This window comes from Melanotaenia boesemani, chromosome 7 (assembly GCF_017639745.1).
Source record: "Melanotaenia boesemani isolate fMelBoe1 chromosome 7, fMelBoe1.pri, whole genome shotgun sequence".
NCBI lineage: Eukaryota > Metazoa > Chordata > Actinopteri > Atheriniformes > Melanotaeniidae > Melanotaenia > Melanotaenia boesemani.
Window position 1 is genome coordinate 22,407,695 of NC_055688.1, and position 144,179 is coordinate 22,551,873.

The 144,179-nt window shown below is 37.9% G+C and overlaps 5 protein-coding genes across 6 annotated transcripts in view; 1 reads left to right on the forward strand and 4 right to left on the reverse strand.

The window, feature by feature from the left end:
• Positions 1-302: 302 nt before the first annotated feature.
• Positions 303-51,575, reverse strand: ccdc88b (coiled-coil domain containing 88B). The gene is made up of 28 exons (XM_041990477.1): positions 51,365-51,575; positions 50,095-50,243; positions 47,775-47,883; positions 41,994-42,063; positions 41,753-41,811; positions 39,861-39,944; positions 38,916-39,056; positions 37,301-37,446; positions 36,877-36,958; positions 34,224-34,382; positions 33,122-33,268; positions 32,724-32,889; positions 32,416-32,531; positions 32,091-32,171; positions 29,198-29,902; positions 26,992-27,171; positions 25,034-25,374; positions 24,707-24,866; positions 23,652-24,026; positions 20,108-20,269; positions 17,848-18,125; positions 17,506-17,649; positions 16,277-16,463; positions 10,694-10,839; positions 7,677-7,784; positions 5,153-5,304; positions 1,400-1,744; positions 303-1,170 (listed from the first exon to the last, which is right to left on the reverse strand). Exons 1-28 carry the CDS (start codon positions 51,422-51,424, stop codon positions 1,100-1,102), a joined length of 4,923 nt encoding a protein of 1,640 aa, XP_041846411.1. The 5' UTR covers positions 51,425-51,575; the 3' UTR covers positions 303-1,099.
• Positions 51,576-53,416: 1,841 nt separating this feature from the next.
• rom1b (retinal outer segment membrane protein 1b) lies at positions 53,417-59,018 on the reverse strand. The gene is made up of 5 exons (XM_041990478.1): positions 58,241-59,018; positions 56,873-57,115; positions 56,343-56,530; positions 55,592-55,838; positions 53,417-54,527 (listed from the first exon to the last, which is right to left on the reverse strand). The coding sequence occupies exons 1-5, from the start codon at positions 58,388-58,390 to the stop codon at positions 54,267-54,269; spliced, it is 1,089 nt and encodes a 362-aa protein (XP_041846412.1). The 5' UTR covers positions 58,391-59,018; the 3' UTR covers positions 53,417-54,266.
• Positions 59,019-61,449: 2,431 nt separating this feature from the next.
• Positions 61,450-71,177, reverse strand: LOC121642785 (serine/arginine repetitive matrix protein 1). Its single transcript, XM_041989735.1, has 7 exons — positions 70,811-71,177; positions 69,061-70,645; positions 67,491-67,519; positions 66,033-66,152; positions 65,052-65,118; positions 64,816-64,923; positions 61,450-63,080 (listed from the first exon to the last, which is right to left on the reverse strand). Exons 1-7 carry the CDS (start codon positions 70,921-70,923, stop codon positions 62,448-62,450), a joined length of 2,655 nt encoding a protein of 884 aa, XP_041845669.1. The 5' UTR covers positions 70,924-71,177; the 3' UTR covers positions 61,450-62,447.
• A 15,621-nt stretch (positions 71,178-86,798) lies between these two features.
• scyl1 (SCY1-like, kinase-like 1) lies at positions 86,799-96,987 on the forward strand. Of its 2 annotated transcripts, none has more exons than XM_041990558.1 (18): positions 86,799-86,990; positions 87,573-87,713; positions 89,194-89,316; positions 89,441-89,667; positions 89,804-89,894; positions 90,495-90,650; positions 90,735-90,893; positions 91,015-91,122; positions 91,824-91,937; positions 92,031-92,186; positions 92,273-92,461; positions 92,914-92,989; positions 93,665-93,862; positions 93,994-94,142; positions 94,242-94,325; positions 94,599-94,913; positions 95,177-95,255; positions 95,517-96,987. In XM_041990558.1, exons 1-18 carry the CDS (start codon positions 86,883-86,885, stop codon positions 95,639-95,641), a joined length of 2,598 nt encoding a protein of 865 aa, XP_041846492.1. In that variant the 5' UTR covers positions 86,799-86,882; the 3' UTR covers positions 95,642-96,987. The 2 variants fall into 2 exon arrangements, with proteins under 2 accessions (XP_041846492.1, XP_041846493.1); XM_041990559.1 differs by having other exon boundaries at positions 94,242-94,310.
• A 4,389-nt stretch (positions 96,988-101,376) lies between these two features.
• Positions 101,377-144,179, reverse strand: part of LOC121643384 (serine/arginine repetitive matrix protein 2-like) — a 45,923-nt gene continuing 3,120 nt past the window's right edge. Inside the window, exons 2-32 of the mRNA XM_041990773.1 lie at positions 134,591-134,881; positions 128,215-128,289; positions 127,603-127,677; positions 124,600-124,680; positions 124,082-124,153; positions 119,740-119,811; positions 117,958-118,170; positions 117,436-117,501; positions 117,040-117,065; positions 116,958-116,997; positions 115,991-116,056; positions 115,553-115,618; positions 114,619-114,684; positions 114,181-114,246; positions 113,248-113,313; positions 112,810-112,875; positions 111,871-111,936; positions 111,433-111,498; positions 110,502-110,567; positions 110,064-110,129; positions 109,125-109,190; positions 108,687-108,752; positions 107,753-107,818; positions 107,315-107,380; positions 106,382-106,447; positions 105,944-106,009; positions 105,010-105,075; positions 104,572-104,637; positions 103,639-103,704; positions 103,201-103,266; positions 101,377-102,389 (exon numbers count right to left, since the gene is read on the reverse strand). Of these exons, the coding sequence (XP_041846707.1) occupies positions 102,252-102,389; positions 103,201-103,266; positions 103,639-103,704; positions 104,572-104,637; positions 105,010-105,075; positions 105,944-106,009; positions 106,382-106,447; positions 107,315-107,380; positions 107,753-107,818; positions 108,687-108,752; positions 109,125-109,190; positions 110,064-110,129; positions 110,502-110,567; positions 111,433-111,498; positions 111,871-111,936; positions 112,810-112,875; positions 113,248-113,313; positions 114,181-114,246; positions 114,619-114,684; positions 115,553-115,618; positions 115,991-116,056; positions 116,958-116,997; positions 117,040-117,065; positions 117,436-117,501; positions 117,958-118,170; positions 119,740-119,811; positions 124,082-124,153; positions 124,600-124,680; positions 127,603-127,677; positions 128,215-128,289; positions 134,591-134,881 (2,469 nt within the window). The 3' untranslated portion in view covers positions 101,377-102,251. The remainder of the gene's footprint in view (positions 102,390-103,200; positions 103,267-103,638; positions 103,705-104,571; positions 104,638-105,009; positions 105,076-105,943; positions 106,010-106,381; positions 106,448-107,314; positions 107,381-107,752; positions 107,819-108,686; positions 108,753-109,124; positions 109,191-110,063; positions 110,130-110,501; positions 110,568-111,432; positions 111,499-111,870; positions 111,937-112,809; positions 112,876-113,247; positions 113,314-114,180; positions 114,247-114,618; positions 114,685-115,552; positions 115,619-115,990; positions 116,057-116,957; positions 116,998-117,039; positions 117,066-117,435; positions 117,502-117,957; positions 118,171-119,739; positions 119,812-124,081; positions 124,154-124,599; positions 124,681-127,602; positions 127,678-128,214; positions 128,290-134,590; positions 134,882-144,179) is intronic.

A 144,179-nucleotide genomic window follows, 5' to 3' on the forward strand; every position in this document is an offset into this window, starting at 1 on the left:
TTTTTTTTATTTTAGATTACATCATTCACAGTGGACATGCACTCATGGTGAAAATTTCAGACCCCTCCATGATTTATAAGTGCGAGTACTTGCAAAATAGCAGGGTGTTCAAATACTTATTTCCCTCACTGTGTATGTATATATATATATATATATATATATGTGTGTGTGTGTACGTGTGTGTGTGTGTGTGTATTTAGTGTCTTAAAGCAATCCTACATCAATTTCTTAAAACATTGCACTTCTGACTCATTTTTATGGCACACCGACATTCATTATGCACATTTCTGGGACTGTTGTTGCCCTACAACGTCCTTAGGCTGAAAAGCTGCACTTTTTTTTCTTTTTCTTTTTTTTTTTTTGGCCTGAGCCATCACGTGGCAGCTGCGTTTTGCTTCATGATATCATGTCACATGCCAACTGGATATCAACACTGGCTGTTTAGGACACGCACCACAGCTGATTCAGCAAAGAAAAACAAGAGGGCGTTAACAGAGGAAGCGAGGAAAAGAAAGAGACAAGACAAGAGTCAACATCAGACTAACTTTTACTGACTGGAGATAGTTCAGAGAAGAGACAGGATGCAAGATGAATTCTAAATGCTTTTAATTGTCTTGAGTTTATTTTAAATATATTTTGTCATATTTATTACTAGATTTGTATTTTTTAAATAATTTTTTAATTAAATGATCTTGTTCTTGTTTCGAGCTATAACATAAAGTCTTATCTTAACCTTCAAATCTCATCTCATGTTTTCTCTTTTACATGCCGTTTTCACTACCAGGACAAATTTTAAGAATCTTTTTGAGACACGAAGCATGCACAAAGGAGAAACCTGTTGAATGTTAATGGGGAACAGATGACTTTCTGACAGTACATTAGCTCTGTCAAAAGACCGTTTTCAAGCTCATGTTGACTGATAGAGGATGTTAGTAAAGTGTGCTAATTATCAGTTATGGAAATGATTAATTCCTTCACAATTTCATCTTATTTAAGAATTTATTTATTTAAAATATTTAAAAAAAATGCTACAAGGATGTTATATTTAAAATTTTCAGAAAAGCACATATGCCTCAAACCAGTTCAGTGGGGCTTATTTTCAGTGCGGCTGAGGCGAGTCGATGGTTGTGCTTTGGATTGTCGTGCTGTCATCACTGGAGTGTTGATTGTCTGAAAAACAAAAAATCACAGTCTGATATGTGCATGTTTTATTAAAAATAATATTTTATCTTCTTTTTTTTCTTTTTATCTTGCAGATGAACACAGTCCAAACTTTGCTCTGCTTTACTTTGGATTTATCGTCCTATCACACAAAAGCTATAAAAACCACGTAGAGAGGACATTCATTTAGTCTTTTCACATAACATATATTTTTCTCATTCCTCTTCCTCCTCCTCACCTCTCTTTTCATCCTCCTCAACACTCTCCTGACTGGCCAGCGATGCATCAGCATCCTGAGGCGCATTCGTCTTACTTTCTGCACCTTCCCAGACGACAGCTGTGGTGTTTTGGCTGGAGCGGAGACGCTGGCGGGGATGTGTCTTCTGGTCGCCGGGACTAAAAGATTGGGACACTCCAGACCCTCCTCTGGCCAAACCAAGCCCCCATCCATGTCGGGAGCCTAGCTTGCGACGGCCCCCGGAGCCAGAGCGCATGGCGGGAGTCCCGGGAATGGAAATGTCCTGCTCAGTGTGAGATGGAGCTTTTCTCAGGGGAGAAGGAGAGACTGGAGCACTGCGGGGGTCTGAAAAAGTTTGAAATAAATTGCTGGTTGAGAAATTACTTCTTAAATCCCATGGTTATGCAGAGTCCGTGGAATATCAGAGGTTAGCAATCCCTGTATCATTCAAAATCCAGATTTTTACATTTCCTGTTTCTCTTAAATACTTCTCAATGTGTGACCACAGATGGGACAATTTAATTACAGAAAAAACATCAGGAGTAACAAAAAACACAATGAATACAGTATGAAAAAAAACCTATTTATGAATTGTTTTTGCTGGATTCCAGCAGAAAGCACAGTGTACATTTAGATTACACTAAAATAGACCTCAATGTGTCTAATTAATTAATTTGTTTAATTATTAATCTTGGTTACCTTTGGATTTCCTTTGCAACCATTATAACTCTAAATAAGTTTGAACTGACTACTAGTAATATTAGAATAACTAATAGTCATTCTAGTCATGGGGGGATTCAAAATCAAAGGATTTTTATCTAGGCTGAAATCTTACAGGTGTGTCTAGAGGGTTGGGGAAAGCCGTGAACACCTCCAACTTCCAGACTGGAATGTTTTTCAACGTGGATGTTCAGTCTGGAAGTTGCCATAGCTTTTATTCAAAATATGAGATATGAGATATCACCTCAAATCCAGCCATATACAGAAACAATTTTCATGATTTAGGCTTTCAGGATTTTGGTTTATGCCACCACACTGGGTTGGAAATGAAACAACTAAGATGTAATTGAAGTGCAGATTTTCAGGTTTAATTCATTTGAGTAAAAAATATATATAAATAATAGGTTTATGTTTAATACTTTGTTGAAAATGCTTTGCAGACAATGACTGCTTAAAATCTGGAGCCCATGGACAGCACCAAACGCTGAGTTTCCTCCTTTGTGAGCCTCTGCCTGACCTTTACTGCATCTGTCTTCAATTGTTGCCTGTTTGTGGGTTGTTCTGCCTTAAGTTTTGTCTTAAGAAAGTGAAATTAATGGTCAATCATGGTGAGATCTGATGACTGACTCAGCCATGGCTGAGTCCACCTTTTTGCCTTAAAAAACTCCTTCTCTTTCACAGTATGTTTTGGGTAATTGTTCATCTGTACTGTCACATGATATTCAATCAAGAGCAGAAAGTAAATCCCTATCATTTCAGATTTCATCCGGCTGCTTCTGTCTGCTGTCACATCATTAACAAAGCCATGCATGTTTCCACCATCTAATTGTCTTCACCACGTTTTACAGAAGATGAAGTGTACATTCAATCATGTGCTGTCCTCAGTCGTCTTCAAACTTTCTTCTTCCCATCATTCTACTACAGGTTGATCTTTGCATCGGACAGTTTATGCCTCCGCGTCGTCCAATAATTTAAGATAATCGACACCTCGTTGGGCATTATCCCTTACATATTTGCCCTCATGAAGTCTTCTATTTTTGGTAGACTTAAATGCTGGTTCACCTACTTCTGGAGAATGTTCTTCCTATGCATGGATGTTTTTCATCACTATGGAAAGAATCCTGTGTACTTCCATCTCTGTAGTCCTCCAAGGACATCCAGGTCTTTTGAGTTCCCAAGCTCACCAATGCCCTTTTTCTTTCTTGCTGAATGTACTAAACTGCCACTCCTAACATTTCTACTAGCTCTCGGATGGTGTTTTTTTTTTTTGCCAAAGTATGGTCTATTTAACATCTATTTGACTCCTTGACCTCGTTTTGTGGCTTAACAGCAACAGCTTCCAAATGCAAATACAACACCTGGAATCAACTCCAGACATTTTACCCTTTTTGATTGATGATGAATTAATGGGGAAATAGCCCATGAAGCCCATGAAATAGCTTTTGAGTTAACTGTACAATTGCTTTTGAAAGCTAAGAGTCTGCACTTTAAGCCCATATTGATTGTATGGCCTTCTGGAAAAATCTTGCTCACGTCTGGTGTACTTCATCATTAATAGCCATTCTATAATGCCACATAATGGATTAGATACAAGGGTACTATGTAGCTCCTTTCATCAATATCTGATATTCAGTACATTATCTCTGTCACACACTGATGTCCATAAAAAGGACAACAAGGGTTTCAGTGTCTTTCCCAAGGACAGTTCAATATAAGGTCTGGGGATGCTGGGGATGGGACAATCAACCAGGGGTAGGACTACCACTCCTACCCCTGAGCCACAGTCAACAAGGGTCTAATTTGGGTATTACTACATCTCTGCAGTGAAAACAAGCCTGAACCACACTAACGTAGCTGGACTAGATAAGAATGGAGGAGCGAGGACTCGGTCATTACTGCTTTTACTTTTAATTATGTTCATTATCAGAAATCATGTCTAAGAAGGAGGTTTTTTTCTAACAAACGTGTCTGTGTTAAGCTTATAAAGACTTACGACGCTACAGAAAACTCCTGCACATCACCAGCAGTAACACTGCTGATGTTATCACATTTCAAACATGAAACTCAGAAAATGAAACAACAGCACCTTTTTATTCAGGCTTCATGCTGATTTAGACATAGTTTTAATAAATCCAGGGCTCACAAGGTGCTGGGGTTTGCTTCCCTTTTATCTTGTACAGCGAGGGATTTAAAATGTGAGTCATGGTACCCATGATATAAAAAATGTTTAAATGTGCCTACAACACAGTTAAGAAATACTTGCTAATTTATAATATAAAAAAAACAAAACAAATGTGATAGCAACATATTTTTTCTATAAAATAAAATGCAAATTGGTTATCTTAAAAGCACATTAATGCAAACTCAACTAGTGTGGCACTTTGATCAGCCATAAATCAGTTTAGTTTCAGTGTTGAATGCCTCCAAAACTTATAAAACAAGAAGGAATGAATTTTATGGGAAATGTCCTTTCCCTTGTGGAGAGATTTTTCCACTTCTCCTACTTCTAGTCTCTCTCTGAGATGCACTGAAGAAAAACCAGCAGTCGCCTTGACAAGTAACAGAAATTTAACAAATCAGGGTTTTATGGGGGATAACAGAAAATTAAATTTAATGGAGGGACAATAATTCTATGTTAAGAAGAGAGAAGCTATTATCGCAAATGCAGGTTGGGGCTTACATCACAGCTTTGAAAATGTCTGCAGGGGTATTTCTGCCTGACACAGTCAGTAAATGCATTAAAAGTGAATGAAGCCTCACAAATCTTTTTCTTTCAACATGTGGTTAGCGGAGAATGCCAGCTTCAGTAAGTCTGGGCTTTTTTACAGGGAGAGATCTAAGCGGAAGAGAATGGTATCAATGCCAACCACACTTTGTAGTCATGAGATGATTTGTATGCATGCCTGTAGCCTCACTTGATGGGGTGAGCGTGTGAGCATATCTTTGTTAAAACCAGTAGGCTGATGTTTGTCTGTTTATGAGAATGAGGGTTATTGTGCTGAGATCTATATGTGTGTGTGCGTGCAGTCTCACCAGGGTTAGGTGTGTGCGTGTCTGATGTAAATTCAGCGCCGTCAGCCAGGTTTTCCACGCTGCCTGCGGCAGTGAAGATGGCGCGCCCCTCTCTTCCTCCTCCTTTGGGTTTGATTAGCTTCTTCATTCTGTCTGCAATCCAGTTAGATTTTCTGTGAGGACACAGGAGACAGGGACCTTTTACAAAAAGGGTTGAGCATCTGCTGGCACACTGATGCACATCATGTACAAAGCCTGATTTTCCTAAAACTGGATGAATATCAAACGTCAGTGTGATGTAGCGTTTATTGCTCTGCCAAAACAGAGAGCCCAGGTGGAGGTGTGCTCTTTTGACTTAATCATTACTAAACAAAAACTAAGCAAAATGTTTGGATAGGTGGAGATAAGTGAAAGATAGTATCTATACAATTTGTTGGTGACTGACAAGAGACTGCACTGACTTTGGCAGAGACATTTTCCTTAAGTTTAATAAATCAGTTAAAACTTTTTGTTTTTTCTACCAGTTTTAGCATGTAATTTAAAACTGTTGTCTTTAAAGCAGGTTAAGCTTCGAAAAAATGGCATGACCCCTATATAGGGCACTATGTAGGGAGTAGGGTGCACATTCGGACACAGCCAGTGATTTTGGAGAGCAGCTGTCACTTTAAGGAATATGAGCATCAGAAAATGAGCTTTGCCTGAAGGGTGTCTGGGCTCAGATATAGAGATAGATGAGGACCTCAGTCATTCAGAAGGAGCTCAGAGTTTAGTCGCTGCCTCTTCACATCAAATGAAGCCTGCTCAAGTAGTTTAGGGTGCTTCCCAGGTGAAGTGTTTTGGAAATGTTCCTTCAGCAGGAGATTCTGGGACAGTCCTAGAACATGTGGAAGTCTATGGCTGCATTCAGACATCCAATTTTTTTCTGCGGCAGTTCACATTATAATTCAAATGCAACCACCATCAGACTTCTATCCTGTTGAGTGCTGTGCATAAATTGTGCACAGTCCCATTTTCAGGCCCTGCACACATCAACACCGGCATTTTTACACCCATACTTTTTATTTTTTGCTTTTGAAGCTGTCTTCACACAGTTTTAGGCACTGAAACAGAACTGACACTGCAGGGCTTGATGCTCAATTCCTATCTTTTGCTGAGATATAATTAATTTTTTTTTTTTTTTTTACATGGTTTATATAATTTCAATGCAACCACCATCACACTCCAGAGTGAACAGTCTACAGCCCTGATTCACATGCAAGACACTGTTCACGCGTCCTGCTTCCTGCAGCACAGTATTCCGATATATGTTTCGCTTCAATGACATGAAAGTCCGATGAAGTGCAACAAGACCATTCAGACTGAGGTCACTTTAAAAGTCATATCTGATTTAGTGCAACATGTAAAATTTGTCTAGGTCTGATTTGAAAAAAAATCATTTGTGATTTTTAGATCATCAAATCAGATATCAGATTTTAAACACCCTTATATAGGTGAAATATTAAGGGAAAAAAAGTCATATGGGCCACTTTTGCCTGGAGTATGACCGTAGCCTTTGGGGAAGAGTTTGGGGAGACAGACATCTGAGCAGCTTTGCTTGAAACAACATTTGGAAGCTGTCCTATAATTACATTGTAACAACCTCAAGCTGATTGCTTTGATTTTGTTATTATTTATTTAATAGAAAACCAATTAAACACTGCAACAAAGTCTGATTTTATGATCCCTATATAAAAGAAGTTGATTGTCGTTTATGTTTTAACACTAAGTTCATAGCAGCATGAAATAAATTATGATCTCATTATATTTAAAGTTGTTTCCAATATTCTGTCTCCTACGTATATAACGTATATAAATATGACAGACTAAAGCATCACCTTTATCCATGACCTAAAAAAAACAAAGCCACTTACACTTTACTTTTTAAAAAATGTCAGTGCATTTCACATTACTTTATCTGTGATATGTATCAACCCTGCACCTTCCTTTTATACATCAAAGAAACTACAAGTTGCACAAAATGAAATGTAAATTATTTCTACAGGTATACTTTTTTCTGCAGCAGTCAAAAAAAAACATTTTTTTTCTAATTATCTAAAAAGTTTGAGTTTAAAATCAGCCAATATGATTATGCAGATACTAGACGTTTTTTGTTTTTTATTTGCTTGGAAGCAAGATCATCCAAAAACATATCTGCTGAAGAGGTGAGACGTGTCCCAGTTTCTGAGTAAACAACTTTGATGTGGATCCAGAGCCAGATCTGGATCCAAGGATGTTTTTATTCTTTGGTGAAGGTATGCCATCTCAGAATGATTTTATTTGGCATTATTTGTCTGGGTAAGTGGCAAACATAAGTTCAGTATTAACTCACTTTCTGACTTTGGTCTCCACCAACGTCTGATTGCTATCACATCAAAAAATATTTCAAAGTTAATGATGATCACTTGAAAAGTACAGCATTTTTGGCTTTTTTGTGTATGAAGGTTAGCTGTGCATTACTCATACTGTTTTTTACATGTGTAGCTGTAAATATATTTGCATAGAGTACTTGGCCTTGCTGGCTGGAGACTGCATGCTGGGCTCGAGGACTCTGTATTGATCCATAATCTTCTCCACCAACTTCTGCTTCTCTCGCCGGAGCTCGCTCAGCTTCTCCCTGAAGGAAAGCACATGAAGCATCAAAGAAAGCAGCATAAGAGCTGCTTTCCTGTCTGTTTGATTTATTTAATGCAGGTATTATCAGTTTGTGTCAATGGGATTATTTTAACAGAGTCTAAGTAACATAGCTGCAGGTGTGCGATTCACCTCACTGCTGACAAATGAAGCCGACTGTAATGTTTGAACCCAAATCCTTTTCAACAAACACATCAGAAAAGAGTTGATGTCAGTGGTAAGAGGAGTTTAAGCTGAAGTGTGCAGATTTAAATCAGGACATTGCAGAAAAGCAGCTTCTGTGCTCAGAAAATAAACATACTGCACACACAGTTGAGTAGATTCTTACTGACACATAGCTTTGACGGGTTTGTGAAGATAAGCAGCAGTTTTATATCAAAACGTGTGCATTTTTGGTCATGGTAACATCATGCTAGCCATGGATGGAAATGTGGATGTTTGTTCAATCAGCCCACCAGTTAGCAACTGTTGAAAAGATTGTCATTAATTTATATAAAATAAGGTTGTGCACAGTAACAGAGGAAGAGCTGCTATGACAGTTACACTGTGGCAGAAAAAATATTTATAGCAGTATTAATGTATGTCATGGAGACCTTAGCCTTTTATTTAATTCTTAAAACTCCTATTTCATGTGATGTTTTATGTATGGCTACATTATCAAAATTATGTAGTGTACAGTGTAGAGTTAGTGTCAAGTGTAGAGGTATATAGAACTATGTTTTTATTCATTTTATGAACACTTATGAGACACCTTTGGATCTTTATTCATAAGATTCACAATTTTTTTTCCCTCAAATTAGCCCAGGAGGACTTCCTCAGTGTCAAAAAAAATTAAACTTGTATTCTGATGCTGGTTTGAGTTTGAATTTTCTATTCTACAGTCATTTAGCAGACGCTCAAATTTCTATGTTAATGAGAAATACAATAATTTATTGTGGTATTTCAAACACCCCTGATCTGCAAGAATAAGTACAATTAAACTCATTAGGCAATGCAGTGTGTACCCACTCTGTTCACGCCCCCAGATTTTACCCCATCAAATACTTCTGAATAAAAATAAATAAATTAAAAATTAATCAGAGATTCTGGTGAAGTTTCAGTTAAAACTTTGGAGAGAAATCATAAAAAATTCAAGCTCTGCAGTCTTGTGTTTGGCTCTATTTCAGCACCTTTGCTGTCAGTAGTAATTAATGGAAAAAAATTTTTAGGCACTAAGTTTAAACATTATATTACAATATTTATTGTTGCATTAACCAGCAGGCAGGAGATGATCCTACTGGTGCAAGCCAAGTTCAATCTGAACTAAACTGAGTCAAACTGTCAGAATACAATCTTGGAAACATCTGAAAATCACCTCCTCATTTCCAAAGTGATGTCACAAAATCTTCAAAGAGTCACGTCTACATCTACACTGCTTAATATTAGATGTCCTACTAGTAGGAGCATATCTGCTACAGTCACTGGCAACCATAGTACACAGCATTACTAACATTTATTTTAAATAATTTGTCTTACCACCAAATGAATTCTTCCTTTCTGCTCTTTATTAGTTTTTAATTGCTTTTTAATCAAAAATATTATTTGCAGCTGCTAAATTCTTCTTTGCAGTTGCCTCTTATTTCCCTGGGGCCTAGGCATTTCCTTCTGAACATCTTCAACTTGCTGTTCTCCTTCAACTAGATCCACAGATTTTCTTACTTGTCCCAGTCATCTCGTGTTGGCATTCACCTGCTCCTTGTTCATCCAAATAAACCCAATTCTCCCTCCTCCTGTAGCTCATCTTATTGCAACCACAAACCTGATCCCATTCTCGTATGTTGATCTTTCCTAAATAACCTGTCTGCCTTATTGCTTTCTGCCTTGAATTAATTTCTTATCAAATAATGATACTGTTGAATGAACTTTAAAAAAATCATGGAAATGATTTCCACACAATTAAATTACTCTTTTTCAACATTTTTCAAAAACAATTTTGTTGTTTAAATTTAATATTCTTTATTTCGATCAACTTGATTTATTTAAGTTTGTTCAAATTTAATGTTTTTTTTTTTCTAGTTTGACCCAATTTAATTATGTATGTTTAATTTTAAATCAGTTGGATTTACACAAATACTTTAGGTTAATCCAACTTTACTTGCATGGGTAAAATTAACTTAAGGTAACTGCACAATCTACACTCATTAAAAATGTTTTAAAAATACTTGTGTAAAAAGAATTAACTAAAACATACAGAATAAGTTTAATTAACCCTTTAGGACTTCATTATTCCACATCACTCAATCCATTTCAGAGTCAGGTGGATGCTGGCGCCTATTCCAGCAGTTAGCAGGTACACTGGACAGGTCACGACACAGGACCAACACAAACAGGTTTTTCCTTCTTTCTTATGAAAAGGGTAATGATAGAAAGTACAGCAGATGCTTATTAAGTTCTGAGTCTAAATAGCTGATGGCTTTTTGACAGACTCAGATCAAATGTTGTGATACTATGTAAAATGGTTACTTGCATTCTTATCTTTAATAAAATCCTAAGCAGTAAAAAAAAAAAAAAGTTCCAAGGCTGTAAAATAAGCTACACAAAAGTATGATTACAAATAAATTTAGTTCATTAGATTGTAAGTGCAATCTCTGAGTTAATACCACTCTATCAGTCAGTCAAAAGGGTGATTGCTGAGTGCTGTTGGACTGTAAAATCAAGTTCTCTAAGTACTTAATATTAGACTAGATTCTTGACAAAAATCTCACATAAAACCAGAAGTCAGCTTCACTCTATAGGTGCTTTGTTTTACAGTTGTGAATCCTGATTTCTTCTTCAATCCAACTGTCTTTTCTTGCTGATTATGCCTTCCATAATAGATGACCTGCTTTTAAATTTGTGTATATGTGTACTTACTGGTACTCTCTTTGCTGTGAATAGTGCTGGTCACGGCGCTCCAAACTTTGCTCCAGCAAGGCCCGGTTCTCCTTCAGAAGAGCCTGATTCTGCTCTGCTAAGTGCCGATTTTCCTCTTCCATATTTCCCTTCAGCTGGCTCAAGAGCTACAAACAAAAAATGTAATAAACTGAATAGCATGGTAAGATCAGTTTACTCAGCATTTTCTAAAGAGTTAACGCAGAATTAGTAGAAAACAAATAAAAAGCTTTGATTTAATTGATGAGTCTTGCTTACTAAATAATGCACCATAAGTTTATAAGTGCTCCTGCTGCTTTGTAATTATAAAAACATATTTAAATCCCATCTATTCGCATCTCAACCAGATGCACCACATGTACAATTTAAAGACAATTAAAGCTCAAAGAACATTTCTTTGACTACACTAAAAAAAATTTAAATAAAACTTATCCAATGTCTTAGTATCATACTTTTCTAGACAGACATGGATGGGACCTCTCTGCCAGTCCCAGGTTTTCTTGCATAACAACAACAACATACTCCCACACTTGCTGCAGTGCACACAGATTTTATCAATTAACAAGATTTTGGTTTGTAGGAAGAGAAAAATACCATCAACACTGTCGTTGTCAACATAATCATCAACATAAATGTTAACTGATAATTTTTTAATGAGATTGGCAGGACAAAACCATTTAACACAAGAAAGCACAAGCCTCTGAAAACAAAAAGAACCTGTTGTTGTGTAACTATATAGAAGACATAATAAAATATTGTATCTTTGACAAAAAAATCTATGGGCCCCTTTCATTATATGGCCCCTAGATCAGCTGCTCTTCTATGCACTCTCATGAAACCCAATAAGAACAGACAAGCAGATGTAAAAAATAATGAAAAAAGAACAGAAAAGATTTCTTTACAGATTGGTTCCAATTTAGCTGAAATGAATGTGACCTGAGGTATAAAGAGATCATATGAGCTGCTGGAGACTGAACTGTCAGGGCACCGGTAACAGTCTTGTTTGATAAAAAACCTTACAAAACTGAGAAGCAAGGGGTCAGATATCTGCAGCACTGACTGATTTACTGAAAGCACATGACAGAAAATCTTAAAAATTAAAGATCCAAGAGTCACAAAAATACAGAATTACATCCCCAAATGCTGTTTAAAATAAGGAAATAAAACTGCATCATGCAAAATGAAAAGAGTAGCAAGTTAATCTAAATAAATAAACACAATTTCTTAAATTCAAAACCCTCCAGCCATTTTCCAAACATCTCTGCTGATTTGTTTTTTTTTTTTTGATTTTCTGATTTTTCTTGCACTCTTACGTGGAGCCTTGTCAAATGTAAATCTACACACGTGGACAAAATTGTTGTCACAATAAGTCTATTGGACACTGACACATTAAGTCTATTGGACTGCAGTCATCGGGTGACAGAGACACATAAAGTTGTGTATCATCTGCATAACTTTGATAATTAATGCTATAGTTCTGTAATATTTGACCCAAAGGGAACATATGCAAGTTGAACAGAAGAGGTCCAAGGACTGACCCCTGGGGGACTCCACAAGTCATGGCCCCTCGCTCGGATTCATAGGTGCCGATCGTAACAAAATAACTCTGGCCTTCTGAATAGGACCTGAACCAGTTAAGGACCGCTCCAGAAATCATCAATAAACTGTACATTGGTTAAAATACCAGTGAAATGTTTATGCAAGGCCTCTCCTGGCCTTCAATTGATGAGCTTGTGGATCATTTCAATGGAAAAATTACAATCATTATTGTCATTGCTCCCACCAAGGTGAAAGAGATCACTGCCAAAAATAGAGCTCCATGGAAAAATGCCAAACTGGTAAGAACTGACAAACAACAGTGTTGAAAAGTTGAACGCAGGTGGCTAAAAACAAAGTTGCAAGTTCACCAAGAGATCTATTAGGAGAAACAGGATTTATAATCTGGAGCTGAGAAATGCAAGACAATCTTTATTTTCTGACATCATTGCTAAAAACAGCAATAATGCTTGTGTTTGTTACTGTTGACAGGCTAACTAATCCTCCTGTGTAATGAGTTTGCTTTTTTCTTTACTGACAAAATTCAGAAAATTAGGCAGACAGTCAGTGCTTCCAGGCCAAGAGCAGGACATATGTCATCACTGTGTCCAACCAGAGGAGATATAAACACCATGACACACTTTTCTCCAATCATTCCTAAAAACCTGGATGGGATTATTTACCATTTAAAATCCACTGCTTGCAGTCTTGATGCCCTGCCAACAGGGTTTTTCAAGACTATTTCAGGATACATGGCCTCTGTTTTCATGTGTCTTGTCTCAGACCCTCAAGAGAAAAAGCTGTTTTTCAATAATTACTCAACTTCCTGAAGTGTTTTGAGGTCTACCAGTCAGGTTTTCTGCCACATCACAGCACTGAGACTGCTCTAGGTAATGTTTTCAATGACATCTGCTTGAGCATAGATTGCAGCCTGTTGCTACTGGATCTCAGGCTCCATCTTGGAGTCACTGCTGTTTAACATCTACATGCTCTCAATCGCTCAAGTTATGGTAAAAACCTAAATATGTTACTATAACTATGCTGGTGACACACAAATTTACATTTTAGCATATCTTGGTGACAGAAGGGCCCAGATAAGGAGAGAATCATATCTAAGAAAATCAGGCTTTAGAATTATACTGGTTGCAGGTCACAGCTGAATGTTGAACAGACAGTGGATTAACTCTACTGTTTAGCCTAGTTTCCACCAACGGGTGTGGGTCAGGACGGGACGGTTTGGGTGTGGTTTGTAAACTGTAACCTCGTTGTGTTTCCACAGCTAACTGTGACCTTACTTGAGAGGCAGAGTATCAGTCAGATTGCAATAGATGTCTCAGTTATTAGCATGACGCCATCACTGTGCCTTCCTTAAAGTAGAGCCAAAACATGACTCAGAAACAGAGGAGGGGAATGGCGGTCATCCAACAGTTTGTGTTCTTTCTCCTTGGCGGTGCTTTGAAATGCCATGTTAAAAAAAGATTTAATAAAAAAAGAAAATATGTTGCTCTAAACAAGGAGCTGTTCCTGCTGTGTTTGTGCCAGGTCACATGTGAAGTGAGAAAGTGTTTTTTTCTCAACCATTCAACGGATTGCAGTGTGTCAAACTCTACCCTTGCAGGTCAGTTAGATTGGTACCCCAACGGAAAGATCCCAACAAAGTAGGATGGGTCGGGTTGGATGTTGGGTTACTCTTCCCAGTTTTCACGTGTGAAAATAGCAAAGAAATGCGTCCCAACCTGATCCGCACAGAGACGCACCTGTCGGTGGAAACGGGGCTTTTGTGTTTCTGAAAATTACAGCTGAGTATCTGGAGTTCCAAGCAACTTAGGAATGACTCTAAAGAAACGTCCTTTAACCACAAGTCTTTCACTGAAGTAATTAACGGTCATGTGAACACAATCTAACTTGCATCTTTCCAAGGTAGTGGTCGAGTTCCAGCAGGTACAAGGAGACTCTAAGACCCCCCCCACCCCCGCCTTCAAATTCACAAAACAAACCGATCTTCCTTTTAGGCTTTCTCGCCCACAGGGGTTGACAGCGATGTATGCCAGAAGACTTCTGGTATTCCTGATTGTCTAACAAAGACTTGTCTTTAACTAACTTTCCTGTGCCTTAAAACACTGAAAAAGCTGTTTTATATTTTTATCAGGTGAGCTAAGGTTAATCTCCAGGATTAGACCTTTCTTTGATGATCATGCATTTCTAAGATCCCTATGGATCCCTGGAAGTTCCAAACGGCACAGAGACTCAGACTTAGAGTTCAGAGAGAGAAAGAAAAATGAGTGAACAACAGAAAAAGAATGGTTTAGACTAATGCTCAGAAGAAACATTTGTTGAGGAGATAAGAAGAAAGAAGAGTAAGATCAAGAAATGATCAGACCAAGAGGCAGAAATGGATTAAAAGATTACATGTTATTGCTTGTCCTTGTCTGCGTTCCATATTAACAACGGCACAAGTTAATTAATAATAAATCACTATTTTTGGTAATCAAAGCAAACTCACAGGAGTTCTTTTCAATTTTTCTCAGCCCTCAAAGCTGAGCCATTTTTGATTTTTAAATCACTGTGTTAAATATTTTGTCTGGTATTTTTAACTACACACCATCTGATGACACCACCAATTATAGAGGCAAATGAGAGGAGGAACCACAGCAGACCCAAACTGACAGACCACAAAGAGATGGATCCCGGAGCTGTCCCCCAGAAGCGGCCGTAAGTGGGTCACCTCAGTCCAAAGCGGAGCATTCTACGGACAAACAATTCCCTCTCATAAATGCTATGAAAATGATTGGTGTCATAATGAAGCAATTTTCCTTCTCAGGAATTACACTAGGCCTATATCTTAAACAGACTATGAATTTATATCTTTGGATTCAGAAATCCTTTCTTCATTCTCTGAACATTAATTAATTAACACCAGAGCTTAATTAATTTATGTTTAATTTTTCTTAGAATTTTACACTTCTTTACTAAATCAAGTTTGGTTGAACTTCATTTTCTTTTATTTTTAATATTCATATTTTAACTTATGTAGTTGTCAACCAGTTAATAAATACTTATATTAATCTTAATTAATCATCAGATTTTTTTCCCTTGTGTGATGATTTAGGTCAGTTCCAGCGAACATTCATGATTATCCTCTTGTGACTGATTTATATAGTGATATAAATTAAAGCATTCTTTTGCTTCTATTAAAAAGAGAAGATGGTGCCCTGAGGTAATAATTTTATTATGTTTTAATGTGATGACACTACAACATCATCTTCACATTATGTGTTTCCAGGCCTCTACCTAAGCTAACCAAACTCATACAAGCCTTATTTATAGATTAAGAATTAATTATGTTTATCACTATTCCTTCATAGGCTGGTATTACAATGGCCACTCCCAAAATCTGCGTATCTGTCTAATCCTGCTGCAGTTTTTTGCCTTTTTTTTGTACAAATCCTGCTTATGTTGTATTTAGCTGCCCTTTTTATGACATCAGTTGACTGTGGTTTCATGATCAGCTGGGTGAAGCAGCAGAGCAAAACATCCTCTGGTTGACTTCTTAAAAGCTTTCATGCGAAGTCAATTTCCACCATCACACAAACATCTGCTTGAAAATGTTAAATATTCAGCGCTTGTATAACATACTACACAGAGGACTATAGTTGGTTAGAGGGGAAAAGATGCTATTTCCTCTTATGAGCTACGTGGTACTCATTTTTGTTTGAACCAATATATCAAGTCTGTCATGATGAATGTCAGGCTGAAACAGACTCCTATACCACAGATTAGAGATTAGCCAGCCTCTGCTCACCACTGATGATGTGACAGGTGTTCTTCCAGGACAGAGCTGTGTAAAATAAAAACTGCATCCTGTAAACCTTAAACCTGCAATAAATTCCAGATAAATTTTCATTAACTGCCCAACCAAGCTTTAGATAATTTACTTTTTATTTCAGGTAATGCATCTGAGTGTCTCCTTTGGGGTACATGAATCCTGTTCTGCCTGGTGTGTGAGTTTGCATGCTTGGCTCTTGTTACCTGGTACTGGCTGGTGAGCCGAGCGTTGCTGAGGTCTAGACTCTGGTTGGTTTCTCTCAGGGCGCTCAGCTCCCCCTCCACTCGAGTTCTCTCCAACTGGGAGGCACTTAGTTCCAACTTAAGCACTGAGCCCTGAGCCAGCAACTCCGCCTGGGACGCCAGCCACTCCTTCTGCTGGGCCTGCAGCCTGCATCACCAACATATACAGTCACTGTTATGTGTCTTGTGAAGTGCATTGAGTCACTGTTTGGTTGCTGCTGTCTCACTGCAGCTTGTATTATAATTATTATACAACATCATGGATCCTAAAATATCTAGACAACAACTAACAGATACGTGAATTAATGAAAAATACTTTCTTCATACCGAAGGAAAATTATTTAAAAATGATAGAACATCTAATATCTTATGGAAAATTATGCATGATTTTAGGTCTTATTACAAGTCAAACAGGCTACTTAAATAAAAAAAAAAATTTTTAAGGAGTACTATTACGTTGCATAGGTCTATTACGTAAGCATCCAAAACTTTTTTAAAGATTTTTTTGTCCCTTAATTGATATAGCTTGACAGGAAAGAGGCTAAGAGAGAGCAGGTCTGGATTTGAACCTGGTCCAACTGAGTCAAGGAGCTGTAACCTCTGTATATGGATCCAAAACTTGTATAAATGCATGGGTATTTCTTTCTGGTGTAGTATTTTTAGCTTGATTGTATTAGAAACTCAGTAAATGAGGTCACCCTGTCCTCATCTTGACAGCCTGACATTAGAAAATGTCAGAAACAATCAGAATCAGAATGACAGTAGCTAATAATCCAGCTACGTTATATAACTATGTTATGATAGTGATCATTTTCATTATACTGCATACTTGTTGACCTCAAGAGGAAATAAATTTAGAAATCATTTTTAAACTACGTAATCTAAGTAAGCCTGATTTGAGACTTAAATGCAAACATGAAAAATTGTCTCTTGCTTCTAGTTTTTATGTGTTTTATGGAGTAAAGCCTTGTTTCTTCTATGCTCAACCCAAAGGTCCTTAATCAGAGACAAAAATGCATTCAGTGCATTATAGAGTACATTTGCATTCAAATCGATTCTCGTGTTGTTCACTGTGCTTCATATAGGGGCATTACTGCTGCTCCTCTCTGCATTCAAATGAACATGAGTGCAATGACAGGGTGATCAGATCTCATGAATGCAATGCTGTAGAAGCTGTCTGGATTAGTTACCTCTCATAGTCTTCCTTCAGCCTCTCTAGCTCTTGTTCCCTCTCCAACCTCCTCAGGGCCTCTGTCTCCATCTTCTCTCTCTCCACTTTAATCTCTCGCTCTTTCTCTTCCAGCTGGGTTTTACTATCCAGCAGCTCCTTGTACCTTAAAAATACAAACACGAAATTCAACTCAACCAAAAGGTCTGAATGTAAGATGTCTGTGTCTTTAAAAGATTCTCATGAATTGTTTAATGTGTATTAGTTATGGGGAAGTTAAAAATGATTTTAGTAATAAAAAAAAATGAAAAGTGATTATATCATGTTTCTGGTCTGATTTGATGCAGTCAGTGAGTGTGTTTACCTGCCCTCCAGCTCCCTGTGCTGAGCCTCCAGGCTGCGGTTGTTGCTCCTCAGTTGAGAATGTTTGTCCAGCAGCTCTTCCAGCTCAACCTCCTGCTGCTGCTGCAAAGCTGTCATCCGCTCATGGTCTCGCCTCAGAGCCTCCATCCTGGCCACTGATTCCTCGCGTTCCCGTGCCCACACCTTGGATTCAGCCTCCAGGGCAGCACACCGGGCCTCACTTTCGCTGCAGCGTGCCACCAATGCTGCTTGCTGGGAGGTTAGTGATGCTTGCTCCACCTTAGCATATGTGTATATTTTTAAGTATGTGGTACAGACAAAATACAGAACAAGCTTCACAGTTACTTAAGGTTTATCTACCTTTCACCCCCAAAACTAGATAAAAGATAAAGTTATCATTTAAAGCTATAATTTACTTGTGTGCATGGAATGCTATAAATCTATTGGCACATTTGAATAAAATGGTCTACATGAAATATGAGTATGTACACAGTGCCAAAGTGAGCACAAATAACAACCTTTTGCCGTAAAGCCATGGTGCACACTAAAGGAAGCTTGGTGCAGCAAAGTGTACAATAAGACACACTGTCTAATCTTTTCATCTTACCTAACTCCTTGCACGAGAACAATTAAGAAAATGTACCAAAGTGTTTAATAGTTTCTTTAAAGATGTATTGCAAAAAATTAATGTTACAGCTGTCATCTGTTGAACTAATTAATCCATCTTGTATGCAAATCACCATGTGCCTTGAAATCTCAGAAATATATGAAGCAGATTTACGACTAGACCACTGTAAAAAGAGAATTCCAAGTCAGTGACAAGTTTTAGCTCTTTTGCCTGTTCTTTGTTCTGCTTATCAGTAAAATACGACGACCCGTTTGAAGTCCAAGAGCTTGAGATTACGATTACTTGATCCGAACACCTAATCAAAGGTGTAAATCATGAATTTGTCATGTGAACATACTTAAGCTTTAGTCCGCAATTGCAAAAAGAAACTCTAGTCTTGCTGTTGGCCCTTCAACACTTTGGAGTCTATCTCGGTTTCAGCCCTTTGCCCATCATCTTTGTAGCATGCACGTACAACCAAAGCCAACGCCTCACGCGGTGGGCTTTTCTGGTGCAATATTACAACCTAGATATCGGACACAAAAAAGGATAAAAAAACAAATAAAAAAATAGCCATTTTTTGTTTGTTATATTTTTAGTTAGTGGTGTTGCTTCCTGTTTTGTTTTGCATCTGGTGCAGTCAGTTAGGTTACGTTTCATTGTTTTGACCATTAGTTAAGTAGACTGCCTTATCTTTTACTTTTAGTTAGTCTGTTTATTTTGTTTCACTGATTTGAGCAGTACCACCTGCCCATCCACTCCTGTGTATTTGTTTCTTTGTGTCCACCTGCCACACACACACACACACACACTTATATATATATATATATATATATATATATATATGTATGTATGTATGTATGTATGTGTGTGTGTTTGTGTGTACGGAAGCATAGAGCGAACAGTATCTCGGCTATTATTCATTTATTTAAATCGTTATCTCAAGATAGCAAGCGGATTAACGTGGGCACAAAAGTAAGTGTGTAACACCTGATTTCAATGATCAGAACGGACCCCATGACAGCTGATGGGAGGGGTTACAGTCGTGGTGTATATGTGTAATTATGTGAATGAGTGATTGGTAAAACTTAATCAGACATGTCGCAATTTCAGTCTTTGTCAGACTTGATAGAAGTAAAATCAGGCATAGTGATCAGTGATGGAGGTTGCTCAGTCTGATGTCTGTGTCTGTTGCTGTACTGAGGCATCCCAGTGAAGCACAGTTCTGTTCCACCGCGAACAGAAACAAGTAGGTTTCTGGGGGGAATCTTTGTGGAGTTTGCATGGTCTTTCCGTGTATGCATGGGGTCTCCCCAGGCTTCCTCCCACAGTCCAAAGACATGCATGTTAGGCTGATTTGAGTCTCTAAATTCTTCCTAAGAGTGACTGTGAGCTTAATTGAATGGTTGTCGCTCTGTGTTGGTTCTGTGATGGACTAGGAACAGCTCCAGCCCCCTCGCAACTCTCTCTTTGAATATCTCAAGAAAACAAAATTTGTTTTCTCGAGATAACGAGATATATTATCCCATTATCACAAGAAAACTGTGTTTAAAAAAAATGTGAACCCAGCCAGTCTCGGCTTCCATAATATATATAATAATTATATATTGGATTTCTGACTTTGGGATCCTGCAAGTAGTCCGTGTTAGCTCACCTGAAGCTGGGTGTTCAGGGTTTGCAGACTGGTGCAGGAGTCCTGCAGGCTGAGGGAGTGTCGACGAAGAGCCTCCAGCTGCTCCTTTAGGTGCTCACAAGCCTCCTGGGACTGAGACAACCGCATCATCAAAGCCTCCTGTCCTGCAACAGCCACTGCTCTCTGATGGGGAGAGAAATTTCTTCTTCAGTTTTCATGCTGCCAGATAGCCATGGACAGCAGAGGCATCACCATGGGATGATTTGCGTTCACACACTGAATCAGCCATGGACCTTTCATAGTGCTCTCCATCAGGTAACACTTTGAAAGGTATGTGACATTTATGTCAACCGATAAACACAGAGATAAAATTCATTATGCATACAACATACTGTCAATACTGAAACATTCTCAGTTAGTGTTATCTTTGCACAGGCTTTTATTACTAGAAAATCTCCATACATATTATAGACTCTTGACTCTTTGGAATACACCCAGACAAATCAAGGAATATGTTGATTAGGTATTGTTTGAGGTAAAATGAAAATATCTCCTGAAAAACAGCTGAGAATATAAAAATTATTTTCCTAAATTAACTTGAAGCAGCAGATCATAATACAGCTCTGGCCCTCCTACAAAATATGACTTAAATGAAAACTTTTGTAAGTGCTGGCAGAACAGCAACATGCTCCAAGTGTTCACCGTCTGGAGAGTCTGCAACTCAGGTTTTGGTTTACGACAGCTCCTTTTTAAACTTTGGATTCTTTCATGTTTCATACCAGCCCACTGCTGACTGAATCATACACACGGGGTTTCTATCCTTTTTCACAGGCACTTTCAAATTTGTGCATTTCTTTCCTACATTGTTGTCCCTTATGATGTAAACAATGTAATGTCATGATTTCCTGCAGTACTCTGTTTAAAGGAAATTTTGATGTTCTAAAACTGTGGCTCTATTCTTAAGTCTTTCTGGGTCTGAATTGTAGGTAGGGACATAAATATTTGGAATTAGTTTAACTGAATTATTGAGTGACAAAAACATAATTTCACCACATTAAAGTAAAGGAGCTTGTGCCAATGCAGGTTTGCCAGGCTGCAATGAACTGTGATGGTGAAACAGTGTGTTGTGAAAAAACTGTGATTTTAGTCAGACTGTTATTATACCTTATTTTATTTTTCATGAGCAAACAGGACCTTTGCTGTCCCACCACTGGTAAAACTTTTATTAAAATGCATCTAAAATGAATCTCTCTCTATATATAGATATATATTATATCTATATATGTATTTTCATCTGGACTGCAAGAGGAAACTGGACTACCATGACAGAACACAGGGATGAATGCATGGGGAGAACATAGAAATGTCACACAGAAAGGCCCAGGATGAGGTTGTAGGTTGCCTAGCCTAAAAGAAACATCAAAAAGGAAAACACAAATACACCTGTAGTGAACTTCTACAATCTCCAATAATTCATCTCTGGGAATTTCTGGAATATTATATCTGGGAAGATGTCAATCATTTGTGTTTATTGTTGGCCAGCTCATATGGGAAACAGCTGGTGCAATAGAGCAAACACTGATGAGTAGGATGGAGGGTATATAGAATATGAAGCATAAAATCATTTACCAAAAATAAGTTACTAGTACTATTGTTTCAGTAAAACCTGAATACTTCAGAGGAAATCTCTGTGTATGGTGACCAGAGGGGTCATTAGGCTTGAGTTTGTGGTGGCAATGACCACCCCAAGGCTCAGCCCCTGCTCACCAGCAGCTGTCTGTCTTTTGCCTGTTAAAACCTGAATGGTCAGTGCTGGTGTCTGGCTACTTTTATAAACTTTCACATTTACCATTTGCTTCATTACAAACTTTCACTAGGATGATTGGAGCGTTCTTCCTGAAGTATATCACGAGCTGCTTTTAAAAGGGACTTCCCTGCCTAAGCTGGTAATGAGGATATGTTTATTGATATTATTCGCTTTCTGGATGATTTCAGTGTATCTCTCTTTGATTTGTAGTTTTTAGCTACAGGTGGCCTTCCTCTTAAAAGGTAGATTTATCATCCACTAAACTACTGCACTTAATCGGTTTCACCTAAACTTTTTGCCCTCTAACACTCAGGTTCACAAGCTACGGGGCAGAGCAGCAGTAATGCTGCATCTTACCGGGAAGCAGCCACTGACCACTTTCCATCTGCACCCTACAGTGCTCTAAGTGACACCTCTATTCCCGACATACGTGCAAACTCCCGGTCTCTCTCAGCCTGTTCTTCAGGCTGTTCCAACATTTATTTGGTCTGATTTTTATGCAACCGTGCAACAACTTGGACAAGATCCCAGTGTCTCTCAGGTTGTTGTTCAACCAGGACAGGCATTAACCACTCCACACAAACTGCCTTCCCAACCACCACCAAACATTAATGCAGTGTTGACAACACTGGAGGCAAGGTGGGTGCTCAAGGACACACTGGGATGTAGTTTTCAAACCGCTAACCTTCAGGTTTTTAGATGGCCTGCTCTGCTGCCTTTTGGGGCAGGTCAGAGGTATAGCAGGCTGTAAAAAAGGAGCATCCATCAAAGGCTTTCATTCTGTACAAGGAAGGACCATGATTCACCACTTGGAGCCAAACTTTGTCAGAGAAATCAAAGATTTAAAAATTCTCAGTGGAAAAACTGCAAAGAACTTTAGCCTGTCGACATACAGTCTGGTGTCTGAAGACCAACACTCAAATGTGTGTCTGACCACCAAGTCCTAAGCCAGCACTTCTTAAATATACCGCCATGATCCGTGCTCAGGAGTACCTCAAATAATTTTCACTCAGCACAATTACTGCAGAAGAAATGGTACGACTCAAGGAGGATATCAAATATCAACTTTCTATGGAAACACTATTGAGTTTTTGGACAAGTGCTTGTTTCAGATGGGCAGACAGTGGCCATATGCTCTTTGAGATGAGTTCACATTTCAATAAAATTTACAAATGGTAAGATTTTTGGTCAATTAAATGCTGTATTTTAATTTACTGGGATTAGTTCAACAATTACCATCTCACAGCTAAGCACCAACTAAGAGTTCATTTTGACAGCAGTGCATGACTGATCAACTAGTCTGTATCAGCTGTTCCGAAGTATGTAGAATTAGGGGGAAAAAATTAAGGCCTAAAGCTATTTTTGAGATGCTTCAACTCAACTAATCACACACTTTAATGGAATACCATGTAGACTGAGAAATGCTCTGGATAACATTCATGACCTTGGCAATAATGCACCTGCCCCTTCAAGTTTGATGTGCAAGTTAAAGTGTGTTTTTGCGGCAGAGAGAAGCAGCATGAGCTGCAGCAGGAGAGCAGCAAAGGAGATAAGGAAGATTAACAGTAGCTGAGGTGACATTTTAAAACTGATGAGCAGAGATAAAACAGGAGTTCCGGAAATAAAACACCACACTTGGGGCAAGTGGCCTTGTGTGAGCTGATAGCTGACAAGCATCCCTAGAGTAACAATTTCAACATACAGATCAACCCCTCACACACATAATTCACAGAAATACAGTCAAACACACATACACACCTCTTTCTCCAGCTCGATCACCCTCTCACTCAGCAGCCTCTCTGTCTCTCCTATAGTATGATGATAAGTCACGGAAAGGGCACAGTCTTTGCCAGTTTCAGGACTTTGATCCAGACGTGATGGCTTCTGTGCATGGGACAATTCTGAATTTGAATTAGACTTAGCTTTCACCTCCTCACTTCCTCTCCTCTTCTCTAAATGAAGAAGAGATTCACTTTTCTTTAGACTCTGCGAGAGCTTCTCGATTTGAGACTGAGAGTGGTTAAGAGAATCTGTGGCTGCTTTGAGTTCATCGTCAGATCTTTGAAGCTTCTGGCCCAGTTGCTCAACTTCAGTGGCCAGCTTTTGAGAGCAGGCCTGCTCATTTGATAGATCCTAATAAGAGAGAAGGAAATGTGTACACAGATTAATATTTGGGTTAAACAATTCTTGATTTAGTTCATTTTGCAATGCAATTCAGTGCAATACAATACTTGCTTTATGTACAACATGTCAAATTGAATCATGACAATTATTTTTAAACAAAACAAGATATGTGCATTCTACCCTACTAAAAGCCGACTTGGATTATGAGGCGGCTGTTTTTTTATTGTATATTGTAATACCAATATTTTGCCGATAATATTTTGCATCTCTAATTTTAACCGTAGTTGTAATTGCATCTCTTTCATACGGAGCACTTCTGGATTGCTTGCTGAAAGAAGTCTATGGTTTTCTCCATAATTCCATTATGTGACTTTTTGATAGCCCTCTACATCACTGTCTCAGAAATCAAACAACTAAATGTTGTACATTCTATAGTAGGTGTTTGTTTTTTAGTATTTTACAACATGTTCTTCCTCTGCGCATTGCATTGTAGGATAATAGTCTCCATAAAAGATATCAAAAGAAATTCAGGTCTGATTTCTACTTGTTAGCAGTATTACAATGAATGTATGTCATGATAGCAGATCTCATTTCATCTGTCAGATAGATCAAAAATTACCTACACTCTGTAAAGTGTGGCAGTGTATTAAAAACTATCATGTCTCTGTTACACATGCACACATACACACCTGGGACAGTGAGCTAATCTTGGCCTTAGCCTCTGCATACTGATCCTGCAGCTGCTGTTTACTTTCCTCCATGAAGCTTAATCGAGTGCTGAGATTTTTCTCCAGGTGCTGCAGCTGAGTACAGAGATCCTTGGACTCAGACAGCTGCTGACACACACGTCTGACACACACACATACCAACAGTGACAGAAACCCAGTTCAGACAAAGGTCGACTGAAGAAGAGTTGACATTACAGATAAAATGTATGGCACAGCCAAGGTCTCTCAGGTGCTTTGTAAAGGTAATTGTGTGATTGAGGTTAAATGTGTGTGCAACTGTGTGTGTACCTGTGTTCAGCATCCAGAGCACAAGCTCTCTGGTTGCTGTGCTCCAGGGCCAAGGTTGTACTCTCCAGCTGCTGCCTGAGCCTTGTTGCCTCCCTCTCTCTCTGCCGCCCCTCCTTTCGTTGGCCGTCCAGCTCCGACTGGCACGCCTCTTTCTCCTGCTCCAGCCGTGAAGCCTCCAGCAGTGCCTGGTCTCGTGCCCTGCACAGCGATTCAGCCTCCAGGGTGGCTTCACGCAGCTCTGCTTCCAGCTGCTCTTCCCGATGACGGGAAGTCTCCAAACTGCGCCCCAGACGTTCCAGTTCTGCTCTGAGAGTCTGGGTGGTGAGCTCTAACTGGTCACTCTGGCAAAAGAGGAAAGGGATGTGATAACTGCTATAACCTACACACAGCAAATAACAAAAGAATACAAGCTTTTTAAGAAATGACATCAACCCAAACTGACACAAGTTTGAAGAGGACCTGAAGACAATGCATGTCTTGCATGATGCATGTCTAAAAGAATTATTGTCAAGAACATCTTGCAAAAATAGTCATTCAAAAGATTTTTAGCTGTGGATGGCAGGTTGCTGCAGACGGTTTTATACTACTATAAACATGGATTTATCTGCGGCTCAGTATCCTGCAACTAGAAGGTCACTTGTTTAAACTATTGTATAAATGTCCTAGAGCAAGCCCTCAATGTGTTCTCAACAGTAAACAGATTTGGAATAAAGCTTCTGCTAACTGGATATCTATAAACTGGTGTGGTTAGGTCTCACCACCCGATTTAGTCCGATATATTTTTAGCTTTTACATTTAGCTTGTGGGGCAAGCCTTGTTTAATTAATCGTGTACAATTCTGATTTTACTAAAGCAAACAAGCAATACTTTTTTAAACAAGAATATTTTTGTTGTTTCCATCTTTGGCTTCATTGTATCACAGCAGAGAACCTGTTTTAGTGTATTAATTTGTACTAAAATAAAAAATTCCCTTTTTGAAAAACTGTTTTTAATCAGCTAATTCTGAGTAAATTATTTTTTGCTAGATTATTGTGTGTTTTGATGTAACATCCAGAATAAAGTTTGAATCTTCTTTTTCTGAAAAGAGGCAGGCTAACACAAAGGAATACCATGAGATCAGAGCCAGGATCTTACACAACTCTTACTGAGGAGGAGGTATTCATGAACCCCTTTTATTATATTTCTTTAATGCTGACAAAGCAGTGCTCTTTTTCTTAGCTTGCAATTTCTCTTACATCCTGGAATTTTACTGCAAATAGCACATTAAATATAACATTCACGTTGACTTCATGCTCTTAAAAAGTGAATTTAGAAAGAAAGAAAGAAAGAAAGAAAGAAAGAAAGAAAGAAAGAAAGAAAGAAAGAAAGAAAGAAAGAAAGAAAGAAAGAAAGAAAGAAAGAAAGAAAGAAAGAAAGAAAGAAAGAAAGAAAGAAAGAAAGAAAGAAAGAAAGAAAGAAAGAAAGAAAGAAAGAAAGAAAGAAAGAAAGAAAATAGGAAAAGGTGATTTGTGGGTGTGTTTTTTTCATGAAACTGTTGTACAGTAATTCTGAGAAAATGTCCTAAACAAGCCTGACTGAAGCTTTAAACTCTGAGTGGGAATGAGTTTCTTCTCTGAATATTGAACATCAAATCAGACCAGTTTGCTCAATACAGGGTGTGTAATGATGTTTTATGCACAGAAATCAGTTTCACATAAGTCTATCTCCTGCTGGACATTTTCTACACATTTTCTCCTCACTGTAATGTAATTAGTTTTCAGAGAAGTGGAGAGAAATCCATCTGACAAGTGGAACCCCTGTGTAATGTAATTGTTTAGAAAGATTATACAGTAATTGGACAGACTTCTTCCTTTCATTGGTTGGCATTTTGTATCTACTCCAACTTCTCTGAAGCAAGGTAGCATCTGCCATGTCTGTGGAAATATTTTGTGGGTGTTTGTGCTTGTATACTTTCCAACCTTGCGCTGGGCAGCGCGCAGGGTGTCTACCGTGCTGCGCAGTGTGTCCCTGTCTCTCTCTAGTGCAGCCCGCTCTCCTTCCAGCGTGGTGATGACCGTTGTCTGCATCCTGTGAAGCTCAACTTGGCTCCGCAGGCGACATAGCTCCTCCTCCATGGCCAGGCCCTCAGACTGAAAAACCTGAAGGGCAAAACAATGGGAAACATGTTAAACTGTAAAACTGCCCATCTTTATTGAACATCATATTATATAGCCTTTACAAGACCAGCAAACAAGATGACACTAACTCTACATCTCTACAAGTACTTTGATTTTCCTAAAAATAAAAAAGGACTAAAAAACAACTGCGCAAAAGCATATATATATATATATATATATATATATATATATATACAGTCATGGACAAAATTGTTGGTACCCTTCGGTTAATGAAAGAAAATATCACAATGGTCACAGAAATAACTTGAATCTGACAAAAGTAATAATAAATAAAAATTCTATGAAATTTAACCAATGAAAATCAGGCATTGCTTTTCAACCATGTTTCAACAGAATTATTTAAAAAAATAAACTCATGAAACAGGCCTGGACAAAAATGATGGTACCCTTAACTTAATATTTTGTTGCACAACCTTTTGAGGCAATAATTGCAATCAAACAATTCCTGTAACTGTCAGTGAGACTTCTGCACCTCTCAGCAGGTATTTTGGTCCACTCCTCATAAGCAAACTGCTCCAGTTGTCTCAGGTTTGAAGGAAGCCTTTTCCAGACGGCATGTTTCAGCTCCTCCCAAAGATGCTCAATACGATTTAGGTCAGGGCTCATAGAAGGCCACTTTAGAATAGTCCAATGTTTCGTTCTTAGCCATTCTTGGGTGATTTTAGCTGTGTTTTGGGTCATTGTCCTGTTGCAAGACCCATAACCTGCGACTGAGACCAAGCTTTCTGACACTGGCCAGCACATTTCTCTCTAGAATCTCTTGATAGTCTTGAGATTTCATTGTACCGGCACAGATTCAAGACACCCTGTGCCAGATGCAGGAAAGCAGCCCCAGAACATAATAGAGTCTCCTCCATGTTTCACAGTAGGGACGGTGTTCTTTTCTTCATATGCTTCATTTTTCCATCTGTAAACATAGAAATGATGTGCCTTGGCAAAAAGTTCCATTTTTGTCTCATCTGTCCATAGGACATTCTCCCAGAAGCTTTGTGGCTTGTCAACATGTAGTTTGGCTTTTTTATGATTTGTTTTCAACAATGGTGTCCTCCTTGGTCGTCTCCCATTAAGTCCACTTTGGCTCAAACGACGACGGATGGTGCGATCTGACACTGATGTTCCTTGAGCTTGAAGTTGACCTTTATTCTCTTTAAAAGTTTTTCTGGGCTCTTTTGTTACCGTTCGTATTATCCTTCTGTTTGATTTGTCATCAGTTTTCCTCCTGCGGCCACGTCCAGGGAGGTTGGCTACAGTCCCATGGATCTTAAATTTCTGAATAATATGTGCAACTGTAGTCACAGGAACATCAAGCTGCTTGGAGATGGTCTTATGGCCTTTACCTTTAACATGCTTATCTATAATTTTCTTTCTAATCTCCTGAGACAACTCTTTCCTTTGCTTCCTCTGGTCCATATTGAGTGTGGTACACACCATGTCACCAAACAGCACAGTGACTACCTGTAGCTTATATATAGGCCCATTGACTGGTTACAAGATCGTAGACACCTGTAATGCTAATTAGTGGACACACCTTGGATTAACACGTCCCTTTGGTCACATTATTTTCAGTCTTTTGTAGGGGTACCATCATTTTTGTCCAGGCCTGTTTCATGAGTTTATTTTTTTAAATAATTCTGTTGAAACATGGTTGAAAAGCAATGTCTGACTTTCATTGGTTAAATTTCATAGAATTTTTATTTATTATTACTTTTCTGAGATTCAAGTTATTTCTGTGACCATTGTGATATTTTCTTTCATTAACCGAAGGGTACCAACAATTTTGTCCATGACTGTATATATATATATATATATATATATATATATATATATATATATATATATATATATATATGTGTGTGTGTGTGTGTATGTATGCATTAGAATTTCCCAGGATAACCTGATATTAGTGTCATAATCTTTGCACCACCTGTTTTTAGAAATGTTTAGAAAATGTTCCCACTCAACAACTTATCTACCCACCCATCCATACCTCTATCTGCCTTCGAGCCTCCAGCAGATTCTCTGCTGCTTTCTTCAGGCGCTGCAGCTCAGCCTCCACAAGCACCAGCTTCTGCTCAGCCTCCCATGTTTTCCTGCTTTGCTCTCCCAGCTTTGAACGCAGGTCCTGCGCCAGCGTCGCCTGTCGTTCAGCCTCCTCCTGAACATCATGGAGCTGGTTTATCAGGAGCTTCACATCAGGGCCAGACAGGGAAAGCACAGCCAGGTGTGTAGTTGTGTCTTCGGTATTATCCTCTATGGGATGCTTTGGGATCTCTGAACTTGTGGTCACTGCAGTCTGGTCTTTCTTTGGTTCACCTTCTTTCTCCTGTTTCTCCCTTTCTCTCTGCCCTCCCTCTGCTTCTCCCCTCCTTTTGATCTGGATCTCTTCATCACATGGTTCTATATTTCCCCCATGGACATGGAAGCCCTCCTCACCCACTCCTGCTTCCCGCTGTGTCCCAATAATTTCTTCTCTCTTCTCTCCCTTATCTATCAGCCTCACCCTTCCTTCACCCTCTCCCCTGCAGGACTCAGAGCCCTGGACTCCTCTTACCACCTTCTCTTCCTCCACCTCCTTTCTACTGGACTTCTTGACATCTTTCTCCTTCCTCTTGGGATCAAGCTGTTGAAGTTCACTCAGCAGTCTTTCCAGGTGCTGCTTTAGAGTGGCATTTTCATTCTTCAAGTTTTGAAACTGAAAAGTGTAATGGGAGAGAAATTTAAAGTCATTTTCTTTGTTCTTTTTGTTTCCTATTTTTAGTCATACACAGAGAATAAATTAACTTGAAGGAGTGGTGAATAAGAAAGCTTGTTCTTTTCCCCAAACTGCCCTCAGCTTTAATACAAAGAAGTAAAATAGAAGTGAAAAAATCTACACAAACCACAGAAAAATACAGACAAAACAGACTGAAAAGGACTTTAAAACTACATGAAATCAATAACACACACAAAAAAATAAATAAATTTGTAGTGCAACACAGAGAATGAACATACTATACACATAAACAATGTACAGAACATTATCATCATAAATTCACATTAAAATTATGTTTATCTACTTCAAAACTTTGCTGTTATTGATCCAATCCAGCTAATGTGGCTGCTGTAGAAATAGTATAATGCAGCAATCTGAGTTACATTCAATTAACATAATTACTTCTTGTGAGAAAAAAAATCTTCTATCAGTTAGTATTACTAAACTTAAACTTTGTATTAGTTTTATTGTTTTTATACCCCACTGATTCATATGCAGGACTGCAACTAATAGGTTTTCTGTAATTGGACAGTGACGCAACTCTGACTAATTTACCTTTGTGCACCACCACAACGGATCTGAAATGCAGCAATCAGGATGCAATTGAAGTGTAAGTTTTCACTTACATTTCAAGCTGTTTTTATAAATGTATCAACAGCTGCAATTCCTTAGCTGATAATTTAGTATTTTTGTTATACTGCCTGAATAAAAAATTAAAATAAATTAAATCATGATTGCTTCAATTCAGATCTATTGTGGTGGTGCACAGTGGCAAGACGTTTCTATCACTGTTCAAATATTCATTGATGTGACTGTATTTTAATTCATGATATATACAACCAAAACATTTTTACAGAAAATATGCAAGATTTACATGCACAAATAATGTAATTTCTGAGCATTTAAAAATGTAAAAAGCATGTATAAATGCTAATTATCCAACACTTTTTCCAACACTTCCTTTATCAGTTCTGTTCAAGAAACAAAATCTAGGCAAAAGTGTAGTGACCTGTTATTGTACAATTACTCATTTTTCTGAACATCTTAGTCCATTAAGGGTTGCAGGTAAGCTGGAGCCTATCCCAGCATTAACAGGTGAGAGGCAGCATACACCCTGGACAGGTCACACAAAGGGGACAAACAACCATTCACACACACTCACTCCTAGAGAGAATTAAGAGTCATCAATTAACCCGACATGCATGGACGGTGGGAGGAAGCTGGAGAGACCCCACGCATACATGGGGAGAAACTCCACACAGAAAGGCCACCGCCCTCAAGGTTCGAACCTCCCTCCAGCCGAGATTCGAACCGGCGCCCTTCTTGCTGTGCATTAGCATGGCTTTCCTTTAATCTATCATGAGCTGTACACACATTAGCAAAAGAGAAATATTGAGCTTCGTGGTGTATTCCTGAGCAATTACAGAAATCCCCATCACATGACAGCCACATGATAACAAAGTAGTATGGTGCAAATAAAATCCAAATGTCATGGTTTGAATGCCCAAAACATGCACTTCAGCTTTTTAAATTACAAAACACTGGAAGAAAAATCAGTATGAGGTCAAATATGTACATCTGTACTAGCTTACTTTATGGAAACTATCCTCCATAGAAATGCAGATTTAAAGATTATGAGGAGAATTGTTCATCGATTTCAACACAGGCAACAAAAATTAATTAAAAAAAGTTTAAACTAATTTTCAGGGAAAGAAAAACAAAAGAAATAAAATTTGCATGACTCCTGCAGGTATTTCATGTTCATAGGAACTCTAATGCTAAACCACTAGAATACTAACAAATATTTAATTGTGCCTTAATTGCAATTTTGTTCAATAAATCTTAAGTCATTTAAGCTCTGAAACATGTTATGATGTGGAACAGAAAAGCAGAAAAAATAAACATAACAAGCTGCAGTTATGGACTTTATGTATTATTTTTTCTTCTTCTTTTTTAGCCAATGGTTGTACATTGCTGACCTTATATAGCTTTTTAATTTCTCACTTTCCACTAAGTAAAACTAATAAAACTTCCTTTGGTGTTGGCCCAGCATACAATATGGTTACAGTGGCATCTTTTGAATTGAAGCACACAGCTACTATCAGTCATCACTATCTTTTCTGCTCACCTCCCTGAGTGTGTTTTGATGCTCTGTCTCCAGGCAGGCCAGCTCATCCTTTACCTCATCCTTTGCATCTGGAGAATCAGCCTGCAGTGAGAGGAGATAGATGGTTATGTCCCTTTTTTCTGTTTTATGTACATAATAAGAAATATGTATTTTAAGATATGGCAGGTTTTCTAGTATTTTTTTTTACAGCATGATTGACATTTGCAGTGTAATTTCTTATATACCAGAGTTTACAGTATAATCCATTCTGATTTTCAACCTTTAAAAAGGGGAACAATGAACCATAATAGATTATTTCTATGCACAGAAACCTTTGTATCCTAACCTCTTGTTGGGCCTGCAGTTCTTCCAATCGTCTTCTCAGCTCTGCGTTCTCTTGCTCGGCTCCCAGCAGCCTCAGCGTCGAAGCTTCATCCACTTCCACGCTCAGTGGCTTTTGATCTGAGACAGAAAGCAAGAGAAATAACGAAAAAAAAGCAAGGCAAGTGATAAATGAAGACGGCAAGTAAAGGAAGGAAACAAATGGAGAAAAATATAAATGAGTAGGTAAACCCTGTACACCCAACATATTTTCTTATATCAGTTAATTAAAATATCTCAAATGACAAGGTGCAGGGAAGCAAGTGTTCTGACCAATCACTTCACTCAGCTCTTCATCAAAGTTCAGTTCTGACTGGAGGAATCGCTGGTGAATCGGAACAACCGCTTCACTGCTGGTGCTGCTGTGCCTCAGGTCCGCCTCGAGGTTCATGTTCATCTCCAAGAGTTCATCAACCCGCTGCCTCTCGGTGTCCCGCTCCTGCACACAAACACCACATTCATTTCAAGAGAAACACAGTTCTTATACAGAGGTTCTGTTCTTATGACAGGAAGATTATAATCTACTTACAAAGCTAACAACCTGTTGGCATGCACAAAAAAAACCACACACATTACAATAGCACGACTGACGCAATGCAAACGCTTAGAAACATCCAAACGCATCTCTTTGGAAAAAGACAAACGTGCATACAAAATCTGCATTAACTAACCGCTTCCACGTCCATAATTCTCTGACGTAATAGAAGATTGTCCCTCTCCAGTTCCCGTAGTGAAGAGCAGCGTGCCCGTGCATCTGCAAGCTGTTCCTCCAGAAGGGTTTTAGTCTCCTGTAGAGCTGCACACAGCTGCTGCTGCTCCTGCAGGGGGCGCCAACACTCAAAAAAGTCACAACGCTAAGTTAAAATATCAATAAATCAGTCAGAATTGAGGTCAATTGAGGTAAACAAGCCAAAATAGTTCGCTAATTCAGACCGTGTCTCTGGTTGTCTGGTAGTTGTCAGCTGCCTCAGACTTACTTTACATACTTTGGGATTTGTTAGTAAATAAGCTGCCCCCACCCCTAAAAAAAATCTTGACAACTTAACATTTAGCTGTGGCTCCTCTGGATTTAACACAAGAGTTCACGGTAATTTATAGAAATTCTCAAAACATAAATGAGAGAAAAATTAACCTTGTAACTTACTTTGTCACTGGGACATAGCGTAAAGGGGAAATGAATAATAAAAAAAAGCCATAGAAGGTGACAGTGAGGACACTGTTAGGTGTTTTACAAGGATATGAGCACATTTTCTGCCTTGGAACAGTTAAACTATTTCAGAAAAAAATGTCATTTGGGTGTTAAAGTTCCAATAACTGAGGCTGTACTCTGCTTCTCATCACTGAAGCAGCTCCGAGCTGTAAATCCAGATGACATCACACAATATAACATCATTTTCCAGCTTTGAAATCTTCTTACTTACTTGTGATTGAAATGCTCAGGGCTGTGAGAGGGAATAATAAAGCTTTTAAGATTAAGTGGTGCTTCATTCTGCAGAAATAATAGCTACTCAGAGGTAGACTTTAAACTGAATCTTCTGGATGTGACCTTCTCTGGTAATATTCATGAGGAACCTTTTGCTTTGCACAGTTTGTGTTTTTGTTTTTAAGAATATAAACACTATTTGATTTTAAAACTGTATGGGGTGTTCTATGCATAACATACTGCGAAAACAATCTGTTACATGAATGTGGCTGTGCAGCTAGCTTTTTCTCTTAAATAAATAAATACCCCCGTGTATGACTTGTGTGTTTGCAGTTTGAGTGTGTGTGCACCTTGAGCTGAGTGCGTGTGAGCTCCAGGTTCCGCAATCTGTGTTTACAGCTCTGAAGCTCAGTCTGGAGCTGCTCGGTCCGTGCAGCTCGCTCTCGGGCACAGTCCAGTTCATCCCGCAGTGCTCGCATGCCCCTCACTTCACCCTGCAGAGAGCGGTTCTGCAGGCATAATCACACATACACACACACACACAGACATTCATACATCAGAGAGGATGATGTAGAAAAGGCTGTGAACCAATCTTGGATGGGCTATAAAGCAAATGTTGACAATGTATGATACAAGAAGAGAAAAATCTCCCCAAAAATTCTCACAATGTAAAGAAAATGACAACATCTTAAATGTCTTCTTTTTCAGCAGATCTTTTAAACTTATTTCTACAAGGTTCAGATGAAGGGTTATTTGGGTATCTTCATTTAGATTAATAAAAAAATACAACTCTAATTATATATAAAGGTCGGGTGATGTATAAAATTTACATTAAAAAAAACATAATTCAACCAATATTGAAAGTGAGACATTTAAAGTTTTCATGAAAATATTAGCTCATCTTGAATTTGATTGTTTCAGCCCATCTAAAAATAAATCGGGACAGAATCTTGTTTACTACTGTTTAACATCCCCTCGTTCTTTTTTTAACACCAGTAAAGTCTAAAAACTGAAGAGATCAGTTGCTGGACTCTGGGAGAGAAATACCATCCCATTCTTGTCTGATATAGGATTCTAGCTGCTTAACCGCTTCATTTTTCTGCTTCTTATCTGAAATTACATACCAAAAATAAATTTATCTCACAACTGCCAGGGCTTTATGAAGATTATTGGTCTCAAAAGAAAACTGAGACATGTGAGATTACTACAGAAGTGTCAGAATTAGGATATTTGTTACAGTGTAACAAATATAGGATAGGATCATCTCAGAATTAGTAAAGTAATGTCTGACGAGGAGCTGTGCAGAAGTATAAGCTAAAAAAGTCACTCTGAGCAGTTTTACACACATCTTAATAGAGGTGTTGCATCATTGGCTGATGCTGATTGTTAAAACCTTCATCAATGGTCAGTTAGGGGAATTGTGGGATAGCACCAAAATGAAACTTAGAGGATCCAGAAAGAGGTAAACTCTGAGACAGTATAACCATAGGAAGAGTAAATACTTCACTACAAAACCCCCTTAATCTTCATGTAAACTAACTAGACCTTAATAAGTCATTTTAAACATTTTTAAACAAAGTCATAGGAGAACACATTAGCACTTGAAAGGGGAAAGAGAGTTTTGACCTTAAAACAGAAAAAGACATGCTTTATGATTATGTCATTTTCTGTTCGTTAATCTTTGGCTGGTAGCTCACAGACTTCTTGTCACACCGTGAGGAGTCAGACATCCTTGTGATCAGAAGCTTTCATATGACATCTTGTTTGTGTGGTTTGCCTGGAGAAATTTGCAGAAGCTCTAAAGTAGACAGTGCTGTTCTCAGGTTTTTCTTATATTCTATTATTATTGCTTGGGCTTTGAATTGTGTTTTATTTAGATGTAAATGCTTAGAGTCCCCATGAGTTTCTCCCTGTGATTTTGGTATATTTGGCTATAAGTTAGTATTCTAGCATGTGCAAACATCTTCTATACTGACATATCTCATACTGCCCTCTATACAGGGGGCACTCATCAAGAAGAAATTAACAGTTCTGGGTCTTCTTTCTCTTTTTTTCCATTCACAATGCCAGTTCGGCAGGCCAGTTCAGCTCCTAGACCCTTCTTCTATGAAGTCATGCTATTATAATTGATATAGTATGCGATTTAGGATTATTTTTAGGAGTATGCAAGGCCTTCCCTCTTCTGAATGTGAGCATATAGTGCTCTAAAATCTTTATATACCTTGCAGCTTTTATGGTGCCTTTCTAGATGTGTTTCCAGTATCATAGGCCTTAATGTACCTCCATACCATCAGAGATGTAAGTGAGAATGCTGATAACAAGCCAGGTGGTCATTGCCTCTTTAGCCTAGAACATGAAATGCCCATCAATTCTAAACAGGATTAAAATTAATTACATGTTCCTGCTTCCTGCGTGGTGGCAGCCTCTTTGTCATTGTTTCCTCACAGTGTATTTTTGTGTGTGTGTGAAAGCATATAAATAAAGAGAGAAGACAACAACAACACCAAGAAGCTAACATGTCGTCATCCGTAGCTGCAACAGTGGTTTTAAAAAGAAGCTGAAATGAATAAGCAAAGATCTGGTAAGGGGCGTAGCTACCAATCACCAAACACCTACATTATGTGGGTTCCTATGGAACCCCGAAAAGACCCTGCCTCAGAGTAGGAGCTAAAATGGTTATAGGAACTAAGGGCCGTGATCCCTATTTCCTGTTTGTCCGAATGTGCGACAAAAAGGTCTGACTCTTAGAAAAGGTTACAGGAACTTCAAAAGGTTCCTACAGTGGGAAAGCAGCTATTGTTACCAAACACATTACCTAAAAGGATCCCACATATTGGCAGGTAAAGCATTTTGTTCTGATGGTTCTGCTTAGTCGTATTTAGACATAATGTGAATGAGCTATAAAAGTTGCTGAATTATTCAAATTGTTATAAATAATATATATGTTCTGTGGATTTTATAAAATGAGAAAGTAAAAGAAATAGTGATCTCCATTGGGTGTACCTCTTTTTGAAGCTTCTTTAGTTGATCCTCCATTGTCTGAATCTCCTGCATGTAATCCAATATCTGATCACCTTTATCGTCCCTAAAAAACATACAACCATCAGCACTGCAAATATAAATGCATAGTTTAACGATTTTTTCCTTGTGTTTAAGGGTACAAGAATAGAGCAGATAATGTTTGCCAGAAATAGATACACTATTAGACGTTTTAGACACATTTTAAATGGATTTTTAGAGGTGAAGACTTGAATTCTTCCTGCCTCACTGCAAAGTATCAAGTCATTTTTGTGCATTGTAAAGTGTAACAAAATTCACAATTCATGTCGACCTTTATCACAAAAATTCTTAAGAGGTTTTTCTGATTTTTTTTTTTTTTTTTATCACACACACACACACACCCACAGAGAGACACACACCCACTCACAGTTGTTGCTTGAGACGGCGGACCTTGGCCTTGCTGTCTGCCAGCTGGAGCGTGAGACCTTGAGGCAGCTCTTCATTGTGGACACCCAGGGGCCCCGTCATTGGATCAACCTGGCCTTCCCGCTCCCGACACAGCTCAGCTATCCTCTGGGAAGGAGGGAAACAAATGAACAAAGAGAAAGGCACAACAGAAGATGTGAAGAGAAAAAAAAGCAAGTATTAAATAATACAAATACTCTTTATCTTCCTTAATAGAAATTACTTGAAAGCTTTTGGTTATTTAAAACTTACAGAGAGATTAGTGTGCACCACAAAATGATGTTACTAGTATATGACCATATAATCAACAGAAAAGATGGAAACTAAAGACTTATAAATATTTTATTACGATAACAGCTACTCTGGTATGGATTTGTTAAAGTATGTATCTTTGAATAGTAAGGCTGTGTGATTGCAGGTTATTCACAGAAGTGAGAACAGACTGATTAAGAAAATTGTTGTATTTAAACTGAGTATGAGTCATAATTTCCTCCAGTAGCCTGAAGATATGGTGGTTTTATAGAATGTACTATATATTATAAACAACTGATTTGAGGACTTGTTGCTTTTTACTCATTTATTTATTTAGATTATCTTATCTTAATTAAGTTATCTTAAATCCCATATACATGTATATACCCTTATATATATATATATATATATATATGATACACATGGAAACTAAATGTCTGCATTTAACCCATCTGTAAATCTGATATTAAGCACAAACAAACACAAAAAACCCTTAAACCTAAATTTATTTACAATTATATAAAAGCTAAATAAATATAGGAAAAAAAATCTGGGAAATATTAAATGCATTGATAAAAAATTAATAAATAGATATAAATAATAAATAAGAGCAGCTAGATAGATAAAATTAAATACTGTTTGATAAAAAGCAACAAAATAAACAAAGGCCAGAAGGAGTTTGTTGCAAATTTGAGACAACAAGCTCTGACAAGGTTAACAAACTCTGGATTAGTGGAGGTGCTGGACTGCCTGCATGGAGCAGTGGGAGTGTTGGATGCCCTGCTCAAGAGCACTTCAGCTGCTTATAGAAGTGAATAGGATCAGGTAATCCCTCATTTTTTGTTAGTCAGGGCATTGAACCAGTGAGCCAGCAATTTAAAACGTGTGTGATGCTACTTTCTTTTCTGTTTTTGTTAGTGATGCGCTCCACCTGCACTGCGCTCTTTAAATACCTGTGTGTGACAACTTCTCTCTGCCAGATCGTCTTGGTTCTTCCCTGCATGTGTCCAGCCTTTGTTTTCCTGTCTGTCTGTCTGTCTGCCTGCCGTCGATCTTGTATTTCTGGACCTGGATATTCGTCTCTGCCCACTCCATGACTGGTAACTCTGCCTTGTTTATTGATTGGATCTTCTGGATTACTGACCTCTGGATTGCTCTCAGGATTTGGATTCTGGATCACGGACTTGGCTTTTCTGCCCCGACGGAGAAACACGGAAGCGCCCGCCGCTGCCTTGCACTACTTGGACTCCCTGATCTCCGCCAGTGACACGTAGGTCTTGGCCAAATAGCAAACTAAGTATTACCTGAAGTGTGTGCATGCATACCTCCAGGTGTGAGTCTCTCTGTGCCAGCAAGTTTTGGATCTGTTTGGCCATGGAGCTAAAGACAAGCTGTAAGTCTGCACCTTCGGCCTCCATCAGCTCGTCCCACTGAAGCGGCAGCACCACGCGAGGATCCTGAGTCACCTGCAGCAAGGACATTTTATCTCGTTTTTTTGATAAGATCAATGTTAATCTGACACAAACGGCAGATCTGGGGACAAACAATCCAGACAGTGTGAGCGCTGTATGAATACCAAGCACCTGTGTGGGATGGAAAAAAATATCCTCACATTTCTGTCTGGGGAATGTGTCCAAAACTGCCTGACTAATGCATGCAAACTAATGATCATGTTGACAGGTTTGAAATGTCCTCGGGTGGAAGCCACATGAACAGAAAGCAGGGGGTGCATCCATCCGCACAAGAAGAGCACTTCTCACCTCTTTGATTTATTAGTCTAAGGAACTTGGCATAAAAAAAGTCGATGAGCCACATACTGTTGGTGAAATTAAGCCACACCAGTATGTAACATGCTGCTTTTGTAATGCTGGCAATTATTCATGGGGTCGGGTGTATTTTCAAAAGAGTGTGATTTGGCATTCATGCCTTATTGGAGAAGACAGCAGAGAGTGACAGGAAAGAGATGAAAGAAAGATGATGATGTGACAGAGGTAGAGTTGGAGAGGTGGACATGAAGGGTGGAGGATCCATCACCAAGGGGCACCCAGAGGTCCTGACAAGACTACCAGCAGAATCTCAAGTAGCCCATTTTCACACTTACTTGAAGCATCAATAGTAGCAATAATAGTTTCACTTACTCTGCCTACAGGCAGACATTTAGGAAATTCTTGAAAACTAAGATATTTCTGCAAATGTCTCTTCAGGACAGTATATCTTTCAGTGAAATCCTTTTATATTTGAAGGAGGGGCCTAATTAATTCTGTACATACCTGCTGAATACAGCTGGCGATGGCTGCCTGGGTCTCAATGTGCAGAGACTGAATCTGCTGAATGAACGTTTCTTTCTTCTCACACTACAGATTCAAGATGAAAAGAAAGAAATCCTGTTATGTAAATGCACAATGGCAATAAAAACTTTATGAATCTTAAAAAACGGGTTAAGCATGTGTTTATATACATATTAAATCAAAATACATAAACCCAATTGATAAATTAATCAAATTCAGACTATATGGATGCATTTTGAAAGCTGACAGAAAATAAGCATTTATGCTTAATCTTAAATGAAGATGTATATGTTCCATAAGTATGATTTGAATAAGATATGCTGCCAACCTATGAACTTAATATAGTTTAAGAATTTTTTTCTTTATTATTATTTTTTTTAAATCATCTAAAAGTAGATTAAATTCACTTCTTCTCATCAAATTACTCATAATTCTCAGTAATGACAAAGAAAAACAGACTTTTACAGAGTACCCCTAATTCATTTAAAGTAAAAACAATAAATAAATCAAAATAATATGAAAAGATCCAGAGTTCCTTTGTGGAGATGACAGGACCTTTTGTGCGGCACTCTATTAATCAGGAATTTACAACAAAGAAGTCCGATGTCACATGACAACATACTGGCAATTTGAAAAAAAGACCAGCTGTCTCTCAAAATCTTCTGGTCTGCTCACAACAGTTTCCAACAGAAGCTGCGTTTCCATCGACTAATGAAGCCAACTGGAAACAAACTTTTAAAAAGCTAAAAAAATAATAATAATAATTAAAAAAAAGGGAATTACATACATTTCCACTCACTGGTTTGATGTGAATAAATTATGCTGTGTAGGGTTGCCAGGGGGTGGCAAAACTGAGAAACAAAACTTCAATTTCCACGGACAACCATGAGAAGAAAGCAGAGATTTCTTTTTCAAGAATTACTTTCATCTCTGGGAATGTCTGAAGACACCAGTCTGTCATCCATTTTTTTTAAATCATTATATCATTTCCATTTACCTTTTCTTATTCCCTCCCTCCAAATGAAAATCAAAAACTGCAGTGTGTAGGGAGGAAGTAAGTTTTACTCTATTCAAACCATCCCTGCAGTCAAACAAGGCACTGACAGTGTCATTCTGTGGGAAAGTTCGGAACTGGGATGAAAGCAAAAATGGATGCAGTAAAAAAATAAAAAATACAGTAGTTTTAGTTGAAACCTCTTGTGCTGACGATCTCGTGGTGAGTTGAGGGTTCACATCTTGTGAAGCCATATCCACATGATTACTGAGCTCACGGGCGACTGGTCCTCTGAAGGACCCGAGCACAAAGAAATGATGAACTAGCTTTTTTAGGCTTCGCACTTCCTTTCAGTCTCAAATATTCTTCGATCAGACAATAGACTGACAAGTTTAAGGGTTTTATAAGAAAAATATAAAGCTATAGACTATTTGTTTTCTTCCATCTGTGGGTCTTAGAGTGTTTTAGCCTTTTTCTCATGTCTTGATTTTTTTCTGAAATGTTTTCTTTAATATTTTGTATTTTTCTTCTAATTATTGTGTTTTATTCTTTGTTGATGTATTTGTTTCCTCCTTGTAAAGAATTTCAAAATTTTATGTTTTTTAAGATGGAAAAACAGTTATATTTTATTTTATTTGCTTTTTTTTTTTTGCTTTGTTATTTATAACAACTGAATTCACTAGTCTGAAACATCACAAAAAGATTTAAATAAGCTAAAAAAAAATTTTTATTAGTTTAATTTATATTCAGGTAAAGTAAAAACAGCATTGGTGTTTATTGATATTGGCAATTGTGTGTGTGTGTGTGTGTGTGTGTGTGTGTGTGTGTGTGTGTGTGTGTGTGTGTGTGTGTGTGTGTGTGTGTGTATGTGTCTGATCACCTGCACTGCACACCCCAGTAACAGCAGCAGCAGTCGCCTAAGCTCTTCCACAGCTGCCTCTGAGGACATAGAAATAACTGTCATCATTATCATCATCATCTCCGCCCCCTACCACCATCCTCCCTATCATTATCACCTTAATGTGCTTCACAGATAGCCAAGATATGGACTCATGCATAAAGTATAATGAGTTTTTCTCAGCTGAGAGACATGGCACTGATAGGATCATGTTATCTTGTACCTGTTAGGGGGTCCTGCCCCAGTATGGCAACATTTGGGAGCGGCATCAGTATTAGCTGCTGCAGGTCTTCCTGCAGAAAAAAAGATGAATTGAAAGAGTTTAGCACAGACAGTGATCTAGTCTGTACTGTCATTTACCCACAGTAAGACTGGATGAACAACAACAGCAAAACTTTCCACAACCCTGCTGCATTTTGTTATGTAAACAAAAGATGAGGCATCTGATAACAATATATTTGTTTATTCTTCAAGGTAAATGAAGCTTTGCACAAATTGGATTTAATATAAAACACGGCCTCAAATTTCCACATTTTCTTGATTTAATAGAAACAAAGAAAATAGATTAGATGAATGACACCTGCAATAAAATCACTGAAGTGTTTTGGCCGTTTGCCCCTGTGGCCAAAACATGTAGGTAATGTGGGTAATGGGACAGTAATCCAGATACATTAACAGAGTCACAAAGATCACTACAGACGTCATACACAGTCAGAACCCATTACTGGCAACCACCCAAGGAGTCCTTCTGCATACAAGTAGCACTGTAAAGCCTGATGCTTTTCACAAGTGTTTTTTTCTGTGTTTCTTTACCGACATGTAAGTAAAAAGATATTTACCAAGATGTCTGTGTGTATTAGATTATATAATCTGCTACCGGGCTTATTCTTCAGGTCGCAACATATTTTGATCTCAAATAAAGATAATTACAATATATTTTCTGAATTTACTGTATGATCTTACCTGAAGCTTCAGCAAAGCTTTTTGGTGTTTGTTCATCTCTGAATTAAAACAATGGCTTTGGAAAAACAACTATTACTAAAGCCATGGAACATTAACTCCTTTATCAAGGGCAGAATAAACCCTCGATTGTGGATGTCTCTTGTATAATTCTGTTCTAATAACCCTTATAACATGTTTTACAGTGAATGTAGTGTTTCAGGATGAGCAGAAGGTCCAACATTTAGCAAGTTGTAAATTGTGCTTTGAGCTCTTGGACAAATCTCCTGGCACTCTCAGATGACACTGAATCAAGCAGGACTGCAGACATCTTCAACATTCTCCAATCCAAAAACCTGGCTTCTCTGGCAATAAACAAGCATTTGTCATATGGATCTGCAGGGCTGTGCTCCTCCAACATCATAGTGTTGGGCAGCAATAGTGTAGCAGGTGATCCTGTTACTTACTTTATTTGTTTGGTTTAAAACTCAGGACAGACCACAACAACATTCATGTTAATTAGAAATATTTTTGTCAAAAAGCCACACCACTGTTGTTGGCTAGCTCCTTCCCCAACTGCTCTGGACTTCTGTTCACATCCTTCTGCAATCCATCAAAACAAAATCACAAGAGTGCAGTAGCAAGCCACAATTACAACTCTCTTTCAGCTGCTTACTGTAATTTATAAACTGTACAGCAGGAAAGGGAATGTACCAAGAAACAAGGACTTTCTTTAGCAACTGGCATGTGCAGCCAGCCTTAAATTTCTGCTCCTTCAGGGCACACTAGATAATAGCCTCTGCTGCTCTGACTTAGTCATCAAGCAGCTCATGGTTCTTGATGCCAAATAGACTGAAGATTATACAGACTGGAAATTATATAGCTTGTTGTTGTTGGCATGCTAATGGTCTTCTAAGGGCAACTCCCTGTCTGGCAATACAGTCAAGCTACACGTAAAGTACAGGGTCATATTTGCTCAAATCTTTCCTGAACTATCATTTACACATCATCATCTCATGCGGTAATATACCCCACCAAAATCTGTGAGAAACTAATATGAGTGATGCACTTTAGAATTATTTGTGATTTCTGGGGTAGCGTAAGAATTATTTTTATGCACTTTGACACCTTCTACAGTGGTGAGATGGGCCGCTGTTGACATGGTGAACATGCTGGAAAAAAACACATGAAAGGTATGAATAACTTTTCTTAGTACCATTTCCTTTTTCTTACTTAAACTTTTGAAGCATTTGATTGTGGCAAATGTGCTAAGTCAACAGATGTGTAATGTCATTCACATTGTTTAATTTCACATAGCCCTGTGATGGACCGGTCCAGGGTGTGACCTGCTTTTTGCCTAGTAGCAGCTAGGACAGACTCCAGCCCCCTTTTTTGCCACAGACCTTTTGCCACCATGCATGTCAATTTCCAAGGAAACAAATTTGTTAATTGTCAACAAAGTAAGAAGTAAGGATTTAACCATATTTAGTCCTTTATGAATCTGAAAAAAAGAAGAATCTATACAATGGTCTTGAATTTGGATGGAATATATCAATCAGGCTGCTGGTAGCATTTGGGGGGAGAACTAAAAGCCATGTGCAACTTGTTTTTTTTTTTTGTTTGTTTGTTTGTTTTTTTCAAAATCTACCTTTATACATAATTCTTTCAGGACTGGTTTTCATTTCAACCACTTGTTTTTCTTTTCTTTTTGTATTTTCTGGTTCCTTTTGCTCTATGTGAACCAGATTACTTGAAGCATAATTTATAATAATTTTCAACCACCTTCAAATATTTCATGGTTTACTGAGTACGGGGACCTTTAAGAGGCCAACAAATCAAAAGTCTGGTGACATTAACATTTAAAATCCCATTTACTGAAGGTTGGAGTGTAAGTGTGTCATTGAGGGGAATTATAGGCTTTTACATGGATTCCAAAAATGGAAATGTCTTAAAAACAGAAGAGTAGAACACAGAGGATAGAGTATTTGATCAGCATAAAATAGAACAGAACAAGTCCAACAGTACTGAATTAAGACATTACAGAACAACCAAACACAGTGAATAACTGCTTCACACTGCTTTTAAATTACACTTTGACAGTAAAGATAATTGTATCACAGCTTCAGACCGGATCGTCTACAATTAGCTCAGCTGCTGCATTAGAGAAGCTGAGGTCATAGCAGACAAAATGAAGCTTTCCCATGCTGCACACTGTTTCCATAACTTAAGCTTACTGCAGCCTTGTTTTTGAGTCACACACACAAATATACATACACAGCCAAACTGCATGAGTGGGAAGTAAAACTGTGACCTATGTTGAACTAAACATCCCAAACAACAGTGGAGCTAATTCTGAGTGCACCTGGTGAAATTCTGGTGTCACTGATATGAGATTTCCAGTTACTGCCAGTGTCTTCTGAGGCTTTGAGCTTTCAAGGGACATTAGTGACTCACTGAAAATTAGGAAGTGAAACCTTGTAGACTTGTGTTCTTATGCTGTATGACATGCTAAATGGTGCATGTTCAGTCCACCTGACTTGTGCTCTGGGATGCTCTCTGTGCTGAGAACAGAGGCTTTTGAATCCTCCTCTGAAGAAAGAATTGTGTCATTTCCTCAAATGCCACAGGCACCTACCACGCACGTTGTGAAATGCATGATACTAAAAGCTGTTTGAGAGATTTTTGTTCTCTAGCCTCTAACCACAGCCACAGCAAAGAAAACTCAGCTTGCAACTCCTCCACTTTTTCCCTCACCCTATTTGCTTGATAATAAGCAGGGACATGTCCGCTGAGGATGGAAATTTTCTGTGTTTTCATCTCGTCTTTCGTGCAAATTCTCTGTCACCCCCTCACATACACTTCACACTTTATACAATATCCTCAGGCAAAATATTCATGTGTATCGACTGATAGTTGAGCTCCATCTTGTTCTCTGTTTTTAGCACCTAAGCTAGGCAACTGCTCCTTCATCCTTCCTCTGTCACACCCTCTTTTTTATCATTTGGTGTGGCCAGAAGTTATGTTTTCTAAAGATATTTTGGTATTTTTGCAAGACTCTTCTGACATTTCTGTCTTTCCAAAAAAGTTGTTGAAATTTTTATGGAAATGTCTTTTCTACAAATACTAGAGGAAGTAAATGGGGTTATTCAAGACAGCAGATGGAGCTCACATCAGACTCAGTTTTCCAAATAATTTTCTTCCCTTTACCACTGAATCACAAGAGTGCAGCACTATCGCTGCTTAATATTTGACTTCTATTAGAATTTCTATTTAGATTTGGCAGGGGACAAAAAAATGTCATTTGGTTGACTCAGTCGATTTACTTAATACCAAGCTAAAGCTAGCAACCTAGCCTTGAAATTAAAACAAGGAAACAGCTATCTTGGGTAAAATAAATATTTAAAAAAAATATTGGATAAAACAAATGAAAAAAGAAAGGGGAAAGAAAGAACCCATCTCCCTGCAAATTAGCATATTAAATAAAATTTTCTCACTTAAGATGAAGTTACTGTAGGGGCACATTGTGACCTTGAGGAAATTGCGTTCACACTCTGCTTTTGAACAAATGTAGATACAGACCAGAATGATGTGTTAATTAGTCAATTTTAGGCATTGCAAAAGGCTGTTAAAGTAAAGTTTGCAAAGTTTGGATGAGTAATTCTTCTGTTTCCAGCATTTGTGTTATGCTAAGCAAACTAATGTAACTGATGAATGTACAGACAAATGGAAATATTATCTCTTAACTCTCTACAGCAAAGAACAAAGAATATCCACATCATTTGACATGTTGTCAGACCAATAAATGTTTATCAAAAGTACATGTGAAATTAGCCAAACTGCACCAGAAATCAGCTAATATTACATGGTTTTTTACTGGTGTAACCAAGTTAAAGTAAGGGTGGGCAACTCTGGTCCTTAACAGCTGTAGTCCTGCAGGTTTGAGATATTTCCCTGGTCTAACACATCTGATACAAATTAAATTTATCTCACAGCTTATCAAGTTATTCTTAGTGATAAAGAAAAAAGAAAAAAAAAATGTTATTTCTGTTATCCATATGTATTTAGAAGGTGTTCTTTGTTAAACAATTCAGAATTAAACCCCATAACAGCAAATTTGATGACAAATCTTTCATGGTAACCAATGAAGTGTGACAGAAGCTGAGAAAATTAAATAAAAGAATTAACAGAAAACTAAAAACCCTAATGTTTCTTGCAATTTTGCAGCACACCATAAAAATTAGGAAGCTGTGATGTTCAGTAGATCTGGAGCATCATCAGGACTTGGAGCAGTTGTGCTTCAGAATATGGATGGAAAGTCAAAAATGACTTTCACATTAAGATTTGTTTGGGTTACCACCAATTCCCTAGGGAATTATTTTGCAATTGAAATTCTAAATGCTCCACTGTGTTCACGGTTTCTAACGTTGTGTGTTCTTTGAAGCTGGAAAGGTAGTGTAGTGTACATTCAGTTAATCAAAGGCTTTGCAGCTGAAATCAGCTGCCAGCTGCAGCTGAAAACGGGTTGATGAGAGTACTGAGGGTGAAGCAGAGCACTGAAGCTGCTGGCTATAAAACCAAACGATGAGCTGTAACACATAAAGCCCTGTGAGGCTGAGGAGGAACAAAGCTGAATGACAATTCCCATGGGGTTTACCACTTTGACTGACATTTTTCATATTACATATAGTCATGTAATTTACTTTGTTACACACTGACAATCACAAATGATCTGATAGACTGTATGACTACTTTTGAGTGAACATTATTATGGACAGTAGAAAAATTGATTGGTAAATTGTTTGTTTTTGCTTCCTAAATCAAATCAAAATATCATGATATAAAAATAACAGTTTATGTCTGTGGTCACAGTGTTATATCTGAGGCAGTCATCAAACAGTGGCATTTTAAAGTAGAGTAGAAGAGCAGCAGTTGTCATTCATTCATTCCCGAGATTCATTGGAAGACTTGTGCTCTGTTGACTCACAACAAATCATCTTGATTTCCCTCCTGATGATTCAATCTAACAGTTTAATCTCTTCCTTCACCCCCTAGGAAACTCCCCTACCTGGTAGAAGGCTCTGAGGTGTCGATTTAAAATAGAGAAGTTCTGGACTCGCAGCATGTGGTCATCTCTGTCACTGTCGTACAGCCGTTCCACCTTGGGGTTTGGATCTCTAGGCAAACACAGAAAAATAAAAAACATTGTGGTGTGTCAACTGCAGCTTGATCAAACAGCCCAGCACCATGTCTCTGCAGATGAGAAATTCTTATGCAACAGTTTATTTAAGCGGAGAGTGAATAAAATCTTAATGAGTCCGAGAAGCAGGCAGTGAGAATCCACATGCAATTATTTGCTAAAATAGCATGGCATAGGCCAGACCAAATTAACCAGCTGCTCAACAAATACTAAGATCTTGTCTTGCCTGATAGCAGACAAAAGGCTTTCTCCTGCTTAAATTTAAACATGAAGATAAGTAATTCACTACAAATGACTAACAAGATGGCGCATATGCTAAAAATATAATTCATGATTTACTAGAAATTTGTGAATCATACACAAGGCCTATCCTTTCACACAAACTGCAAAACAATATGAGGTTATGAAAGGGAGTGTGATGAATGTTACATCACATTTTATGTGAGGAAAGGACATTAAGATTCTGCTGCCATGCTTGCAACTCTGAGGCTGTGCTGTGGCACAGGGAAAAAGAGAGCAGCCTATGATAATGAGTTTTTCTACCATCTTGGTTTAGTGTTTCAGGATGTAAATATTAGTTAATAGCAATACACACATGGGGGATCATTTGTAGGAGAAATATTTATGTATGAGACACAAACTGCTTCATTTGTATAAAATGTTGCTATTTGTTGAATGAATGTTGGGGTCATGAACATTCTCATAGGGCCGCATACAGCAGTGTTCAGTCACAGTAACATATCCATATTTAATGCACATGTCTCATGTTCTTTGAGGTCATTACCATCCATTCCAAGGCATTACGTTACATAAATACTAGCAGAATATTATAACTTTAAGTTTGCTTTTACATATTCTATCTGACTATGAGTGTGTTATTGGATGCAGTGGCGCTAACCCAATATACAGAACCTTACAAAACCACTAGGTGTCGCACTAGAGCGGAAGAGTTTGAGTCAAAAAATTTGGAAGTGAGCTGTGGACCTCTGTGTTCCATGAAAACCAAAGTGTGTTTAACCCTGGTTTTATCGCCAAACAATTGTTCAGTTGAGGAAGATCTGTAAGTTTGCTAACTGCATGCCAGGGATCACATGCACAAAACAAACCCTTGCCAAAAGAGAGAACAACCTGAATTACAACACACACAGAAGAAGAATGAGCTTCCTCTGTTTAGGAAACTAAAATACAAATTACACCTCTATATATTTGTAAAGTAAGTACTTCATTTTTGTTCTCACGGTTTCAACAAACATGAAAGACAACATTATATTAAAGCAGATCAATTCTAAGGGAATTTCTCATCATATCAATTTATTTTAAGCTTTTGTCATTCGCGTTGTTTTGTTGTTTTGTCTCCATAACAACTGAAATGCCAACAATCACTTCACTGATGGTATGATAACTCAGCTAAACTGGTGTCACTGAAATCAGATGTGTGATGGCTGGTCTCGACATTCCCCACAAGTTGGTATTTTTTAAAAAGAACAGCCTCCCTCCCTTTTGAAATTAATTAGCCACAAGTCATTGCAGTTCTTTTTTACAGCTATATGTTATAAAGAAGACTGTTATAATATCGCACAACTCCAACTACATGCTAATTTTTACATGTCTTATTTTGAATAACAAATTCATGGGGATTTTATGTTTATAAAACCTCCTAAATTGCTAGAGAGTGATCTTAGATTTTAATCTAAAGTCTAAAGGGGAATCCATCAGGAATTTTCATTCAGTGGGTGTCTGCTGTCAAATATAAACATCCATGGGTATGATGTGGTCTGGATGGTTGCAATCTGTACCATGAATAGTACAGTTTTATTAACTCCTAATCCATCTGGCCACCATAGTCCTGTCTTAATGCTTTTTAAAGGGTTTCTTTCAAAAAACTATCATAGTTAAACTAAAAATGTGTTTTTATGTTGGGTTATTAACGTATTATGACTGATAAGTAAAATCCATGAACAATTTTTGCATTCAAGTGCTGGATTGCATTGTTTTTCGTGTTTTGTTTTGGGGTTTTTTTCAGTTAAAAATATAGTTCTTATTGTATTTATGTTATTAAATCTAAGTATAATGAACAAGTGAAAAAGATCATTAAACCAGCTTCTATTTCTCCTCTTAGTGCTCACTGTTACTGCAGCCTGTGTATAGCCACAGGGCAATGAAGCAAGAAAATCTTTATTAATCTTACATGATCCTCATGACCTGGTTGAGGAAAATCCCATTGGTCAGTCTCATGTAATGGTCCCGGGCACCCTGGGAGACTGAGTTCACTTGCATGTACTGGTTGTAGAGCTGGACTCCATTCTCACTCTCCACCATATTCTCAAACAGCTGAACCTGTGAGAGACCAGGAGAGATTACTGAGAGGTTCATCAAAACAAGGAAGGGAGACATGGGAACAGAAAATAGATACAGAAAGAGGGGGACAAGAAATGAGATGGTAAGGGGCAAACATTTTCACACAGGAAGCTACTTTAGTTGGTGCACCTGTCCGAACAGGTGGGATCTGTGCTCTCACACTGGGAAGCACTTCACAGTGACAGGCAGCCAAGCAGAGCTGCAGCCAAGGTCTCTCTCAGCTAAGACAAGCTGTGCCAAAGCAAACTGCAATATAATGAGGTTTTTCCCTGCCTGCACCCTCTAAAAACTGCACTGTTGGTAACAACCAGGCTCAGGTAAGACTGAGCAGTGTGACAGGGTGTTAGATAGGTTACAGTAGATATAACCTATATAAAGCAGTGGAAACTCTCATCTAAGTGAATAATTTAAGGGCCTTTATGTAAATACTAAGCTACTTCCAGCTTTGGGAATTCTGGCTTCTCTTATAGATGCTCATTGGAATGGGACAACAGTGAAAGAACACATTTGTACAAGATTCAGCCAACTGCAATGTAGTAGGATCAAAGTATAGTCAGTCTTAAATACTGTTCAATGGCCAGAGGGTTGAAACCCTCTAAGGCTTCACATGTGGAAATACCAGCTGGAAATTCAGTTACAGATCCAACAAATCCTTAAGTGATTTCAGCAAGATTATATCTGTTCTCGAACACATTGAAGATAAGTTTGTGTTATTTTCCAATTTAAATCAGCCCAAGGACACGGAAGTGTGAAGGCTAAACTCGTCATAAAGAGGCAAGGGAAGCTGCCAAAAGGAGAAGTACTGCTTGCTTCTCTCTGCACAATGGCAAGAAGGCAGATCAGGGTTATTTTAATAGTTCATTCGTACATAATTCAGTCTTTTTGTTATATTTATTTTATTTTTTTATGTTATGCTCTACAAGATACTAGTATTACCTAATATAAACAACAGGTCAATATGTAGTTTAGAGATGTACACTAACCAAGGGCGGAGCCTGCTTGGTTTTTAACATCACGTTTTATGTTTTACTCCCCTCATTCTGCTTCTAGAAATGATTTTCTTGTCTCAAACTCAACATGACAAACGACAAATGACATACCCACTGTGCCAGCGGACTTCCCATGAATTCTTCTATTATCTCCTTAATGTTAGAGTCCATTGTTTTGTTACGAGGGCTGTGAAACACAGCCGTAGACAACTAATTACAAAGACTTGTCAAAACTGTGTTTGCTATAAATCAAACAGCGAGGATCCATCTTGCGTCAAGTGAAGCAGTTTGACATTTCTGCGGCCCTTCCCCTCCCTCCACCGCGCTGTCTCTTCCTCTAAGTATGTGTGTCAGTTAGTTTCATTGCAAAACCGCACCGGAATTTCTCAAAACGCACATGTTGCGTTTTTTTTAAAACACCCTTTACACGTCATCTCATTTCAACAACGATCTATTTAAATGCACTGACTTCACATATGAAAAAAAGCTGTGCAAAAGCACACTACGGTCATTCTTTATTTAGGCTGAAAAATTAAAGGTAGGCCATGTCTTTCTCGGAATAAACTAATTTAATCTCTAAACTGCAGCAGTGTGTGTGTTGTATTGTTAGCACCACTTTTTGATCGCATGTGCCTCTGACGACAATGTTATGGTCTTGTGGTTTTTCATCAACTTAAAATTTCTGATGTTCAGCGCAAGAATGTGAAGGTGTAATTCAAGCACTGTACAACAGTGTCCTCTGGTGGTAGGAAAGGTAATTATGTATTTTCTCATCTTTAAACTAGTTCATTTTTGCATCGTTATTTCCGTGACCAAATCACTTGAGGAAATGGGCCTTCTCCACCCAGCAAATCTGCAGTTTGTTTTTGCTCAAAAGCTACGTGGTGGTATCCCATGAAGTTTTGCACCATCTCTCAAAAGCTTAGTTTTCTAAATTCAAATGACCCAAATTGATTTTTTAACTTGTTTTGCAAAATCTAAACTGATACAATGCTCTTCAAATGGATAAAAAATATGAAAGAAGTTTTAAAATATGAGCTAAGGAGAAAATGTGCAAATAAGCTCCAGAAGACAGATTAAATGTAAAGCCAGCAAGAGGCTGTCAACCTCCACTATTTTCATATTTCTGATCTGCAACCTCTTAGGAGAGTCCAGAGATACCAGAGCTCAAAGATAAATACAAAATATGACCATTACTGAGATTCACAAGCTGAAATTTCAAGATTGGGACAAGTCCTCAAACGTCGTTTTTTAACTGATTATATGATTGAGTCATGATGTAGCAGATGGGTGGGCCTGTGCTACATTGCTAAAAGGCACAGGTTTCTTCTTGAGTCATTTGGCAGCAGGGTGAAAGAAGTTACTGCATGATAAACAGTTTAAATGAAGACATATTAAATAAGTTTGTTATTACACCTTTCAGTCAATCCCTTTGAAACTATGGAACCCTGTCTTTACCTGTCTCAATCAGTCATCTGAATCCCACCTGGTCCAGGATGCAGCAACCATGCTGCTAAAAACAAATGAAATAAAATAAAGTGGTCCCACATAAGCTTAGCTCTAGTCTCCCTTAACCTGCATTACAATTCAGAATTGATTTCAAAACGTTATTATTTACAAGACAAGTTGTATAATTTTGTAGGATTCATTCAAGGTGAGTAACTTTGCCACATAAACCATTTACTCTCACTATATAAAGACCTGGTTATTGATGTGATATAAGTTTATTTCACGTTCTTTTACAAGATAACATGGTTGTGAATTTAACTGTAATAACTAATTAATTCACATTCATTTTTAAAAATATAATCCCTTTGTATTTTAGTAGTTATTTAAGAGATCTACCTGCAGTAAACAGACTTTGTTTCCCATGGAGGTACAGTAATAATCTGTCAGATTTGAGCCTGAAACCAGATGTTCAGTCTCAACTTTATTCAAAAACTAAAAAACACATCTGCCAACACTGACTGTTTGTTAAGAATCAAATAAGACATTCGTTGAAATTATTCTGTGATAGAGATTTTATTTAAGAAGAATGAGCAAACATTGGAGAAACCTGTAGCTAGGACAGATCACCACGATATGTTCATTGCAAATAAAAAGCATTTTAAAAACTGTTCTGCTTCATGAAATAACTTCCAACACGTTGTATCAGGGTGCTGTTGCTGCTGTTTGAAAGAGTGTCTTCCTGTGTGCTGTCGGGATGTGCTGATACCGCTTGTGCAGCAGTTCTGGGATTAACTACACCAGGATTATCAGATTGTTTCAGAGCTGCCAGAATAGACATGATGACAGCTTCATATAGGGCATCACACTCACACACACATATACACACAAACACACACCCTTAATCCAACCCTCCTTACTGAACTAGGATAACCCACTGTCAGTTTAAACTCACCTATGTTCTTTTACATGTACAAAAGGGAGCCGACACTACAAAGCAGTTAAAAACTTCTACTTTTAATATCTTATTCATGTGCATTGCCAGTTTAACAGGTTCCTAAGCATTTCATTGCAGTTCAGTACAAACTCTACAGCTGTGAGATGAATAACACAGTGCACATGTGATAAACTGTAGCATCATTTGATTTTACCTTTACCAAATTTGGATCAAAACTTGCCAAATATGTATTTTGTGTTTTTAAGCTACACCTGTTTAAACTGAATTTACTCTCTTCTAGACACAACAAAAGTACTACACATCTCCTGAGCAGATTCTCTGATGTTCACAAGGTCCTGCACAGAGGAGATGTTTGTTGGTGTCTGTGCAGGGTCAGATAAGATCCTCTATGTGTTACTGTGTTTTGGCCATGTGTGAGGGAGCCACGGTCATTTCATTGGTGGAGCATAAATCAAGCCTACCGTGTCGAAACCCAACAGGTGTCCTACCTGCCACCACCCAAGTCACACAACCCAAACAAAATAAAAGAGAAAAAAAAGAAAGAAAACACAAACACATGCCCTCCCCCTGCATCCCTTTCTCTTCAGCTCATGTTGAAATATTTTTTCTTTAGCTACTGGCTGGAGTGGGGGAGGCAGCCTTCTCTGTGGTCTCATCTGCCTTCTCTGGGTCTTCAGCTGCAGGCTGTACTTCAGATGCATCAACCTGCGCAAACTTTAGCATGCTGAGGACCATGGCTTTGACATCCTCAAAGGTTTCCTTTACGCCCTTCTCCAGAATATAACCCTCACTTTCATCTTCTGGGTTCTCCAGAGCCATGGCTCCCTCCACGGCCGTCTGCAGGAATCGCAGGCTCAGAAGCACCGTCATCTTGATAGAAAGAAGCAACAAGAATGTTGTGAAAACCTTATAAAATCTGTTATCAGGCAGTGTTTATCACCAAACAGGATTAGAATTATAAAGCCTGGGGAGAGGATTTAATCCTGACTTAAATTCTGACTTCAGAGTTTATTTATCTAGGTTAAAGTTTGGGTGCCTTAAAGTGTGTAGTTATCTTCCAGTCAGGCTAAGAGGTCTTATTTAAATTCTCCAATCCTGGAAAACATTTAGACAGTCCTTTACAAAAATTCTGAGATCCAAACACTAGAAACTAACCATCCCTGCATGTTTATTAAAGCAACACCTGCAGAAAAATTACATGTGCCTCACCACATGTTTTTATCTCATGCTTCCTCTTCCCTCTTTTTGTCATATGTGTGGCAAAATGATTCATAGCTGCTTTTGACAAATTTCTGAGCCTTTTGGTTGCAAAACAGACACTGTTTAGCTCAACTTGATGCCTCATGTCAACCATCTGTCCCAATCAAAGTGAAGTAAAAAACAACACTCAACACTGAGCTGTTGTATTTAGAGGAATAGATTGTGTGATTAGCCGTGGGCAGTGTGGATGGTTTGTTAGATGTGTGTGAGCGTCCTGTTCCTGCCTGAGGTCTTGTGAAAAAGAAAGTGCCATCAATACTGTGACTTTGCAAAGAGATGTTAATGCATGTGAAATCAATCTTTGTCAGTGTTGTTTTCTTTTTTGTCTGGAAGTCTTGGCATTTTAGACTGATTTAACCACCATTGTTCAGGTTGTTTAACTTAGTTTGCCCCAGGAGGAAGCTCAAATACTACAGGAGTGCCAAAAATCTGTATCTTGCCCCAATTCATGGCCCTGGACTCTGACAATAATTCATAGAACTGTGGCTAAACTTTCCAATTCTCAACCCAGACTGGTCAATATCTACACACCCATAACCTGACCAACGCTCAAAATGATTTTCTCTAAAAACAGAGCCAATTGCATGAACAATTAGACTGGTTAACCCTGATTCTTGTGGTTTATTTTTAGTTAGCACCCTGACAGCAGTTGGCATACCTTTTAAGATACCCACCTGAATTAAGATGACTGACAGCACACCAGGACCAGTTGAATTCATCAAACCCATGTAATAGTCAATCAGAGCCCTCCTACAACCACGGTTGTACAGGTTGAGTTCCTCTGCATGGTAGTCATAGTTGAAATGGGCAGCGTTGTCTGTCAGGTGGTATTGCAGGCAGGGGCGAGGGGAGGCAGGGTTACAACAGCTGAAAGGAACACCATCCAACAGGTAACGTCGGTCTACGTTACTCCGGAAACGACTGCAGGCAAGAGACAGGAGAGGCAGCAGCATGACAGACACATAAAAGCAATAAGAAAAATGCAAGTTAGAAGGTAAATGTAACTGAGGAACGGTAACTTACAAAATATATTATAGGCCTGACTTTTAGCTCAATGCTCAATTCATGAGAAGCATGCAGCACATCAATACATGTGGCATCATGTAACAACATCTTTAAATACTCACTCTTTTTTACTTATCTAATCTTTGACTAACTTTTGGGTGCTTCAATCTTCAACCTTTCTGTGGCTCTTTTCAAATGTAAAGGCCAGATCTATTTTTACCACACATCTTCGTCCATACTTCACATCATTCTTCCACCCCCTTTCAATATCTTATTTGACCTTTCTGAGTGTGAAGTCTACTCATGTGTCATTTATTCAGACCTCTGTCAGTTTCTTTCCTATAAAACCCTCTTTGGTTTAGTTTTTTTTGCTTTCCATCTCACATCTCTACATCCTATAAAGTGCTATCATTCACTCACTCTTTGACTTCCTGGGAGGTGAAATCCAGATATCGGTTGCTGACCCACTGAACCTCAAACCAGTCCTTGAAGTTGTTGTTTCCACAACAGCGAAACTCCATTTGTAGATGATCAATGGTCTCTTTTTGAAAACAGCGGCCGGGCACATCTGTGTCCTTGTAGAACCGGATACCATTCCTCAGGCCCTCCTAACAGTGAAGGGGGGGGATTGACATAATATTTTTGTTTTTGAGAATTTTTAACTTTAGCACAAGGTTTTAAAAGAAAAAGGGGTATAAATATTAACCTGCATGATAATGTCTGTAACAATTACGCTAATGAGTGAAATACTATTATATCTTTATTTTTTTATTAAAGCAGCCTTCTTATCCGGCTCTAAACTGAGGTCAACCAATATCTTCATCATATATTTAAACAGCTGGCCAACAGGTGTTTCTTGTGCTTTGCCTTTTGAACAAATCTCTTTGCACCTACATCACCTCCTCACCTGTTATTCTAAAAATAATTACCCAACTTTGTGACCTCCTCACCTTCAGAGACTCTTCCAGGCGTCCCTGCAGGGCATAGCTGAGCACCACCACCGCCAGGAGCAGACAACACAGCAGTGCAGCTACTGCAAACCAGGCTAGCAGGAGAACTTTCCAGCGGGGGAAGCGGCTTGCATCCAGGGAGTCCTGACACACTCGAGTTGCAACCCAGTTGGTGCCGATGGAGGCCAGGCCCACCATCATCAAGATGTTGGGCACGATGTGGATCTCTGTGTTATCCATCACCTCAAGAAAAAAAGAGCACAAAGATTATAGTTGTCACAAGCTCCGCTGCCAGCTGCAGGTCACTTTGTAATTTCCTCTACTCGTTTCAACAGGTAATAATCCTGTTTTCAATTAACCTTATCTTTTTAAAAAATAACCTTGGCAGCCAAGAGATTCAATTAGCCACTGATATGCTGGATGCAATATCAATAAGGTGTTATGATGATAGATGGGATTCATTGGCCTTGTTACAGCACAACTCAGTTATGGATTGAGTTTATTAATGAATGAGTTCTCAAAATTCCTGCCAGCCATAAAGCATCTTTGCCTTTTTGGTACTTAAACCTTCAAACATCTTCCCATAATATCCTTCACCAGCTGTAATTTATGACAAATAATCATCACCTGAATGCAACTGAGAAAAAAAAAATATTTTCACTCTATTGTGAAGTACAAGAAAGTGTCAAATTATATGTCTTCTTATCCACCTGGTAGAGAGGAGGATTAAGCTCATGTGAATCACTCAACAAGATCCTTTCACCAATTTACCCTGACAGTGGAAATGCTTTGTTTGCTCCACCCAGATTGGTAATATCTACATAACAACAGGAACACCAGCTCTGACTTTCATTGGAGATCAATAAATATACAGAAGGCAAATGTTCATGCCCTGCAGGTTTCCTGTGTGGCCAATTGGTTGTCAGTTCTCCAAACTTGTCCAATTCCATTGTTGATCAATTAAAGGCAGTGACACTAATATGCCACTCTTACAGAGACAATGACCTTACCTTGATGGTCATGTTACCAATCAATACAGACAGTATGGTAATTTGTTTGGTGGAGTGCAAGTATTTATAGGTGATTTACTCTTTTTTAATTTTTTTTATTTTTTGCATACTGCAAGTTAATAACACAAAATGCAGTATTGTGTATGTTTACACTTACTTTGTGTGCTATGTATTCATGGCTTAAACAAAGTTTACATTAAAGAACTGAGAAGTGCTCCCACAGCAGAATCACAACACACATAATTAAAAGCCTGAGCATACAACCTATTATACGTTTAACCTTAAATAAACTCAGGCTTGCTCATAGACTTCAGTACCACTTAGCCTTCTTAACAATGCAATAATGAGAATGTTCTACCTCGGCCCTACGAAGAAGCTCTGTCTTGAGGTAAACCCCAAGACAAAAGATGAAGGCCCCGCACATCACTGCCACCCAGGACATCAGCCACAGGCCCTGGGCCAGCCGTACCCTCCTCTGCTGGTTGAACTTCATCTTTAACAGCGTCATGGCTCACTACCATGCAATGATCAGTACAAAGACAAGAGAAACAGGTAAGATAGGAAGGACTCAACTTTGATCAATTCTGGTTAAAATTAAAATGGAGTTTATCCAGAGGTGGCATGCTGCCTTAAAAGAAAGAAATCCAGCAGAGCTCACAAGACAGTGATTTCAGTGTTGCAGGAATAGTGTTGTTGGGATAATCAGGAGTTGATGTAGGCCTTGCACTTGTTGTGTGATAAGTTATAAGCAGGTTGAGCTCATCTAAGTTGTTCCAGGTGGAGGGGATAAGCAGGTAGATCCCTGAGATGCAAAAGGACACAGTTGACCTCAAAGGATAAGCCAAATTCGTTCACTTGGTTGTTGAAATTGTCCCAAAAAGATTCTTGATAATCCGAATCAGTGCAGAAACTGCATGAAAAAATTATGATTAATGAAGAATGGAAGAAATATATAATCCTTTTCCCAGAGATATAAGGTTTTCTCTTCAAGTTGTTGATCACGCCACCTCTGTCTCTTCTTCTAGCCTAGACCACCAATCTCTCCCTCTTGATGTGATGTTGTCTTTTGATGGCGCCCCTCTGGGTCTCTGCGTGTGCGGCGCCCCCCTAAACCGCTGTACCCATGGTTGGAGGACAAAGAGACTGGCCAAAGTCGCAAGTTTGGAACCGTAATCCCCCAACAGAGTCCCTGGGATCCTATTAAAGTCCAGGGGCCAATTGAAAAGCAGGCCAGTGTCTGATCAGCAAACTTGTTCTGACAGACACGTATAATGGGCGGGTCTATTGAACTATTATGACAGGTGGCCCTACCTGAGACCTATCAGATCAGGGTGGGCCCTGGGGATGCTTCAGATGCAGGCCCACACATATCAGTCTTTCATTCAAACCCAAGAAATGGCTGCCGGTGACCTTAATTTGATTGTGTTTTCTTGTCAAAAACCTATTTTTTTTCCCTAAATTTGACCAGGACCCAACTATCTACACATTTCACACCCCTCAACCCAACACTGTCCAAATAGCTTTGTTTAAAGTTGAAAGTAAAACCTTTCTTGTCTGATTTAACCTTACAATGGCCCAACATCCCAAAATAATTGACCTTATAAAGATGAGGAAAAAATGATCATCTTGTCTTAATTTCTTAAATTAAAACAGAATTTTAATCACACTGTATATAATGATTGGAAAGCAGCTAACTGATTTTCTTTCTGAAATAAAGTGAATATTGTCACTAGAAAGATCTGGTGTGGAGTGAAAGTAAAACAGGGGTTATGCTTGTGAAGGATTATGTATACAGTGCAACAGGGAGGGAGGTGGATGGGGTTGGATCAATAGGATTAAACTGTTATTATAAGTATTTATGACAGCTTGAATCAGAGCTCCAGTTAGGTTGAAGCCAGTCTCGCGTTCCCAGCTTTTAAAACACCCACGTACACACACACAACAACAACAACAACTTTTACTTCAGAATTACAAATTATAAATACTTTCCCAAAAAACTGCTGCTTGTCACATTTGCTGTATTGTTCAGTACAAAGATTGAGTGAAAGGTTTGTTCATATTGACACAATAAACAAACCTGTAACCCTCATGTGGTATTGATGGCAATGGCTGCCAGATAGCTCAACAATTAGCAGTCAGGCTTGGAAAGAGACAACACTGTCGCAAATTACTGGAACACCATAAATGAAGAATTGCATATCACATAAAGATATTTTAATCACTTAAATTTTCTCTACGTAAAATGAGTAAAGTTCAGATTATCATTATAAGATGCAAAGAATCTGGAGAAATGTGTGAATAGCTATCCTCTTCAGGCCATTAGGGAGCACTGCAATGAAAAGACACAGTCTTGTGGTGGAAGCTCAGAAATGGTAAAAATCACAGTTGCAGAACTGGGCCTGTTGCTGTTTTGACAACTTAATGTTTAAAATCATCTTAGATTTAAAAAATAAGCAACTGACTACCTGGACTGATATGAGTTGAGAAATTATTTTATTTTATTTTAATTCCAAATTCTATTCACTGAAGAGATTTGGAGGGTTATGACATTAAAGTCTTGATGATTTGTATCATTGAGCTCAATTTTCTGTCAAGCCAAAGAGGAAAACATTTCGTTAGAGGGCTGCTGCTCTCAAATCCTTACAGAGTGACAGTAAAAGGAAATATGAGGCAGCCTAGAGATAAATATGGCCCTGTGTCAGCATTTCTGAAAGGGTCATACTTTTGAAGTATCAGTAAAAACTTTTGGTTCCAGCACTGATGTGTTGTCTTTGTACTGTTTTGAATTAAATATAAGCTTTCAATAGTTTTCAAATCAGTATACTCACACTTTTTTACAGTAGTTACCTTTTCTTTTGAGGAGGTCTAGAAGTTTTTTTTATGTAGGGGCCAAGCAGGGGTGCGGACTGGGAAAAGGGTGGCACATGTAAATGGGAACTGCTAAGAGAAAGGGTCCAGATTTTAAGGAAATTATTTAAAGTGGTCAAATAATGTAAAAATTATGCCAGTGATATTTTTTAATGAACACTTGTTGTATGGATGTAATCACTGTTACATAAACACTTGATTGAAAATGAGAAAAACTTACTTTGAGCCAAAAACCTAAGTTTTATCTATGTTTTTAAGCATTTTTGACTGTTTAAAACATCACACCTGGTGATTTTATAACATTTACATCCTTTTGGTAAAATGTAAACAGTCTGAACCAACAAATATTATCACCCATGTGGTTAGTTGGCGAGGTGATGCTGTATAAATGCTGCATTATGATCAAGAAAATGGTAATGTTGATGTAGAAAGCTGCATTTACTTGCACTCGGGCATCTGATGTTTACCCTGGTTTTACTAAAAATTTGTTAGAATTTGATTGTCTATACATGGAGTTCCCCCCAAAATTATTATTATAAATGATTGACTTTGCCTTCATTTTTATCCATGTTAATCTATCCAGGTAGTAAAATTGTAAGGTGAAATCTGACTGAATGCAAATGTTGCAGTGGATCTGAAAAGGTTATAACTCATATTATTTGTTGGGGAAAAAGATAGAAAAATGTAAATAATGATAAACAGATGAATGACTTATTTGTACGTGGGGTTATTCAATATCATTATCTTTATTTGGTTAAAAGAGTTGTAACACAGAATAAAGGTATGTATAATGGCAAACTCCCCAGAAAAACTGGGGATTAAAAGGTTCAAATGACGTTGTTTTGGTTGCGGTTGCTTTTTTTTTTAACTTACATCATCATAATACTTGCACATACTTAAGTTAATGTAATTTAATTTGTTAACTGTACATTTTTAGTAAATACAACAGAACAAAATATCTACCAGCCATCACATTATTACAGAAAGGAAAGAGTCAAAATTGTATGTTTTACATTAATATAAAGTATTGACACAAACTTTTGCATGCACAGTAAAATCTAAATTACATTTCATAATATTATTGACAAAAAGTCGTTCTAAAATGTCTTAGATCTAGAAAAAAAACAATGAACATTGTTCTTCAGTTAATATCCTTTTTGCTCCCAGACGTTAGACGTCATTCTTCCCCCTATGTGTAGTGGAAACATAAACACAAAATGGTTGTTTCTGCATAAATAAGAACAGCGTCATCGTGCCAAGTAGAATTGTGAAAAAAATATAAGTAAAATTGTTTTCAGAGAATTTGACAGGCTGCTGTGGAAAGGCTGTCTTATATAAAGTTACAAGAAATTTCTTTTATTAAAATGGTTGCATTAATTATTTAATCATCTACTGAACGAGCTCATTTTCAATAGTTTTATCTTTCAGTACATAATAACCAGAGGACTTTCATGTTAATATAATTTACTGAATTCATCTTTATGGCAGATTTTAGGTTTCATTCATTTCATTTCATTCAGTTTTAGAAGTTTCATTCCTCTACATGGATATATATGAACTATGTGGTAATTACATAATCTACAAGCCAAAAATAAATGCTAATGTTTTCAGCCACAGCATCCTAAAAAAACTGTGTTTGCAGCAGACAGATTTTATGGAAACAGATGGATGAAAACATATGTCCTTGGATGGCCTTTTCAGTCTGCCACCTTCCCTGTTTGCTCCACCCCACTCGCCCACTCATTCCCACTTTGCTGCTCCGTCCCTCCACCAGCCTCTTTGTGGCCCTGCAGGTGCTGCATAAACCCATCCAGAATCTGTTGGGCAGACACTGAGTTCACATCCCCAGTATCCTGTTCCAAGAGCAGCACCTTTAACCCTCCCCTTCCTGCCCAGCTGTCACCACCCACATGGGAATGGAGGTCTGGATGGGGGGCATCTGCATGGTTAGTGCCTTTGGAAGATTGCTTTTGGCTTTGAGGGTAAACAGGCAGTGGTCTGGCTGGGTAACTGGCAGCCATTTTCTTATAGATAGCAGCACTGATGTCAGCCACAGAGAAGGATGGACTCGACTCATGCTGGCCTGAGAGACTGCCCTCATTCTTTTTTGCTGGTACGCCATGTTTAAATGGCAGGAAGGCCGTGACTCTCTGTGAACCTGCGTCTGATCTGGTCAACCAATCATGTGCTGCTTCCGCCTCTTTAGGAGGATGGGATTGGCCATCTGCTTGGTGGGATAAGTTGATTGGAGAAGAGGTTGTGAGGAACTTCTGTATGGCCTCAGCTGAACCAAACTGCTTCTCCAATAAGTCTTTTATCAAGCATGGTACCTGAGGGGGACATCAAAAACATTGCATTACTTTTTAGCTTTTTAAAGAATAAACTCTTTACATTTCAAGGTTGTTTTATATTGCATTACCTTGAACACCCATGATTACCGCTTAAATAACAGCTTGCCTTGCTATCACTGCTACAGTGAACAGAGGACATATGCCACATCAGATAGACTAAAATTTGTCTTACGTGTAATTTCTACATGTTTCTACATGTTTCTTTTGTGTTTGCATGTGTAACCCTCCTCCAGAGTGAGTGGCTGTCTCTGTATTAGCCCTGTGATGAATAGACAGCCTGTCCAGGATGTGCCCTGCCTTTTGTCAGGTAGCAGCTGGGATATGCTGCAACTCTCAGTTGTATTAACATGGATGAAATATGCATTGCACAACTGAATTATGTGGGAAAAGAAAAAAAAAGAACCAGAATAAACTAGGATTAGCAGCAACAGATAAAAAATCACAAAAAAGTAATAATAACATGCTTTTCCGAACAATTCATGCCAACAGAATATTACGCCTTTTAAAAGTTACAACACATCATCTTCATCTTCTCTTCCACAGAATAAGTCTAATCCTCTCCATGTATCTGAGGCTCAGTCCTCCCCCATGACAAGGACCTTTTCACCTTGTGTTCTGTGGACATTATAAGTTACTTCCTCTAGTTTTCTAAACAATGCAACTGTACAAAGTTTTCTTTGCTTAAACTGGAGCATTCATTTCCTCAGTATTTAGAGAATAAAAACAGGAGTCTGGTTGAACAGGATTTTTTTGGTTTGTTTGTTTGCTCTGGAAACTTCCTAATTCACTGAAATGAACCAGAAGTATCTGCTTAGCAGTCATGATGATAACTGATTGTATTCCCTAAATGTTAAAGAAATTGGGTTTAATGTTTTCTTTATTATTTCTTTTAACTTAGGAAGAAAATCAAGTAATTGCAAATCTTTGCTGTTGGAAGTTGGTACAAGTGTACAAGTGTGGCTGGATTCTCAATGCAGTGCAGTCATCTTTTTCATAGGATTTTAAGAATTTATCCTACCACCTTTTTATGACAATATGACTGTACACCAGCACTTATTATGGCTGCTAAACATGTTCTTTCAGGTCATTTCACCACAATAAAAAAATTTCTACAGGGATACATATATTGCCACATTATTATTATTATTATTATTATTATTATTATTATTATTATTATTATTATTATTATTGTTGTTGTTGTTATGTTGCACATCACGGCACAAACTCTAAAGCCATTTTAATTTTTTTTAGCATATTTTAAACATTACTATTTTCATATTCATACCTGTTGACTTGTGAACTCCTTCACTCCATTTGTGTAGTCATTGCTATGCACCAAAATATCTAGATAATTTTTTTGTATTTGTAAATTCAGTGATAAAGATTATTCTTTTAACATGTTCCAGTATGATAATCCTAATCATGTAGTTTGATTCACACTGGAGAAGCAGACCAGACACGTTCAGCATTACCACTATGATCATGCAAAGCATGTTATGCATGAAATCAAACAGCTAAGTACAACTTAACAAAAAAACAATTCTGAGAAATGTAAGTTAAAGGATGAAGAAGTCATATATAATAAGTAATTTGCTGTTAGTATATAACGTTAAAGTCTATTGGTAGTTTCGTCCTATTGATTCTAAAAGACTACTTTGATAGCCACTGTGTGTTGCAGTGTGCCTTAGTGTCCACTAGATGGTAGTGTGCTCACATTAATGTTCTCCAGGGCTGCGATGGTCTTGTGTGCGTCATCCAGCTCTGAGCCAAGCTGGGAAACCCGATTTAGGAGGTACTTTCTTTCACTGCTTAAGTTCTCAGACTGCACATAAACAAGAGCAACAGATAAACTGCATTAAAGTAGTTAATGGACTGTGAAAGCACTGAATGAGTAACAAGATAAGTTCCCCTTATTATCATTCTCCCCATTCTCATGTCCATTTTTCTTACAGCTATGTGCAAACGTTCCCCCAGCAGGTTATTGGCCTGTTTGGTCCCAGTATGTGTCTGCAGAAAACTGCAATGCAAAAAGAAAGAAGAGTTATTAAAAATAATGATGATGATGATAATAATAATAATAATCAGAAGAAGAAGAAGAAGAAAGAAAGAAAGAAAGAAAGAAAGAAAGAAAGAAAGAAAGAAAGAAAGAAAGAAAGAAAGAAAGAAAGAAAGAAAGAAAGAAAGGGAAATGCACTAACAAGACCCTTTCTTTGCAATTTGTACACCTTTTATTCTTTACCATATTATCTTCAAGGAAGGTTGTCAGGACAAGTGGCTAACACAAACTATTCTAATAAATATACAACTCACACCCAACTGGAGAGCACAGTGAAGCAACCATTCAGTCAAGTTGCTCCAGTCTGTTGAGGAATGTTAAGTGTGTGCCTGTTGGGCAGCAGCAGTTGTTTGGTAATAAATTCAGGCCTGACCGGGTTGGGGATTGAGTCGTCCTGTTTATTCTAGTTAGTACAAGTCACTGCAGGAGACCCAGTGAAATGCACAGTAACAAGGGTGTGACCACTGTTACTGATCCAGACTTTTCCATGGATCAGTTCATCTATAAAATCTGCCATAAGTAGACTTGATGGATTTCAGTATATGTATAATTCCTTCTTCTATACAAACATGTCCTACCATTGTGATTAATATCAATACAGAGTTAATATCATTGAAAAGAAGTGCAAAAACAACATAAATGGAAGGGGCATCCATTTGTTCTTACAAAATAAACAAAATAGAACAGTTTTTTTTTTAATTAATGAAAAAAGATAGACACTTGATATAAATAGTGCCTTGTCTGCATATAAACTGTCCAAACAATTGCTAACAGTCTCCTTCAGTGTGATATGACTTTGGAAAACACTTTGAGAAGATGTTCTCCTTTTTCATGTTCCATTTTTGTATTGTATTTGTATAAGTAACCTCTTATACTTTTCTTTGACTTGGCTAAGTTCGTCCCTTGTCCTCTGCAACTCCGCTTCCAGGCTCTCAATGCAAACCACTGTCTGCAGCAAGTTCTGGTGAAGATCTGCATTCTCCTCCTGCAGTGCCCTGAACAAAGAGAGACATTGGGAGTATGGTGTCAGACCCCAAACAGATATCAATCCAGAGATATTCACTATCAAGGCATTTTACCTTAACAAAGAGATCAGCAGAAAAAAGTCTACAGAATTCAGTCAAAAAACTTTGCATCATTGGTTTAGGTACATTTCAAGCCCATGTTTTCAGTTATGATTACCATAATATTGCGCAACTGGTTACAGTTGGTTACTTGTATAAAAGGGAACTATATGGCATTTGGTTCAGCGGGTTATCTCCAACTATGTCCAGCATGTCAATCCATAACATTTACAGGAAATACACAGACATGATCATTAATACTGACCCATTTTTATGGAGACCAGGGATGCATTTAAGCTCTCTCCCTTGCACACAAAGACTCTAAATCTACACATCAAGCCAGTGAACGTTTACTCTGATTAAAATTTGCTGGTCTTATATAACAAATAAAACAACATGGAAAACTGGATATTTAATAATAAGAGCAAACTAACACATTTTAGCTTCAATCCATAAGTTTTGCCACTACAAAGTTAAACATCTTCTAATTTTCCCTTTCAGGAATCTACACTGATGTCAACAAAAGACCTCATTTATTATTGCCCAAGAGTATATTCATTGGTTTCACATGTACATTGAAACTGAGTTGATTTAAACTCTCAGAGAGTTTATTATGGAGGTTAGAATTTGTTATGAATATGACAAATAAATGTTTTTTACTCTGGGAAGGTTAACTTTTGTATGAGTGGCAGAGGAGATGATATTTATCTATTGGTTGTGGTATATTTTAGATATGTTTTATCTGCCAGTTATTTATCTTAAAGAATTTATACAGTGTAAGTCATTTGTCAGTAATAGGTGAACATGCAAAAATTTCATATATTTCATTACTTTAGATATCAAGCTTCAGCGTCTAGAGTATAAATTCCTTTTTTAAAATCTCAAACGTGAAACAAAACAAACAATGAAAAAACATACAAAACTGTGTGTATGAATTGTGCGTTTTATATATAGATAAGTGGCTGAATGACATTAACATTACAGTTAAGCTTCTGTAATTTAAAAGGTAATAAAAATTTTTCCAAATGTGCTACTTTTCCTGGTATTAAATTATTTTCTGCACAAACCTAACAACATAGAAATGGTTATATAAAGTTATTCAACAATAAACCCTTCCTCTTTACCCAACAGTGGAAAGAGAAGAACGGAAGCTCCAATTAGTGTAATCAATAATTCACTGACCCATCATAGAGGGAGCCAAAGAGAAATGTGTGCAAATCTGTACTCATGTATAAAGAAAATGGCAGACAGACTATCACAGATACTTACTGAAAGTGATCAGAATCAAACAGCATGTCCTGGAATAAAAACAGAACAAGACCATGAAGACGGTGGATGAGAGCTTGCAGGAAATACAAGGATGCAAAGTGGTTGCTTCCTGCAAGGTTTCAGTTCTATAATTTAAGGAAAAGTAGCAGAACTAAAGAGCTTACATGGAATCAAAGCTTTGTGTGAAGTCATAAAGTGTACGAACGTACAGTGATATAAAGATAGATTAAAGGCAAAAATGAGGACGTCCATTCGTCCATTCGGCCAGCCCAAGCATACACTATGTTCCCAGAACAGGCCGAAGCCCCATTGATGAGTACAAGCTAATTCAATAAATTATTGAATTATGGACTGATTTGTTCTGTGAGGCTAAAACATTTGCCAGAATTTTCCCCTCGTACATGTGCAGTTACACGTGTGTGTGCATGAATTTACAAAACCTAACAAAGCAAGTATATCAGATTCTGCGCTACATGGAAAAATGAAATGTTATGTAATGCTTTGTGGGCTTATTAGTACATTTGACTGCGAGCCTGGGCAGATTCTTATGTAAGAGCGACCTGATTTCAACTTTTATCTAGACAGCACATGCTGACATTTCTCCTGAGCTGGTTACTGGTGTGAGCTACACTGACTTATCTCAGTGGATGTTATCTGAAAACACAGTTACTTTAGAGAACAAACAAACGTAGCTTGAGAACAACCAGAAAGCTTATAAACAGATATATCTGGAAGTTTATTTCTGGTACTTTACAGCTAAGTTTCCCCTAAAAGCACAGGATGATCATCTGCTGCATTGCTGGAGAATGACTCAGCTTGCAATGCGGAGTGTTTGACACATCCTACGCAGCCAGTGACTCAGCTACACTGCCTCTGCAACAGAGCAGCAACACTGCACCTGCAAAGTCATTGTCCTCTTTCTAAACAGAGACGTTAGGGCTTCAAGAGATTAACAAGTTTACTTTTATAATTGCTATGCTTTAAAAGGATTTTTTTGTCATTCTGGTTATCATCAATGACTTATTTCTGTTTATTTACAGTGATGCAGTTCTTATAAAGTCCCTATATATAAATAGCGATAACTACAACTGACTTAACTTGACAAGTCAAGTTGCAGTTTAATACAGCTTGTTTGTTATTGGTTTGTGCTTAATGATAGCCTGATTCACAGATACCAGACGGATACCATGTTTTTCTCCACTGCTGTGATCACATTGTGTTGTCAAAATCACATTTATAAAATATTAGCGGTCTGAGATTGTTTTCATTTGTCACTTATAACAATTTAAGTCTCATGAGTCTTCGTGGCACATAAATGATGAGGACAGTATATATCATTTTAAATTAAATATGATTATTTTTAAAATTATGATATATTACAGAATCTGGATATGTTTAAACAAGCAATCACAAATTTGAAAAAGTTTCTGTACTTTATCAAACTAAATTTAGGTATTTTGTTATATTTTTATCACCCCATCTTGATATCTCACATCCATCTTTTCTCTATTCTTTCACATTATCTTTTATCTGCAAGAGCATGAAAATGTACCTGTTAAGATAAACTCACCCTGTGTTGTTTAGACATTCCTGTGTGTTGTGACTGGTGTTGACTGCTCTGCTCTGAGCTGTGACTGGTAGCTGTGGAGGCTGTATCTCTAGCTCTGGATGAGTCGGATTTTGTGGATGAGGACTCAGATCCAAAACCTGGTCCTGCTGCACCCTGGGCTGATGATAGCGGGGAACTGCTTGGCCTTCGGTTCTCAAACTCTTCATGTATCTGTTGATGGAAGTGCTGGCTATGTGGTTGTTGGTTGTGGAAGGTGCTGGGTTGGTGTTTGCGGTGGTGCCGTTGTTTGGGATGGGTGGGTTCAGGGCTGGTACTGGTTCCATCTGTTAGATGAGGGCCATATCTGTTGTATCTGTCCCAGGATGTGGAGCCTCCACTAGGGGAGGGTCTCCTGTCTTTGCGACTGTGGCCTCCTGAGTTAAGGTGATGATAGGGTGGCGGGCTACCATCATGGTTTCTAGCTGTATATAAGATCGGTTTGTCTGGATTGGAACAATCTGAGCGTTTTCGAGAGCTGCTGCAAGCTTTCACCTGTCTACTGGGCTGCTTCAAAGTCTGCGCCATCTCAGCTGCAGGGCTCGTTTTGTGCTTCTTGGGTGGAAGCTGGGGCTTGACTGGGTCAGATGTAGGAGCTGGGGTAGAGGTCTTTTCAGGAGTTTTATTATTCTGCACACCCAAAATGGTGAGATCCGATGGTCTCATAACCTGCTTGGTAATCTCATCAAGAAAGGCTGAAAACTGCAACTTGCCCTCCACAAAATTTGCCCTGGCTTGTTCTATCTCAGCTTGAGTGATCCCTTTGCCTTTCTGCCCACTTTGACCCTCTCCTTTGGTAACTCTTGGGGAAAGGACCTCCATCGACTTAGCTTTGCGAATGTCATTGTGATGCTCTTTGTTTTTGAGTATTCCTTTGCTAGGTAGCTGGCAAGAAGAAACTGCCCTCTTTGGCCCCTTTGGCACTCCTAAAACAATGTCATCCTCACTGAAAGCCAAGTTTCGGTTCAAACTAGCGGACTTATACAGTGGCCCATAGTTTATGTGTGATACTTTGGATTGCTTTCCTCCAACATCACTTTCATTACACTGCAGAAGGCCTTCATCACTACGACTGTGACCTCGATTCAGAGAAGAAAAGTTAGTGCTTCCATGTTGTTCTGAGCTGTTATTCAACCTGCTACTGACATTTCCCTTTTTGTTGTGTTTAATCGTAGCAAAAACAACAGGCTCACTGCTGTCATCCTCCCTAAAACCTCTGCGCACATCTGGAATATTGGAGCAGGACAGGGAATGCTGTGGCCGCTCAGCATGACGAAGAGAGAAGGGATCATTTGCACTTGTCTCTGTGTACCAGGAAGAGTAAGAAGAGGTGGAAGAGCTGGAGGAGAGGGAAGATGAAGAGGCTCTGGAGAGAGTTACAGGAGTGTGGTGGTTGAAAATTGTTTCATTCTCTTCATCATGGTGAAACTGATGAGGATAATGGGCACTACGGTGAGAGCTGTCACGGAGATACTGACTGTGCTGACGATGGTGACGATGTCCTTGGCTATCATCTGTATAAATATCAGTGTCATCAAGCTTTGTGTACCTATATCAGAAGAACCAAATAAGAATGTGTACATGCTCGGAAAAACTGCATGAAAAATTTTATATCACAAACTTTTTAAACTTACTTTAAAAGTTTTGACATGTATAACACTACAGTGGATATGGGTTAATTTTCAATCTCTATTACTGGAAGAAACCATCCTACCTGTGTGAATGCATGTCTTGGTGATGGTAGAAGTGATGATGGTGGTGATTCTTCTGTGGTTTGATCTCATCCATCGGGGAAGGGCTGTGAACAGGCTTAAAAAACTTCTCCATTACCTGTCTTTTCCCTGGTGGCTCCCCAGTGGTTGGATGGAGTAGCAAAGGTGATCTGTATTCCGTTGTTAGCCCTGAAGATCTATGTTTTTCTCACTGTTTTTATCTATAATACTACAGCATATTTGCTACTTTCAGCTACAAAGACCATGACATTGTTGTTTACAGCTATACTGGTCATCAAAACAGATACAGCATGGACTGAGATATTTTGAAAAAAGAATTCAGTCTAATATGGCAAATTAGGAGTTCAATTTTTTTACAATGTTTGCTCACAACAGTCTCTGCAAAAATAATAATGTAAAAAAAGTAATTCTCAAAGCATCCAGCTGTTGGATTGCTTGTGCTGCTACTCTTATGAAGTTTGTCTCCCTCAGCATCTAACCTGCCAAATCATTGAATCGCAGCTCGAGAGCAGGACTGTAAGAATTGCTGAATGGTGGCTTGATTTTGTATCATGGCTGACGTAACAGCTGGGTGATTATCGAACCAGCAGAAAGAGCGAGAGCGTTCACATAGGAGACAATTGACCAAAGCCCCGGGGAAAAGGCTCCATACCAGGCTTTGGTGAAAATCAAAGATTAAACTTTCACAATTTTGTTTGCCTTTATTTGTGCTTCCTTATGATTAATTTATTCATTCTTTTTGTATGCTGATGAGCAACAGAGTTACAGTTTGTATTTACTTTTTTTTAGTTATAAACATATGCAAGAGCACATATGCCATTGGATAGAAACACTGACCTGCCCTCTGTTTTCCCATTGATTTTAAGAGGCCTTCTACAACCAGGATAATAAAGAATTGTGTAATTGCATTCTCAAGCAATTGGACCATATATGTCATGTGATTATGTCTTTTTCAGCCATTCAATATTGTGTCAAACAATTACTAATGGAAATTGTCACAGAAAAAGCGCAGTTCTGTAAAACAGTATTTAGATTGTTCAGGCATTTACTTTCGTGTTTAATACATCTAAAGCCTCTTGAAAGCAAACTGATTTTTCCAACAAATTATTTGTTCATTGTTGTAATCATGACTGCAGTATAAAATTTCACAACCTCTCTGCTGAAACAACTGTCTTGTTCAAACCTAATCTAATAAAGGGAGACTTCAAGATTATGACAGTAAATTACAGCCAGCCACTAGGATCATAAGTCTTGTCTGGTCTGGATACATGAATAAAGGAAACTTTTCTCTGAGGTCACACAGCATTAGGCTTTACAGCCTGTTTAGGGAGATTAAAGAAATCAATTTATTAGTGAAATAGAACTGAAACTCAACCAGAGGACAGATCTGGTTGAGTTTCAGAGCTACCCCTACAAAGCCAGCTCTGTGGGTATAGCTGGCTTTTGGTATTGAAGGGGGAAGGGCAGAGAGAGAGAGAGAGAATCCATTAGGAGAGACTGACACATACTTTAACTATGTCCCCTCCTTGTAAACAAAGTAAGTCTTGGCCTAATAATTTGCCATCATAGCACAACACCACACCTTCTGGAATTGAATGTTTCTGTTATTTTCTTGGATGTTGGATGTTTCTATTTATTTTCTTTATATAATCTCACATACTGATATTGTTAGATTTGGAATATGAAAGAAACTGATATATTGAAACAAAAAATACTGTAAAAGTGCAGAATTTACAGCAGTTAGTGAAAAATCCACTTTAACAACGTGCTAATGAACACACTATCGATAACGGTGAGTTGACTGTTTTCTTTTGTTAACTCAGAAACTGCATATCATTGCAGTAAAGGGAAAGTAGGGCCGACAAATCACGTACACATTCCAGTTTGATCCGGTTTGCCGGACTTTATCACACTGAACTAAAGATTAATCCGCACAGCCGTTACAGTGACGTCAGTTGTTTTGCCTGTTAGAACCGCAGAAAACTTTGGTCGTGGTATTAACAACTTTACAATCTGATATTTAATGAATATCGCTTAACTGGTTATTATTTCGCTTGTGATCTTAACGTAAAACATCTCTGTAATACACATCTCCATATATTTCTTGGTGCTGTTGTTTGTCCAGTCTGATTGGATTAGCACTGTTCTCAAAAAATCCTTGTTTAATATATTGTTTAATATCTCATTTTAATATCTCTATGTTTTAAATCAGATTCTAAATTATTATCGTTATCGTTCTTTTTATTATTTTAGCTTATGTTTAGCTCCAAGTTGGGACTAACTTCTTCTCGGAAGAATATCTAACACTCGTCTAACCGAATCACCAAACGATATAAAAACGAGCGACGCCATTTTCTCACAGCCTTCGTTGTACGACTGCAGCCCTCTGATAGATGTGCACTAGCAGGCAACGCAGGTTGACTCGATCTTGTATTTTTCCTTTTAACAAAACTTGACAGACCTACAAAATTATTAATGAAAATTTGTAGTTTTGGTCTACCTTCGTTTAGGGGAAAAAAACGCTTAAATGTGAATTGTATTGTTCGATGTTGGCTTCAGGCCTGGTCTGAAAGGCGTTTGAATCAAATCTAACGATATGAGTTAATTCTTAAAAACCTTTTCAGGAAGCTTAATATTTCACGCCGCGCAATCAACAGATTAAGATGTATCATTTATCTGAAACTTGTTTCTACGCTACCCGTCCAAAAAAGTCCCCACTTGGATTTAACGAAGAAAATTGGTAAGAATCTCCCATTATTTTTCAGTTGGCAATAAGATATTTAACCCTAACTAATGCAGTGAGTAGCTTCTCATTTCTTAAAACAACAATGTTGGTCGTCACACCCCGTGGTCGGGGAAAATATGTTAATCTGTTTGAGAAGGGATGGGAGACCAACTAATCAAATTCTGAACGCTCGCAGTAGATAACCGCATAAAACAGAAGGTATAAAGGGAATAAATCAAAAAGTAAAAACTATTAAGCCTCACGGTTATGTTATATTGAGAAAGCAGAATTGTGAATATTTCAACACGTGCGATGCGAAAGAAACATTGAAATTGGGACTTGGCAGTTTAAAAATATATACTTTGGCGAAAAAGTAAGAACTGAAATGTGACGCACTGAAAAGCAGATGTGTACGCAATCAAGGCTAATGGCGATTAAATAAATTATTGGACGACCCTCCGATTTTTTGGGCGGGCAGTGTAATTCATAGGCCGCTTCTGAGCTAACGCCTTGTTAAGCGAGCCATTAACAAAGCAGTAATGTCATTATTCAAACGTTTTGTTTACCTAGTTTTGATCTAAAAATGTAGCACAGAATCAAATCAAACTTCATTTAACAAGGAAGACATAATTACTTTTTTATGAGCTTATTTACTTAATTACTTAAGATTACAGGATTTTAATTGTAGCATTATTTAACTGTTGGCTATATATGGGAGCCGTGACGTAAAGCTTGCCCTTGTCTGTAATTGGGGGATCTACTGCATACATTGACTAAAATGGCAAGTGAATTGCCAGGCTTTTTCTAGATGCTTCTCCAAATTTGGCGACAGTGCTGAGCAGCAGCAGCTTGAGCTGATAAATCTTTTCTATCTTTTATAAGTAAGGTGGCTTCTTTAATATTTAAGAATACTATTAGACACCTATGTGTATACAGGCTTTGACTTTTTAGAGCCTCTAAAGAGACAAAAAGCTACATTAAAAATGACCAAAATGGAATTGAAATTAATTAATCGAATATTTTTTTTTTATTATTAGCTGCCAGAGAAACACTATCAGCATTAGATGTATTTTAATCCAGAACTAATTGCCTTGAGTATTTTTTTCTTTTTTTTTTTATCAAGTATGTATAACATTTAGCTAAGCAATGCAAGTTAGCTGTTTTTGTACAGATGGCCTCTATTATGTTAAAAAAAAAAAAAAAAGGAATAACAAGTTTATAAAGCTATTGGAAGCAATCGTGGCTTTTACCAAAATTTTAGCTGTCTCAGGGAATCACAAGCATTAGCATAAGGATTTTTTTTTTTTTTTTTTTTGCTTTTTGTTGCCATAGAAGGCTGAAGATTTTTTTCTTTATTTCTAATTTTATTCTCCCTTTGGGGAGCTGGACTGAGTTGTCAAGGGAAGAATGGACTTAGTTATTAGATGAAGATCGCAGGACCAGCGTGGAACCAGGCAGTACAGGACCAGAGGGCGTGGGCGGACCATTGTGGAACCAGGCAGGACAGGACCAGAGGGCGTGGGCAGACCATTATGGAACCAGGCAGGACAGGACCAGAGGGCGTGGGCGGACCAGTTTGGAGCCAGGCAGGACAGGATCCAAGGGCGTGGGAGGACCAGTGTGGGGCCAGGCAGGACAGGACCAGAAGGCAAGAGCAGAAGGGGGTCCAAGAGAGCAGGGAGCAGCATCAGGATCCTTCGACGAGTGTACACCAGAGGGAGCCAGAGGCACAGGCAGTGTAGCAGAGGCCATGGCTGAAGCAGTTCCAGGTCAAGCCAGTCCATGCTGAGGGTGGGACGGGGCCAAGTCTTCTAGCTTCACAAGTGTAAACCAGGGCCTTGGGTTTGTATATCAGGTTGAGGTATCTCTGTAACTTTCTCAGGTTTTTAGTATGACTTTATTAGACTCAGTTCTTGTAGAACACAATATCTCGCACCACTTTCTCTTCCTTTTTTCAGGCAAGCCCCGTAAAGTATTTGGTACCGTGGTCAACTCGTCTTGTGCGCTGACATGATTTTGGTGGTGTCTGCTGTGATGAATGCCTTGGTAGTGTGCTGTCGAGAGGAACTTCTTAATCGGACTTCTACCCCCTGCGATCAGAAGTAGTTCTCCACCTGGAGGAGAGGATATCGTATGTTTGATAGGTCTACCCCAGAGAAGTTTACAGCCTTGGCGTGTGAGTGGATGACCATCTGTGCAGCCATTCGTGTATATTCAGCAACCCCTCAGTAAAACACCGCCCCATTGGTACAGAGCAGCTTCATCTATTCCCTTTACCCAAGCAGTGAGTTCATGCATGGTGTACATGTGGGTGTAACTATCCTGTACATTAATTATTGCTTTTACTTTACTATATCCAGTAATATTTGCTGACATTGTTAAATGGCGTCTGAAGTGGGGGGGGGGGGGGGGGGGAGTAATTTAAAACGTGTCTGGAGTTTTTCTTTTCACAGGCCTACCCCACTCTAAAGCTGTTCATGGAACGAATCCTCTGTGCTAGCCACTCGTACAAGTTGAGCTCATCTTGCATTCTTTAGTACTATGGATCGGGATCCTGTGAATCTACTGGGGTTTAACATGGTGTAGGAAGGTATTATGTACTTAACAATTCAAGACATCTTTTAAAATTAAAATTTTTATCATTACATTACACAATATTTTGTAAGTGGGGTTTCGTGCCTTTTGTGTGGGGTATGATTTTGGGGGGGGGCGTTAATCAGTCTTTTCCTAGACTTCACACAGCTCCACATTGCCCAATGCCAAATGGCTTGAATAGGAGACATCCAGGTGCACCAGGAAGATTCAAGTGGACACTTTGCCATTCAGGATAGCAACCTCAAAACTAGTCTGCTGTACAGAAACCCGATTTTGCCAGAGTGCGGTAACAAGTCTCTTTACTAGAAGTCATTGTGAATTTGTTCAACATCTGGTTGCTTTGTGGGAGGGGTTGTGTATTTTTGACTCTTGCAGATTTTTATGTCAGGCCCACCTGTCAAAACTCCACATTCAAGCCCACGTCTACTGTTCAGGAAGGAATCCCCATGATCAGGCCTGTGGTATTTAAATGCTTCTTCTGGAAAATGGTTTCCATAGTTTATGAACTGTATTATTGGTTTCTCAGATCTCCTTGTTAAAGCAGTTGACAATTTAGTGCTGTAATACCGGTAATTTGTCCAGTACTTTGTATTGGGGGAAGGGTATTGTGGGGAGAGGCTTTTTCCTTTGCATTTTTCAGTGTGCAGTGTCCTGTGTGCTTTCCAATACCCAAGACCATCAGGAACTCTCCTAACTCATTCTATGTACAAGTTTCCTTGCACATCAAGCATCACGTAAGGTCACTAATTGTGTTCACATTTACCTTGACATTCATTGTTTTGGCAAAATTCTTCCATTGCAATTCCTTTGCAATTAGTGCCTTGTATTGACAATACAATGAGTGGACTATCTGTAAAGGATTTTGATTTCTGCATAATAAATGCTTAGCTTGTTGTGATTGAATACAGTTTTTGTACGCATTTGTTCTTTTGGGGGTTTTTGGGGAGCTTTTCTTGTGCTTTTTCAGGTATGACTAAAGCTCGGAGCTTTTGTAGCGCACGGATGTGGCCTGGGCTGAAATGACTTCCTATTCAAAGTGGAAATTGAATTCAGATAAGTTGGATCCATCAAATATTGATTTGTGGAAATCTGGATTACTTGCACCCTATATGGGTCCCTAATCTTATATGGACTAAAATGTCCTGATTATTCTTGGAATGAAAGTCGCTTGCTATAAAAATGGCACTGTAGTGCTCTCTTTAAGAGTCTTGATAATGAGATGATTTGATGGAGCATCACCGAATTTGACTTCTGTAGTAAAGCATTCTGGTAAGGATAACAGTGGTCAGTTCTACGATACTGTGGGAGGGGCACGGGGTATTTTTGTTTTCTGCCTCTTTGATTTTGCAGAACAGTCCAAAGAAGAATGCGGTCTCCCTATGACAACACAGGAATCTTCCTACGTTTTGAACTCCACCAACATGCAGATTGAACAGAAAAGGGTCAGGTTGTTTTTCAAGAGGTTACTTGAGTGGAATAATTAGCCCTCAGCTGCTTGCCCTTGTGCAACTGTGCAAGTGGCAGATTGGTTACATTTAATTACTCAGAATTGCGCAACTGTGCAAATCTTAAAAATTGAAAGTGGCTGAGGAAAGCTGTGCATGGTGCAGCACATTTGGCCCAAAATGCAACGCAAATGTGTTGCTTTAGTTTATATGGTGCTTTGGCTGGGCGTGTCCCTACACTTCTCTTCACAGAAATCACAGTGCAAGACTACATCAAGCACAAGTCAAGTCCTCTAACCCGGAGCATGTAGTAAGATGTTGACTTATCTTGTCAAACTTTTGCAATATAAAATTGACAAAATGACATCTTGGAACTGGCTTAATGTTAACCTCAAATCATCAATAACAATGCTTAACTAGCATTCCTCTTTGGCCTTGGGCCCTATTGCTTTGCATCTTAAGACCACAAGATGAGTAGAACTCAAAATCTTTGAGTATTGTGTGGTGGGTGTGTTGTGTAGATCACTCTTTGTTTCAGATCATACTCGTCTGTCCACTTCGATCTTGCCTGCCTCTGAATGCAAAGCCATCTGTGGAAGCTGTCAGCGAATATGAGTGTCACCCTCCCTTCGTGAATGAAGTGTCAATCCCCTGTGCGCTTGAGCTTAAATCTAAACACCTGGCGTCCTTCGCAGAAGCCCTGCTGTCTGTGTGTTTGTGTGTGCCTTTTTTCTTTTCCCTTTGATTTCTTAGGTCAAATCGCCAAAAATTTCTTTGTCATCTGGGATGGCCTAACCTGTGATGGAGCACTGAGTCCTGTCATTTTAAGATCAAGAGCTGCAAGCTTGTTTCTAATACTGCATCACTTCAATGTCGTGGGTGCCAGGTTAAGTAATTTCGGTTCCCTTGATTTTTCTTCAACATATCATGGCTTTAACTCCCAACATATTGCATGCACCTCCGCTATGCATAACATTTTATTTACGTTATGAAATACTACTCATAAGGTTGCAAGCATTGCAGTAGTGTCTGGTAAGGGGTGTTTTTTGTTTTTTTGGGGGGGGGGGGGGGGGTGGGAGGGAACGTTCTTCTCTCTCTCCCTTTTCAGATTTCTTGTTCAGCGTAACTTGCTACTGACCCAGGCATCTTTAAACATCGGCTGTTTCATGGGACTTGGGTACACCAGCCTCTAGGATTCTCTTATATTGAAGGATTGAGCATCACTGAGGAAGAATAGCTGTGGTAAATTCTGCAGTTGCAGTAAAATAGAACCATTTTGACTTGTTGTATTGGTGTAGTGCGGGCTTAATGTGGGCGGGAGGGGGGTGGGGAGGCTTACATTGTCTTGTCTCTTTCTATTGCAGCTTTAAACTTGGCAAGAAAGCCTTCACTGTTCATTTGACCTTCAAGTTCTGCTGTGTTGCAAAGGGAAAAACGGCTTTGAGTATCACCAGAGATGCTGGTATTGTGGTATTGCTACTATGGATAAATTGGAATGGATACATAGACCAATTCAATACTGTGGGACATGCTGGGGATTGGGGAAACGGCTGTCTTGTCTTCTAGTTTCAGCCTCGTGATCAAAAGAAATCCTCGCGCGCGCTGATGGGATAATATAATGGGTCTTGAAAGGGTTTTCTTTTCCTGGAGGAACAAACTTTGTTCCTTCAGGTTTTGCTTTTGCCCATATTGCAGCAATTACAAAAAAGCAAAAGACTCCGGTGGTGGCACTCCTGACTTTGTCAGGACGGGGTTCAATTCCCTGCGGTGTCTTGCTTTTGGTATGCTTTGTGGGTAAAGCTGGAAAAATTTTTTAAAAAATAGCTTATATTGCATCTGTTCCAGAACTTCAAGTTTACAACTGTTTACATGTTCAAACTTAGACAAATGATCAATAAACATCCTTTTGTAATCACAGCCTACATTTTATTTCTTGCTGCATTATTTGTAAGGGATAGCTATGTGGATGTGCTCAAAATGTACTGAAAGGTGGCAAATGAGCTGGGAGCGCCCGGAATGACGGTTTTTAGTGTACAAGCACTGTTGAAGCTGGATAGCTGGGCTAAAATAAAGATGGTGGTATACTATTTGCATCAGATCAACATATATAAGTAGATCTGAAATTGTGGATGTACTTGTGTGGGGCAAGATAGAGTTCAAGTGAGACAACACCAAACAGTAGATCAGATGACAGCATTACGCCATAGTTGCATCTAGCCTGCCAAAAGATGGTCTTTCTCACCAGTTACGTTGCATTTAACCATCCAGCCCTTGAAATAAGTATTCTGAAGAAGGGATTAAAAATCTTTAAAAACTTTCACAAAGTTGTCGTTCAGCGGTGGCAGCCGCTCAAAGTTTGTTTCGTCATCACACTGAACACGTTTCAGTCCAGTTTGATCCTAACCACATCTATATGTCCAGAACGCCATAACCCCGCTCCGAATAACAGGAAGTTATTCATTTTACAGCATAGATGACTTGCATTCATCAGATAAACATTATACAGCCTTATTCCACTCCATCATGATTCCAAACAGCTTATAATGGCCTTTACACAAACTGATGAGCTGCATTGATTATGGCAGAAAGGACAAACGGGTAATGCTGGAAAACACTGCATTAGCGTTTCTGCAGGTGAGGGGGACATCGCTGTGGTAGGGAGGTCACCAGGGGACATGGTGTAAACATAGGCTGAAGGGGCGAGGGCCTTCATCACCTCTTTAAGCTTTAATTAGTGCCATTTAAAATTTTAAAAGCTGGTTTTACAGCCTATCCTCTGAGACAACAGTCCTGTTTAAACCTAATCTGTCATTGCAAATATGGGAAGACTCCCAAGCCTATAATGTTTGCAAGCAAATCACTCTTAATTAGGCTGTGGGATGAAAAAAAAAAAAAAAAAGACTCCCATCTTGTTTAGTAGATAAAACAAAACAATTTATTGGGGGCATGGGGTTGAAACTCAAATAGAGGTCAACTTCCAGCTACTGCTGTTGCTGATCAGCTTATAAATTACAAGAATATACAAATGTTGCATAGGGGATGTTGCCCCAACTTGTCTTGCAGTCCTGTGGGTGAAAAATGGGAGGGTCAGATAGAGTCCATTTCAGGGAGAAACTTCTAGTTTCATTACGCCCTCTACTGGTAAACAAAGTGAATTAAGTCATTCATAGTAATTTTCCACCATCTGAAAACACAACGCACGACACTGGATGTCTCTGGAATTTCCATTTTTAAAATTTATTTATTTTTTTTTTTTATTATTATTATTTATTTAACAGTGTTGATGCATTTCTTAAATTCAAGACCCAAATAGCACTGAAACATGAGACGCGAAACCAACCAAAAGATAAACATCACTTATTAAAAAAAAAAACACACACACACACAGCTTTTAAAGTAACTTTAATAAAACAAAATATGTTAAGATAATCCAAGCTGACAGCTCCTTAAATTAATATATCAACACAACCACTGCAGTGAGGAGAAGAGTCCAGTCCACATTCTAGTTTGATCCGGTTTGTAGGACCTTGTAACACAGATTCATCCGCGCAGGCGTTACTGTGACGTCAACTGTTCTATTTGGTTAAAAGTTTAGCATAAATACAGTTAGTATTAACATATATTTAGGAATGTGATCTTTTTTCTTTTTTTTTAAATAAATCAGACCTCACTGGCTTTGTGCTGTTATTATTTCGGTTCCGATCTTTACTGGAAACATCTCTGTAAATCACATCTGGGTTCCGAGGTTTGAATACAATCTTGTTTTACTGTAGAATCCCTGTTTTCAAAACCCCCACTGTTCATTGTCCCACTGCAGTTATGACTTATATGCTTTGAATTTGATTACAGTACATTATTCATTAACTTTCGTTTAGTGCAAAACCGGGTCTAACTTATTCTCGGATGAATATCCGACTCTCGAAAGGCGAAGCACCCCAAATACTATAGATACAATTGCAATGGCCAAGACGAGCAGGTGAAGTTCAAATCGTGTGTCAGAATGGGGAAGAAAGGAGATTTAACTGATTTCGAACGTGGCATGATTGTTGGTGCCAGGCGTGCTGGTCTCAGTATATCAGAAACTGCGGAACGACTGGGATTTTCACGCACAACCATCTCTAGGGTTTACCGAGAATGGTCCGAAAAAGGGAAAATATCCAGTGAGCGTCACTTTTGTGGTCGGAAATGTCTTGTTGATGCGCAAGGTCAGAAGAGAATCGATCAACTGATTCAGGATGACAGAAAAGCAACAGTATCTGAGATAACCATTCGCTACAACCAAGGTATGCAGAATACTATCTCTGAACGCACAACACGTCGAACCTTGAAACAGATGGGATACAGCTGCAGAACCCCCAAACAGACAAATAACGTTAATATAGATGCTTAGAGTCTGCTTTCTTTTGTCTTTGCTGTATAAGTGGTAAAAGGAATCAAGGCTACATAAGCGAGTGCTAAGTGAAGTCTTGGTCACAGTCTTTCAACAGACACAGCTCTTTTTTTCTTGCTATATACACTTTTTTGTAGTGTTGAAATAATTTCTTGCTTTAACCAAAGAAATACAGAAATCACTGCAGTTTTAAAGCATTTGGAAGGAATGGATTTTTTTATATCATAGCTTTAGCTACTTTTTGTTTTGTTTCCTGGAAACTGGACTGAGTATCAAGAGATGGATGGGTTTGAGATGAAGATCGTAAGTCCGGCGTGGGAAATTCGGACTAGACTGCCGTGGGGCCCGACAGGACCCGGGAACAAAAAGGCAAAATTAAAGGGGTCCAAGAGTGTAAGAAGTAGCATCAGGAACTGTCGGAGAGTACATGTGAGAGACCCGAGACACCGGCAGTGCAGCAGAGGCTATGGCTGAAGCACTTCCGGTGTCACGCATTACACCGGAAGTGCAATTGTACTTGGTTTGTATGTTGTATTGAATCATCTCTGTAACGTTCTCATATGTTTAGTATAAGTTTATTAGACTCTACTATTGAAGAATACACAGACTCACTTGCTCTACATTCTCTTCTTCTTTTCAGGCAAGCTTAGCAAAGTATTGTGTACCATGGTCAACTCGTTTTGTGCCAGCATGATTTTGGTGGTGTCTGCTGTAAGGAATGGCTTGATAGTGTGCTGTCAAGAGGAACTTCTTGATCTGACTTCAACCTCTGCGATCAGAAGAAGTTCTCAAACTGGAGGAAAGGCAATCATATGTTTTGAGAGAAGTTTACATGCTTGGCGTCTGAGTGGATGACCATCTGCGCAGCTATTCCTGTATATTCAGCAACCGCTCCACATACCCAAATGGCTTGAATAGAAGACATCCAGGTACACCTGCAAGATTCAAGTGGACTCTGCCATGCAGGATAGCACCTTGAACATTTGTCTGCTGCTGTAAAGAAACCCAATTTTGCCAGAGTGCAGTAACAAGTCTCTTTATTAGAAGTCATTGTGAATTTGTTCAACATCTGGTTGCTTTGTGGGAGGGGGTTGTGTATTTTTGACTCTTGCAGATTTTTATATCAGGCCCACCTGTCAAAACTCCACATTCAAGCCCACGCTTCAGGAAGGAATCCCCATGATCAAGCCTGTGGTATTTAAATGCTTCTTCTGGAAAATGGTTTCCATAGTTTATGAACTGTATTATTGGTTTCTCAGATCTCCTTGTTAAAGCTGTTGACAATTTAGTGCTGTAATACCGGTAATTTGTCCAGTACGTTGAATTGGGGGAATGGTATTGTGGGGAGAGGCTTTTTCCTTTGCATTTTTCAGTGTGCTGTGTCCTGTGTGCTTTCCAATACCCAAGACCATCAGGAACTCTCCTAACTCATTCTATGTACAAGTTTCCTTGCACATCGAGCATCACGTAAGGTCACTAATTGTGTTCACATTTACCTTGACATTCATTGTTTTGGCAAAATTCTTCCATTGCAATTCGTTACTGTGCCTTGTATTGACAATACAATGAGTGGATTATCTGTAAAGGATTTTGTTTTTTGCATAATAAATGTTTAGCTTGTTCTAATTAAATATAGTTTTTGTGCTTTATCAGGTATGACTAAAGCTTGGAGCTCTGTAGACCAAGTATGTGACCTGGCCTGAGATGACCACCCTACTTTAACTCACCTGAATGAAATAAGTCTTGTTAATACGCTTGAAAAGAACTTACTCAGATGTGTGGGACTATGAACACAACTAAACATGAAGGACAGTGGGTCCTGAGGACCTGGATTGAGAAAAACTGGTTTAAAGTGTCAAGATCATTCTTGGAATGAAAGCTCATGCTGTAGAAATGTCATTTTAAGAGCAAGAGCTGCAAGCTTGTTTCTAATACTGCATCACTTCAGTGTCATGGGTGCAAAGTTAAGTAATTTCGGTTCTGTTGATTTTTCTCCCAACATATTGCATGCACCTCAGCTTGCATAACATTCTAGTTGCATTATGCAATATGGTGCTCATACGGTCATTTTCATGCATTGCGGTACTGTCTGGAAAGAGGCATTTCATTATGTTTTGTAGGGGGTTGAGATGAAGACGCTCGTCTTTATCTAGCTTTTAAATTTTTTGTTCAACCGAACTTGCGTCTGACCCAGGCATCTTTAAACACAGCATTGTCGTGGGGATTGGAGAAACTGTTGTATATGTTGATGTTTCAGCCTCGTTATCAAAAGAAATCCCACTGTGTGCTGATGGGATAATATAATTGGTCTTGGAAGGGTTTTCTTTTCCTGGAGGAACAAACTTTGTTCCTTCAGGTTTTGCTTTTGCCCATATTGCAGCAAAAAGAAAGCAAAAGACTCCGGTGGTGGCACTCCTGACTTTGTCAGGACGGGGTTCAATTCCCTGCGGTGTCTTGCCTTTGGCATGCTTTGTGGGTAAAGCTCCAATCTAAAGACTTTGATAATGAGTATAAGCTACATATCAGATCCAGAATGACAAGTTGTAGAAGTAGAGCTGTAGGACAAAGCTGTAAAGTGAGATCTGTTAAACGTGTTTTAAATTTTGGACAAGTAATCAATGAACATTGTTTTGGAGTCTTAATCTTTTTTTCTCTGGCTGCTACATTAATTGTAAGTGATAGCTTTGTAGGTTTATTCTAAATATACTGAAAGATGGCAAATGCATTTTGTAACAAAAATGTAATTTATGCTATACTTTAGAAATGACAGTCAACTGATTAATGCACTATTTAACATAAAAAGTTAGTTATTGCAGTGGTAAATTAAACTATACTTTGATCAAAAGGTTAACTGATAATATATTTGAGTTCTATACCTCCCTTTAGCTTTCTGAAATCCGTCTTGAATGAGTAATTTCTTAAAGCAAAGTGAAATTAAATGTCATGTGATGCTACAATATTTTGCAGATGGAATGAATCAACATTGAAGGGGGAAAAATTAAGTATATTAGCTGTTCAAATGTATGTACTTTGTGCCAAGCAGAGGACTCTGCCTTGCTGCATTTTCAAAATCAGTTTTATTCAACCTGTCTCTAGCTGAAGGCCAGTCTCTAAACTGATTAAAGGAGAAGGGAGACTAGAAGGCACTGCTCTCCTACTGTCTCGCCCAAACAGGCTGTTATTTCTAAACAACTGTTTCTATCTAGCAGGTGCCCACCAGTCTCAACTTTTCCCATATCAAGAGTCTGGAAGGAAAGTGACCTGACCTCACACAAGCCTGCATCATAACCCAACAGGAGAATAATAACTTCAATGTTCTATATAAGGAAAATACACATTATGAAATGTAACTGAGGGTAATAAATGTATTATATGAATAAAAGAATGATTACACATGTGATTATTATATGAGTAAATATGATTGATTACCATATGCATTAAAATTACTTCCACAATGTGTGAATTTGTATTATGTTTTTCATTGACCAGCATACAGTACAATGGAAATATGCATGGAAGTCAGTGCATATTTGAAAAAGTTGTGTTAATAATAACATTAACACAAGTCAAGAATGGCATTTCATTCAGACTGTAGAGTCTAAAGTCGTCACTAAGGTCAATTTTGTGTTGTTGGAACATGTTTTTAAAGATGTAGTCATTAACTATTGTTCACTAATTGAGTTCTTGAGCACCTCAAACAATCTGGTTGAAAACTGAAACTTGAACACATTTGAGCCGTCCTACAAGACAATAAACTCAAATGTAAGTTAAAGCTCATAGTGTGAAAATAAACTAATAAATAAAAATCATAAAGGTCTTTCCTTCAGAATTTTGGTCATGGTTACTCTTGTGATGTTGGGGTATCCACATTTTGAGCATCTGTATATTCTTTAATTTGTGATGAATTCAGAAGATTCAAAACCAGTGGAACTTTATTATCACCCTTTTTTGTGTTTAAATTGAGATAGTTCAAAGAAATAATTGAAAATCTAATACTGTAGTAACTTCTGTGTCTTTGGAGAAGTTTTGACTGAAACTGTATAAGTGGAACCATCACAGGATATCTGCACCGTTGTTTTCACATATGACAGACCATCATAACAAGATGTTTGTGTGACTGACCAGCAATACTCAACAACATGAATTATCCCTATGAAATACCATTTAAAATAAAGATTAACATACAGGTAGATATTTAAAAGGTCTGTTGCTGATAAAACTGTTGCTTTAGCGCTGAGCAGTAGTTTCTAATATTGATCTTCAGGTTTGGATTAAATGACTGAAATTGTGTTAGTAACTCAACATACCCTACTAATCCATTTTCAATTATTATTGTAATATCACTATTTTTTAAAAAAAGGTTTTTGAATACTTTTGGATTATAATTAATCAAATCATTTCCCCATTTCAAACAAAGTAGTGGCACAAATGTTTAGTGAATTGTGTGTAGAGTATTTTACAATTTGATGACGTTTATTTTATTTTTGTAATCAAAGGACAAACAGATGACTGCTCTTGTAATGCAAGATAAATGAAAACTTCTTTATTCATAAAAAAAATTAAGAAAGCAACAATAAATATTAGTTATGTACTTATAACAAAAAATGTAACATAGAATAAGAACATTTCTTTGATATACAATATCAAACACGTTCTGTATTTTAAAATAATGCGATATGCGATAATGCATTTATTACATATTTGTAATAAATAAGTGATTTTCCCTAAATGAAATAAAATAAAATATTTTTAACCAACCCTTAAATTGACTCAAGGAACCAATGTGCAAAAACAAAGTTCCCACGGAGCAAATTTTCATTCGTTCCATTTGTTGGTACAGCTAGCCTCCTCCGTCTGCAGTGTTGTGTGTGTTTGATGAGGTGTGGTGGTAAGGGGAAATGTGGTCCTTTTTTGCCAGGGATCCCGTCAAAGATTTTGCTTATGAAATTCTCCCTGATAGTCCAGAAAGATCTGGAATATGGACGCTGCATCGGGGGAAGCGAAAGGTAAAAGCAGCAAACCGCTGCTGACCCTCCGCTAATAGTTAGCGTTAGCTCGTTTGTTTATAGAGGCCTGTCAGCGCACCAGCTGACGTTTGAGCTCGATTTGGTCTTCTGGTTAGGTGTCAGTTATATGTCTTTTGTTGCTGTTGTTGTTATTTAATATGTCAGTGATAATTTAGATTTATTTGTTGTCTTTGTCTTGTTAGCGCTCTCTGACGAGCTCTGACAGCTCAACATGCTCAGTGTTTGCTGAGACGCATTTCTCGCCACGTCACCCGGTCTTGCCAAGTTTTCAGCTATCATTTGAATCGGTTAGAAATAACTGCCTTTACCACCATAACAAAAGTTTCGGTTCAGATAGCTGACATACCAAATAGACCCATCACCAAATGCGAAGTCATGATCAGTTCCCTGGAGAATCTAAAACTAACATCTTCAGTGGAGCATCAACTTCCTCCTTTTTATAATCCTCAGTCATTTCAATCAGTATTCATTCAAACATGACATGATGTTGTAGTATTGTGTTATTGTGTCAAATATTTAGTAAATGGGAGTGATTCTGTCTATCTCAAACAATCCCCTTAGACTACCGGAGAACCAGTATCTGTATTCGTGTACGAGGTGGCCCAGGGAACAGAGCAGCAGACCCAGCTAGCCAAGGCTGCCTTCAAGCGAATGAAGACTCTGCGTCATCCTAATATCCTGGCGTATGTAGATGGACTAGAGGTATGTCTCTAATCTAAGTGAATTTGTAGGTAACTCTTTAGCTCTACATATACACCATCATTTAATTCTTTTTTGGAGCCCAGTAGCCTGTCCCAGCCACAAAGCTGTTAAATCACTTGTGTATTATCTGCTTTTTTTTCCTTTTTCTTTTGCATGCTCATGTTCAGAGAGAGGTGAGTGGGCATATTAGTGAAGTGCACCTAATATAGCAGAGCAGTAGTTATTATTTATCCCCTTGGTTGCTCAGATGGCAGTGATCTTGTACAGTGGTATGAATGCTGGTTGTTTTGTTCTTAATTTAATTACCAAATAAATGGAGAATTTCTTCTTTGTGTGGACATCTCCTCTTCTGACTGCTTGTCATACTTGACAGCTTGTGCCACATATTCTTGCATGAAAATGTCAGTTTTTAGTAATAATACAGCATTTATTCAACAGTTTTTTTCTCTCTTTTAGGAGTAGTATTTACTGCAGTAATAGTTGCAAATAATAACTCTGTAATATCTGTCCCAACAGCCTCAGATTTTTGTACTCAGAACATTATTTGAGCAAAAACTAAATATTCTTCTGCTGTAAACAGTTTATTTTTTTTAATAGTAGAGGGTCACGTTTTGGTAGTCTTCCCACTTGTTTGTGCTAGTTAGCTTTATATTATTAGATGCACTTTGAAAGTTTATTATTGCCTATAAATTGGCAGAACCAAGAGGTCAATAATCTTAATTTATACTTGCTGTTATCATAAGATGCTTTGAAATGTTACTTTATGGTGGCCAATCCATGAGTGACTAGGATGTCTCATCCTTTCTAAAGCTCTCTTTTGATGTTTGAGGCAGATGAATCCTGGCATTGTCATTTTGAAACATGTCCATGCCATTAGAAGAACCAAATAAATGAAATGAAAACTGGACATTCAGAATATTTAGATACTGAGCACACCAAATTGAACCTAAATTTTACTAACTAAAGCAACCCAAGATCTAATGCTGCTCCCACAGGCTTATACCGTAGACATTAGTCATGATTGGTATAGCACTTAATCTGTGTTTTTTTTTTTTTTTTTTTTTTTTTTTTTTCTCTCTTTTTTTACACTGATGCACCAGTGGATCTGAAATGGAGTAAATCTGGATTTAACAGACCAAATGATGTTTTTGTAATCAGTGGCCCAGAGTCAGAATGACTTTTCCCAATGAGATTCTTACCTTTTTGCTTTATTAAATCCAACTGGTGACTTTTAAGTGTCACCAGTGTGTTTCCACTTAATAGAAAATCTGTAGCGAAGAAAATAATGTTGTTTTGTGTTCATTTGTAATGTCTTGGTTACTTAAATACAAAATAGGCACAACATGGGTATTATAAGAATGCTAAATACTGTGTATTTCATGTTTACAAGCTTCATAGTGCTACGTCATAAATTGTAAAGCTAATTTCTTTTCTAAATTTCAGTTTGTACTCTAGTTAATCTTGCTTTGCGTTGTTACAGACAGAGAAGAGCTTGTACCTGGTAACTGAGCAGGTGACACCCCTGGCAGTCCACCTGAAGGCCCAGGCAGAGAAGGGCGGTGCTGGTGAACTCGAGGTTTCCTGGGGACTGCACCAAATAGTGGTATGAAATTAACAGAGAAACATCTGATACTTTAAAGGGAGACAAAGTCTAGTTGTTTTTGTTGGTTATTCTGTGGAAACTGTTGCAAACTATCTTTACTTTTGTTATTTGCTTCCTGTAACAGAAAGCTTTGAGTTTTCTGGTCAATGACTGCCACCTTCTTCATAACAACTTGGGCATATGGGCTGTTTTTGTGGATCGTGCTGGGGAGTGGAAGCTTGGTGCACTTGATCATGTGGCCCCTGAGCAGGGTGACCCCAGTGGGGTCTCGTTACCTGCCCCAAAAGCTGTTTACCCAGACATGGAGAAATATGACCCACCAGAAATATCAGACAACGGGGGAGAGAAATGGTAAGGGTGAGGGGTTTATAATATATCTATATCTATCTGTATCTATATATATATATATATATATATATATATATATAAACACAACACAATTTGCTGTTAAATAATTTGTGATGAGGTCCTTCAATTTTTATTTCAGGGCAGGTGAGGTGTGGCGACTGGGCTGCCTTATTTGGGAAGTGTTCAATGGACCACTTCCTCGTACTTCCTCCCTCCGTTCATTGGGAAAGGTACGTCTGATAAATGCTTTCTTTGTCTAATTACCAAGATGAAGTATTACTGATTCCACAGTGTATGTAAGATGCCTACACAGAGATGTTTAATCTGCAGATTTCTGTATCAAATAAATATAACAGATTAAAGAATTGTAATTCAATTACTTATCTCCAGAAGAGGGCGCTCCAGAGCTTTGAAGCTCTTCCGAAAAGCTTTGGTTTGGAAAAAGAGGACTTTTATAGATATTTGCAAATCAGATGCAACTTTGACTAAAATTTGAAAACGGCTTTGGAAAATGGAGCGTTAGAAACACTTGTATAAATCCTATCTTTAACTAACTATTTTTTTTTTTTGTTTGTTTTTTTATGCACTTGTTATTGCTCCCTGCTGTAATGCTTATAATGTTTTATGTAAAGCACTTTTCAATAGTCTTGTACATGAAATGTGTTATACAAATAAATTTTCCTTGCCTTGGCTATATAATAAAACATAAGAGAATAAAAAAGAGAGAGAAAAAAAACTTCAGATTTCTCAGGGGTGACTAATGACTAAAATAAGTCTTTCTTTAGGATGTTCAGAGTCCTGTTCCCTCTTTTATTCTTTTGTGTAAACAGGTCCCAAAATCACTGGTCCCCCACTACTGTGAGCTGGTAGGGGCCAATCCCAGAGCTCGGCCAAACCCAGCCCGCTTTCTTCAGAACTGCAGAGCACCTGGAGGATTTCTTAGCAACAGCTTTGTGGAGAGCAACCTATTCCTGGAGGAGATTCAGGTTCGCAAACACATTCTGGTTACTGTGTACAACATGTCATATAACAATAAAGTATAAAGCATCTCTTTTAAACTGAAAATCTAGATCAAGGAGCCAGCCGAGAAGCAGCAGTTCTTCCAGGACCTGAGTGACAATTTGGACTTGTTTCCTGAAGACTTCTGTAAACACAAGGTCCTCCCTCAGCTGCTCACCGCCTTCGAGTTTGGCAATGCAGGCGCTGTTGTTCTCACACCCCTCTTCAAGGTGAACCCTTACCTTCTCTGGCAGCATGAAACATAAAGAATCTGGAGATCAATCAGATAATATCAAGTAAAACTTATTTGATCTGTGGACATCAAAATGTATTATCGTCTCACTCTGCCAGGTGGGGAAGTTCCTGTCGGCAGAAGAATACCAACAGAAAATCATTCCTGTGATTGTGAAGATGTTTTCCTCCACAGACCGAGCCATGAGGATACGACTCCTGCAGCAGGTATTTAACGTCGTGGAGCTCATCTTTGGCTAACATGTTGGGCTTGCAGTAGATTTCGTAATTATATGGAGGCAAAATTAAACAAAAAAAAAGGGCCTGAGGAATATTCTGTGAAGCAGAATTCAAGGAAAGCCTCACTTATTTCAATAAGTCTGGCTCATCAAAGTGAGAGTTTCGCTTTGTTATCGTAGCTTAAATGAGTCCCAGCTGAGTTACCACGGTAACTTGTGCTGGTGAACAAGCCTTTTGTCAAAAAAAACATTTGAGAGTACCAGTAGAAACAGTGGGCTGCCGTATTACGGTTTCGGTGCTAGTGGTTAACCTTCGTTGCCAGTCCGGGGGACTTGAACTTGGGTTCTCCAGACCTCTAACCACTACTCCACCACACACGTGTCATGAAGTGAAATAACCAATGCCTTTGGTCTGTCTGCAATGTTTTGCAATTACCATGGTTCTGTTAACGGCTGCAGTTTTGCCTGTTTTTAGTGATCATATGTTTATATTTTTTGTACAGAGCCATCACTGAACTGAAGTGTATTTGTGTTTGATTTTCTCTGTTTTTCCTCATCTAAATATTAAAAGCTTTTATTGTTAAAGGGAAACATCATGATGGAAAAGAACTCTGCAAGTTATTTAATTGTACTGATAACAGATGTAATAAAATCTGCTTTTTCATTCTTGTTACTTCGTCTCTTTCTCAGATGGAGCAGTTCATTCAGTATCTTAATGAGGCAGCAGTTAATTCTCAGATTTTCCCTCACGTTGTTCACGGCTTCACAGACACCAACCCCGCCATCAGAGAACAGACGGTTAAGGTAGTTTACAGACTTAAACACAGCCACAAAACTGGAAGTATTATTGGATATTACGATAGACACAACTCACTTCTTTTCCTGTCATTTCTGTAGTCTATGTTGCTGTTGGCTCCCAAACTGAATGACGCTAACCTGAACCAAGAACTGATGCGTCACTTCGCTCGGCTGCAGGCCAGAGACGAGCAAGGTCCAATCCGGTGCAACACAACCGTCTGTCTTGGAAAGATTGCCTCCTACCTCAATGCCGGGGTAAAGAACATCCGCATTTAGTGTTCAGTATTTAAAAACTCCAAGGTCAAGTTTAGTAAAGTATTTTATGCTTCTTCTCTTCACAGACTCGACAGCGTGTTCTGATTTCTGCCTTCTCTCGAGCCACGAAAGACCCGTTCCCCGCTTCACGCTCTGCTGGCGTGCTTGGCTTCGCGGCCACACACAACTACTACAGCATTACAGAGATCGCTGGTCGAATCCTGCCCACCCTCTGTGCCATCACAGTTGACCCTGATAAAAGTGTCCGGGATCAGGTACACGAGTGAAGTTTGTGTTATCACCACTTAGTTTTATGGCCTTTGCCTTGAGTTTCGTTTGCCCATTATTTAATGTAGTCAAGAATATTGAAAAGTTTCTTTTTTAGTAATTATGGCCACCAATAGATCATTTTTTATGGTTATGAAGACAGATTTAAGCCAGTATGAACATGTAACACCAAAGTAATAAGTGACACTAATAATTGTAATAAGTGATGATGTGTAGCATTGCTGTGTGCTCTCATGTAGTAACTTGAGTTGTTAATATTGAATGAAATAAGCTAAAAACTAAAGTAATAACAGATAATCTGTAAGTAGTGAACTTGTTGAAGAGACAAAGCAATCTAATATATTAATGCTGTGTTTTAACCATGGACCCTGACAGCTTAGTATCTTTAGTTTTTTGTTTTGTCTCATATAAAAAAGCACTTTGTTTTTCTCTCGTTGAGGCGTTCAAAGCCATCAAGAGTTTCCTTTCTAAGCTGGAGGCTGTGTCGGAAGACCCAGCCAAGCTGTCCGAGATCGGTATGTTACAAACAACCCTGAGCTGCAGTCTTGTCCTTTTTAGCAGGAAGAAATTTTACACACTTGTTTGCATAACATGCTCAGTTTAATAGAAAACATAAACTTGCCTTTTTAATTTAATTCTTCATTCCCTTCACTGGTAGTTATGCTGCATTCAGTGTACTTCCAAAATAGGGTTTCAGAACTTGAAATCACATATTTCAAATCTCAAGATCAGGGCAAACAAATACTTTTTGTTAACTGTGGAAGCTGCTTTTTTGGAGAGACCGTCTTTGAGTTCTCATTTAAAAAATCCAGTTTCTTATGCCTTTTTTTTCTTTTGAAGAGTTGCCACTATATGCAGCATTATAGTAGAATATTAGGTTACAGACTGAGAAATAAAAGTATGTGTGATTGATTCACAGCATCATGTTCTAAAACAAAAGTAACCCTTCGTTCAAAAGTTACAGCCCAGAAAGTTCAGGAAAAGAAAAAAAAAGTTGATTGAATCTCTGCAGAAAAATAGACAAAAGCCCTCCTATAGCTCTATAAACGTGACAGATAAGATTTATTCTGGTAATAGCCTATATGTTCTTTTAGACCCCTGAGAGCTTACTAGATTAAGTCTTGGTAACATAATACATAGAAATTTTTCCTTTGATTAATTCTGAAAACACTCTGTCCTGTTTCTTGCAGAAAAGGATGTTGGGTCGTGTGCTCAGCCTGCAGGTGCATCCTCCAGTTGGGCCGGTTGGGCTGTCACCGGCATGTCTTCGATAACATCCAAGCTAATCCGCACTGCTCCAGGTACAGAAGGAGGCACAGCAGCTGAAGGAAGTGGACCTGCTAACACCACCAGTCCCACTGGTGCCGCTGATGGAGCGCCTGCACCTGGTGGGTTTATAACATCGAATTCAACAAGGAGAAGCAGTCAGAGGGCTCAACATATTGTGTCTGCTTGAAGTACAATATGTCTTATATTTCAAGTATTTTATCTGGAAACATATCATTTCTTTATTTACCAGATTCAGAAGATAAAACACCACAGATCTCTCTGACTCACCACGCTGCCTCTAAACGTGCCAACCAATCACAGACTGTTGAGGCTAGAGACAATGATGAAGAGCCGATAGGAGACCGCTGGGATGACGAGGAGGACTGGGGAAGTTTGGAGGTAAAATTATTACTCTTACATTTATGTACAAATATTTATGTGAGATTTGTTCTTACACAATAGTAGTATCAGATCTTCTAAAATGCTGATTCTCTCAAGGAACCAGAGAAAACTCACACTGATGACTGGAACACGGACTGGTCGGGAATGGCATCATCTAAAAAGAAGGCCAGTGAGAGAGGAGTATGAGCCGTTTGTTTGACATCCATTATATAATACCACCTTAAGTGTGAATGCTGTGAACGCTTAATTGTTCTTACCTTTTTTATTACTGGCACCACCACTACTGTAGGTAACAATGATAAACTTCCTTATTCTATTATTCCCGCTGTTATACCATGCTAGCTTTAAATTTTACATTTATCATAAAGTGTAAATCCCTTGTTCACACCAGAGTGTGGATAATAACAAAATGCAGCCAATCTTCATTTCAGTATTTCCCTCTCCGTTGTGTAGGTCGGCCGGTCGTCCACCTCCGTGGCCGTGAAAAAGCAGAGCTCTGACTGGAGTAGCTCAGGCTGGGACGCCGACGACAGCTGGTCCAACGAGAAGGATGGCCAGGGTCAGAGCTCTGCGGGTGAGGAAGGCTGGGGAAATGACTGGGGGGAGGAGGAGACGGACACGACGTCGGCCAACACGATGCTACCTCTTCCTGAGGGGGTGCGTTTAGCCAGCGAGTACAACTGGGACAGCAGCAGCAGCACGGGGAAAGGAGCCACTCAGAATGACCTGTTCGCAAGCGTCTCCCAGAGAAGCGCTCCTGCTGCCATGGTGAGGAGCAATAAACAAATTAAATTATATTTAACATTATCTGAATATATAGAAAAGTGGAAAAAAAACATATCCCATTCTTTTTAAACCCATTTTACTAATGTTTTCATGATATAAATAACTCCTAAGAATCAAACAACTATGGAAGGAACTTTCCAACCAGTCTAGGAAATTGGATTCAGCACACTGGCCTTAATTAGCCAAATTAAATCTGTGGATTGGGGCACGTTCATTCATGTTTTAATGAATTCTCTCCCTGACAGACTGGAGATGGCTGGAGTGCTGAAACAACAGGAGACTGGGGAACTGAAGAAAGCTGGGAATCAGTAGATGGAAGCCAAAGTAAGTCCTTCATCTGGATTACTTCTTCAGAAATTGGAACCAATGTGTTTTAAACAAATCCACCATTCTGTTCATTGTTTACTGTGTGAATTGAGATATTTTGCATCATATCTGAAGTTCTCTGCAATCACCCTAATGTATGATGTTAGATGCCCACCAATTTAATCCTTTTCTTTTTGACCATTGCTTTTTGTGTTTCAGTTTTGAATCCCTTAAATGTGCAGAAGTCTTGTTCTAAATCTTTGAACCTTTGTATTAAAGGTCTAAGTAAGGCAGAGCTGTCCAAAAAGAAACGGGAGGAGAGAAGGAAAGAGCTGGAAGCAAAACGAGCCGAGCGTAAAGCTGCAAAGGGTCCTCTTAAATTGGGTGCACGTAAGCTGGACTGATTCAGACAGAACAGAAAGAGGGGGAACATGGACTGCAATGACTGGAGCACAGACGTGGATGGAGATTTCACATTCCACAAGTGAAAGGCCAGAAAAGAAACAGCAGGGAGGGAAAAGCGAACTGACCAATTCTCAAAGATTTGTCAGATGAACAAATGAGAGCCTGTCAGTTGGACAGTAGATGGCTACTTGGTTTGAGTTTTCGCTTTCTACATTTAAGAACTGATGAAGATGAAAGCACAAGCAGGAAAGTGACAGAAAATCCAAAGACTTGAAGCACTGCAGAGCAGCAAAATGACATTTTTTTTCCTTTTTATTCATGACTCATGAAGTTGCCATTGTACATAAATGTATATAACTGATGCATCTTGTCTTGAAGTAAATTACATTTTTCTTTTTCTTTTTTTTTTTTTAGAAAAAAATATATATGAAATTTTTCAAAACCTGTATTATTCTGAATGTTTTTCATTACAAACTGTATGCACACACAGTGGATATGACTGTTTTGAGGTCAGCTGTTGCAGATTTAGGACTGAAAATCAGACCATGCATGCACTTGTATATTTTTGTGGCCCAGAAAAAAAAATTCACTGCAAGAATTACTAAATGTGCTTTCTTTGCACATATAATACTACATTTTACTGACATAACCACCTGAGAGTGGACTGGTTGCAGAACTGTAAATGTCATTGCAAAATGTTAAAGTGAAGATGGCAATCTGGTTTCAAGGTAAACTGACACTGTGTTTATGGGATTTTTTTTCTGTTTCCAGTGAGGTGTTGTGGTGGAAGGTCTCACAAGTCATGGGAGTTTTATTTTCATGTCTCCAGCCGGTCTTTTGTACTGCAGGGATCACAGAAACTGTCATGGGAGAAAGCTTAAATTTATCCATCAGTAATTTTAGTGTGGTATGGGTAAAGAAGAGTTTCATGATGTTTCTTGATGTTTTATTTGTGCCTTTATTTAACTAATCTGTCCTGACAGATAAAACCCAAGAGCTGCACATTTTAAAGGTGAACCCAAACTGTCTCAAAAACAGCAGATTTAGTATTTTCTATCAAAGCTTTCAATGTGACCTTGTATCGCTTGTTTGTGTTATTATTTTGGTAGGTCTGGTGTTACTAGCCATACAAAATATTTCATATAGAAGACAGCTGATCCAATCAACAGCCATCATCACCACTGGAACTAAGGCCCTGGTATTAGATGCTCAGGTGGGGACATGCAAGGAACTATCATCAATTTGAGCAAGGCTTGGTGCAATGTTTCACAAAATATTCAAATCATGTAGCATGTGAGCTATTCTGAAATAAAAACAAATACACACATTTCTTCGTTACATTTCAGTGCTGTCATTTATTTATTCATTAATTGTCACATCTCAGTTTTGATGCTTCACTGATGTTAGACAACTGGCCCCTAACCTAAATATGTATGTGTACATAGGGGATATGACAGCTCATACTCAAAATTTGTCAACGCATGAAATTATATTTGTGTGGTTAAAAAAAAACAAAAAAACTTCATGATGTGAATTATCACTGTATTTACTATATTTTATTACTTAAAAGTGACAACTTGAGAAGTGATACTGCTGACTGAAACAATAAAAGAAAAAAATGTGTTTGGGACACATGGAACAGCTTGACCATACAAAGATGTCTGAAGATGGGAGGCTTGTTCAAAGGCAGGATTATAGAAAATCTTATTGTGTGTTTAGATTATATCTGCTGTGTCCTTGGGGTGAAAAAATATATGAAGTCTATGTTGTTATTTAGTGTGTGTGTGTGTGTGTGTATTTCAATATTTGTGTGGGCTTAGGCTTCACCACCTAAGCCCATGATTTTTCAGAAGAACCTGGGAAATGTGCGTTGGGCTCTTCTCCAATATCGTCTTTTGTGTCTCTTCTCACTCAAATCTTCATCTTCCCTGGTCATCTGTGCTCATGCCACTTTTCTTTGTTTCTTTAAATATACATCCTTTTTCTCAGGATCAGCATCACACCGAGCCTTTTACTGCTACTGCTTCTCAGCAGCAAGTCAACTCATTTTGATACAGCAGCTCTTCAACATAAACGGTATGTATGTTTCTGAAGTAAACCAGACCCCCTATAGTGATTACCAAAAATACCAAAAAATGGACCTTGGAACTTATTTTTTTTTAAGTTTTATTTGAAATACAATGCACAACATGTAAAACACATTAACAGAATGGACTTTTTTAATTTATGTATTATATAATAAAAAAAAAAAATTCAAAAAAAGAAAAGTGCCTGAAATAATTTAAATAACCTTTTATAATATAAAATTATAAAAGAGAGGTAACCCTGCCTTTGGTACAATGTATGCAATGTATGTAATGATCTTTGTACGGATACTGCAGATTATTCTTTGTACTTTAACCTATGTCGCCTCACCTTCAGGTTGGCAAATCTGTCAACTACTTTTTGGTGTTCAACTATCTCAGGTATCTCCTTCTCAAATGACATCACAGCCAGTGCTGGAGTCTGCATTGATCCATGGTCTTCCTCAGCCAGGTATGGAGATGATGCAAGGCACTAAAAGACCTTTCACAGTTACAGCTGCTAACTGGTATTGTTAAGGCAACCTGAATAACAGCTTCCAGTGAAGGGAACATCTCATAATCCAGAAGATTGTACACTGTCAACATATCCTGAATGGGACCAGCTTCACTCTTGCGCTTCACTTCCTCTGAATTAAATTCAATATGGGAATGAAGTGCCAGTGCTGACAAATGAGACTCAGACAAGATGTGGTTTGAGGTTGGACTGTATGCCTGAATTACGTTAAGCAAGTTCTCATTCACACTAGAAAAACACTTCTCAAATTCATCATTCTGTCCAGCAGGGAAACAACTATTTCCTTTTGAGCTCTTCTGATTCAGAAGTTGACTCAACAACAAAACCATCTATTCTCTTTGTTTTTCACCTTAGTCCAGAAGAAGCTCCAAAACTGCTATCACATGCTTCACATATAGCCTTTGATCCTGTGTGGAGATCTGTAGCAGTGGCATCACTGCATTTCTGCTTCAGGGTGTCAATCACTGCTCTTTGTATGTCTGTGCTTGAGAAATTATCTATGGTCTCCTTCTGTAGGTTTCTATGTAAACCTATCTGTGTAGGACAATATAAACTGTCCTATTAAATAATGTTATAGAAAACATAGACACAAAGATCTACCATGGCTCACAAAGGGATTACAAAATGCTAAAAAGAAAAATACATTATATTGAGAATTCATAAAACAAAGTACTAAAGAGATGGGAAATAAATATAAAAAAATATGAGAATAAGTTAACCGCTATTATGAAGGTATATAGGAAGGATTACTATAGTATAATATTATGTAATAACAAAAAATATTAAAGGAATATTAAATAATCTCATTAAAACATTATGCTAAACAACAAAGCTACCCTCAATATTTTATGTGCAACAATATTAAAAAGCAAATATGAGTTTTGTGGTCAAAGCTTTAATAATTTCTCTGTAAATATCGGACCAAACCTGGCTAAATATTCCTGATCCAGTGTTGCTTAATGTTTGGAATGATAATCTTATAACAAGAAATACCAGTTCAATGTTCCTCACTGCAGTAAAAGGAAAAGAAATAATAGATATTTACTTTACTTTATTTGTTTATTTGATGAGGACAATGCACATTAATGAACACTTTGTACATTTTCATGACATTGTGTAAATATGTCAGATTTAGCTAGAAGCTACTTTCCATCTGTAGTCCACAGACATTAAAAACAACAACATAAACAATAACCAATAGCCTTTACAATAAATACACAATAATAGACTTACAATACACAATATACATTAAACCTCACCTATGTTGAAACATTTGGTTGGTTTTGGTATTGTATATAAATGTAAATGCAAAACTTCCACTGATTCAAATGACATTGATATGAAAATGGTAAAAAAAAAAAAAGTTATTGAGGGGATTTCAAAACTATTAACATACATCTTACGTGACTTATCATTCCAAACTGGTACACTTCCTAACAAAATGAAAATAGCCAAAGTTGTGCCGTTGTACAAAACTGGGGATAAACACCACTTCACAAATTACAAGCTTATTTCTTTACTTTCACAATTCTCCAAAATCTTAGAAAAATTATTCAGTAAAAGGTTAGAAAAATTCATAAAAAAACACAAATTACTTTCTGAAAGTCAGTATGGTTTTAGAGCAAGCCGGTCAACATCACTGACATTGATAGAATCGATTGAGAAGATTACAAACGCAATTGATCACAAATTGCAGTCAGTTGGAATATTCATAGATCTTAAAATAGCTTTCAACACAATCATAACATATTAATAAACTAGAATGCTATGGGATCAGAGGGGTAGTATTGCACTGGGTGAAAAGCCATTTAAGTAATAGAAAACAGTTTGTGAAGCTGGGGTAATATTCTTCGTCATGCTTGGACATCGCTTGTGGCATCACTCGGGGGGATCACTCCACATTCTCTACTGCTCACTGATTTTACCATATTTACATTACTGTGCAAAAGTTTGGGGCAAAACTTATAACTGTACAATACAACCGCTATCCATACAGCAAAAAAGAGCTATAAGAATAATTCATAATACTGGTTACAGAGATCATACAAATTCACTCTTCATAAAATCTGAAATATTAAAATGTACAGATCTGGTTCATTTTCAAACAGCTCAAATCATGTACAAAGTTCCACACAATCTACTTCCTGGAAATATTCAAATATTGTTTTGGAGGACCTCAATTCCCCCTTGGGACTCCAACCTGAACCTTTTCCTGGTACTTTAAGGAGGACTTCAACCTCCTAGGGACTCCAACCCACAACTTTTGGTACTTTAAGGGGACTGTAACCCATCATTTATGGTACTTTAAGGGGACTTTAAACCCTACGGACACCAACCCATTCACGGTCCCAGACCGTTTTACGCGTATTTTCCTTTACTTCCACCCCTTTAACTTCTTACAGCCCCATTTCCAATTAATTAAAAAACATTCACCTGTTACTGGTCCAGGCACTCTAATTTACAGTATGCAATGTGGTAAATGACTTTAAAAGGTTTTTTTCACCTTTTAGTTGGTCGAACGGTTCGAGTGCCTGGTCCCAGTATTGGATGAATGATGAATCTTTGAAAACTAATTCCTCTTCAGAGAAGCTTATTTTGATTAAAATAACATTCAAAAATATTTAATTATAATTAATACATTACCACTGGACCCATCAGAGGTCACCAAATTATTAAAGAAAACCTTAGAAATGCACAGGTAATAAAGACCAGGTTCTTTCCAACAATATTAACCAAGTAGGTACTAATTTTCCCACTTCCTTAATTAACCAGGTACTGTTCCACACTTATATATTTTTACCTGAGGTTTTCCACACATGTTCGTTTGATTTGGCCAGTGAAAGAAACAACTTCTCTCAAATGAAGATATTTATTTTTACAAATAACTGGACATGTGCACAGAATTCTGATTTCTTTTCTTAGCTAAAACCCTCTCTGCTTACAGAAAGAGGAGTTCTGCCATTCACATGCATACAGAACTGCCCCTCACTTCCTGAACTTCAGCTTAAAAAGTCTTTCTTAAACTAGACATGGATTGGAGGCTATGATAACCAGTCAGTTGTTGCTGGGTAGATCTTTCCTATGTGTTCTTGTAGTCTGGCTCAGCCTCGTCTGGATTTGGCTTCTTGTTCTTTCAAAAACAGAAGTACAGCCAAAAGCAGACACATGTCGCAGGCCAGACATTTCCCCCTAATACAAGTTTGAATCTTTAAATGTCAACTTCTGCTTTTCTTCACTTAGAAGCAGAAAGCAACATGTTAACCCACACTCACACAATGTTCTTGTTAAGTGTGTGTTATTTTTCCACAACTTTCAAAGCTGCAATTAAATATATCAAATGAGGTCATACACAGGTTATACATTCCAAGACAAATTAAAATAATATCAAACACAAAACTGAAAAGCAATACTACTGAACTTTGTCAGATTTTCTTGTGGTCTTCCATAATATGACAATAAATTGAATAAACCTTTAAACGTTTCTACGGCTGGTTCTGTGTGTGCTTTGTGCCCATCCTAAGCAGCCTTTGGCGACCTAACTGATAACCAACTACCTAACATATTGTATCAAGATGAGTTGCATTACTTTACATCTAAGTTAAATGTTGTGTCTCAACCGTGCATACAGTACAGCTACGTGGTTTTTAAATGATAGAAGGATCAGGCAAATATTACACAAAAGTTGTTATAAAAAGATAAAACTGTGATACTTCAAAGTGGCTGGAGATGGCATATAATCTTTGCCAACAGCTGTCTGCAACAAGGCAGTGGTAGTTGATTATTAGATTAGATGTGGCCAAATTGAATTATATGTCACTCTAAGTCAGATTTTGATTAGAAAAATAGTTGGATACTCAGGACAAAAAAAAAAGCTCAAAATTCTACTTTAGTGTGGTTTCTTTGTTTAGCCCAAAATTAGCCCAAATTGTGATCATTATGAGATCTTGGAAAATTGTCTTTTTCTTCAGCACAGAGAAAATATCAAAATAATTCTTTTCATAGCCATAAAAATCAAACAAATAGTAAAGTCAAAGTACATGTTACAGCCATTGCCTTATAGAAGGCAGAATTACTGTAGCCAACAAAGAAAGATTGAGCAGCACTGAAATCTGGAGATGCCCCCACGATTACTCTCATTCCATTAAAATTCTAAGAGAAAGAAAAAAAGAAAGAAAGAAAGAGGGGAGAGAAAACAAAAATCCAAATATTAAACTTACAACCTATTTTTCAGATGAACACATTCAGCACTAAAAATATTCATTTTAACCTCCAAACATTAATATGCATTAACAATATTCCTTCATCATTTTAAGAGTGAGTGATATTAGTACAAAACAGACAAGATTGCATTTTGTTGATTATTTCTTTGTTGTAACTATGCTCCTTGACATTGAATGTTATGCTGTTGGAAAGTCTTGTTTTTCCCTCCTAAACGGTGCCACATCTATAAGGAAAATGCATTTGTGGGACGAGCAGCAAGGTTGAATATGTGTTTTGTGGCTATTTTGTCAAATATTCTCTGCCAATACCAAACACCTCTCTCTGTTATTAAACCTCATTTGGTTTCATTTATTGTGTTTGATAACGAGGTCTGAGGAAACAAGACGTATTGGCAATTAAACAACACATTCCCTAAAAAAGGAAATAAACAGCTTTTTCCAGTTGTGTAGAATTATTGCCAAGAAATATTGTTACATGAAAGAAAAAAATCAACCCCACCCAAACTTCTTTATTTTTGTACTAAGTTTTGGATGAATTATTGTGATCGATACTGACAGACATCACTGGTTGTTTTACAGTGTCCTGATTTGATGTGTCAGGAAACTTACACATTTATTGTTGCAATGTTATTGACATTATTATTGACATGTTTGATATGTTAACAATGATCCGTTTTACTGGGTTGCTCTAAGCTGTTCCAAGACATTGTAAATGTTGCTCATAAAAAAATTAGGTTTACCTGCATGACTGATGCCTGACGCCGTGACTCCATGACTTGAGGAAGTTGCTGCACTGATGCAGATCGCTGCGTTTGCACAGAAAAATATACTCAGGACAATGATCTAAGTATTATTACCGTCAGAGCAGTGTATGTGCAAATGAACTTGTTTCTGTGATCTCTTTTAATAATGTTTGACTGTAATTGATACGATTAGAAGAGTGTGTTTGATATTTTACAAAACAGTCTTTTAGTATGTTTCTTCTAAAAGAAGAGTCATTGTGATCCTCATAGGATCTGTGGCAGTTGGTCTTTTTCTATTGATCCAAATAATTCTGTTAGGAACCATAAAAATCTGATAAAAAGTCAAATCACAGCACATGTTAAAGCCATGGTCTAATATATGGCAGAATTAATGTGGTCCACAAAGAAAGACTGATCAGTGGTTCTCTTCCTCACCCTAAGTCTGATGGTTTGATTGACTGCTGGTCCAGATGGTGGATGATGGGTCCTTCTAGAGTCCACCTAACAGAGGAAGGAAGGAAGGAAGAAAGGAAGGAAGGAAGGAAGGAAGAATGAAAGAAAGAAAGAAAAAAAGAAAGAAAGAAAGAGTGGAGAGAAAACAAAAATCCAAATATTAAACTTACAACCTATTTTTCAGATGAACACATTCAGCACTAAAAATATTCATTTTAACCTCCAAACATTAATATGCATGAACAATATTCCTTCATCATTTTAAGAGTGAGTGATATTAGTACAAAACATAGACAAGATTGCATTTTGTTGATTATTTCTTTGTTGTAACTATGCTCCTTGACATTGAATGTTATGCTGTTGGAAAGTCTTGTTTTTCCCTCCTAAACGGTGCCACATCTATAAGGAAAATGCATTTGTGGGACGAGCAGCAAGGTTGAATATGTGTTTTGTGGCTATTTTGTCAAATATTCTCTGCCAATACCAAACACCTCTCTCTGTTATTAAACCTCATTTGGTTTCATTTATTGTGTTTGATAACGAGGTCTGAGGAAACAAGACGTATTGGCAATTAAACAACACATTCCCTAAAAAAGGAAATAAACAGCTTTTTCCAGTTGTGTAGAATTATTGCCAAGAAATATTGTTACATGAAAGAAAAAAATCAACCCCACCCAAACTTCTTTATTTTTGCACTAAGTTTCGAATGAATTACTGTGATCGATACTGACAGACATCACTGGTTGTTTTACAGTGTCCTGATTTGATGTGTCAGGAAACTTACACATTTATTGTTGCAATGTTATTGACATTATTATTGACATGTTTGATATGTTAACAATGATCCGTTTTACTGGGTTGCTCTAAGCTGTTCCAAGACATTGTAAATGTTGCTCATAAAAAAATTAGGTTTACCTGCATGACTGATGCCTGACGCCGTGACTCCATGACTTGAGGACGTTGCTGCACTGATGCAGATCGCTGCGTTTGCACAGAAAAATATACTCAGGACAATGATCTAAGTATTATTACCGTCAGAGCAGTGTATGTGCAAATGAACTTGTTTCTGTGATCTCTTTTAATAATGTTTGACTGTAATTGATACGATTAGAAGAGTGTGTTTGATATTTTACAAAACAGTCTTTTAGTATGTTTCTTCTAAAAGAAGAGTCATTGTGATCCTCATAGGATCTGTGGCAGTTGGTCTTTTTCTATTGATCCAAATAATTCTGTTAGGAACCATAAAAATCTGATAAAAAGTCAAATCACAGCACATGTTAAAGCCATGGTCTAATATATGGCAGAATTAATGTGGTCCACAAAGAAAGACTGATCAGTGGTTCTCTTCCTCACCCTAAGTCTGATGGTTTGATTGACTGCTGGTCCAGATGGTGGATGATGGGTCCTTCTAGAGTCCACCTAACAGAGGAAAGAAGGAAGGAAGGAAGGAAGGAAGGAAGGAAGGAAGGAAGGAAGAATGAAAGAAAGAAAGAAAGAAAGAAAGAGAGGGGAGAGAAAACAAAAATCCAAATATTAAACTTCCAACCTATTTTTCAGATGAACACATTCAGCACTAAAAATATTCATTTTAACCTCCAAACATTAATATGCATGAACAATATTCCTTCATCATTTTAAGAGTGAGTGATATTAGTACAAAACAGACAAGATTGCATTTTGTTGATTATTTCTTTGTTGTAACTATGCTCCTTGACATTGAATGTTATACTGTTGGAAAGTCTTGTTTTTCCCTCCTAAACGGTGCCACATCTATAAGGAAAATGCATTTGTGGGACGAGCAGCAAGGTTGAATATGTGTTTTGTGGCTATTTTGTCAAATATTCTCTGCCAATACCAAACACCTCTCTCTGTTATTAAATCTCATTTGGTTTCATTTATTGTGTTTGATAACGAGGTCTGAGGAAACAAGACGTATTGGCAATTAAACAACACATTCCCTAAAAAAGGAAATAAACAGCTTTTTCCAGTTGTGTAGAATTATTGCCAAGAAATATTGTTACATGAAAGAAAAAAATCAACCCCACCCAAACTTCTTTATTTTTGTACTAAGTTTCGAATGAATTACTGTGATCGATACTGACAGACATCACTGGTTGTTTTACAGTGTCCTGATTTGATGTGTCAGGAAACTTACACATTTATTGTTGCAATGTTATTGACATTATTATTGACATGTTTGATATGTTAACAATGATCCGTTTTACTGGGTTGCTCTAAGCTGTTCCAAGACATTGTAAATGTTGCTCATAAAAAAAATTAGGTTTACCTGCATGACTGATGCCTGACGCCGTGACTCCATGACTTGAGGAAGTTGCTGCACTGATGCAGATCGCTGCGTTTGCACAGAAAGATATACTCAGGACAATGATCTAAGTATTATTACCGTCAGAGCAGTGTATGTGCAAATGAACTTGTTTCTGTGATCTCTTTTAATAATGTTTGACTGTAATTGATACGATTAGAAGAGTGTGTTTGATATTTTACAAAACAGTCTTTTAGTATGTTTCTTCTAAAAGAAGAGTCATTGTGATCCTCATAGGATCTGTGGCAGTTGGTCTTTTTCTATTGATCCAAATAATTCTGTTAGGAACCATAAAAATCTGATAAAAAGTCAAATCACAGCACATGTTAAAGCCATGGTCTAATATATGGCAGAATTAATGTGGTCCACAAAGAAAGACTGATCAGTGGTTCTCTTCCTCACCCTAAGTCTGATGGTTTGATTGACTGCTGGTCCAGATGGTGGATGATGGGTCCTTCTAGAGTCCACCTAACAGAGGAAGGAAGGAAGGAAGAAAGGAAGGAAGGAAGGAAGGAAGAATGAAAGAAAGAAAGAAAAAAAGAAAGAAAGAAAGAGTGGAGAGAAAACAAAAATCCAAATATTAAACTTACAACCTATTTTTCAGATGAACACATTCAGCACTAAAAATATTCATTTTAACCTCCAAACATTAATATGCATGAACAATATTCCTTCATCATTTTAAGAGTGAGTGATATTAGTACAAAACATAGACAAGATTGCATTTTGTTGATTATTTCTTTGTTGTAACTATGCTCCTTGACATTGAATGTTATACTGTTGGAAAGTCTTGTTTTTCCCTCCTAAACGGTGCCACATCTATAAGGAAAATGCATTTGTGGGACGAGCAGCAAGGTTGAATATGTGTTTTGTGGCTATTTTGTCAAATATTCTCTGCCAATACCAAACACCTCTCTCTGTTATTAAACCTCATTTGGTTTCATTTATTGTGTTTGATAACGAGGTCTGAGGAAACAAGACGTATTGGCAATTAAACAACACATTCCCTAAAAAAGGAAATAAACAGCTTTTTCCAGTTGTGTAGAATTATTGCCAAGAAATATTGCTACATGAAAGAAAAAAATCAACCCCACCCAAACTTCTTTATTTTTGCACTAAGTTTCGAATGAATTACTGTGATCGATACTGACAGACATCACTGGTTGTTTTACAGTGTCCTGATTTGATGTGTCAGGAAACTTACACATTTATTGTTGCAATGTTATTGACATTATTATTGACATGTTTCATATGTTAACAATGATCCGTTTTACTGGGTTGCTCTAAGCTGTTCCAAGACATTGTAAATGTTGCTCATAAAAAAATTAGGTTTACCTGCATGACTGATGCCTGACGCCGTGACTCCATGACTTGAGGACGTTGCTGCACTGATGCAGATCGCTGCGTTTGCACAGAAAAATATACTCAGGACAATGATCTAAGTATTATTACCGTCAGAGCAGTGTATGTGCAAATGAACTTGTTTCTGTGATCTCTTTTAATAATGTTTGACTGTAATTGATACGATTAGAAGAGTGTGTTTGATATTTTACAAAACAGTCTTTTAGTATGTTTCTTCTAAAAGAAGAGTCATTGTGATCCTCATAGGATCTGTGGCAGTTGGTCTTTTTCTATTGATCCAAATAATTCTGTTAGGAACCATAAAAATCTGATAAAAAGTCAAATCACAGCACATGTTAAAGCCATGGTCTAATATATGGCAGAATTAATGTGGTCCACAAAGAAAGACTGATCAGTGGTTCTCTTCCTCACCCTAAGTCTGATGGTTTGATTGACTGCTGGTCCAGATGGTGGATGATGGGTCCTTCTAGAGTCCACCTAACAGAGGAAGTAAGGAAGGAAGGAAGGAAGGAAGGAAGGAAGGAAGGAAGGAAGAATGAAAGAAAGAAAGAAAGAAAGAAAGAGAGGGGAGAGAAAACAAAAATCCAAATATTAAACTTCCAACCTATTTTTCAGATGAACACATTCAGCACTAAAAATATTCATTTTAACCTCCAAACATTAATATGCATGAACAATATTCCTTCATCATTTTAAGAGTGAGTGATATTAGTACAAAACAGACAAGATTGCATTTTGTTGATTATTTCTTTGTTGTAACTATGCTCCTTGACATTGAATGTTATGCTGTTGGAAAGTCTTGTTTTTCCCTCCTAAACGGTGCCACATCTATAAGGAAAATGCATTTGTGGGACGAGCAGCAAGGTTGAATATGTGTTTTGTGGCTATTTTGTCAAATATTCTCTGCCAATACCAAACACCTCTCTCTGTTATTAAATCTCATTTGGTTTCATTTATTGTGTTTGATAACGAGGTCTGAGGAAACAAGACGTATTGGCAATTAAACAACACATTCCCTAAAAAAGGAAATAAACAGCTTTTTCCAGTTGTGTAGAATTATTGCCAAGAAATATTGTTACATGAAAGAAAAAAATCAACCCCACCCAAACTTCTTTATTTTTGTACTAAGTTTCGAATGAATTACTGTGATCGATACTGACAGACATCACTGGTTGTTTTACAGTGTCCTGATTTGATGTGTCAGGAAACTTACACATTTATTGTTGCAATGTTATTGACATTATTATTGACATGTTTGATATGTTAACAATGATCCGTTTTACTGGGTTGCTCTAAGCTGTTCCAAGACATTGTAAATGTTGCTCATAAAAAAAATTAGGTTTACCTGCATGACTGATGCCTGACGCCGTGACTCCATGACTTGAGGAAGTTGCTGCACTGATGCAGATCGCTGCGTTTGCACAGAAAGATATACTCAGGACAATGATCTAAGTATTATTACCGTCAGAGCAGTGTATGTGCAAATGAACTTGTTTCTGTGATCTCTTTTAATAATGTTTGACTGTAATTGATACAATTAGAAGAGTGTGTTTGATATTTTACAAAACAGTCTTTTAGTATGTTTCTTCTAAAAGAAGAGTCATTGTGATCCTCATAGGATCTGTGGCAGTTGGTCTTTTTCTATTGATCCAAATAATTCTGTTAGGAACCATAAAAATCTGATAAAAAGTCAAATCACAGCACATGTTAAAGCCATGGTCTAATATATGGCAGAATTAATGTGGTCCACAAAGAAAGACTGATCAGTGGTTCTCTTCCTCACCCTAAGTCTGATGGTTTGATTGACTGCTGGTCCAGATGGTGGATGATGGGTCCTTCTAGAGTCCACCTAACAGAGGAAGGAAGGAAGGAAGGAAGGAAGGAAGGAAGGAAGGAAGGAAGGAAGGAAGAATGAAAGAAAGAAAGAAAGAAAGAAAGAGAGGGGAGAGAAAACAAAAATCCAAATATTAAACTTCCAACCTATTTTTCAGATGAACACATTCAGCACTAAAAATATTCATTTTAACCTCCAAACATTAATATGCATGAACAATATTCCTTCATCATTTTAAGAGTGAGTGATATTAGTACAAAACATAGACAAGATTGCATTTTGTTGATTATTTCTTTGTTGTAACTATGCTCCTTGACATTGAATGTTATACTGTTGGAAAGTCTTGTTTTTCCCTCCTAAACGGTGCCACATCTATAAGGAAAATGCATTTGTGGGACGAGCAGCAAGGTTGAATATGTGTTTTGTGGCTATTTTGTCAAATATTCTCTGCCAATACCAAACACCTCTCTCTGTTATTAAACCTCATTTGGTTTCATTTATTGTGTTTGATAACGAGGTCTGAGGAAACAAGACGTATTGGCAATTAAACAACACATTCCCTAAAAAAGGAAATAAACAGCTTTTTCCAGTTGTGTAGAATTATTGCCAAGAAATATTGCTACATGAAAGAAAAAAATCAACCCCACCCAAACTTCTTTATTTTTGCACTAAGTTTCGAATGAATTACTGTGATCGATACTGACAGACATCACTGGTTGTTTTACAGTGTCCTGATTTGATGTGTCAGGAAACTTACACATTTATTGTTGCAATGTTATTGACATTATTATTGACATGTTTCATATGTTAACAATGATCCGTTTTACTGGGTTGCTCTAAGCTGTTCCAAGACATTGTAAATGTTGCTCATAAAAAAATTAGGTTTACCTGCATGACTGATGCCTGACGCCGTGACTCCATGACTTGAGGACGTTGCTGCACTGATGCAGATCGCTGCGTTTGCACAGAAAAATATACTCAGGACAATGATCTAAGTATTATTACCGTCAGAGCAGTGTATGTGCAAATGAACTTGTTTCTGTGATCTCTTTTAATAATGTTTGACTGTAATTGATACGATTAGAAGAGTGTGTTTGATATTTTACAAAACAGTCTTTTAGTATGTTTCTTCTAAAAGAAGAGTCATTGTGATCCTCATAGGATCTGTGGCAGTTGGTCTTTTTCTATTGATCCAAATAATTCTGTTAGGAACCATAAAAATCTGATAAAAAGTCAAATCACAGCACATGTTAAAGCCATGGTCTAATATATGGCAGAATTAATGTGGTCCACAAAGAAAGACTGATCAGTGGTTCTCTTCCTCACCCTAAGTCTGATGGTTTGATTGACTGCTGGTCCAGATGGTGGATGATGGGTCCTTCTAGAGTCCACCTAACAGAGGAAGGAAGGAAGGAAGGAAGGAAGGAAGGAAGGAAGGAAGGAAGAATGAAAGAAAGAAAGAAAGAAAGAAAGAGAGGGGAGAGAAAACAAAAATCCAAATATTAAACTTCCAACCTATTTTTCAGATGAACACATTCAGCACTAAAAATATTCATTTTAACCTCCAAACATTAATATGCATGAACAATATTCCTTCATCATTTTAAGAGTGAGTGATATTAGTACAAAACATAGACAAGATTGCATTTTGTTGATTATTTCTTTGTTGTAACTATGCTCCTTGACATTGAATGTTATACTGTTGGAAAGTCTTGTTTTTCCCTCCTAAACGGTGCCACATCTATAAGGAAAATGCATTTGTGGGACGAGCAGCAAGGTTGAATATGTGTTTTGTGGCTATTTTGTCAAATATTCTCTGCCAATACCAAACACCTCTCTCTGTTATTAAACCTCATTTGGTTTCATTTATTGTGTTTGATAACGAGGTCTGAGGAAACAAGACGTATTGGCAATTAAACAACACATTCCCTAAAAAAGGAAATAAACAGCTTTTTCCAGTTGTGTAGAATTATTGCCAAGAAATATTGCTACATGAAAGAAAAAAATCAACCCCACCCAAACTTCTTTATTTTTGCACTAAGTTTCGAATGAATTACTGTGATCGATACTGACAGACATCACTGGTTGTTTTACAGTGTCCTGATTTGATGTGTCAGGAAACTTACACATTTATTGTTGCAATGTTATTGACATTATTATTGACATGTTTCATATGTTAACAATGATCCGTTTTACTGGGTTGCTCTAAGCTGTTCCAAGACATTGTAAATGTTGCTCATAAAAAAATTAGGTTTACCTGCATGACTGATGCCTGACGCCGTGACTCCATGACTTGAGGACGTTGCTGCACTGATGCAGATCGCTGCGTTTGCACAGAAAAATATACTCAGGACAATGATCTAAGTATTATTACCGTCAGAGCAGTGTATGTGCAAATGAACTTGTTTCTGTGATCTCTTTTAATAATGTTTGACTGTAATTGATACGATTAGAAGAGTGTGTTTGATATTTTACAAAACAGTCTTTTAGTATGTTTCTTCTAAAAGAAGAGTCATTGTGATCCTCATAGGATCTGTGGCAGTTGGTCTTTTTCTATTGATCCAAATAATTCTGTTAGGAACCATAAAAATCTGATAAAAAGTCAAATCACAGCACATGTTAAAGCCATGGTCTAATATATGGCAGAATTAATGTGGTCCACAAAGAAAGACTGATCAGTGGTTCTCTTCCTCACCCTAAGTCTGATGGTTTGATTGACTGCTGGTCCAGATGGTGGATGATGGGTCCTTCTAGAGTCCACCTAACAGAGGAAGGAAGGAAGGAAGGAAGGAAGGAAGGAAGGAAGGAAGGAAGGAAGGAAGAATGAAAGAAAGAAAGAAAGAAAGAAAGAGAGGGGAGAGAAAACAAAAATCCAAATATTAAACTTCCAACCTATTTTTCAGATGAACACATTCAGCACTAAAAATATTCATTTTAACCTCCAAACATTAATATGCATGAACAATATTCCTTCATCATTTTAAGAGTGAGTGATATTAGTACAAAACATAGACAAGATTGCATTTTGTTGATTATTTCTTTGTTGTAACTATGCTCCTTGACATTGAATGTTATACTGTTGGAAAGTCTTGTTTTTCCCTCCTAAACGGTGCCACATCTATAAGGAAAATGCATTTGTGGGACGAGCAGCAAGGTTGAATATGTGTTTTGTGGCTATTTTGTCAAATATTCTCTGCCAATACCAAACACCTCTCTCTGTTATTAAACCTCATTTGGTTTCATTTATTGTGTTTGATAACGAGGTCTGAGGAAACAAGACGTATTGGCAATTAAACAACACATTCCCTAAAAAAGGAAATAAACAGCTTTTTCCAGTTGTGTAGAATTATTGCCAAGAAATATTGCTACATGAAAGAAAAAAATCAACCCCACCCAAACTTCTTTATTTTTGCACTAAGTTTCGAATGAATTACTGTGATCGATACTGACAGACATCACTGGTTGTTTTACAGTGTCCTGATTTGATGTGTCAGGAAACTTACACATTTATTGTTGCAATGTTATTGACATTATTATTGACATGTTTCATATGTTAACAATGATCCGTTTTACTGGGTTGCTCTAAGCTGTTCCAAGACATTGTAAATGTTGCTCATAAAAAAATTAGGTTTACCTGCATGACTGATGCCTGACGCCGTGACTCCATGACTTGAGGAAGTTGCTGCACTGATGCAGATCGCTGCGTTTGCACAGAAAAATATACTCAGGACAATGATCTAAGTATTATTACCGTCAGAGCAGTGTATGTGCAAATGAACTTGTTTCTGTGATCTCTTTTAATAATGTTTGACTGTAATTGATACGATTAGAAGAGTGTGTTTGATATTTTACAAAACAGTCTTTTAGTATGTTTCTTCTAAAAGAAGAGTCATTGTGATCCTCATAGGATCTGTGGCAGTTGGTCTTTTTCTATTGATCCAAATAATTCTGTTAGGAACCATAAAAATCTGATAAAAAGTCAAATCACAGCACATGTTAAAGCCATGGTCTAATATATGGCAGAATTAATGTGGTCCACAAAGAAAGACTGATCAGTGGTTCTCTTCCTCACCCTAAGTCTGATGGTTTGATTGACTGCTGGTCCAGATGGTGGATGATGGGTCCTTCTAGAGTCCACCTAACAGAGGAAGTAAGGAAGGAAGGAAGGAAGGAAGGAAGGAAGGAAGGAAGGAAGAATGAAAGAAAGAAAGAAAGAAAGAAAGAGAGGGGAGAGAAAACAAAAATCCAAATATTAAACTTCCAACCTATTTTTCAGATGAACACATTCAGCACTAAAAATATTCATTTTAACCTCCAAACATTAATATGCATGAACAATATTCCTTCATCATTTTAAGAGTGAGTGATATTAGTACAAAACAGACAAGATTGCATTTTGTTGATTATTTCTTTGTTGTAACTATGCTCCTTGACATTGAATGTTATGCTGTTGGAAAGTCTTGTTTTTCCCTCCTAAACGGTGCCACATCTATAAGGAAAATGCATTTGTGGGACGAGCAGCAAGGTTGAATATGTGTTTTGTGGCTATTTTGTCAAATATTCTCTGCCAATACCAAACACCTCTCTCTGTTATTAAATCTCATTTGGTTTCATTTATTGTGTTTGATAACGAGGTCTGAGGAAACAAGACGTATTGGCAATTAAACAACACATTCCCTAAAAAAGGAAATAAACAGCTTTTTCCAGTTGTGTAGAATTATTGCCAAGAAATATTGCTACATGAAAGAAAAAAATCAACCCCACCCAAACTTCTTTATTTTTGCACTAAGTTTCGAATGAATTACTGTGATCGATACTGACAGACATCACTGGTTGTTTTACAGTGTCCTGATTTGATGTGTCAGGAAACTTACACATTTATTGTTGCAATGTTATTGACATTATTATTGACATGTTTGATATGTTAACAATGATCCGTTTTACTGGGTTGCTCTAAGCTGTTCCAAGACATTGTAAATGTTGCTCATAAAAAAATTAGGTTTACCTGCATGACTGATGCCTGACGCCGTGACTCCATGACTTGAGGAAGTTGCTGCACTGATGCAGATCGCTGCGTTTGCACAGAAAAATATACTCAGGACAATGATCTAAGTATTATTACCGTCAGAGCAGTGTATGTGCAAATGAACTTGTTTCTGTGATCTCTTTTAATAATGTTTGACTGTAATTGATACGATTAGAAGAGTGTGTTTGATATTTTACAAAACAGTCTTTTAGTATGTTTCTTCTAAAAGAAGAGTCATTGTGATCCTCATAGGATCTGTGGCAGTTGGTCTTTTTCTATTGATCCAAATAATTCTGTTAGGAACCATAAAAATCTGATAAAAAGTCAAATCACAGCACATGTTAAAGCCATGGTCTAATATATGGCAGAATTAATGTGGTCCACAAAGAAAGACTGATCAGTGGTTCTCTTCCTCACCCTAAGTCTGATGGTTTGATTGACTGCTGGTCCAGATGGTGGATGATGGGTCCTTCTAGAGTCCACCTAACAGAGGAAGGAAGGAAGGAAGGAAGGAAGGAAGGAAGGAAGGAAGGAAGGAAGAATGAAAGAAAGAAAGAAAGAAAGAAAGAGAGGGGAGAGAAAACAAAAATCCAAATATTAAACTTCCAACCTATTTTTCAGATGAACACATTCAGCACTAAAAATATTCATTTTAACCTCCAAACATTAATATGCATTAACAATATTCCTTCATCATTTTAAGAGTGAGTGATATTAGTACAAAACAGACAAGATTGCATTTTGTTGATTATTTCTTTGTTGTAACTATGCTCCTTGACATTGAATGTTATGCTGTTGGAAAGTCTTGTTTTTCCCTCCTAAACGGTGCCACATCTATAAGGAAAATGCATTTGTGGGACGAGCAGCAAGGTTGAATATGTGTTTTGTGGCTATTTTGTCAAATATTCTCTGCCAATACCAAACACCTCTCTCTGTTATTAAATCTCATTTGGTTTCATTTGTTGTGTTTGATAACGAGGTCTGAGGAAACAAGACATATTGGCAATTAAACAACACATTCCCTAAAAAAGGAAATCAACAGCTTTTTCCAGTTGTATAGAATTATTGCCAAGAAATATTGTTACATGAAAGAAAAAAATCAACCCCACACAAACTTCTTTATTTTTGTACTAAGTTTCGAATGAATTACTGTGATCGATACTGACAGACATCACTGGTTGTTTTACAGTGTCCTGATTTGATGTGTCAGGAAACTTACACATTTATTGTTGCAATGTTATTGACATTATTATTGACATGTTTCATATGTTAACAATGATCCGTTTTACTGGGTTGCTCTAAGCTGTTCCAAGACATTGTAAATGTTGCTCATAAAAAAAATTTGGTTTACCTGCATGACTGATGCCTGACGCCGTGACTCCATGACTTGACGAAGTTGCAGCACTGATGCAGATCGCTGCGTTTGCACAGAAAGATATACTCAGGACAATGATCTAAGTATTATTACCGTCAGAGCAGTGTATGTGCAAATAAACTTGTTTCTGTGATCTCTTTTAATAATGTTGAACTGTAATTGATACGATTAGAAGAGTGTGTTTGATGTTTTACAAAACAGTCTTTTAGTATGTTTCTTCTAAAAGAAGAGTCATTGTGATCCTCATAGGATCTGTGGCAGTTGGTCTTTTTCTACTGATCCAAATAATTCTGTTAGGAACCATAAAAATCTGATAAAAAGTCAAATCACAGCACATGTTAAAGCCATGGTCTAATATATGGCAGAATTAATGTGGTCCACAAAGAAAGACTGATCAGTGGTTCTCTTCCTCACCGTAGGTCTGATGGTTTGATTGACTGGTGGTCCAGATGGTGGATGATGGGTCCTTCTAGAGTCCACCTAACAGAGGAAGGAAGGAAGGAAGGAAGGAAGGAAGGAAGGAAGGAAGGAAGGAAGGAAGGAAGGAAGGAAGGAAGGAAGAATGAAAGAAAGAAAGAAAGAAAGAAAGAAAGAAAGAGAGGGGAGAGAAAACAAAAATCCAAATATTAAACTTACAACCTATTTTTCACATGAACACATTCAGCACTAAAAATATTCATTTTAACCTCCAAACATTAATATGCATTAACAATATTCCTTCATCATTTTAAGAGTGAGTGATATCAGTACAAAACATAGACAAGATTGCATTTTGTTGATTATTTCTTTGTTGTAACTATGCTCCTTGGCATTAAATGTTATACTGTTGGAAAGTCTTGTTTTCCCTCTTAAACGGTGCCACATCTATAAGGAAAATGCATTTGTGGGACGAGCAGCAAGGTTGAATATGTGTTTTGTGGCTATTTTGTCAAATATTTTCTGCCAATACCAAACACCTCTCTCTGTTATTAAACCTCATTTGGTTTCATTTATTGTGTTTGATAACGAGGTCTGAGGAAACAAGACATATTGGCAATTAAACAACACATTCCCTAAAAAAGGAAATCAACAGCTTTTTCCAGTTGTATAGAATTATTGCCAAGAAATATTGCTACATGAAAGAAAAAAATCAACCCCACCCAAACTTCTTTATTTTTGCACTAAGTTTCAAATGAATTACTGTGATCAATACTGACAGACATCACTGGTTGTTTTACAGTGTCCTGATTTGATGTGTCAGGAAACTTACACATTTATTGTTGCAATGTTATTGACATTATTATTGACATGTTTGATAAGTTAACAATGATCCGTTTTACTGGGTTGCTCTAAGCTGTTCCAAGACATTGTAAATGTTGCTCATAAAAAAAATTAGGTTTACCTGCATGACTGATGCTTGATACCGTGACTCCATGAGTTGATGAATTTGCTCCATACGTTGATTAATTTGCTCTTCGAGCTGATGAAGTTGTTGCACTGATGCAGGTCGCTACGTTTGACAGAAAGATATACTCAGGACAATGATCTAAGTATTATGACAGTAAGAGCAGTGAGGTGCAAATGAACTTGTTTCTGTGATCTCTTTTAATAATGTTGAACTGTAATTGATAAAATTAGAAAAGTGTGTTTGATGTTTTACAAAACAGTCTTTTAGTATGTTTCTTCTAAAAGAAGAGTCATTGTGATCCTCATAGGATCTGTGGCAGTTGGTCTTTTTCTACTGATCCAAATAATTCTGTTAGGAACCATAAAAATCTGATAAAAAGTCAAATCACAGCACATGTTAAAGCCATGGTCTAATATATGGCAGAATTACTGTGGTCCACAAAGAAAGACTGATCAGTGGTTCTCTTCCTCACCGTAGGTCTGTTGGTTTGATTGACTGGTGGTCCAGATGGTGGATGACGGGTCCTTCTAGGGTCCACCTAACAGAGGAAGGAAGAACGGAAGGAAGGAAGCAAGAATCACAGAATAACTCATTCTCTCCTTCTGACTATTCAAACATTACAAGGCCTTTCCTCAAAATGAGCTTTTTCTCATACTCTGGGATCAAAAATCTCCAGCAGTACTTTCAGACACCAAACTTTTCATTTAACTTCCTGTCTGTATTTTAAAAGATTTTAAAGTGTTTTTAAACTTTTAAAGTTTATTATAGAAGCTTTTTTTCAAATACCATAGCCTGGTTTATAGAGCATTTTCATTAATATGCATTGTCCTTTCTGGTTAAATAAATAAAAATTATATAAAAAGTACACCAACAAATCTTGTAATAACTCATGCTGTAATTTTAATTTTAAATTAGTAATGTGCCCTATCATTAAACCCATCTGAAAAACGCCATGATGCAGTTTATTTTCAACCAGATACAGTTGTAAACTTACTTGTCTTGTTCGGTCTGAGCTGATACGAGATGTGTTGAGATCCGTTTGTAAAAATTTGAGTAGTTTTTCATTTTTTCTAATTGAACTTCTGAAGTTTAAGGTTTCATTCATACTCTGCCACTTAGTGAAAGATTCATGGTCCAAGTCTTCGACTGTAAATCCTGGTGGGATTTTGGGCCAAGAGTGGGATCGCTGAAGACTTATTACTTTTTCCTAAGAGTATGAGAAAGAAAAACAGAGCCAAAATTATTACCTGTAGATAGATTTGGATTAAGACACTTTCTAGAATTTGTTTTAAGCTGAGCATGTCCAAAAGCCAGTAAAATCTAAATAAGCTGTAATAATAACAATTTAAAATGCTTTATGTTACATTCTGAAATAAAAAAGGTAAACACAATCATCACCATATAACTCTAAGTCAGTCATATTTCTGAAATGTCAGTATGTCCAAATAGGTAGTAACGCTGATTGTGAATCAATTTCAGCTGCTGTTGTACAAATGGAACAGAAAAGTAATGGAAATGAGAGAAAAGAAAGAAAATACGAAGAATTGGTCCTGCCCGTGGTGGCCACAGACCATTTCCCTTTCTTAATCTTTTCTAGCTGATTTTTGGTCAGGTTTGCATTTTGCCAGTGCCCTCACCACTAGAGGTAGCAAGGGGCGGTGTCTGCAACTCACAGAAGTTACTCAGGTAGTGCAGCTCATCCAGGATGTCACATCAATACACACTGCAGCAAAAATATTTGCAGATTCTGCTGAGTGTTTTTTACTGATTTTTGTTTTACTGTGTGGTTTATTGTTCAGCACTTTGGGCAACTTCAGTTGCAGTAAATGTGCTATACAAATTAACTTGAACTTGAAACCAAAGCCTCATGAAACTCAGAGCTACTTTGACATCAATGCTGTGAGATTGACTCACTGCATTAACACATAATAAACACATCTGCTGGCTGCCTGCGTGTGATGCATTTGAGGGAACGCATTAACATGACTCCATGACTACATTACTATCACACGGCTCCATGTCTTATCTGTGACTCTGTGTTAATGAAGGATATGTTCTCAACCCCAAGTTATTGTTTTTTGTATCAGTGATGAGGTGTCAAACTTAAAGTTTTTAAACATGAAGAGTAGGGGAAAAGGATGTTTATGCAACTGGGATAGTGATTGTGTTACTGTATTTATACAGCTGTGCTAACAGCCCCAAAATGTGCAATCTGATCAGAGAACACCAGGATTGGCAGATTTGCTATTGGTACCCTGTGCTCTTCACGAATGAGAGTAGGTTCACATAGAGCACATGTGACTTGAGAAAGCCTGAGATGCCATGGAGAACGTTCTGCTGCCAGCAACATCTTCCAGCATGACCAGCGTAATAAATAAAGATAAAGATTTTCAACTGGAATATTTCATTTATCAGGATCTAAGATGTGTTGTTAAAGTTTTCCCTTTATTTATTTATTTTTATCATTGTGCTTTGCTCCTGGAATATTTTTCTACATCTACAAGCTGCTCTAAAATAATTAAACCTACAAGGTTTATCAAGAGTATGTTTGGTAATCTGAAAGAATATCTATGAAAATATCAGAAAATTGTGACAGTTACAAATGGTAGATCACATGATGTATAATTCACAATTTTTTGGTATCTCTTCATAATAATCATAATAAAAAAACTGTGGTGCATTCCTTTTAACAGAAACTAGAAATAAACTTATCTAATGGAAGTAGCTACTGATAAAACAAAAATAATTTAGTTCATCATAAAACAATTGTTCTTACCAGTTTCTTTTGGATTCTGGAGTCCAGTATGGTGTTGTCGAAAAGACTGTTGTCCAGTTCTGTTGACCTACCCTTCACGATGAGAAATAAAATAGTTTAAGTTAATATATGTCTGAGTTTTCATCATCAATTGGTCTACATTATTCTAGATGAAGCTGCTGTAAACCAGCTACAGTTGTAAAACATATGGATGACTATATTACATCTGGAGTTTTGATGTACGCTGTGATAAAATTTGAAAAGAAAATATTATCAAAACATTGAGAGCAAAGAAAAAACAAGCAAAAAGAAGAAATAGCTTTATCCTGTCAAAATTAAAGTAGCTAGTTACTCCTTTAGGCTTACATTTAGAGCGAACAAATAACCTTGAGGATTTTATAACACAGTGTTTAATGACAAATTAAATTTAATACCAGTTTTGCAACAAATAGTGATTATTAGCTTGTCTTATAGCCTAATATTAGCCTACTGTAAAACAACACTGAGGCCTGCATTTATTTATGTGCATTGATCTATGACAGATGCCACAACAAACATTAAATCTGGAAAAGAATAAGGACATATATAGACAAACACCTAAAACAATACAGAAAAACATTCATAATGACAAAATATATACAAATTAATTTTGATCTAAAATAAATAAATATTTTATATATTTATATTTATAATTTTTCATTCTTTTCCCTATATATATATTCATTGTGTCCAAGCTGCCTATCATCTGCTTGGGGAAGGTTATCTTATCCACACTAAGGAGTTAATCCTCGCACAAATGATGAAACCTCACTGTGCTCTGATCTGTTAGGATGGTTTTGTTTATGCGTCACTTTTTTGTGCTTTAGCTACCATTATAATCTAAAGTTAAAGGCCTTAATATCTGAATGTACTATCATGAAATGTGTGCCTATAAAACTGAAGAAGGTCTGAAGAATGGAGGACCGAAACCGCCAAAATAAAAATATAAATACTGAAATTTAAAAATGTAGGTTTGGGATTATTTAATTTTCGTGCTTGACAAATTTGGACTTGGTCCTTGTTGTACCTCACTGGTAAGGATATTATAAGGATATTTAAGTTGCCAACAGCTTCAATATGCTCAAACTCAATTAGATCAGACTATTTTAGGTTATGTAGAAGTACCAAGCAGTTGCATTACATTTCAGTTTGGGAATTTTCATTTTACTGCATCCTAAATGAACAGGTTGCACTGATCAGATCAGAATGACTAAATGGACATGAAATGACTGCATGCAATTATCAGCTAAGCAATGTTACGATAACCAGAAGTGCAGTTGAGCTCTGTCTCACTAAAGTCAACCCAGAATCCTAAATGAGGCATTATACATTAGACATGAAAAGAAATTGCAGTAAAATAAATAAAAGGTTCAGTCTGGCTCAGATCAAAGTAAGCTGTCATCAGTTGTGCAGGGATCGACTTCTCAGAGTGGACAAGAAACACTGCACCAAAGCAGATGATTGACAGCTTGGACGCAAGGTAATAGAGAAAAAAAAAATAAGGAAATAAACATGGTAAAGACTAAATCAAATCAAATCAAACTTAATTTATAAAGTGCTTTTCATGTCGAAGGCAACACAAAGTGCTTTACATGATTAAATAATTCAAGCATATTTCAATGCATGCATATTAAAAATAAAACAAGCCTTTACACACATCAAAATAGAATTACATAACAATAAAAAAAACACTCAAAATCTTTCACACAGTCGCACACACACACATGTATGCACACATACAAAGCAGCCCCCTCATTCTGTACAAACATGACTCTCGAATTTAGGGGGTGCTACATGACAATCTAATTCATGATCGGCTAGTCGTTGGTCTGATGGATAAGCACCTATCAGAACTTATGCAGCTCGATCCAGATCTTACTCTCATTTTACACTCCACACTGTGAGGAGACATCAGAACACAGGCAAGTGATGAAAAATGTGTTGACAGAGTGCACAAAGGCAGTAGTAAGTTTGCTAAAACAAAACTACGCCAAGAAAGCAGTCACCAAAGTAAATCAGGGAGCAACCACCATTAATTAAATGCTCAGTGTTATTATTGCAGCAGCTCTGTCACATCAAAGCAAGATTGCCAAGCTAATGAAGTAAAATGCCACTTATGTGAAAAAAGGGGACAATACAAACATGTGTGTAAAGCTCTTAAAGACTGTGCACGAAGTGGAAGAGGATGTTGATGCTTTATTCCTCGGCAGTGTTACAAACAATGGGGAGCCATGGATGGTGAACATTGAACTCAATGACAGAAAAATGTAATTTAAAATAGACATAGGAGCTGATGTTACAGTTCTGCCACGCAAGGTGTTCAAAGATGATCAAAGGATACCATTGCCACTCATGGAAAAAGTCAAACAAAAACTTTCCCGCATGGAAAAAGACAACCGACTGGTGTTCAGGCATGGTAGTGGTGCCAAAAAAGAAAACGGAAAGGGTGTGCATATGTGTTGATCTAACACACCTCAGCCTTTCTGTGTGTTGAGAAAAGTACATCCTGCCATCGGTCTAGGAAACACTTGACAGACTGGCTGGAGCCAGAATTTTCAGCAAGCTGGATGCTAACCTGGGATTTTGGCAGATACCCCTGACAGAAGATTCAGCTAAGTATACCACTTTCATCACACCCTTTGGCAGAAACTATTTTAAGCGGCTGCCTTTTGGAATAGCCTCTGACCCTGAACACTTTCAAAATGGGTAGTCTTGAAGGAGTTGTCCACCAGATGAATGACATGTTGGTCTGGGGCAGAACACAAGAGGAGCATGACACTCGTCTTCATGTTGTGTGTAGGAGGATGCAGCAGGCTGGCATCACATTGAACACTGACAAGTGTAACTTGTCAAAGCAAGAAGTGATCTTTTTAGGTCATGTGGTTTCCGCCAATGGCATCAGCCCAGATCCAAGAGTTCAGAGTTCACTTCCACGTTTTGACCCCGGTTGTTAGCAGTAAGGCACCACTATAAAGTTGTTTATAGCTGTCCAAAAACACCAGAAGATGAAGAAAATGAAGAAGAAGAAGTTTTAGACAACGGCAAACATGTCTTTTTTGGGTGCTTTTTATTTGGCGGTTCTGCATCATCTTCTTCCTGTTCTTTTTCTTCTTCTCTGGTTAGTTCCTTTCACTGGTTGCGTGTTACCTTCACACTGCCCCCGCAATTTCCAGCGGTATTGTTTTGTCTTCTGCATCAATCGACAAATAGCTAAGCTCCCTGAAAACGGACCAAATTATGCACATAACCAACGAAGACGACGGACGAAACTGTTCATCATTCTACATATCCGTCTTCTGCGTCAAACATATTTGGGCCTTTAATATAATTAAGTGAAACAGAATCAGTCTTTATACAGTAATAATTTATGAAGAACAGTGATATGAGGTGATGAGGACAGGGCCAACAAGCTGAATATGTTTTTAAACAGATTTGACTCTGCGGCGACTGCTCAGCCCCCTTCTAACTTGTCAGGAGCAAGCCTGAAACCCCCCCGCCACACCACCCTCTCTCCCTCCCTCTTCTTACAGCACCTCTGCCTCCGGTGATAGACCTGACAACCCTCCTTTACCTGTCAACTTCACATGTAATCAGGTCAAGAAACAGCTGAGAAGACTACACTCAGACAAGTGCAGGAAATATTCTTTCTTTGGTGCAGTTGATTTATTACAACAACAACCTACAGACTGCCTAAAATTATTATCATAACACAAATGACCACAGCTGAGTCAGAGAAAAACTTTTCAGCACTGAAAAGGATTAAGACATTCAAACGAAACACAATGGGGCAGCGGAACTTAAATGCACTGACTATGCTGTCCATTGTAAATGAATTCATTCATGTATTATTGGACTATTGGATATTGACAAGTTTGCCTAAATTAAAGATCAATGTCCATCTGTTCTGTTCAAGAAATGAACAACACTGATAAGTGGCTCTTTTTAGTGACCCTTTATTTGTATGTTATGCATAAAGAATGTTGTAACCTATTCTTGAATTATTACTGATCAAACTCAGGTTGTACTGTGTGTATGCATCACAGAAAAAAGCTGTAGTGTGTTGTGACCCACTTCACTTTTCATGGTAGAGATGCCACTGCTTGACCATAATGTGCAGTGCAGGTTTTCTTGAAAATCAGACTGGACTTTATCCTGAGTGTCTTTATTGTTCATGTGTGAAAACTGTTTGAGTTTCACATGTCCCCAGAAAGTGTTAAATTTCAACTCAAAGTACCTCACAGTTTTATCATTCTACCATGACTACAACATCCCTGAAATTAGCCCTGCTCTGAAATGAATTAAACTTCAGTTGTAGAAATCTTACCGCAAAAAAAACACGAACACGGAACTCTGTTTTGGAAAGGCGATGCGGAGTTAGGCTTTCCTCTTCAGTCTCCTGAATAAAAAAAGCATTGGTTCAGTTATATTCAGTTAAATGAAAGAAAATAATTGATATTTTATTACAATTCTATAATCTATGAAAATCTAATGATTTGTTAAGACACAGTTAAATAAATTAAGTGTGCTGGCTTCACATCAGCTGTGTTCCAGATGATTTCTAAACTGCTGCCATGTGTCTGTTCATGCAGAAAGTATCTAATTGGTTCTGCCTGATATCAAGAACATAACCAATGTACCGCAGATGAATGTGTTTCATGTGCTGGTGGTCAGGAGAGAAATTTCTAAACAGATTATTAAGATAAATAAAATACCTAAGCACAGGCTCCACAGCGAAAGGAGGTGGTGTTTAAAACTTTGGGTGGGCTGCCCAGTATCCTAGATAGCCAGTCCGTCTCTGCCCTGTTCTAAAGTTGATGTAAATTAATTTTTAAGAAACCCTACCTCCTCTGATGATAATTCATCTAAGTTAGAGCTCTCCATGATTGGGGAGTGATGTGATGTCAGGCTTTCCTCTTCAGTCTCCTGTGTAAAAAAAAGTATTGTTTCAGCTGTAAATCAAAGACAATATTTCATACTTGACAGTTTGACTTGTTGTAAGAACAGTGATTCAGATACTGACGGGTGCTCCTACAATACTGTATGCCCACAAGTACACAATCTACATTTAACACCGTTATAGTAAAACCTCAGTTTTAAGAAATTCTATCCATGGTAACTCTTAGTCTTGGTCAGAGATGTCTGGGAGTGGGAGATGTGGATATTATTATTTATCTTCATTTTCCTGCATAAATAATAACTGATTCAATTGTAAATGAAAGACAACAATTCATGCTTTTTTATTTTGACTGAATAAAAAGATTCCGAATCATTGATTCACATCCTGACAGTTACTCCATTGTCTACAAGAAGACAATCAGTGTTTTCTATTAATAATAACCTAATATGAAGTTACAATCCTTATCTCTTACTTTACAAACATTAGTTCTATAATCTATAAGAAACATAAATGATTTGTCATGAAACAGCTAAATAAATTAACTGTGTTGGCTTCACAATAGGTTGTTGCATGTGGGTTTTTAAACTGCTGTATTTGTCTATTCATACTGCCACTGCATTTGTCAAGTGGCACATGATGAATTTTGATTTTGAACTGTTTTGTTGATGTTGTTTCCTATGAGCATAATGGATGTCATGCATTTCCTGTGGGACTCGCATTAACTATGGGCAGGGGGTTCTTGCTCTTCAATGCCTGTGCAGTGTCTGTACCTGAAACTAGGGATGTTATGCTCGAGCCGTCTGCTCGATCACGTGTCGAGCATGTGACACGGAAGTGTTGCGAGCATTGTCTCTGAGCATTGATTCAGCATGCCAAAAGTCACGTGATAGACCAAACGAGGCCTCGTTACGTCATCGGCGCGTATCGAGCAGCGAGCGGGATCTTTGAAGGGACCGGGCTTGTCAATCTCTCAGATTCCAAACACTGAGGAGATCGCGGGTTTTTGAGAGGAGATTCTGTAGCGATTGCGCGACATTGCATTTTGAAAACAAATTTAGGAAAAGCATCACATCAGCATGAGCTTATATTGAATCACATTTAGCTTTTAGAGATTTGGGGAAACAAACGTCTGCGCGAGACGCCGTTGCCATGGTAACTGCTGAAGGAGCTCGGAGTATGAGAGAAGGACGGAGCAGGCGGTGCCTTCAACATCACAGGTAAGCTTAATTCCCCTTTCTTTATATAGATGTTTTTTAAATAGCCTTGCAAAGAGCAGACTTTAAAGTTAATCATAAACTTCAACCAGAAGCATCAGAGGAAACGTCTCAGTCTACAGCTGCAGAGGAAAACCACCACCTGCAGGACCTTAGACACCAAGCTGGTTTCTGATCACCATCAGCAGAGAATTTAATAATTTTAAACTTGGTTAATTACAATTTTGTTCTTGCGTTTCTTTCAGGTGCAACCTCTCCAAAGCTGGAGAGGTAGTGTGCCAGAAGAGGAGCAGACTGAAGCCTGACAGAAAATACGTTTTTATGACACATCACAATGCTGCCAAAGTTTTTTTTCTCATAATACATTTCAAGATTCAAAGTGTCTTTGTCATTTGCACAGTAAGGAAACAAGCTTCCCTGAACAATGAAAATCTTACTTTGCCGTCCAACCTGAATGCCATAAAACATTATAAAATAAAAATAAACAATTTGAAAAAAAAAACTAGATAGACGATAAAAAAAACAGTAAATAATCTATGTAGATAAATGTGCTGTGTGCTATAAACTGTTGTTCCACATTTAACAACGATCAACTATACAAAAGAAAACAACTCATGAGGTAGACGAAAACACGCATTTGCAATTTCTATTATAAATAATAAGACACATAAAACAGTAAAAAATTTTATTACAACTGTATAATATAACTAACACAGTCACTATACCCGTTGCACTAACACTCCTTCCCTCATGCCTTCCCACTGAGTAACTACTATCATTACAGATTGGTTTACTTAATTTACACCACAATTCTGTTACCTAAACAAATGTTACCTAATACCCCTCCTTGTTATTTATATGAACAACAGAAAATAAATATTCACTTGGATGGTAGATTACGTATCGTTTATTGAACACGTATTCAAAGTTCAGATAGGAATGACAGATATGAGATGTCAACGCCGTCCATCAGACGCCCACAGCCAGCAGATGGAGCTCTTTGGTTTGGTCAAATGATTCAGAACTCTAAGCCATTTTCAAGCATTTGGTTCAAAGTTGGCTCGATGATTCATGAGGCCTCGCTTTCACCATCCCTACCTGAAACCAGTGGTTCACTGTAGGGTTGGACTCCAATTACTGGTTTGCCACAGCCAGGTGGGAGCAATGTGGTAATCAGGATACTCAATCAACTAACCATGGAGGATGGAGTTCCACTTTCTACAAAAAGCAGTCTGGAGGAACGTGAGGGAGGTAGTGGGGCCGTTGCAGATTTCCAGACATGGAGAAGTTTGGTGATGGCATGGCAGCTGCCTCCAGGATTTATGTGAGTGTGTGTTTGCCTAGTGGCGTGTGTGCGTCTGTGGATGTTATCCCACTATGCTGTGGCCTATGTGCTCTCAGTACTCCTGTTTGACAGCTGCTGCAGCCCAGGCGGCACAGCCACAGTTTGTAAATAGCAAACATGGTGGGAACATGGAGGATACATGTCAATCATATTTGGACATTTGGCAACTTATTTAAATTTTTTTGTATCGCACATTTTCTCTGCTCCTCCTATATTTCCCTCTCCCCAGTTCCCAGGGTTAGCTGCACTGCTAATATAAGTTATATGTACCAGTCAGATCAATAAATAAACTGTGTCAGCCCACTGGCGAAATGCCTGGTATACCACACGGCCAGTCCATGTCTGCCTTGTTCTAAACTTAGTAAAACTTAAGTTTTAAGAAATCCTACCTCGAATGAATCATCAAAGTCAGAGACCTCCAAGGTTCTGGAGAGATGCGGAGTCAGGCTTTCCTCTTCAATCTCCTGAATAAAAGAGCATTGGATCAGTTATATTCAGTTAAATGAAAGAAAATAATTGATATTTTATTACAATTCTATAATCTATGAAAATCTATGAAAATCTAATGATTTGTTAAGACACAGTTAAATAAATTAAGTGTGCTGGCTTCACATCAGCTGTGTTCCAGATGATTTCTAAACTGCTACCATGTGTCTGTTCATGCAGAAAGTATCTAATTGGTCCTGCCTGGTATCAATAACATAACCAATGTACCGCAGATCAATATGTTTCATGTGCTGGAGGTCAGGAGAGAAAGTTCTGTACAGATTATTAAGATAAATAAATTACCTAGACACAGGCTCCACAGCGAAAAGAGGTGGTGTTTAAAAATTTGGGTGGGCCGGCCCACTGGGCTGCCCAGTATCCTAGATTTATGTACCAGTCAGACCAATAAATAAACTGTGTCAGCCCATTGGGAAAATGCCGGGGATACCATACGGCCAGTCCGTGTCTGCCTTGTTCTAAACTTTGTAAAACTTCAGTTTTAAAAGAAATCCTACCTCGAATAAATCATCATAGTCAGAGATCTCCAAGGTTCTGGAGAGATGTGAAGTCAGGCTTTCCTCTTCAATCTCCTGAATAAAAAAAGCATTGGTTCAGTTGTAAATGAAAGACAATATTTCATACTTGTCAGTTTGACTTGTATTAAAAAAAGAACACAGATTGTCCACAAGTAGACAATCTGACAGTGTTTAACTGCTAGCTTCACATCAGTTGAGTTGCATGTGGATTTTTAAATTGTTGCATGTGTCTATTCATACTGCCAACCTTTCGTCAGCACAATCATTTGTCTTCAGTAATGGCCATGAATGCACAAGTTTTGAAATAGTCACGGTTGATATAATTTCAAAAGTGAAGATAAAAGTCAAGCAATCTGTTGACAACTAACTTTTTATTCTGTCAACATAGTAACTATCTCAATTTAGTAATTATCTCAAATTGGCTTTCTGCAGCTATAGTAGGCATACTCACAATTACAAATATGTTAATCAGTAACTTGAAACTGTAATGTTAATAGAAAATCAGTACTGAAAGTACCACACAGATCCTTCATTTTACCATCACCATAAAATCTCTAATGCAACCCTGGTAGTTCTGTGTGCAGAAATTAAATAGTTAGATAATATCTTTAACACTAGATTTCCCAGAAAAGTCCTCCCTGCGCACTGCAGTTTCATTGCACACCTCATCAACTACATGTTCTCATGTAAATGCTCTATTTGATGAAAGTTACCTTTGACTAATAGGTAAAGTCAAATAAATTAGTTTCAGTAGAGTAAAAACTCCAATGTCTTGTTTTATTCTGCTATATGAAGTCTAGAGGTGGGCTACTGCTTCACACACAACAACAGCATGCATGTGGTTGACATGGTATGCAGACAAATGCTCACAACACTAATAGAAAAAGACGAATCCTCACAAATTGTTTTGTATTGATTATCTCCTTGTTAAGTGTGTCTACCTGTCAATCCTGTCATATTTGTTATCTTTATAAATTGTCACAAGTCCTACTGCATCATATACCAACTATATAACTGCTGAAAAGTACTCAACACAATGAAAATCTAGAACTGTACTAAAAACTCAGTGTTTATATTTTGAGCAACTCATCTACAAAGTGACTGAAGCTTTGTCATCTCATTGCAATAACTAAAACAATGGGTGTGATATATAATGAATTAAGTGTGAAATGGGGTGTGATAAGACAAACCAAAGAAGTATAAAAGCAGCAAGAATAAAAGGACTCAGAGACCTTTTAACTTTCTCAGCAGTGTGAGAAATAAAGTGACATTGGGTGTGATAGAAATACAAAGGAAATACATATTTTACTAGTACTTTGGGTTTTGAAAGTATGTGTACATATTTTCAAAATTAAATTTATATGTGAACATATTTCATATTTGTATAACTGTATGACAATTTTTTCACTGTAAATATAGATTATAAACCAGTTTGTGAGCATTTGTCTCTTTTAGTGTTTTGAGCATTTATTTTGTGAGAGATTTTCATGGAATTAATTGACAATGTGAAAAAAAGACCGTGGTTGTGACTGTTTTCCCTTCATGAACTCAGCAAGACATTCCTCTGCCAAGAAATTCATGAACTCGTTTGAGCTGTTTGTGTCACAGGACAGTAAAGATGAGGACCCAAATGTAGACTGATGAGGCAGACAAGTACAATAATCCAGGGTTTAATTTAAAGGTAAACTGACACAGACTGGAACACAAGGAAACAATAACAATGATCTGGCAATGAGTAACAGAACCCAAGGGGTATAGATACTGAGGACAACTAACAGGGAACAGGTGAAGTGAATAAGATAATGGAACCAGGTGAGCTTAATCAGGAACAATGGGCACATTTAGGGTTTTTAATCATGTGTTGCATTCTGTTTCCTGCTCATTAGTTAATCTGGGTAGATTAGTTCATTCATCTCATGTGTACCTATAGTTAGTTCTTCTGTGTATTTAAGTCCATTGGTTTGAGTTTCCTTGCCAGTCTTTTACCTGCACTGATCTCTCTACCCCCTCCTGAAACCAGCATTTGGGTCGTCATGTCAAATCTTGTAGACAGACTCCACTTTGAGGAGGATGGAGAATTCTTTGTAAAACTCTGCATTTTGCCATTGTTTGCTATTAAGGATGGCAGTGATATTTTTTCTTTAATTATTTGTAAAAGGATTTCCATCTCCTTCTGCTTCTACTCAATTTATGCCATCTTTCCTTGAGATAAACTGGTCGGGTGAACCCCTACATCACATCCAGGGATGCAAATGCAAAAAATGTGTTCCAGTTAGACTTTTGTGATTTACTTCTATATTGACATGTCTGAAAAACCACCTCATGAGAGGGTAAAAACTTTTTACCGCTATTTCATTTTTTAAGTTTTTCTAAATTTAGGTCTTTCCATTACTGGTTTTTATTGCGATATTTAGTTTTTGCGCAACTCTTGGGAAAATGGAAATCCAGCTTATGATATACAAATAAGCTGAGGAAGGTTTATTCGTATACCACATTTCATGTACAAGACCACTCAAAGTACTTTCCATAAAACATTAAAATCATTTCAACAATGTCAAAAAGAATATAATGAAGAGTTAATACTGAACCGTTATTACAATAAAATCAAGTAAAACAATACAATTAATGTTTTAAAAGTGGACAGGTAAAAAAAAAAAAGAATAGAACCAACTGATCACAATATCCTGGAAAGATATGTGATAGAATTTGAACAGTTTAAGCTAAACTATAGTCTTTTCCTAAAGGCTAAATAAATATTTTTTTTCTGTAAAAATAATTTAAAATGTTCTCGTATGTTATGAGAAATAAAAGGAAGCTTCCCTATTAACAACCTGTCTCTCTAAATTAACAATATTTTTGTCAAGTTTTTCTCCTTTCAAAGTAAGAGTTATGTGACGGAATAACTTTGTGCACTGTGTTGCTCTTTCCAACTTCCTGGTTCCTTAACCAATCATATGCGACTCCCCACAGTTGCCAAACAATGCAGGGTTTGGTATTTTATCACGGCGGCAGCCTGCAGATATGGAAGTTAGTTAAAGAAGCGGACCAGAAATAGTTTCAGAAAATCCTAAAAGCTGCAGAACTGCACTGTACTGCTCACATTTCACCAGTACCAGACAGAGTTTGAAGCACAATGGTATAAACAGAAATCAGACAGGCTGACCACCATTGCCATTGTTTGGAATAAATGGTCAGCGACAAGGGTCGTCTCCCTGACTGAAATGCAGCAAAATATGTTTGATATTTATCATTCACATCCAAATATCACTCTTATTAGGCCATGTTCAGATTTCAGGCCGTGTAAAAACAGTACCCTCTACCTCATTCCTCATGTAAGTGTAATTTACTGCATTTTCTTCATATAGCAGTTGGCTTTCTTTTAGAGGAAAATTACATTTTGCACATAACAATGCGATTAATCACATTTCATGTGATTAATTGCAATTAAAATTTTTAATCATTGCCCAGCACAAATCATTTTGTAAGGTTTGTGTACTCAAGTTATTGAATGCATTATTACTTGCTGAGAAGCAAATTTGATACCCAGTGTACTAGTCAGAGATGCATCCTGCATCATCACATCCTTAATATGTCCTACCTCACAGGAAGATCCTTTAGCATATCATGGAGAGGGGGGCAGTTCAGATCACATGGGCTGACAACAGAGGTGCCTCAGGGCTCGGTGCTTGGCCTTCTTCTCTTTTCACTATACACCTCCTCACTTTGTGCTGTCTTGGCTTCTCTTACCACTGCTATGCAGATGACACTCAGCTTTTTCTTTCCTTCCCACCTCACGACACAACCATCTAAATGCAAATATGCTAATATCTTCAAATGGATGAAGGATCACCACCTTCAGCTAAATTTGTCCAAGACCAAGCTTATTGTCTGCCCAGCCAATCCTTCCTGACCGTCACAGATTAGCATGCAGCTCGACTCACGCCTGTGCCTACGTCTTCTATCAGGAATCTTGGTGTCACGGTAGACAAACAGCTGACTATAAGGTCCATGTTGCCTCGGTTACCCGATCTTGCTGATTTGCTCTCCACAACATCAGGAGGATCAGACCCTACTTGACAGAACACACAGCAAAGCTTCTGGTCCAGGCTCTGGTCATTTCACGCATTGCTTTTGCAATTTCTTACTGGTTACTTAAACCTCTGCAGATGATTCAGAATGCAGTGGCATGTCTGGTCTTCAACCAGTCCAAAACAGCTCATACCACTATGCTGGTAATCACTCTTCACTGGCTTCCAGTCGCAGCACGCATCAAATTCAAAGCTCTGCTTCTGACTTGCAAAACAATAACCCAAACGCTCCTGTCTACCTTCACTCCAAAAAATTACTATAACACCACCTAGTGGCCACTTTGAATTCACCTGGTGTCAAAATCATGCTCCTGTTTGTATTCATTTCACACAATTTTTCAGAAACAAGGTAATGAACGCTTCTAATATCATCAGTGATCAGACTGAGGTGCCAGTTGATCCTGGGAGGATGCAGGGTCATGCGGCAACAAAATAGGCCGAAGCAGCGCCAGAGGTGCAAGGGCCTTAATCACTGCTTGCAGCTTTAATCTTTCTTGATATCTCAAAAAAAAAAAAAAAAAAAAAAAAAAAAAATTCTCGACATAATGGATTATTATCTGGGAGGCTCATCTTCAAATGGATCCATGGTCAGCCTCGTTGGACACAGGGACTGGATCTTCAGTTTTTCTCATGGGTCAGTAATACTTGCCCAAGGAGTTTTCTACAGGAGACACCAGGACAATTAAAGTGCTTCTTCGACAGCTCTCCAATCTCCTCTAGTTTTCAACCACTATGAGAGAAACAGTGGCAGCACTCAGTCTGCGCTCAGTCTACACTCAGCATAGACTGTATATAAAAGATGGACGGAGCCTCCATGACGTCACCTGAAGGTTTCTAAGGAGCTGAATTGACGCTCATTGGGAGGTTCCCACTGTCGCCATCTTGGCAGCGTCACGCGTGTTGTGATTCCTGGAAAATCCAAAATTTGAGCCTGGGGGGCTGTGAAAGTGGGGGTGGATGATTGACAACCATCAAACTCTGAGCTGCCTGTAGCTAAGAGGTAACTGAGCCAACTCGGATCTAACGTGAGATAACAGGCTAACGATGGTAGGTGGGCTAAAGCTAAGGTGCACTGTTAGTCGGCTAAAAACACCGGTTGTGCTGCACTCTCCCTTCTTGCCGCGGATATTGAATACCTGTCAATCAAAAGGACACGCACCGAATTATGCCGAATGTCAAGATTAAATAACATCCAAACGGATGAGTTAGAAAAATAATTCACCCCCTCACAGATGTCATGAAGGTAAACTTGACCTATTAATCCAAAAATGTTTTCTTGTACCAGGCTTTAAACATGTTTATTCCTGCTGTGAAGTTGGTCTTTTTAACATGGGAGTCTATGGGGACTGACTTTGTTTTGGAGCCTGCCCCAAGCGAATGAGGGGTGAACTACAACTTTTTGCACTTCCGGATAGGCTTCACTTTTTATCACCAGAGTTTGCCACTTGGTCGACGCATTAGTGATGTTAAGTTACAGCTAATGTTTTAGCACACTACTTCCTGTTTCACACAAAATTAAATTCTGGTTTTTCAAAATAAAACCCACAGTTCTTATAATCATAAAATGAAATAAAGTAATTATCAGATATTAATTCAATTTCTTATTTAACCCAATGTCAGTGTATTTAAGATGACGGTACACCCACCTTATCATCTCGTTATTGAAAAAACAAACTTCGTTTAATCACAATAAGATAAATTGTCCAGTTTCCATGAGAAAACAGCCCTCTCGAGATAATGATTAAAAGTAAATTAATAGTTGAGCCTGGGCACTCTCGGTTTTCGGAAAAGATGATAAAATGTCTTATTTAAGACTTTACCTTAGATTTAAGTCCTGCTGTGATCCCACTGTGTAATATTGTTCTACAGAGAGATCATTTTTAAATATCGATGAGCTGAATGATGGCTCATTGAGGCTCAACTTGGTTAATTTGTTAAGATGTATTTATTTGCTCTGTTCAAAATTTCATTCGATGTATGTAACATGACAATATATAACATATAACTGCATATCTAACCAGTAATGATGGGCCTTTAGGATGACTCTGACATCGTCTCTGCACCGGTCTGTTTACTCAAAACACTCCTGGTAGACTATCAGTATGGCTACTTTAGCTATAGATATGGATAGGAAGTTATATAAAACTATTAAAAACATTTAACACTGATAAATCCTGCAATGGGACATAGAGTTTTACTTCTGAATTGTGACTCTAGATCCTAATCTTTTTTAAACCAAAGTTGCAATAAAAAGAAATCAAACTTACTTGTCTTGTTTGTTCTGAGTTGGCATGAGGTGTGTTGTTTACATGATGAAACACGTACAAAGGCAATGTGACATCTTCATTCCAGAGTTTTTCAAAAATGGATTGTAGGCCATCAAATTTTCTTTTCATCGGGTCACTGAATTCTAAGCCTTGATTCACACTCTTCCATTTTGGGATAGAATCATGGTCCAAGTATTCAAATGGTAGTGCTGGCGGGATGTCAGAACAAGAGGGGACATCGTAGTGACGTATTGCCTTTACTTCATCACCTCTTCTCCACACAGGTTTCATCTGCCAAGAATAAGCATTAAAAATTACTACTTTGCAGACAAAGGTCAATATGTATGGTCTGAGCAATGATACAACTTAGATCTTCCTACAACAAAGATTAATTTCAATTTAGTGAAACTGAATATGCTTTATGTTGTCCTGAAATGGTTAATTTCAGTAATAGTTTGTTTATTTCTACATAACATTCTAAAACAGTTAAACCTAAAAGGTTTATTAATAGTATGTTTGTCAAACAAACAGAATATGCATAAAAATACCAAAAAATGATCAGTTACAAATGATGGATTATGTGACGCCTTATGTATGTATTTGTAGTATTCCTTCACAACATTCATACAAAAATTTATATATCAACGCTGTTGCATTATTTGTTAGTGAACAGCAACTAGATGTTGGCTTATGTAATGCAAGATGGGGTAAATAGCTATTAATCAACTAAAATTAAATCAGATCACTACAAAACGTTTACCAGATGCAGTTGGTTTTCTGGGTTAGGCTTGTTCCCACTGACAAGACTTTCCTGCAGTCTTGTTGGCCTACTACTCTGAAATCAGATAGCTGCTCTCACCCTCTCCTGAAGATTGCTCAAGTCATTCTGCAGGTCTGAGAGGTCTCTATTCTATATACTGGCTTCTCATGCACACAAAAAAAACATTTTTTGGTAATGAGTTCAAGACCTATTGGGTTGGGTTTTTTGTAGAATTGAAAGGACATCTTTTTTTCCCTGACATGTAATCCATTTGCAACGCACTTTATATGCAGACGAAACCAAAAAAAAAATACTGTGCAAAACTTAATTTATTTTAGTAATTCCACTTAAAAAGGTAAACTAATATATCAAATGGACTCATAACATCATTTTCTGGACCCCAGGAAGAATAGCTACAGCTTTGCTGTGCTAATGGGGATCCAAATAAATAAACAAAACAAATAACATGCAAAATGAGATATCAAGCATTTATTTGTTCTAATTTGAATGAATATGGCTTACAGTTAATGAAAACCCAAAAATCAAAATCTCTGAATATAAGAATAGTGTGAAAAGTTTAATTGTTGTAGCATCTAAGTGCCATTCATAATGATATACATAGTGAATAATTTGCAAGAAGAAAAAGCTATTATTAAATCCACTGCAATACTAGATGTAAATTTTAAGCCAGCAAATTACAATGCACTCACGTGCCAAAATCCCTATGTTACAATTGGCTGGAAGTTTCACTCCGTCCTGTGCAACAAAAGTTTAAAAACGCAGTGAAAACAAAGGAGAATTACCCAAGATCTGAGATGAAAACATTGTTTTGAGCTTGAACCAAAGAAATTAATTGTTCTGTCTTGCCTTCTCATGCCTTTTCATGCTTGGTTGTAATTTGTTTTTGGTTGTTTCAATTCAGCAGTCAGAAGTACTTTTTTTTTCTATAATTTGGAGGGATTGATGCATTTGGTAAGCAATTATGTTTAGTTGTTGTGTTTTAAGTTTCTGGTCTCTTTAAGAGTTTGTGTTGTGAAAGTTCACTCTACTTGTCCAGTGCACAGCCCAAGTAAATCAGTTGTTCTGTCCTTGTAGGCTTCAGACCGGATTCCTTTTTGAGTTTGTTTAGGAGGATCTGGTAGTGTGGTGTCTACTGTAGCTAGAGTAGTTGTCTTGGGAGCATGTCTGAAGTTGTGGATGGAGTCGCCACTTATCTGGTTGATTCCCTAGGCTTGCAGGTTTTGGTGCATAAGTACCCACCGCTGGCACATAAAGAATAGCGGGGAGCTTAGTCAGCTCCTTGTAGGCAGTTAGAGGGACTGGACTCCGGTGATGTTGGAGCTGTGTCTGGGACAGTTCTGGTTCTGGAGGTTTTTTTTTTCTCACATCAGTCATGTTGTCCATGTTTTGGTAGTTTGGGCTGATCGATCGGGTTCTAGCATTATGGCTACAGTTGAGGAATATTTGAAAGGTCAAAGGAGTTACTGGATTGCTGTTCAAGGGTGCAGTTAGTAAATATTGCAGAGAACTTTAGAATGAATGCCTGTAATAAATGCTTGAAAGAGAATATGAAAGTAATTTTAAAAGAGAACTTGGTCGAAGACAGAGCATATTCAGATCTTAGTGTGGCTCAGAGTACAGTTTATGTTACAATTAAATCTGCTGTGTTAAAAGCTTATGAGTTGGTGCCAGAAGTGTACCACCAGAGGTGGGAAAGGTCTAGTAAGCAGACACACAAAGTTTGTCAGAGACCTAGTCACTCATTTTAACCTCTAGGTGCAACCCTGGAGATTAAAACCTGGACTTCATTGCTTTAAAGCAGTTTAGGAACTCTGTTCCTACTGATGTTGACACTTACATCAGTGAAAACGGCTGCTGAGGCTGCTGTGTTGGGGGATTAGTGTTGTTGCACGGTGGTGATTGGCAGTCCAGATATGTTTCTGGCTATAGGGTTGCTAATTTCCAGTTTCATACGGGTCGCAGGTTAGCTGGAGCCTATCCCAGCATTTTAACAGGTGAGAGGCGGGGTACACCATGGACAGGTCACCAGTCTGTCGCAGGGCCAACACAGATAGACAAACAACCATTCACACGCACACTCTCTCCTAGGGAGAATTTAGAATAACCAATTAACCTATCATGCATGTCTTTGGACGGTGGGTGGAAGCCGGAGAACCCGGAGAAAACCACGAGGCTGAACTTAGCTTCCGATTCGCTAGTTAAGGGAAACTTTAAGGGACCCTTAAGTCAGAACGCGAGTGACTGTATTTCTCTGTTAACCCTCCGTTTTATTGATACTCAATGCCGTCAAACCTGTCCTAGATTATTCTACAGAGCCTACAGAATCTGAAAAACATAGTTTGTGATTTGTGAAACCTTTCTCTGATTTGTGAAAATGCAGTAAAGGCAGATGCAATTGTATATAAACCTGGAACAGTGTGGTGCTAATCAGGACATTACTATAACCAACACCCAAAATGGCATACTAATGTCAGTTTCTGTTTGTGTTTTTCTCCGAACGGGGGGGGGGTTGGTCTGCGTTTCTCACTACGTATTTAAATTCACGCATGCGCCAATCAATTCAAAAGAGCAAGACAGGGATCAAAGCAGGTGAGCTTTGATGTTGTAAGAAAATACTACATGAATCATATGAATAACATGTGAGAGAGTAATTAATACCAACTAAATATATACATTAAATAGTTGCCCTCCTATGGTTTGTTAATTTGGGAAGGTCAGTAAAAAATTTTTTACAGTTACAAAACATATATGTCTTAACCACATTAGCCTGTATGGATATTGGAAAATTCCAACGTTTGCTATCAATTATAAAGAATGTTGTAATTGCTAAATGCTGTAAATTGTAAATGCTATCTGAAGCAAATCAGCTGCGCCGCCTGATGGAAATTGATTTTTTTTTAAATGTATTTAAAACATTTACTCGGTAGCTTTAGTTCAGTATGGTTTATGTTATGATACGTTATAATTATAGTTATTAATATATTATAATGTGGTGCCCCGCCCCATTTTGAAGGCCAAGATAATTTTGTTTAATAGTGTTTTCTATATCGCACTAGATAATAAACAGAAGTTATTTAAGGTTAGAAGACAGGTCTAAATTGTTTAGCCTTATTTTTATTTATTTATTTTTTTTGTCTCATGTGCACAACAGCATGCCTTTTCTCTACATGGCCGCGCATTTACAGTTTTCCTCTGTAACTACTGTGCTCAGCGGTGTTCAGCACCGATGCACACACAAACACGTGTGTGCATATATCCTCCTGACTACCAGTAGTTCAAATTTGTGCTCTGTGGGGGACATTTTTTAACCTGAATATCTCCCACACACTGCATTCTACCGAGTTAACTCCTTTTGCTATCTACAGAGGACGTTTAGGGCTTTTCAATGATACCAAATGTGAAGGGGTGGGGCTTTGGTACCTTACAAAGATTGGGGATTTAAAAAAAATGTCATTGGACAGTATTGTTTTTCCTGGTAGTCAAGAGGATATATATATATATATATATATATATATATATATATATATATATATATATATATATATATATATATATATATATATATATATTTCTTTTAATAGTTTTAAGTTTTAGCATTTTTTTTAATGAATCAATAGTGATAGCTAATTTAGTGTCCCAAACATCACCTGAAAGTCACAAAGGAGACCCTAAATTATTTCCCATAGGCTACCATATATTTCTTACCAAAAATTAGCATATTATGAATGTAGCCTATTCATAGTGATGGTATATTCATAGCTCATGTGATGCTGAGAATGGAGTGACAACATAGAATTCTAACGCCATCTGACCTATCCCCTGTTTTTCCGGGGTAAAGAAAAATATAAATTAATTTGAAGTATTAAATAATACATGTTTTATTTTCTCAGCTTTAACTATGGAAAAGCTGAAAAAAGGCCAAAGACGTGGCTGTCCAGACTTATGGATGCAGTCAGGTGGAGAGGACAAGATAGTGTCTGAACTGTCAGCGTTTCCGAATCTTGAGAAAAAAATGTCCTGGAACAACTCCATCTGTGAAACATTGGCAAATGTTGTATTTAATGACAAAACTGTCAAAAAAAAAGAAGTGGCTGTACACTATATGGCACAGTGACAGAAAATGTGTGAGAACAAGAGCATTGCTGAGGCAGAAGATGAGTAAAAAAGATGGAAAAATGTTAGAGATGAGCAATGAAGATGAGCTAATCAGGACAACAAAGGAAAACAATCTGGAGACAAGAGATGTACACAGCCCTCAGAGCACAGAAAGAGAAGAGGGACATGATGAGGATGAAATAATTCACAGGGATAATGTAGATGAAGTGGAGAAAACCAGAGAGGAGGAAATGACTGACCCAAATGAAAATTATCCAGATGATACCTTATTTTGTATCTGCAAACAGCCAAACAATCCCACTGAGCCTTATGCTCAGTGCAGTCATTGTAAAGACTGGTTTTATCCAGCCTGTATTGGCTACCAAAGTGTGGAAGATATAGCTGCCATTTCTCCATGGCATTGTCCTTCCTGCAATTCAGTCACCAAACCCACAGAACCTGCCCAAAATATTCAAATAAAGAGGAAGCTGTCCTTTGGAACTGAAATCCCATCTTGTCCCCCAAATTTTTCTATTAGTCTGACAAGGGAGCAATGGTTTCAAATCAATCCAAACCCAAAGAAAGAATATAGAGTACTAAGGAAAGGCTGGACTGAGCTGATTAGCTCCAAAATTGCTGCTATTAACAAATTTTGTGTCCTTTCTTTTAAAAATAATAAAGTCAAATGCACTGACAGTTGAAAGACTCAAACAGATTATTGGCAAGGGAAAGCTTTGTGCAAATTTGCAGGGTGCACCACATATTTAATGTCAATAAAAGAAGATCCAAATGGTACACAAGATGAAATAACCATCAATGTTACAGTGCAAGGAAAAGTCAGTCATAGTTGTAATGAAAAGCACAAACGGCACTGTCTGCAACCAGAACGCACCAAACTGACAGAGACACTTGGACAATTAAAACCCATGCTAGTCCAAACAAAACAGCTTGCCAGTGCAGACGAAGAACAGCTGTTAGCAGGAAATTCTTCTAATGTTAAATCAATACATGTGTTGCATAAAATATCTAGTGATAGAAATCTTAGTAATCGCCTGGATAGGGATGTCTTGAAGGAGTGCTTTGAAATACAAAAAAAAACAAGATCAGGAAAAAGGAAGCTCAAAACTGAAGCACCTTAGTGTACAGTATGTGGCAATGACCCCTTTTGTTGTACATTGCTACTCTGAGTCACAGCTGCGTGTATTAGAAGATTTAGGAAAAAATGAGAGCTGTTTTCTTTATTTGGATGCTACTGACAGTGTAGTTGAAAAACCTTACCCAACCAGCCAGTCAGTCCTTTACTATGCGTTGTGCATTCCATGTCAATCAACAACAAAAACTGTGATACCTGTTGCAGAAATGCTAACAGCAGATCAGTCTACTCCAACTATCTTGCACTGGTTAACATGCCTGCGCCGTGACTACTACAAGGTTTTTCAAAAACAACTCAGACCTCAAAAGGTTGAAACTGATTTCAGTTGGGCCATGATGCTGTGGTTCAGGCATTTAACACAATGACCATTCAGGAGTACCTCAAGCTTTGTTTCAAAGCATGTCAAAATAACAGTTCAGTGCAGATCACAACTTTACACCTTTGTGCTGCTCACATGCTGAAACTTGTGAGCATGAAGGTGTCAAAAGTCCAGTGCAAAAAGAACACCAAACAGCTTTTTCTGTACTGTTTTGCACTCTTCCTGAATTCAACAGAACTTCAAGAGATCTTGTCAATTACAAGGTCTGTGGTCTTTGTGTTCAGTTCAAGAACCCAGACAAAGATGTATGTGGAACATTTGTCTGTTTTGCAAGAAGCCATCCAGACAAAAAAGACCGACCAAATAAATATTCTAAATCCCGATGGTGCTGAAACCCCTGTTGAATTTGACAGCACTCAAAAAGCCCTCACAAAATCCTCACCCTTTTTTCCACTGATTGAAGGAGTTGCCAGGCAAGCTCAGGAGGAATCACATAAAGAAGATGATAAAGAGGGAGAGGGGCAGACAAACCAGCATTATTGTGAGTCACTTATTGACCTAATTTTACACTTTGCTGGTACAGTTCCTCTTTGGAGTGGGCTTATGCTGTCTGATTTCGGTAAAACTCGAGAAAGTAATGCTGTTGTAGAAAATTGGTTCCGCACGATAAAATGTGTCATCCTGTCATCAAAGTTACACCGAAGAGCAGGCGATTTCATTCAAGTCCTACATGAATTTGTTGTTGGAAGATTGAAGGGTATGGCAGTGACTCATCAGGCAGGTCTCCAGAGTACACCAGCTGAACAGTCAAAAAGTGAGGGACCAGAAACAACTGCTGTTTCACAAGAGGAGACATGGAGGAAGCGACGGAGAAAGAGGACATCCAAGTACTTCAGCTCCCCTGTGCCAGCATTAGCAGTCAAACAGCCAGCAGCTAACAAAAGAGCTGCTAGGCAAAAGAAAAAACCTGTGACAGTGGCTGATACCACTGACAAAAACACAACCACCTCAAGTCCAGCGCCACAAGAAAAAGCAGGAAGCTGTCCACACTGGGGAGGAAATGGCATGACAGAACAGGGAGCAATAGCCATGACAAATACTTGTACAGTTGACAACCTTCTTTACTTGCTGCATTTGGTAATAAAGAGAAGACCAGGAGTCAACAATGATTTAAAAAGCAAAGCAAGTCTTGACCCATGGACCCTTCTTAGTGTTCATGAGCATTTTCAAAAAAAAGGAGTGGTCGCAGGGAAAATTGCTGTGGCTGAAGACCCTTGGGAGATTTCAAGGACAATCATGGGATGCTTTTGGCACCGAAGAAGACATGGTTGTCTCTCGACTGGATTTTCTGCTAAAAAATGAAATTCAACAAAAATGTCTCAATGAAGCTTGTCCAGTGGCAAAAAGGACATACACCTCCATTGATGTAGTGTAAGTTCACTTTTTTTTATAAATTTTTTGCATGTATTGTATTTATCAGTCAGTGTTGTCAACTGTTTATTATGTATTTATTTAGCAAATATAAATTTTTTAATATTTTTATATTACAAAATTAGTTATATTTTCCTTTTTTATTAATTTTCTAGGTGTGAGGATTTTGGTAGTCTGCAGACTGTCCTTGATAAGTGGGCCAGTGAGTCTTTAAGAGTACTACCATGTAAAACATGAGTATGCATTTTTGTCATTTCTTACTGATATTTTTAAAGCTTGCAAGGCAAATTATATGCTTATTTGACTTTAATCTCTGCGATATTTTGCATATGAAAATATCCTTATATGTTAATGTGAAATACTGAAACAATAACTGATGTTAATGCCTTCAAATAATTGAAAAATACAAAATTTGCATTTAAAAGGTAATGTGGAATGTGGACAAGTCCTTCATATAAATGACTCTTTTGCACATGTGCCATTCCTTTATTCTCTTGTTTTAATCCCTGGCCTTATGTGCTCAGGATTTAGCTGTTACAGTGCAAACTGTTTAAGGTCAGATGTTTGTTCCTACATTCAACAGAGGTCCACATCTATCGTATAAGATAGCTGTCAAAAAGACGTATGCATGATTCTAAGATTTGTAGTCGTATTTTTGTGTTAATAAAAGTTTTGTGCACAAATCAAGGCTGTCATATATGTGCGTCTGGTCAATTTTGTGGATTAGGAGTTGTTTTATGTGAGTATGAATCTTAAAGCTGTGAGTGCAAAATCTTGTGAATACAACTCCAATTTCTACGAAGACAAAGTCTCCTATTCTGTGTGGACACGAATTCACGTTTTTGGGTACGAGTAGAAAAGTATTCAGATGACGTCACAAGGGAGGAGTAATCGATCTGCCGATTGTACAAAACACAACAAGCTCCAATTTCAAAGATGGCTGAAGAAATTGCAGCGGGAGGAGCTACCGGCTCAAGTGAAGCATCACAGGTAAGATGTTCAAGCGGTCTTTATTTATATATTAAAGAAAAACATACTATTTTCAATAATATTCTTTGATTTAAAGACGTACTGCTATAGTTTGCCATGTCGGGTAGTGCTAGCATTAGAAGCTGGCTTGTGCTATTAGCATTGATGTAGCGTGGAAACTATAAAATGTTTATTCTTAGACAATGTCGATTGAAATGCGACTTTTATGGATTTATTAATTACGCTATTTAGTCGATCAGTCTGTCCTCGCCAATCCTCTTTTCCATTTACCCCACTCCCTTCGTCCACCTTTTTTTTTATTCCACTCCTGCGTTGTTCAGAAGCTGAGGATAAATCAATCCATGTACCGGTGAATAACCGTATTTATTATATATGTCATGATATGCATATTTATGTAATCTTCTCTGCCATAAACACGATATTGCGGGGGTTGCAGGGGCGTTTGAGTGACGTGACCTGGGACGCCGATGGAGTGAAGAGACTTAATTCCTCCCAGTAGAAAGTTGCAATGGATTTCTTTAACCATCACTATTACTCTGAAGTTGGTTAAGTACCGCGTAAAACCTCATAGGGCAAATATCTGGCATATTTCCTCCCTGAGCATCATCTTTGTCATCTGATCAACCAGCGGAGCACCGTTGCTAGGGGCATTGGCGTCCCTAGCAACGGTGCTCCGCAAGTCGTGTTATACTGTTTACAAAAATGACAATCCATTGCAACTTTCTACTGGGAGGAATTAAGTCTCTTCACTCCATCGGCGTCCCAGGTCACGTCACTCAAACGCCCCCGCAACCCCCGCAATATCGTGTTTATGGCAGAG

Coding starts and splice junctions, on each gene's coding strand:
- ccdc88b (XM_041990477.1), bottom strand. CDS start 51,424: ATGGACTCTAACATTAAGGAGATAATAGAAGAATTCATGGGAAGTCCG. Junction 29,903..32,090: donor ATCAAAACACACTCAGGGAG/GTGAGCAGAAAA, acceptor TACACTTTTCAG/TTTCAAAACTTGAAGAATGA. Junction 18,126..20,107: donor CCCTGAACACCCAGCTTCAG/GTGAGCTAACAC, acceptor ACATATGCTAAG/GTGGAGCAAGCATCACTAAC.
- rom1b (XM_041990478.1), bottom strand. CDS start 58,390: ATGACGCTGTTAAAGATGAAGTTCAACCAGCAGAGGAGGGTACGGCTG. Junction 56,531..56,872: donor GCCTGGAAGAGTCTCTGAAG/GTGAGGAGGTCA, acceptor CTTCACTGTTAG/GAGGGCCTGAGGAATGGTAT. Junction 55,839..56,342: donor ACCTCCCAGGAAGTCAAAGA/GTGAGTGAATGA, acceptor TCTTGCCTGCAG/TCGTTTCCGGAGTAACGTAG.
- LOC121642785 (XM_041989735.1), bottom strand. CDS start 70,923: ATGGAGAAGTTTTTTAAGCCTGTTCACAGCCCTTCCCCGATGGATGAG. Junction 70,646..70,810: donor CAAGACATGCATTCACACAG/GTAGGATGGTTT, acceptor CTTCTGATATAG/GTACACAAAGCTTGATGACA. Junction 66,153..67,490: donor TTTGATTCTGATCACTTTCA/GTAAGTATCTGT, acceptor CTCTTTGTTCAG/GGCACTGCAGGAGGAGAATG.
- scyl1 (XM_041990558.1), top strand. CDS start 86,883: ATGTGGTCCTTTTTTGCCAGGGATCCCGTCAAAGATTTTGCTTATGAA. Junction 87,714..89,193: donor CGTATGTAGATGGACTAGAG/GTATGTCTCTAA, acceptor GCGTTGTTACAG/ACAGAGAAGAGCTTGTACCT. Junction 89,895..90,494: donor CCCTCCGTTCATTGGGAAAG/GTACGTCTGATA, acceptor TTGTGTAAACAG/GTCCCAAAATCACTGGTCCC.